The 144,179-nt window shown below is 45.3% G+C and overlaps 2 protein-coding genes across 6 annotated transcripts; one reads left to right on the top strand and one right to left on the bottom strand.

The window, feature by feature from the left end:
- Positions 1–58,337: 58,337 nt before the first annotated feature.
- Positions 58,338–69,006, bottom strand: ACP2 (acid phosphatase 2, lysosomal). 2 transcript variants are annotated; one of them, XM_068117865.2, is made up of 11 exons: positions 68,680–69,006; positions 68,493–68,588; positions 65,811–65,897; positions 64,902–65,054; positions 64,302–64,400; positions 63,092–63,181; positions 62,580–62,715; positions 61,988–62,070; positions 60,376–60,482; positions 60,096–60,262; positions 58,338–59,903 (listed from the first exon to the last, which is right to left on the bottom strand). In XM_068117865.2, the coding sequence occupies exons 1-11, from the start codon at positions 68,785–68,787 to the stop codon at positions 59,767–59,769; spliced, it is 1,263 nt and encodes a 420-aa protein (XP_067973966.2). In that variant the 5' UTR covers positions 68,788–69,006; the 3' UTR covers positions 58,338–59,766. The 2 variants fall into 2 exon arrangements, with proteins under 2 accessions (XP_067973966.2, XP_067973965.2); XM_068117864.2 differs by having other exon boundaries at positions 58,338–59,906; positions 68,680–68,999.
- Positions 69,007–69,672: 666 nt separating this feature from the next.
- Positions 69,673–137,725, top strand: LOC137427987 (calaxin). Of its 4 annotated transcripts, none has more exons than XM_078777549.1 (6): positions 69,673–69,714; positions 131,860–132,015; positions 132,109–132,213; positions 134,550–134,701; positions 137,293–137,397; positions 137,616–137,725. In XM_078777549.1, exons 1-6 carry the CDS (start codon positions 69,708–69,710, stop codon positions 137,658–137,660), a joined length of 570 nt encoding a protein of 189 aa, XP_078633675.1. In that variant the 5' UTR covers positions 69,673–69,707; the 3' UTR covers positions 137,661–137,725. The 4 variants fall into 4 exon arrangements, with proteins under 4 accessions (XP_078633675.1, XP_067973968.2, XP_067973967.2 ...); XM_068117867.2 differs by lacking the exon at positions 69,673–69,714 and adding an exon at positions 94,885–95,067 and having other exon boundaries at positions 134,550–134,677; XM_068117866.2 differs by lacking the exon at positions 69,673–69,714 and adding an exon at positions 94,888–95,067.
- Positions 137,726–144,179: the final 6,454 nt, after the last annotated feature.

Below are 144,179 nucleotides of genomic sequence, written 5' to 3'. Positions count from 1 at the left end.
GCTACTTTGATAAAAGGCAGAATGGGAAATGGAGCCTGCAAGAATACACAAGGACAACCAGAGATTCCACAAAAAGGTACTTGTACACATCATATGTACGACCGTTATGGTGCCGAAGCTATAAGGCAGGTCGAGAATTGGTATTTGTGGACAAAGGGACATGATGAGGAGTTTCCAAGAGATGGTACATTTGAGCGAAGTCGATTGAAAGATTGGAACAAAGATTGAAAGCCAGGAAGAGACAGAATCTAACGGTAGACTGGCTTGCATTCCATCTTTGGGATGGTGAATCCAGACAACGGGAACAGCAAGAACGGATAACGGATCTAGAACTTAAAATAAAAAGGATACAGGATACAATGGAGGAGACAAATGCACAACTGCCCTCGAAATTAGGAATGAAAGGGGCAGTTGTCCCATCTGATTTCCAGTTGTCTCCCCAAAAAGGACGGTACAGAGAATTTTTTCGTGTTTCGGGAGATAACGAGAGATTGCAGTGGCAACTCAGGGATGTAGAGATGCAGCCAGCCCAGCAATACAAGTGCACAGGTGCACAGACCAGGCAACGACAGAAACCGGTGTTTCAAGTGTGGACGGATGGGACATTGGAAAAGAGGATGTCCGTATACCAAAAGGAAGACAAGTTCATAGGGTAAACTAAGATCAAGGGTACCAGTGCTGACCGATACCTCAGACAATGATTAGGCCTTCATTGCGGCAAATCCCAAATGACGATTGGCCTCAACAGATTAGATTACTGGACAAACATGAATAACTGTCGATGATTCTTGTGTCTGAAAAGGTTTTCGGAGCAAGAATTATTCATTTTTTCTTTTGCTTGTAAGCAAATTAGTAATTAATTGATCAAATGCCGAAATTGGATCTTTTATGTTGGGCACAAAATTTTAAATTTACAAAGTTGGAACAATTGCTTTGCAAATTTTTGAAACCAAGTGACAAGAGTCACATGATGATCAGGTGGGAATTTCGGACTAGTGTTCCGCATGATTGATAGGTCAGTGGTCGACTGACATGCAAATGGGTGTGTAGTCAAATTTGGATAAATTATGGTGGGAACTGAAAGGGTAATTTCAATGTGACATCATAGGGGTTTTCTAAAAATAAACTTTTTGGTCCATTTGCGTATTAGCATTTATAAAATTGAAGGACAAATTTTATGAAAATGAAATAAAACTGACACCCATCCTGATCTGTAAATAATGGTTCCAACGCAAACAAATATGCATAATGCATGCGTGTGTGTGTGTTTTGTGTATCAATGTTTGTGTTTGTTGTTTTTGTGTATCAATCTTACAAGATTGTTGACACCGACAGTGTGCCTTGTCTGAAAAAAAAAAATAGATAGTTCCATGGGGATGGGATCGCATATCGAGAGAATTCATAAAATAAAAAAATAAAAAAAAATAGAAATATAATTTGATTATGAAAATTATCACTTTTGTCAAGGGAGATGGAGAATAAAGATTTGATTTGCTGAGTTATGAGCAGCTATTCATTAATAGTAAAAAATTGGAAGTAATCTTGGGATTCCATTGTGATCGAATTTATATGAGAATCAAAGCTATTTATGGATATGAGCTTCATAAAAATGTGGGAGTACAAAATTAGCCAAATTTTGGAGAGGTCTTACACTGACTTCCCAGAGTACTCTGCTCATGGATTTTTATATATATAAACTTGAATTTTATCAGCATATAAATTGTGCTGTATGTATGGATGTGGTTTAGGCATAGATGATATGGGAAAATAGTAAAGAAAATTTTGCTGGTTTGAACTATTGTGGGTTTTCAGTTCTGGAGTTCAAACAAAGTCACTGGTTAACAGATGAGAAAGGATAGTAAATAAATTATTCTCTGCTGGGCAAATTAAGTACGATATTACTAAGACTTATGAGAGCTATTGTTCTTCCTTACAGCAGTGGAAAATTATTGGAAAAAATTAGATCCAACATAATGAATCTATAAAAGAATGTGATAGGGATAATATCCTCAATTTGTACTAATTATTTGATTGTGGGTAAAGGAATTAATTTATCGTAGTGGATTGTTAACAGCAGCCTGAAAATGTCCTGAGAGTGTGCATCCATGTAATCAGAAATCCCAGATTTGTTTTTACAAACAACATTTTGGTAGAGGTCTTGTGTGGACGAGCACTTCCTTGGTTAATAAAGAACGGTACTGCATGCTGGCAGCCACTTTTGCGGCCAGCTAGGCCAAACAAATTGAGAGGAAATTGTAGTTAAATACGTAAGTTACACATGGCTATTTGTAAAAAGGAAATTTGTTGAGATGGGAAACATTTTTCGAAGGTTTATTAAAGTGTTATAATATGACATGTGGCAAGGCAAACTATTGGATGGGAAAATTAGATCTGGCTCTAGAATAAATTTATTGACCCCTTGAAGTTAATTCTTCGAATCATTGTTTCACTGGCATTTTTTTGTTCAAATTGGAAATAGTTTGGTAGAGCTTTGGTTAAAACCTTTGGTTGCGGTATCTTGGAACGAAATGATAAACCATAGGAGATTGATAAGAATAGAAACAAATATGGACCCAAAATAGAAAGTTGGATTCATGCCTCTCATTGCAAGCAAGCACATGGGGCTAAGGTGGACGATCCCACAGAAAATGAGGCTGCACCTAGCAGCCCAGCAGAACATTCAGTGGCAGATAAATGATAGTCGTGATCTACAGTCATTTGAATTACATTTTAACACCCCTTGCATTGATAAACATTACATTTTCAACATGTGATATTCCTACTTGGGATAGTGACATTTATTTGCCTACATGACATACAATTACCTGCTGATATTAATACAACATGAGTGAAAAAATGTATCACAACTACACTCATGATCAGGGGATTGAGTTCAACCCCGGGAGATAGGGGGATCAGGGTAAGACAAATAATCTGATTTATGTTACATATTAAGGGATTTTCTTTATTTACCTTTTAGGAAGCTTGTTAGTTTGGTATATAATGTTGAATGTCATCGACATATAATTATGTCATAGGTATGAATATATACAAGGACTAGCAGACTTGTTTGTTGGTTTAGTAGTTATATTGGCAATTGTTTTAGTGGTGGCTTGCTTGAAAGCCTTAGTGACGGTGTGTCTGAATAAGGCAACCAACAACACGATGATAACGCATGAAGTGACAAATGAGGAAAGAAATGTGGAACCAGAAAAGGAAGACTTTTATGGCGACATAAATACTGAGATTAAAAGATTAAATCAAGTGATGTTGCAAATGAATACAGTAGAATTAAGATAATGGCATAACGACAATGTTATGAGTTGTGTCAATTACAATATCAGTGAACTCATATCACCACGAGTGACACACTGTTAGAAAAAAAAAAAAAAAGGGAAAAAAGAAAAAGTGGAGAGGAATTATGGTAATAATACATTATGCTTAATTTGTTGGTTTGGGAAAATTGTTGTTGGGAATTAGATATTCCTGTTTGTGATTGTAATCATATACAATTTATTTTCTTAGAGTAGTGCTAAAATACCTGCACAAGTTAATTTTTGAACTATATTAACCTGAAAGCAATTGTGGATGCTATTCTTAGTTTAGTAGTGAAATACATACCTGATTGAATATTATTTGTGTGACGCATATAAATGAATATAACTTTTTGAATGTTGTAAGGGAAAACAACAAATTGTTGAATGTGAAACTGTCGGAAGATATACATGATTATGCTGATTTCATGGTAAGATGTACCCTATCTGATTCAGTGTGTGTGGAAAGCAGATTCAGATGTGACTGAGCATAAGGATAAGACGAGATCACATTTTGAAGGGAGTGCTAACGGAATTGGGAAGAAGTTCGAGAAAGAAAATTTGTGGCTAAAAAATGAAGTTAATCGTGGCATACACCCTCTTTCTCAAAGAATGATGAAGACATTCTCCCGTGTAACTTGGAGATGAATGCTTACCTTCACCAAGGAAATTTATGTGACCATTTGCCTGGATCACACTGCAACATATGAAAGAAAGGCGATCACTTACACTTGTTCGAAGGTTTCGAACATTCATCACATCAGAAGTTGCAGGACAACGACATTTTACCTGCAACCTCTGTGAAATGCGGGGACATATGTTATTACTTCACCAACTTCCGGGGAGCCAGCATGGAGCTGCAAACCAATGGCTGTGCCTTTTCACAACAGCTGTGCACGATTCTGCGGGCCACTCCTGGTATGGACCATGGATGACCTGAACACCATGGTCCCAACATCATTGTGGATGCATCCGGCATCCCTGTTCCACATCTTGCTGGCCAATCAACGTCACACCAATACTTGCTGCCCACTCACAATGAGGGAGGAGGCAAGTCGACTACAACTGGGTGAAGGCCTTGTTCAGGAATTACTATGGTTTACAGCAAAAAGTGGCAAGAATGCTACAAGGAGAGCAGGGTCAGTCTATGACTCCGCAATGTTACCACAACAGCGAAATCCTACACGAAGTAGTGCAGGAGCTATGAAGACATTAGGAGAAAATGTTTCATACCTGGATTCAAACACAAGTGATCAGCCCTTCCTTTCAAACAAAGTCAACATTTGTGTGGAGGCAAACGTTTTTGCCAGATGGTGCAGATGCTTTACAAAACTTGAAAATGAAGTGAAATTGTTGTATCTTGGTGATGGTGAAGTGTTGTTTTGAAAAGATATTTGTGATGCAAATGCAATAGATTGAACAATATGGAAGGAGTCAATGACCAACGAAATGTTTTGTGATTCTTGCAGGATGACGGTGTATGCCTAAGGGAATTTGATTACCAAAGTTATGATTATTTACTTATACTTGTAATGATGTTTACTTGCAGTGATTGATTATTTACTTATACTTGTAATGATGTTTACTTGCAGTGATTGATTATTTACTTATACTTGTATTGATGTTTACTTGTAGTGATTGATTGTTTACTTATATTGATGTTTAGATTAATGGTTAATATAAACAAAAACAAAAAGATGAGGGAATTGTGGAAGTGTAACTCAGTGTAACTTATTGGTTGGAACTGGTAACGAACCAAGGTAAGCTGGGAGTCCTGTTGTGTAGCTTTAGCACGACCCCGGGCTAACACACATTCCCAAGCCCGTACTATTGTCTTTCATCGGGATGCAAAGTGGATGAAGCAAATTCCCAGCAGGGAGGAGAGCGAGCTGGTGCCAGTGAGGCGACCAGTAACGTTTGCGGAGAACAGATTAGAAGCAGCGGAGAAGGGATTACGATTTCAGCGGACAGAGGATTAACTGAAGTTTGCCGATATAAGCAGAAGAGACTTGGAGTCAAGGAGCACTTGCCACGAGAAGCCCTGCCCGACGGAATGAACGCGTACCACGGGTTCGGCGCTGCAGCCACGAAAGAGGGACTATGCGGATAGAGTTACCTGGTCCATTGAGTTAAACGGTATTATTTGGTAATGGAATGAAGTGAATAACCAGTTAATAAAGTTGTGACCTTTTGTAAAACCTGTTTCCGACCATTGGCGTCTTGAGTCTCACCCTACACTTCCACGACACACCTATGACATCATCATTAATATATGTTATTCTCCATGAATAGTTCTTTACAATGAGTCATGTATCAATTTTCTTCTACACAGCACTTTTGGAGATATAGAGGTGCAGTTTTTCGGTTTTTACAAGAATTCGCCCGTACCACGTGACCTTTGACGTCATAATTATCACAAAAAGATTCTAAGGGGGAAGGTGCACCGAAGGTGAAAAATTCCTGTCAATCGGACCAACGGTTGCAGTTGCAGAGTGTTGCAACGTTGAGTTGCAGAGTGTTGCAGTTGCAGAGTGTTGCAAGCTACAAGTTGCAACGGTTGCAGAGAGTGATTTTTAAAGAAAATAAACTCGAAAAATCGCAGTGGCACAATCAGTCACATGGCCTGAGAAGATAAAGTTTCTTCTTCTTCACACAATAACAACTTGTAGCTTCCAGATCGTACAACCAATCATGTTGAAATGTTATACACTTATTCCTCTTCAGGACTTCTACTTTATTATAGGGTTTCAGATCAATCAATGAAGCGGTTCAAGAGATGTAATTTTTTTCAGATTCTGTTCAATTACCAATCGCTGCCAAACCATGTGACGAATCAAAACTTCCAAAAGACAATTTTTAGCATGCAGACATGGGGAACATGTTTGGGAAGTGTCCACTCGATACGTTCAAAAATGAGGGAAGAGATAGGTTTTAAAGTTTATGCTTCAAAACATCATAGCTCCTAAACCATGTGACCTATGATGTCATGGTCACTGGACCTTTTGTTCGAGATCATGCATGCATGCAAAGTTTGGCCTTGATCTGTTCTGCCGTTTCGGAGAAAACGTATTTTAAGTATTTATCACGAAAAACAATATGGCGGCCGAAACATGTGACCTATGACGTCAAAATATTTTGGTTTCTGAATTTTTTTCCTTAGATGATGCACAAAAATTTCATTTTCCTTGGATCAAGGGTTCTATTTGTCGAATTCTAACCTCATAACGTTAGCACTTTTAATATCCTAAATAAGCATATTTTTTGGTCCCAACGCAGAGTTCTTTAGAATGAGCCATGATTCAATTTTATCCATTGAGCCGTTTCGGAGATATAGAGTGGCAAACTTGAAGGTTATTTTTCCAAGATGGCGCCCATACCACATGACCTTTGATGTCATAATTAGTAGTAAAGAAACTCCCAAGGAAACGCTTGATGCTTTGTTTGTCTGTTGGATGTGGCATTTTTCTCAACTCCTGTCTTGAGCGGATCTGGCCGCACATCTTCCGCTGTGAGCAGGTGGCCTACGCAAGGGACCGAAGATTTCCGGATCTGGCACTTCCTAAAGTTTAGCTATAGGTTATAATTATAACTTGCAGCCCGTTGCATAACTTGCTTCAAGATATGGACATGGTGTCTGACGAAGATGTCATCCATCGCTGCTGTTGCCCATTCGATCCCTTCTAGCATCTGGTCCATAATTCACTGGAATATCTCGGGAGAGCACTTCAAACCATAGGGAAGACGCAACCAGTGGTATCTCCCCACCGGTGTATTGAATGTGTTCAGGAATGAGGGTGACTAGTCAAGACAGATTATGCCGACATACCTCCTGCGCCTTTGCTACCTCTTTCTTTGCAGCCTTCTTGGCTGCCTTATAACTTTCATGCTCTGCTGTTTCTGCTCCCGTACCCTTCGCCTTCTGCCACTCCTTGAACTTCTTCCTCTTCTCGTCAATCTTCTTTCCAACTTCATCATCCCACCACCATGTTTCCGAGTGCCTCGGTGGTCCGTTTGTCCATCCACATACCTCACCAACGGCTCCCAACAGACTATATTTCATTGCCATCCAACCACTTTCAAGCTCAACCACATCATCCTCTACCCTACTCAGCCTCTCTTTTAATGCCTCCCTTACTGTCACCTCTTTCAACCTCCACACCTTCATTCTCGGTTGGTACTTCACCCGCCGAGCTCTCCTCGCACCTTTCACCCTTATGTCGCAGACAACCAAGTTGTGCTGTGAAACAGCCTCCTCCCCCGGGATCACCTTTGTGTCCCGGAGGTGCCCCCTATCTCGCCTACGCACCAGCAGGTAGTCAACGGTTGTCGTCGACCCACCTGACGTCTACGTAACAAGCTTATTATCCTCTTTCTGGAACTGAGTATTACAAATCAACAAATCAGCTCCATCAGCAAACTCCAAAATCCTTTCACCTTCTCCATTTCTCACACCATATCCGTAACCCCCATGAACTCCCTCAAAACTGTCCATACTCCTTCCCACATGTCCATTTAGGTCTCCTCAGTAGTGTAATAATGTTGCTTCTGGGACACCTCCGTTTAACATGGGAAATCCCTATCTAATGTCATTTACCCCCTTGTCTTTTTCAAAAATCATAAACACCTCTATTTCTCCCACCCTCATCTTTATGAACCTTTTGTCTGTAGTACCTATCCTTAATGTTGTTCATTAGACCACTCAAACACTACAAATATTTGTTTTCTCTTATAGACCTATCATCCTTCTTCTACATATCATCTGGCAGATTAATCTTTGACCCATTCACTTCCATATTAATTCTTTCCCTCCCTCATTGACCCTAAACACCTATATTTCTCTCACCCTGTTCTTTACGAACCTTCTAACCTTTTGACATGCTATCCTTATTCATTAGACCACTTAAACACCTGTGATCCTTCTGACCTTATGGACCTTTTAACCTTTTACTCTTAATATCATCTGGTGAATATAACCCACTCAAACAACGACCCTACAAATATTTGTTTATGCGTGGGAAATAATTTAATTCTCTTGCCACTCTCTTCACCATCTAATATATTAACAAAAAATATGTTTGAGTTTGGTTCTTTATTAAGATATTTTAACTGAGCTAAGATAAAATGGTAAACCTCCCTCAATGTTCTTATTTGAGCGCCTCCAGTGCCACACACTTTTTGGTAGGCTCTGCCCACCTTTTGTTAAGCTCCGTCCACTTTTTGGAAAAACCCCGCCCACTTTTTGGTAAGCCACGCCCACCTTTTACTAAGCCCCGCCCACTTTTTGTTAAGCCACGCCCACTTTTTGCTATACCCCGCCCACTTTTGCTAAGCTCCGCCCACTTTTGCTAAGTCCCACCCACTTTATAAACTCTTCAGCATTGTATCATTTCCAGGTAATACATAACATCATTTTCAGGGAATTTCCATCACATCATTTCCAGTTAAGACACGCCCAGGGAATTTCCACAGGAAATGACACACACCCAGCCCTTCTTATAAAAGGCACCGACCACACAGGCTTTTTCAAACACGCTTTCTGCTTCACTTGAGAATGGACTCCTATGCCGAAATGGAATGGGATAACTTTGCTATTCCTTGGAGTCCTACTACCTGTGTAGCGCTCAACCTTCAGATTGATGAACTGGACTCGAACCTCTTGTCGATGGAGGAAATTGTATCTGAGCTACGAAATGAAAATTCTACTTTTAACACAACTTGGGATAAAGTTATTTTTTTGTTTGAAGATCTTTTGAACAACCAAGACCCACAGAACGAGTTCTACCTTGATGACCCAGCCAAAGAGTTATACCTTGGAGATCCACAAAATCCTGAAAAAGAGTTCTACCATGATGATACTTATTGTGAGTTATCAAAACAAAACCCACTGAACGAGTTCTACCTTGATGACCCAGCCAAAGAGTTATACCTTGGAGACTCACTAAATTTGGGAAAAACAAATTATGAGGTTTGCCTAGATGGTTCTAACTGTGGAGCCTACCTTGGAGACTCACTAAATTTGGGAAAAACTAATTATGAGGTCTGCCTAGATGGTTCTAACTGTGGAGCCTACCTTGGAGACTCACTAAATTTGGGAAAAACAAATTATGAGGTCTGCCTAGATGGTTCTAACTGTGGAGCCTACCTTGGAGACTCACTAAATTTGGGAAAAACAAATTATGAGGTCTGCCTAGATGGTTCTAACTGTGGAGCCTACCTTGGAGACTCACTAAATTTGGGAAAAACAAATTATGAGGTTTGCCTAGATGGTTCTAACTGTGGAGCCTACCTTGGAGACTCACTAAATTTGGGAAAAACTAATTATGAGGTCTGCCTAGATGGTTCTAACTGTGGAGCCTACCTTGGAGACTCACTAAATTTGGGAAAAACTAATTATGAGGTCTGCCTAGATGGTTCTAACTGTGGAGCCTACCTTGGAGACTCACTAAATTTGGGAAAAACTAATTATGAGGTCTGCCTAGATGGTTCTAACTGTGGAGCCTACCTTGGAGACTCACTAAATTTGGGAAAAACAAATTATGAGGTTTGCCTAGATGGTTCTAACTGTGGAGCCTACCTTGGAGACTCACTAAATTTGGGAAAAACTAATTATGAGGTCTGCCTAGATGGTTCTAACTGTGGAGCCTACCTTGGAGACTCACTAAATTTCATAAAATTAGGAAAAGAGTTTTACCTTGGAGACTTTGAAAACTGGTTTCGTTTTGGAGACTCTGAATGGGGGTTTTGTTTTGATAACTCGGAATGTGATACCTATCTTGGAGACTCAACAGGATTGTGGTTATACCTTGGGAACTTGGAAAGTTGGTTTTATTTTGGAGACTCTACCTGTGGGGTACATCTTGGAGACTCTTTGCATTCTAAAGCAATGAACAATGTTCTTTGTTTAATGACGCTTGATTTAAGCAATATCAAGAAAGTTCGAGGAAGAAAATGCTGGAAAATTCTTTCTTCCCATTTCTACTTCTTCAAACTTGAAAGCCTTGAAAGACAGAATTGGAGGAAGAGGAAAAAAAATAAAAATGAAATACGTATTTAAAAAAAGAAGAAAAAAAAAGAAATACGTATTTTTAAAAAAGAAGAAAAAAAAAGATTATGTTAGGGTTAGGGTGGGATTTTGAATGTGAGGGTTAGGGATTAGGTTGGGTTAGGGATGGAGTTGGGTTAGGGATGGGGTTGGGTTAGGGTTGGGATTTTGAATGTGAGGGTTAGGGTTGGGATTGGGTTAGGGATGGGGTTGGGTTAGGGTTGGGATTTTGAATGTGAGGGTTAGGGTTGGGGTTGGGTTAGGGATGGGGTTGGGTTAGGGATGGGGTTGGGTTAGGGATGGGGTTGGGTTAGGGATGGGGTTGGGTTGGGGATGGGGTTGGGTTAGGGATGGGGTTGGGTTAGGGATGGGGTTGGGTTAGGGATGGGGTTGGGTTGGGGATGGGGTTGGGTTAGGGATGGGGTTGGGTTAGGGATGGGTTGGGTTAGGGATGGGTTTGGGTTAGGGATGGGGTTGGGTTAGGGTTTGTATATTATTATGACTCACTCACACATACACACACACAAAAGTTAAGCCCCAACTGAAAAGTTGAGGGATTCTGTGTTTGGGGTTCACAGATTTAAAAACGTATCCCCATTATACACATACAAAAGTTAAGCCCCAACTGAAAAGTTGAGGGATTCTGTGTTTGGGGTTCACAGGTTTAAAAACGTATCCCCATTATACACACACAAAAGTTAAGCCCCAACTGAAAAGTTGAGGGATTCTGTGTTTGGGGTTCACAGGTTTAAAAACGTATCCCCATTGTACACACAAACAAAAGTTAAGCCCCAACTGAAAAGTTGAGGGATTCTGTGTTTGTGGTTCACAGATTTAAAAACGTATCCCCATTACATTTTATTTATTTATTTATTATTTTCAAGGGTATTAACTGCTTACTTGTGTTTTTTGTAATTCTTGCGAGTAAAATGAACCCAAGATTTCTTCTCCATTTAAATCATTTAATTTGTAAGTCCAAGGGTTTGTAGCCATTACATCAACGATTTTAAATAATTCACGAGTCCATTTTTGTGTATAACCTTTCTCAAAATGGCTTTTCCATTTGTATATCCTTACCATATCACCAACTTTGAACTTGGGCTTTCTCAAATTAATCTCCTTTTCATATTCTAATTTTGTAAATGTTTCTGATGGTTTTGATTTTGTTGATGAATGAACTGTATTGTTGTAATCATCTACAATATCCTGAATTAAATACACCCATTTTTGAGAACCGAGTTCTGTGAATTTTTTATATAATTTCTCTTTCAAAGTACGATTAAAACGCTCAATAACAACTGCCTTTCCTTCATTAAAGGTGCTGTATAATTTAATACCCTTCCCCTTAAGAAATTTCATGAATATTTTGTTATAGAACTCTGTTCCCTCATCAGTCCATAACTTCTTTGGTTTCCTTTTATCCCGATCAAATATTAGCTTAAAGGCTAACATTAAAGTATCACCCCTTTTATTTTTTAAAGGGACAACCCAGGCAAATCTACTCCTCAAATCAATAACGGTTAAAGCATACCTGTATCCCCTGTCATTATTCAATTCAATTAAATCAGCGGACCATATGTGGTCGGTGTATTTAGAATAAACCTTCCTTCTTTTAAACTTTGTGATTATAGGTTTGTGTAATTCTTCAGCCAAAAGCTCCTCAGTCTTGATGACATCATTAGAGCCTAATAGTTTTTTGAGGAATAACCAAGACCAAGTTTCAATTTAGCATTTATCAAATTTCTCACAATAAACCTATCAACTTTCTCTCTCAACGTTGGATTTTGTATCAAAGACAAATTATACAACATTTCGCTGTCGGCTTTATGTTTTTCAGTCAACGTAGTGGTTTTCCCATAAGCAATATCATGCTTCATACACACTTCGTCAACCCTATTTGTAGGTTTAGACCAAGGTTTAGGATTGTCAGCCTCATCTAATCTTTTATCCAAGTTTGTTCCTGGACCACAGAAAGAATACCCTGGAAGGTGTAATTCCCCTGGAATTCCAGTTGTTGTAAATTTACTTCCTGACAGAAACTTTTGTATGTCTCCTCCTCTTTTAGGAGAGATGAATTGGCACTTTTTAGAGCCACATACTTGACATATTCCTTTTTGATAAACTCTATTATTTTTAGCTTTAACATAAGAGATATTTTTAGATTTAGTTTTCTTTTTACATTTGAGACAATAACTCATATTTATTTATCAGAAAAATTCCGACAGAGTATCAAAACCTTTTTGGTTTTCAACATATACATTTCAATCTTTATTTTTAAAACATAAAGAATCCTAAGGAATGCCTTCACTCTCTCCTCCATTTATTTACAAATAAAAACTAACTAAAGTCAATGACACCAACATCATCAATCACATAATCTTTTCCTTCTTCTTCTTCTTCTTCTTCACCACTTTCTCGTTTAAATCTCCTCCCTGAAATTGAAGACATTGACGTTCTTATTTTTGAAACTATTATCTTCATAAGAGTTGTTAATTCTTTAATTTCCTCTTCGGTGCGTTGAGATTGATTTATTTGCTTTAATACACTCAATCTTTTATGAATCTCACTGATTTCCATCTCCCTCTCCTCCTCCTCCATTTTCTCCCTCTCCTCCTTCTCCTTTTTCTCCCTTTTCTCCCTTTCCTCCTTCTCCCTTTTCTCCCTTTCCTCCTTCTCCTTTTTCTCCCTCTCCTCCTTCTCCTCCTTTTTCTCCCTCTCCTCCTTCTCCTCCCTCTCCCTTTCCTCCTTCTCCTTTTTCTCTCTTTCCTCCTTCTCTTCTTCAACTCCTTCCTCATCCCTTGCTACCCTTGAGTTTGAACCCCAAAGAATATTATACATATACTCATCTGGATTTTGAGATATTCTTGTATCTATAATTATTTTTCTCATAATAGGATACCAATAAGATTTGTTGACGATTTCTAAAAGAGTTTTATATTTCATAACTTTGAGAAGTTCATTTTTATTTAATATTTTAAACAAGTCTCTATTTGTGGGTTTAACAATATCAGTATAAGGCCAGTTTTTTATGACAAAATTCCCATGTATATGCTCCAAATCATAAGGTATGTAATACCGAGCACCCTTTTCTTGTAGGTATCCTTGAATACAAAAATTATAATTCTCTTGTAGTCTTCTTCCTGCCATTTATGTATCAGAAATATATGTGAGATTAATATTATGACAGGTAATACCACCCCATCTTCCCACTACCAAATCGGTTTGTATTCCTCGGCTTTCTATCCTTATCTCATTACCTTCCTTCTTTGTCATGCGAACCATCGCTATACTATCATATATTTTTCTTTTCTTAAAATCACGTATTTGTTGTTTACTAATTGTACTTCCACATAAATCCTTATCCTCACCAAGTGGATAATATTCTTCTTTACGAGACTGATTTAAATCATGTAGGTCTTCTATGTTTATTGAAAAAGACCAATTATACCCTAAATCAGGCATATCATACCCCCATTTATTAATTCGCATATTAACTAAATGTCCTTCTTTATAAAATTCAATTGTAAGCAGGTAGTTAAATTCAATGAGGAAAGGTGTATGGTCAGTATAACCAGGTGTTGTGGTTGTAAATTTTACTTCTTTCACAAAACGTGCTGTTTTCTTTAAAAATATATATTGTGATAAATCACTTAATCTAATTAAGTCATTCGCATCTGTAGGGTTTGGATAATTGATTAATTTATAAGTATTCTTCATATTAATATTTTTACTTACACTATATTTTTGTCGTTCAGCCTGTGCCTTTGTATAATAATTTGATAAATCAATATCCTGAGAGGATTTTCCAAAGATAGAACCATCTTTTCCAACATAAGTCATTTATATTAGATTAAAAATGATATCATAAAAATTTTCATTATTGTTGAGTTGAAATAATACATATAAACATAATTGGCCACAACATTTAGAATTAATTTCTTGAACTTGGAATGTTTGATAAACACCATTCTGTAAGAATTGTATTACTTCAACAGGTGGTGGCATACCATAACTATCAAAATAATATTTATCCTGACTATTATGAATACAAACCCAATGAGAACCATTCTGTGTGTCTAAATTCATAATAATATTCTTTGTATTCTTATTTATATGTATTAATTCATCTCTCATACAAATAACCACATTATCAATTTTTAGTGTTTTACAATACTTAGCTAGTTCTATATTTGACGTTGTATTCTTTCCAAATTGTTTAAACCATTTATCCATTTATTTATGAGAAAGATACAATCCATTACCCCGTTTAGTTAGTTTAACACCCGCTTGAGCGATAGAGGAAAGCATATCTCCAACCAACAATCTAGCTTTATCAGGTAGACTTTCAAGTTTTTGAGCAAAATCTACAATTACACCACTTCCACTAATTTGTTTCTCCAACTCCTTGTTATGTCTTTCCAATTCTTTTTGAGCTTTTAGTTGTGCCTTCCTTTCGTTAGCAGTTTTTACCGCTGCTGAAATACCACCAGTCAATGCTCCCGCCGCACTTAAACCAGCAAATAAAGGAATTAGAAACGGGAGAAATCCTCCTCTTGACTCATCTATTGAATATTTCTTTAACATAGGTTTCGTCATTTTAATTTTAAGTGATCCAACATCATTTAGTGTTTTTACTTGTGTGTGTGTGAGTAAAACATCAATTCTTACAGCTCCTTTTCTTTGAATTGTATTAACATTAATAATACAAGGCTTTTGATTTTGAATACAAGATGTTAATTTATTAAGATTGATTTGATTAACATATACCCCAACCATTTATTTATGAGAAAAAACCTATGTGATATTAATCATAACACCATTATCTGTATTAATCTGTAATTCTGTTTCCTCCAAAAGCAAACAATATGCATTAACCTCTTCACTCTCCCCTCTTTCAATGTATAGAGAAGTATCCACTCGATTAGACTTTATAGTTTCCTTTTGAGAACTCAGGTCAATTGTGTAGATTGTATAAAGTTTTTGAAACGCAACCATATCCAAAATAGGATCATTATTACCATTACTTTCACACACCTTTTGGTAGGACTTGTAGGCTTCCGCATAATCATTTTTTTCCCAATCAATTTCCAATCTATCTCGCGGATAAAATGTGCCATCAAGAGAAACCCGAAGTTGTTTCACCTTAGCATTATCACTCAGCGCATTATTCTTATTAGTACCGTCCTCTCCATCTGGTTTTTTAAAAATGAGCCAGAGGTATCGTGGCTTTCCTTGAAGAACACCCAAATTCCAAGTGTAGGTAGTGTGTTCCAGTTTAACGTGTTGACATCTTCTTTTAAGGTATGATACATTTAGCGGTTTCTTTGAGTTAAGTCTTCTATTTAACATCTCTTCCGTTTTAAGATTAGGAGTATATTCACTGATATACCAACACAAATCATTAATAACAAATTTATTGTTGTCTCCAAAAGCATTTTCATCCCCAAAAAGCAACCTATTTACATTATCATTCCTTTGTAGTTGAAATCTAATTTTAAGACCATACAAAACTTTATCATAATCGCAAAATCCAAATATACCTTTAAGAGGTACTGCTACGGTAAAACTATTCACTGCTTTTGTTTCATCATTATACATTGACTTCCTTTGACTATAACCAGGGTCTGCGTTTGTACCCGTTGACATATCAGGAATAAAACCTTCAACAGCTCCCTTACCCATTCTATCACTAAACGAATATAGTGTAAATTTCATCATTTCAGATGTAGCAGAGACATAATCAACCGCTTCAACCTCTTGTGTTCCAATATACAGGCGGACACTGTCAAACATTTTCCAGAAGAAATCATTTACGAGTGTAGCATTAGTATTATTCGCAGCCTTAGTGAATTTAAATTTACACAGCAAGAAACTATCAGCTATATTCAAGTAAGTTTGTTGATTATTTATTTCAAAACTTTTTGTTCCGTTTGAATTCCAGTCTGTTCCTGTTATAGCATTTACCTTAAAATAGTCTTCCTTTTTAGTGGAGTTTGAAATGATAATCGTATCATCCAAATCATAGATACTATCAATCGCTTCCATACTTGTATTTATATAGCATTAAAATTGTTGAAACCCTGACCCAAGTATTTTAATGATTTTTTGTCGTTCTTGTGAAGATAGTTGAGTTTTACCTTTTTTTATTTCTTTGATTGCTTGTAATTTATGAGACTCCTTTTGAGCATCTTTTATACTCTTTATAGCACCCGCAACGGAGCCCACGGCAGAAGCAGTTGAACCAATTAGGTCTTTATGTTTAAGGATGGTTGAACCAATACCCATTAGAGTATCAATTATCCCATCTCCTTTATTTCGAAATTGATGACCTACACCTCGTTGTCTCTTAGGTTTATAGTATCCTCTACCCACATACCTTGTATAGTCTGGTGAAAGGAACATGCCCTCCCCTGTAATTATTTTATATTTTCCCAACTCGTGTTTTCTCACAATAACCATTATTTATTTATTGAAAAACTTCACGTAGGTGAATTCTGATGGATATAATTTCATCATTAAAGGATATCATACGATTATCTTGGTCGGTTATCCTAAAATTTACTCTGTATATGGTTTTTCCTGACACAGGTAAATAGACAAGATTTTTTGGTTCCATATTAAATTTATAACCAATCGGGGTTGAGTATGCACTGAATGAAAATATTGTATTTGTTCTTATTCCATCGTTATAAGCACCATCAATCAAATCACAATGAATTAATACTGAATTTATACCGGAGGATATTTGGATAACATTATCACTGTAAAACGTCCCGTTATTTTCAATCTTTTTTGAAGAGAAACCCAATAGCTCTCTAAACGAATTTTCAATCGTGAAATCAACTTTATAATTATTTTTAAGTTTAATAGTTGATTTTGAAGTGTGTTTTTGAATATCTATTACAATATTTTTTGGTTCATCACCTTTTTCTTTCATAAGGCGAGAGACTTCTGAAGATATTTGAGAAATCTCGTAAGCTCCAGGTGAAACAGTTATAGTTTTATATCCACTTCCTGGATTATAACTAAACTTGCTGTTTTTCTCTGTGATATTAAACAAGGTATTATAAGTTTCCATCGACAATAAAGATGCCTCATATGAGGTAAGGGGGTCAAGTTGTAGTGGGTAAGGGAATGAAGCTGTGTAATCGCTCGTTGTGAAATTAAAACTAAGAATTGTGCTTCTCATCTTATTTAATATCTAATAAAATATCTTTGTATTGACATTTATTAATTATTTTCATATTCATCAACTGATCTAAAATGGCTGAGGATTCATTAAAACAATTGTTGTTTCCAGCCTTCTTACTACCTAACAACAATAATAGCCTATTAACTAATTGTGATGGGTCATTTGGAAGAAAACTAACACCTGAACCAAGTTTACTTAAAGCATCAATAATATGTTTCTCCTTCTCATTCTTCTTACTTTTACCAGCAACAGAAACTCCATAATCAAGTGCATTTAACAACTCAATATATACCCTATCTTCCTCTCTTTCCATATCAAGTGGTTCCTCAAAATATTTTGAACCGCTGAATCCGGGGTTTGTTAGAAGAAACATTAATCTTGGAGTTAATTTAACATTTGGTTGAGTAGAACTCAAGAACATCAATTCATCATTAAATATCAATACCTTTTCTTCCACAAGATGAAACACTGCTGGTTCTTCTGTTGGAATGAGACCTGCTCTGGTTTTTGAACCCGCCGAATATTCATTGTTTTGAAGAGCTTCCACAACATAATTAGGGGGTTGATTTACCTGCTCAAGTTTCCGAAATAATCCCTCGTCATCATATTCTAATTCACCAAGTTCTTGTTTTGTTATCTGACTAAAATCTTTGAGCATTTGAAGTTTTTTCGGAGTAAATTCTACCGTGGGAACTGTAGGTGAGTGTTGAGTTTTCAAAAGTGGTTTAAAGAATTTCTCTTGTTTTCTTTCAAAGGCTTCTTCACCAGTTAGTTTCTGTCTCCGTTTCTTCTTTATCTCTTCCTGTTGTTTAACAACTTTTGAAACTAATTGTTGATGTTCCTTAAACTTTCTTTCTCTTTCTTCGGTATTCATTTTCTGTATTTATTTATTGAAAAATATCATTTAGTATCTCATCTTGTTTCACAACAATATATTTATATTTTCCAATCGTGTGTTTCATATAATTTTCAAATTCTTTTTTACTACATAACGTAGAGCAATTATCTCTCCAAAAATTATTTACATCTATTGAATTTAACTTAAATAAAATAAAAGTATTGGCATTGTTTCTTATTGAGCGTCGAGGGAGTTGAAAATATGATTGACTAAGATATATACAATTACAAGAAGAATGTCTCCCTCTTGTATAGTAGCTATCCATTACTGTTTGGTTTCTCTCATTAACACAATCATCAAAGATGACGAGGTTCTTTTTTGATTTATCTAAATCTTGAGGTGAAGGTATATCATCCGTATTATCACTGAGAATACAAGTTATGGGTTTCGATTTTGATTTCTGTGTATCACAAAATAATTGTATTATATCTTCAATATTATAATCATTCAGTTTGTTTTGAAGTTTAAATAAACCGATAATGTCTTCCTTTTTAAGACCTGCATTAAAACCCTGTGAGAGTAGTTGATACTCGGGTTGAAAACTTGACTTTGTAAAAATTATTAAATTATCATAATCTAAAAAATTAGGACCAAGGAGCATCTTTAAAAGTAAACAGGTTTTCCCACATCCGCTTGAACCAACTATTAGACATCTCAATGAATTTGGAATGTTTTTATGGTTATTAAACTTTATCTTATTTTCCCAAACGGGTAAAAAATCATTCATTTATATATTTGGAAAACAAGTCATCTAACTTTTTTTGAGCTATTTTAGAAACTCTATATTTTATCCTGAGTTCGGGTTTAATTTCAAAATAATTCATTATTTTATTTATATAGTATCTTGTATTAACATTTCCATTAAAATTATTTTGAATAATAAATATCATTAAACCCTTATACATTTCCTCAATACAAAGAGTCTCTTTCCTTGTAAGAAATGGTGTATTATCACCATAATGCTTAACATTCATCTCTCTTATTAATCTTGTAAAGTAATTCATTTTTGGTTCTAATTTAAAAGAGTTATATGTTTTTTTATATTTCTTATTATCATTAATTAGAATATAATCACAGAATAAACATTGTTTATATGAACCCTCATTATTAAGCCCTATTCTATCACAAGCTGGACAATTCTCTAATTTATCATATGGAGAGTCTGGAAATTCTAAATATCCTTCAGAACTTATCATATTTATATAGTAAATTTTTACTTAAACTAAACGCAAGTTTATTCATTAATAAATACAATGTTTCAAAGCACAAAAGACAAATTTCAATCAATCTCTACTTCGGTGGAAGATATAGAAAAATATGTCAAAGATGTTAAATTGAACAAAGATAAATATGGAAATTTTTGGGTAAAACCAGTTATGGAAAATAACATGAGCCCCTCTATTTCATTTAAAGGAAGAGCTCTAACTATACCTGGAAAGACATCCATTAAAGGAAATCTAACAAAAGTTTCTCCTCTACTCCTGGCAATTTATTCAAAGCTTGAAAAAGTGATTGACCACGATACTTTGAAAAAGAATGATAAGACCATTAATAATTCTAGAGGAGACATTTGTATTTTCTTTAATAATCCAAAGGGTGTAGATCTAAGTAAAATGAATGATGTTAATATTTCTGGTGAAATGTCATTTCGTTCTATGATAGTTAGAGATTATTTAAAGATAACTTTTGATATTAAAAATGTAGAGATTGAATCCGTTAATGAAAGAAAGTATATTGGTATAGATGGAAAGGTTTTTTCTGCTAATTAAATATGAGTCATTACAGCAGTGAAGATTTTACTATTTCATTGAACTCGGACGATAGTGATGATAGTATTTCATTGAACTCGGACGATGGTGATGATAGTATTTCATTGAACACAGATGATAGTTATGATACTAATAGTTTGTGCTCAAATGATAGTTATGAGAGTAGCTTTATTGATGACTCTGAGTATGATTCTGAGTATTCATGTGATAGTTATGACTTAGATGATTCTGAGTGAAAAAGTGTTTTAGTTTAAGCACAGCGATATATATAAAACGGAGCTGTAAAGCTCAAAAGTGTTTTATTTTAAGCACAGTGATATATATAAAACACCACGTTTTCTCACGCTATAAATATGGTTTATTGTGATACTTGCGAGAAGGAAGTAAAATATTATAAACAACATATTCTCACCGCAAAACATACATACAACATTTTAAACAAACTTTCCCCTCTTCCACCTGAAACAAAACACTGTTCTACATGTAATAAAAATATCCTCAAGAAAGGCTTCAAAATACATCTTAAAACAAATCTACATTTATCAAATTTTATCACAACTAAAAACTCTGATGGAGCATTCAAAGGACATATTAAAATAAGAGTCTTTAACTTCAAACCTCCTGAACCAGAGTCTATAGTTGATGCTGTAGAAATAGTTAAACCTGCTGTTCAAACGTTGATTGAAAAAACACTAAAGGAAATGAAACCACTTAAATTTTATATGGGAGTAAAATTAGAAATGACAAAGGATGAAGGAGTTATAGATGCACCATACATGAGAACTGAGCCACACTTTATATCTTCATATCAAGATTTTAAAACATCAGGAGTCTATGATGAACTTATTAAACAAGAGCAAGATGTGGATAATTCAATCGTAGGAAGTGGATTCAATATAGGAAAAATTATTTACATAGACATTCATATTCTTAAATCAGATCCTCTAAAAGCTTCTTCTTACATTGATTTACCCAGTGTTATCAAAAATAGAAAAGCAGTTATCAATATCAAAAATAAAGACAATAAATGTTTTCTCTGGTCTATTTTAGCACACTTACATCCTCCACATTTTCATGATGAAAGAGTATCTCATTATAAAAAATATGAGAATACATTAAATACGAAAGATCTAAAGTTTCCGATGACTTTAAATGATATTCCTGAATTTGAAAAGATGAATAATTTATCAGTTAATGTTTATGGTCTAACAGAAACAAACAACATTCAGGTTTTAAAGCTTTCTGACAATTGTAAACAAACTCATATTAATCTTCTATATTTTAATTCAGACGAAAATTCACATTATACATACATCAAAGATATTGCTAAATTAATAAAACCACAAGTCTGTAAGAGAACAAATAAAATATATATTTGTTTGCGTTGTCTTAACTTCTTCAATTCACAAGAAAGATTAGATAAACATTCAAATTATTGTGGCGAACATAAATCAACGGTAATCAATATGCCTAAAGAAGGCTCAAAGATCACATTCAAAGATGAAAATAAAAAGATCAAACATCCATTTGTTATATATGCTGATTTTGAAAGTATTTTAGAAAAAATTGATACTGCTTCTCCAGATCCAAAAGAATCATACACAAATAAATATCAAAAACATACTCCTTGTGGTTTTTGTTATTATATCAAATCATCCGTTGGTGATAAATATAACAAGTTAGAGATGTATAGAGGCTCAAATACCCCAGAGGAGTTTGTGAAACGACTAGAAAAAGACTGTGTTCGATTAACCAAGATAATGAGAGAAACCAATAAACCAATGTCCTTAACAAGTAAAGAAAAAAGGGAATTTATAAAAAACAATGTCTGTCATATTTGTGAGGAGAAAATTGGTAAAGGTCTAAAGGTTAGAGACCATTGTCATCTCACTGGTAAATATAGAGGTCTGGCTCATCAAAGTTGTAATATTAATTATCAACTCCCCTCTTTCATTCCTGTCTTTCTTCATAACAACGCTCATTATGATACACATCTATTTATCAAGGAACTCTCAAAGACTTCTGGAAGTATCTCAGCAATTCCAAACACGGATCAGAAATACATTTCATTCACAAAAACAATTCACACATCTCCTATTACTCATATCAGATTTCTTGATACATTTAAATTCATGGCAAGTCCATTGGTTAACTTGGTTCAAAATCTAAAAGAGTTTCCATGTCTTTCAGAGTATTTTTTAGATAAAGATTTTCTAACACAAAAGGGAATTTACCCCTATGACTATATGGACTCATTTGAGAGATTCAATGAAACACAACTTCCTTCAAAAGAAAATTTCTATAACAAATTAAACAACAGTAATATATCTGATAAAGATTATGTACACGCACAAAATGTTTGGGAAAAATATAACATCAGGAATCTTGGCGAGTATCACGATTTGTATCTCAAAACTGATGTGCTTTTATTGGCCGATGTATTTGAAGCCTTTAGATCTGTTTGTCGCACTGGATATGGATTGGATCCTGCTCACTACTACACAGCACCTGGATTGGCCTGGAGTGCGATGTTGAAAATGACAAAACAAGATTTGGATTTGATAACCGATGTTGATATGCTTTTGATGATTGAAAAGGCAAAAAGAGGTGGAATTTCACAAGTCTGCTCGAGTAGATACGCAAAAGCAAATAACAAATATCTTCCAAATTATGATCCAACGAAAGAGAGTTCTTACTTGATGTACTATGACGCAAACAACCTGTATGGCTGGGCAATGTCTCAGGCTCTTCCTTATGGAAAACTTAGATGGGTAAAGGAAAAAGACTACAAAAACGTTTTACAAGATGTATGTATCTCTACACAAAAAGAATTGGATGAAGAAAAAGTTGGTTATTATTTTGAAATTGATTTAAAATATCCAGAGGAACTCCATAACCTACACAAAGATCTCCCATTTGCTTGTGAGAAAGAAAGTCCAAAGAAAGAATGGTTGAGTGATTATCAACGATCGTTTGATATAGGTGAATCAACAGAAAAATTACTTACTACATTATATAACAAGAAAAATTATGTTCTACACCAAAGAAATTTGCGACAATATTTATCAAAAGGTCTAAGAGTAGAGAAGATCCATAGGGTTCTAAAGTTCAATCAAAGTCATTGGTTAAAGGGGTACATTGATTTTAATACACAAAGAAGAACAGAGTCAAAAACAGATTTTGAGAAAGACTTTTATAAATTGATGAATAATGCGGTCTTTGGTAAGACTATGGAGAATGTGAGGAAAAGACAAAATATCAGATTATCAACATCTTGGGAACAAGCATCAAAATTAATTAATAGACCGAGTTTTACTCGAGCTGAGGTCTTTACTGAGAACTTTTGTGCGATCCATTTGATTAAAGAGAGTATTGAAATGAACAAACCTATTTATATTGGGACAACAATTCTTGATTTATCAAAGTCATTAATGTATGATTACTTTTATAATAACTTGAGGAAGAAATATCAAAATGATGTTAATCTACTTTATATGGATACAGATAGTTTTATTTTGAAAATTAATACCAACGATGTTTATTCAGACATGAAAAGAGACATTAATATCTATGACACGAGTAATTACAGTCCAGAGAGTGAGTTGTTCTCTTCTAAAAATAAAAAGGTGATTGGAAAGTTCAAGGATGAATTAGGAGGAAATGTCATGAGTGAATTTGTGGGATTGAGGTCTAAGGCTTATGCTTATAAATACATTGTGAATAACGTTGAAAAAACTGATAAGAAATTAAAAGGTGTAAAGAAAAATGTCATTAAAGAAACAATAAACTTTAAGGATTATTATAACTGTTTAACAACAAAGAAAGAAGAGTTTAGAAAGATTAATGGAATAAGAAGTTATAAACATCAATTATATTCAGAAGAGGTGAATAAGAAAGCATTGGGGGCTTTTGATGATAAGAGGTTTATTTTAGAAAATGGAATTGATAGTCTCCCTTATGGTTATATAAGTATATAAGTGATAAGATATATATAAGTGATAAGATATATATAAGTGATAAGATATATATAAGTGATAAGATATACATAAGTGATAAGATATATATAAGTGATAAGTTAAAAAGGGGGGGTTGGGGATTTTAACGGGCTACCGCCGCCTTTTTTACTATTATATAAATGATAGAACCAAGTATCAACCAGACTAAAGAGTGGAGGTGTAATCAACCTTGGTATATAAATGGAAAACATAATGAATGTGAAAAATATCAAATAGGTATAATTGAAAAGGCAACTGGTAAAAAAATTCACAAAACAAATAAGAGAATTAATTTAAATACCGGTGAATTGGGTAAAAAAGATGGAAATATTTTTGAGTGGACGGAAAACTTTGATGGTTGTCAGGAAAATATATACTTTAATTTAAAAATGGTATGTGGCACTGGAGGTGCTCAAACAAGAACATTGAGGGAGGTTTACCATTTTATCTTAGCTCAGTTAAAATATCTTAATAAAGAACCAAACTCAATCATCTTTTTTGTTAATATATTAGATGGTGAAGAGAGTGGCAAGAGAATTAAATTATTTCCCACGCATAAACAAATATTTGTAGGGTCGTTGTTTGAGTGGGTTATATTCACCAGATGATATTAAGAGTAAAAGGTTAAAAGGTCCATAAGGTCAGAAGGATCACAGGTGTTTAAGTGGTCTAATGAATAAGGATAGCATGTCAAAAGGTTAGAAGGTTCGTAAAGAACAGGGTGAGAGAAATATAGGTGTTTAGGGTCAATGAGGGAGGGAAAGAATTAATATGGAAGTGAATGGGTCAAAGATTAATCTGCCAGATGATATGTAGAAGAAGGATGATAGGTCTATAAGAGAAAACAAATATTTGTAGTGTTTGAGTGGTCTAATGAACAACATTAAGGATAGGTACTACAGACAAAAGGTTCATAAAGATGAGGGTGGGAGAAATAGAGGTGTTTATGATTTTTGAAAAAGACAAGGGGGTAAATGACATTAGATAGGGATTTCCCATGTTAAACGGAGGTGTCCCAGAAGCAACATTATTACACTACTCTCCTCCTACCACAACAACTTCCTCATCTTTCACGTTTTCCATCAGCTTCTCTATCGCACACCAGAACTTGTCCTTCTCTTCATCGCTCCGACCAACCTGCGGAGCATATCCCGAGATGACGTTCACCAAGAGCTTTCCAATCATCATTTTCACCATCATCAACCTTTCACTCACTCTAGTCACACTCATCACACTGTCTACAAACTCCTCAGAAAACAGGACACCAACACCATTCACGCCCTCCAGGCACCCTTGCCACACAAACTTGTATTTCTGTCCCTGCCTACCCTTCACCATTCTCACACCACTTCCCTTCCATCTCGTCTCCTGCACACAACATATGTCCACTCTTCTTCTGACCAATACTTCCACCACTTCTCCTGATCTCCCTGTCATTGGCCCTACATTCCATGTCCCAAACCTCAGAAACCGATCTCCACGTCGGGCATCAGACGTTTCGTCGTCATAAATGGAGTGATTTCCACCCTTGCTTCGATTGGGTTCCCCACCTTGAGTTTTGACGAGTGGGAGTGGGTCCCCCACGGGGTACTTTGGGCTGTACCCTGCCCATATGTGGTTGTAATTGTCATGGTTCTCTTTTTGAGGCAATGTTTTTATGGCCGGATGCCCTTCCTGACACCAACCCTTTTAGTCGCCTCTTACGACACGCAGGGATACGGTGTACCTATTCTAAACCAGGGTACACACTGGGGTACACACCGCTATATAGTAGGTTATACCTATGAAATTTCGGTTTAATCCGCTTTGCGGTTCTGGAGATATGGATTTTAAAATATTTTTTCTTATATCCAAGATAGCCACCACACCACTTGACTGATGATGTCATACTTGAGAAAGTTATTCCTCATGGGTAGTCGATCATATATATGAAATTTCGCATTGATCCATTCAGCAGTTCTGGAGAAAGATGTTTAAAGGTTGTCCTTAAATACAATATGGCTGCCACACCATGTGACTGATGATGTCATAGTTCAGAAAAAAATTATTCCCATGGGGAGTTGTTGCCACCTATGAATTATCGGATTAATCTGTTCAGCAGGTCTGGAGAAAGGAGAATTTAATTTTTTGCTTAAATCCAAGATGGCCGCCATACCACGTGACTGATGATGTCGTCGTTTGTAAACTACATTCTCATATGCAGTCGATCATATCTGTGAAGTTTCAGATTAATCCGTTTTGCGGTTCTAGAGAAGAAGATGCTTAAAGATTATAATGTGGCGGGCACAAGGGACAATAATTCCGCGCACCAGTGGGTGGCGCGAGCGTCCAGGCGGGGAACGAAAACGCATGCCCCGCCTTTCGACCGATCGGCCATGCCCGGGGGCAAGGCGTGGCCTCGGGACATATATGCGGGCTCTAAGCTCGAGCCCGCCCAGTGCTGAAGTGCGAGCTCTTAATAAAGACTTTGTTTGTACCAACGTGTTGTGGCCTACCTCTCTGGCAATCGAGTCGTGTGTGCACAGCACCACACTGGTGACCCCGATTGGTTCAGCCATTGCTGACCCCCGAACGCGCCATGGCTACCAACGCCGTCTCCGTCAAACTCCCCGAGTTTTGGGAAGCGCAGGCTGACGTTTGGTTTGTGCAGCCCGAAGCTCAATTTCAGCTCCGAGGCATCACGGCGGACGAGACCCGGTACTACCATGTGGTCGCCGCCCTCGGGCCCGGCACTGCCGTCCGAGTCGTGTCCATCCTTCGGCACCCGCCGGGCGACCACAAGTACGAGGCGCTCAAACGTCTCCTCCTCGCCATGTTCGGGCTCACAGAGGTCGAACGTGCCGACCGCCTCCTGGACCTTCCCGCCCTCGGCGACACACGACCATCCCTCCGGATGGATTTCATGCTGTCCCTGCTTGGAGACCAGCGCCCGGATTTCTTATTCCGAGCACTTTTCCTATGCCAGCTACCTGCACAGGTGCGCCTCGCGCTGGCCGGTTCCAAACTAACGAAACCCCGTGCCCTGGCTGGAGAGGCCGACAAGTATTTCGCGGCCTGCGGCACGCGGTCGGTGCACGGTGCTGCCGTAGTGGCTCCCGGTGCGGAGGCTCCAGTGCCCCCTGCTTCCCTCGTGGCCGCTGCTACGCCCCGCCCACTACCGCCGCCGCCACCACCACCACCGCCGCCGACACGGCCGCCGCGGGGGCCACCGCAGCAAACCTGGTGCTACGACCATGCCAGGTTCGGCCGCAAGGCTAAAACGTGCCGCCCGCCGTGTTCTTTTGATAGGTCGGGAAACGACCGGCGCTCACTTGTGGCCATGAGCGTCGGCCATTCCGGCAGCCTCCTGTTCATCACGGACACCTTGTCCGGGCGCCGTTTGCTTTGCGACACAGGAGCGCAGGTAAGCGTCCTCCCTGCCTCCACGTCCGACAAGCAAGCCGCGGCCCGGGGCCCCGCTTTGCTTGCCGCCAACGGTACACCCATCCGCACATTCGGGAAGCGTTGCCTCTCACTGCAGTTCGGAGGGCAGCACTTTCAATGGTCGTTCGTGACCGCCAGCGTGCCAATGGCCCTGCTGGGCGCGGACTTCCTATGTGCGCATGGGCTGTTGGTCGACGTTAAGCGCAGACGTCTCGTCCAGGCCGAAACCGTCAGCTCGCTCGCTTGTTCGCTGAGCGGCTCGTTGAGCGGCTCACTGAGCGGCTCACCGAGCGGCTTGCCAAGCGGCTTGCTGAAGGGTTCCGTCCCGGCGAGTTTAGTTTGCACGCTTCCGGCAGCGGACGACTTTACCCGCCTCCTAGCCAGTTTCCCGGCCCTCACGCAGCCCACCTTCTCAGCGGTGGCCGTTAAACACGGGGTGGAGCACCATATACCCACGGTCGGGCCGCCGGTCTATGCCCGGGCACGCCGACTCGAACCCACGAAGCTCGCTGTGGCGAAGGCGGAGTTCGCCACGCTGGAATGGCTGGGTATCGTGCGGCGCTCAAACAGCGCTTGGGCCTCTCCGCTGCACATTGTGCCGAAGCCCGGCGGAGGATGGCGGCCGTGCGGTGACTACCGCCGGCTCAATGATGCCACCACCCCCGATCGCTACCCGGTCCTGCATATCCAGGACTTTTCCGCCCGGTTGGCAAACACGACCGTGTTTTCCAGGTGGACCTCATCCGGGGCTACCACCAGGTCCCCGTACAACCGGGCGATGTCCCGAAGACGGCCGTCATCACCCCTTTCGGCCCCTTCGAGTTCCTGCGAATGCCTTTCGGGTTGAAGAATGCGGCCCAGGCGTTCCAACAGCTTATGGACAGCGTCTTGCACGACTTACCTTTCCTCTATGTCTACCTGGACGACATCCTAGTCGCGAGCGCGTCCCGGGAGGAGCACCTGCTCCACCTCCGCACGCTTTTCGAACGCCTGGGCCAGCATGGCCTAATCATCAACCCCGCAAAGTGCCGTTTCGGCGTCGCCACCATCGACTTCTTGGGGCACCGCATCACCAGGCACGCGGCCGTCCCTTTACCGGCCAAGGTGGAGGCGGTCAGGGATTTCCCGCGACCCCGCACGATCAAGGGGCGCCAGGAGTTCCTGGGCATGGTAAATTTTTACCACCGCTTCGTGCCCCACGTCACCCGGCTCCTCCGCCCCCTGCACGAGGCCCTCCGGGGCAAGCCGGGCAAAGGTGACATCGCCTGGTCGGAGCCGATGGCCACGGCGTTTGCGGGCGCAAAGCTGGCCCTGGCCAACGCCACCATGCTGGCGCACCCGGCGCCCGATGCGCCGATCGCCCTCACCACCGACGCGTCGGACTACGCGGTGGGCGCGGTGCATGAGCAGTGGGTGCCTGGTGCTTGGCAACCGCTGGCGTTTTTTAGCCGGCAGCTTCGCCCGCACGAACGCCGCTACAGCACCTTCGACCGCGAGCTGCTCGGGCTCCACCTGGCGGTCTGACACTTCCGCCATCTGCTGGAGGGCCGCCCGTTCACGGCTTTCGTCGACCACAAGCCCCTTGTGTTCGCGATGACCAAGGTCGCCGAGCCATGGTCGGCACGGCAGCAGCGTCACCTCTCTGCCGTGTCCGAGTATACGACGGACATCCGTCACGTGGCGGGTAAAGACAACCCGGTGGCGGATTGCCTTTCCCGGTCTATCGCGCACGTGGTCCACCTCGGGATCAACTATGCCCGGATGGCGGAGGACCACACCGCCGACCCCGGCGTCCAGGCCTTGTGGACCGCCGTCATGGGCCTCCCCGTCACCGAGGTGCAGTTCGACGCCGCGGGCGCGGCCCTCCTGTGCGACGTCTCCCTCGGCCGGCCTCGCCCCATCGTGCCTGCTGGCTGGCAGCGCCCAGTGTTCGATGCCATCCACGGCCTGTCCCACCCGGGCACGAAGGCCTCCCAGAAGCTCGTCGCGGCGAAGTTCGTCTGGCATGGCCTCAGGAAGGACGTCCGCGACTGGGCCAGGACGTGCCTCGCGTGCCAGCGCGCAAAGGTCCACCGCCACACCCAGGCCCCGTTGGCCCCGTTTGCGGTGCCCGAGCATCGGTTCGACCACGTGCACATCGACTTGGTAGGACCTCTGCCCCCCTCGCGGGGGTTCACCCACCTCCTCACCATGGTGGACCGCACCACACAGTGGCCGGAGGCCGTCCCATTGGCGGCGACGTCTGCGGCTGATGTGGCGCAAGCCTTCATCGCCACTTGGGTTGCCCGGTTCGGTGCCCCCTCGGACATCTCGTCCGACCGCGGCCCCCAGTTCACCTCGGAGCTCTGGGCCACGGTGGCGCAAGGGCTCGGCGTAAAACTACACCGCACCACGGCCTACCAGCCCCAGGCCAATGGCCTGTGCGAGCGCTTTCATCGCTCGATGAAGGCCGCGCTCCGGGCCAGCCTCCGCGACGGCAGCTGGGCCGACAGGCTCCCCTGGGTCCTGCTGGGCCTCAGGACGGCGCCCAAGGACGACCTGCGCGCGTCCTCGGCGGAGCTGGTCTTCGGGCAACCACTGCGGGTACCTAGCGAATTTATCCCCGACTCCACGGCTCCTTGGTCCGCGGCGCAACAGCGCTCCGCCCTTCAGGAGACCGCCCGGAGGTTCACCCCGGTGCCGACGGCACACCACAGTTGCCCGTCTTCCCACGTCGCCCCGGAGCTTCGCACGGCGGAGTACGTCTTCGTCCGGCACGAGGCCCACCGGGCACCGCTACGGCCCCCGTACGACGGGCCCTTCCACGTGCTGGAGACCGGGGACAAATATTTCACCGTCGACATCGGCGGTGCCCCGGATCGCATCTCCGTGGACCGCCTCAAGCCGGCCCACCTCGATCTGGACCACCCCCCACAAGCAGCTCTGCCTCCGCGTCGAGGCCGCCCCCCGGCGGTCGGACCCCCGGCACCCCCAGCCCCGCCGTCCCGCTACCCCCCAGCCCTGCACGCATCAACAGGGGGCGTTTCGGCCGGGTCGTCCGGCTTCCCCGCAAACTCACCCTTCAGGTGCGCGGGAATTCTGGGGGGGCGCGTGTGGCGGGCACAAGGGACAATAATTCCGCGCACCAGTGGGTGGCGCGAGCGTCCAGGCGGGGAACTAAAACGCATGCCCCGCCTTTCGACCGATCGGCCACGCCCGGGGGCAAGGCGTGGCCTCGGGACATATATGCGGGCTCTCAGCTCGAGCCCGCCCAGTGCTGAAGTGCGAGCTCTTAATAAAGACTCTTTGTTTGTACCAACGCGTTGTGGCCTACCTCTCTGGCAATCGAGTCGTGTGTGCACAGCACCACAATAACGTCATAGTCAATGGCAACCAAGATGCCAAAATTGCAAAAACAAAATTCGTCATGACAGAGATTTTGTCTGAGGCTACAACCATGCGTCATATGGCTATCTGCAAAGGTGTTTTCGGTTCGACAGGTGCAAATAACAACATAGGGCAATACCCCTTGTGCTCACCTGGTCGAATAAACAGTACACTGCACCGACTGAAGGTATTTTAAACCAATTTCAGTGGTTGCTAGAAGACAGGGCAGCAGGTAGAATCATACTAACATAATCATAAGACTTTAAACAAACAAACAAACAAAAAAATACCGATTTTGGGGGGTAAACCCTGAGTCTCCTCTACTTCCCCCACTCCCTTCTCCCATTCTCCTCTCCCTCCCCCACTCCCTTCTCCCATTATCCTCTCCCTCCCCCACTCCCCTCTCCCATTCTCCTCTCCCTCCCCCACTCCCCTCTCCCATTCTCCTCTCCCTCCCCCACTCCCCTCTCCCCTCTCCCATTATCCTCTCCCACCCCCACTCCCTTCTCCCATTATCCTATCTCTCTCCCACACTCCCCTCTCCCATTCTCCTCTCCCTCCCCCACTCCCCTCTCCCATTATCCTCTCCCTCCCCCATTAGGGCGGGTCATACTCAGGTGCCAAAATCAATCTGAAGGAAATCCTAACATGAGGGGTGTCTATATTATGTGTTTTTTTATGGGGAATTCAAATATGAGTTTATTTTTTGGATAGGATAACTCTAACCTACATCAATTTGTATTTCTAAATTGCCAATTTTACCCTTTCGAACCCCTATATAAGATATTAAAAGATATAAGGGAAATCATTCATATTGACACAGCCAAATCAAATGTACATATTTATTAACAGGTGAACTGTATGTATATCACTGGTTACAATTACAAAGATCAATCTCCTTACTTCTTGAACTTTACCAGGTTGCACAAGTCCTGCTTTGACTCATTCTTGGACATCAGCCTCCTGCTGGTCTCCTGAGCCCTGATGCCTCCATCCCTCTTTTCCTGTGAGAAGTACTTAGCAGAAGCCTCAGTCACCATTTTAACAACCCTCTCAATGTTTTGTGTGTGGCAAAGCCAGTTGAGCACCTCCATGGGGGTGTTGATGAAGTTCTTCACCTCCGAGGTGCTTAGGGAGCAGGTGAGAGGTGGCTCTGACACACCTTCTGACCAGCTGATCAAGTTACCAATGCTGAAGCATCACAGTTGATGTCAGGTGTCTTTCTGGTCCTGACAGAGGAGTCCCCCAGCTGAGTGTCTGGGTCCCCCTCTCCCCTGATGGCCAGGATTCTCTCCACCCCCTCAGTCCTCTCCTTCTGATCCTCAGAGCACAGCAGTGTTTGGAGGATGGCTTCACTGTGGGCATACCAAGCAGATCTTCTCACAGTCGGCATCACAAGGTCCAGCACCTCCTTCCTCTGGGACTTGAGGCAGTCCAGCTGAAACAAGATGTGCCTAGGCCCTTCGATCCATGAGTGCTTGACTTTCACGTTGAACCAACATGGATAATACACTCCAATGATGAATTTCACAATGAATTGCAGATTCTTCCGGTTCTTTCCTTTCAGTCCATGCTTTGACACCCAGAGCCTGAGAAGTCTGTTCGCTGTGGTGAGCCAGCGGCTGTGGTTTACTGGTCCAATCTCCAACAGAGCCAGCCTTGCAGGAAGCACTCCATCCCTGATTGCACAGACAATTTTATAGCCATAGTGTTGATCAGTTGAGAGATCTTCAATGGCCTTGTCAGACAGCTTGATCAGTGGAGGGCCAACAAAGATCCGGGTGAAGTTTGGATTGATATCCAAGTCTGTAGCAGAAGCAAGGAGCTTTCCTATTGGCCCGGAAAATGTGTTGTCTGACAGAGTAGGGCCATCAAGGTGAACAATGAGATGGCGCAGGGGAAGTTCACCAGTGTGCAGGTTGCACACGAACCAGACCAGCTTTCTCCCCAGGTGCAGCTCCAGCTTCCGCATTACTCCAGCTTTCACACCAGTGTTGACATTTGTTGAGTCTCCTCCAATGGCCCACAAGGTCTTATCAAAACCCCTCTCTTTCAGCCAGGCAAACAGGACCTTAGCAATCTGCTCCGCATGTGACTCCTCTTTAGTTGCTTTCTCTGGGGTAAAGTGGAACAGATAGTAGCTACCAGGCTCACTAACAACAGCATAGTGTTCTTCCTTGATCTTTGCAGGAAAAGATTGGTCATTGCCCTCAGCTTCCATCATCACATTGGTCAGGTCAATCCACCCATCAAAGAGGATGCAGGAGATCCCCCCCTACTCCCTGCACTTCTCATCAAACTCTTCCCCCAGCTCTGTCATCAACTTCTCCTGTGCTCTATTGACCTTGTTCTTATCAATCACTTTACTTGTATTGTCTTCTGTGATGATTCCTGCATCAATCAGAGCTGCAGTTGCTATCGCTGCAGTTGGCCTCAGCCCTATGCCATACCTTACACTAGCAAGGGCAATGTTTGGAATCTCATCATAGTTTTTCTGGACCTTTGCTGAAGCTGCAGGCTCAGTGTCAGTTTCAGGGAAGAGCTCAACTTCAGTGACAAACTCATCTTCAGCACCACTTCTCTCCAATTCCAGATCCTCATCACCATCTGACAAAAATCTCTCAACATCCTTCCTGGCTGCCTTCTCTGCTGGTGCAGCATTTTCCTCCTTGCTCCTTCTCCTTTTCTCTGCATTCTTTTTATTTTCCTGCCTTTCCAATGTCCTCACCTGTCTCTTGTGCTCTGGCAGATCAGGGCTCCCCATTTGGTGGGGTCCTTTACTCCCAACCTTCTTTTTCTGTCCCTTAATGTAGGCAAGATCTTTCACAGGAATCATTTTCTCTCTGCTGCAGGAACAGTTAATGTGGGCTTGGATCACACAGCCCTCACCAGCCTCACAGCCTTCCCCCTCACAACTGGTAATCTGACACTTGCAAGTCAAAATATCAAATAACTTGTCTAACTTGACAATGAACCTCTCTTTGGCATCAAGTTTGCCCTTCCCAAAAGAAAACTTCACTGCCTGATTCCAGACCTCCTTGAGCTTGGACATGATGGTCACCTTTTCATTGATAACAGGAGGCTTGAAAAGAGCATTAGCTTTGCTCCACTGACAAATCAGACCAGGGTAGATGTCAGACACGAGCTGGTCCACTGGGTAGTTCCTCCTGTCATCTTCACTTTGCTCCCTCAAGTAGATGCCATACCTCAGGATATCCCTCACAGTTGGCAGTTCAGACACCAACAGCTCATGCCCAGTGCCAACAAGATTACTTAAATGAGAACTTGATTTCATCCTTGTTCTGACTTGAGCCATTTTTAGTAGTTCACACTGAAATAAAAACAATAATACACAGGTAAGTATCCACTACAGACAGATATTAAGGTATTACACAGGTATTACAGAAAACCATCAAAATATTCACTTCACAGGTCACTATTTTCCTTCACATGTAACTCAGGCTGGCAATAGGTAAGTACACAAATCAATTAACAAATATAATATAAAACAAGGTAATTTACATCTAAAATTATTATCTATTTGTTCCTCAGGTTCCTTATCAAAAACGTACTTACTGGCAATGCCATAAGAAGAGAAGAGAAGACGGATGGATAAGGATTGCCAACCTCCTCAACATCGAGCTTTCAGCAACAAGATGGCTACAACTGCCGTCCCAACAGGAAGTTACCAAAATAAAAGCCCGAACTTCAAAATAAAAAACTTCTCTTTTTTCCAGAAGAATAGCAAAATAATCAAAAATTTAATAATAATCAACTGCAAATTGATGTAGGTTAGGGTTGTCAGAATTTTTTTTAAACCTCAGATTTGTGTTCTACACACCAAAATACGTAATATGAACACCCCTCTCGATTGATTTCCAAAAAAAAAAAAGTATGGCCCGCCCTACTCCCCCATTCCCCTCTCCCATTCTCCTCTCCCTCCCCCACTCCCCTCTCCCATTCTCCTCTCCCCCCCCCCCCACTCCCCTCTCCCATTCTCCTCTCCCTCCCCCACTTCCCTCTCCCATTATCCTCTCCCTCTCCCACTCCCCTCTCCCATTCTCCTTTCCCTCCCCCAATATTCTATGTCCCCCTGCGACGTTGCACCCTTCTCCTCACAGAAACACACCCACAGGATAACCGAATCGCGGAAAGAATTCGCAAACTAAACATACAGCCGGTAGGGAGCATTATTTACATAAGACTACGCTGATATTTACACTACGATCCAGGACCTGTTTTTGGAGGAACACATGCAGATGTTATGCATTCTGTCAAAAGTTTTGGAACGCGCTGTAGCCACTCAACTCAAACATCATCTCTCTGCCAATAACTTGTATGAAACATTCCAATCCGGATTCCGCTCCAACCACAGTACTGAAACTGCTCTCCTCAAAATCACCAACGACCTTCTCCTCTCCTCTGACGCTGGCAACCTCAACATTCTCGTCCTCCTCGACCTCAGCGCTGCCTTTGACACCATCGATCACACTATCCTCCTCACCCGACTTGAATCCACCTTTAACGTCACCGGCACTGCCCTCTCTTGGATTAAATCATACCTCTCTGACAGATGCCAGTTCATCTCCATCAATAACTGCAAATCCCCCACTGCTCCCCTCCCCCAAGGTGTCCCCCAAGGTTCAGTTCTTGGCCCCCTCCTCTTCATCCTTTACCTGTCCCCGCTCGGTCACTTAATCCGCCGTCATGGTCTCCAATTCCACTGCTTCGCCGATGACATCCAGCTTTTCATCTCCACCAAGTCCGTCTCCACCGACACCCACTCTATCCTGACAAACTGCATCACTGAAATAAAATCCTGGCTTCAAATCAACTTCCTCAAGCTTAACTGTGATAAATCTGAAATAATCATCATTGGCCCAAAAACGCTCACAAAATCCACCCATAACTTTGCCCTCAACATCGACGGTATCCCAGTATCCACCTCCCCTCACATCCGGAATCTTGGCGTCATCTTTGACCAAACCCTTTCCTTCGACAAATACACTAAACAGATCACAAAGTCAGCCTTCTTTCACCTGAAAAACATTGCCCGTCTCCGCTCATCCCTCTCCTCCACGGCTGCAGAAACCCTCATCCACGCCTTCATCACCTCCCGTCTGGACTACTGCAATAGCCTCCTCTATGGTTCACCCTCAAAAATCACCAATAAACTCCAATACATTCAGAACTCCGCTGCCCGTCTACTCACTCATTCCCGGACCCGTGACCACATCACCCCCGTCCTTTACAAGCTTCACTGGCTCCCCATCCCCCAGAGAATCCAGTACAAAATCCTCCTCTTGACATACAAAGCCCTCCATAACCTGGCCCCATCCTACCTGGCTGACCTCCTCTCCAGACACACTCCCACCCGCAACCTCCGCTCTGCTGGTACCAACCTCCTGACCCCCTCCATCCGGACCAAATTCAGATCCTGGGGGGACAGGGCCTTCTCCATCGCTGCTCCCACCCTCTGGAACTCACTACCTCACACCATCAGAGACTCCTCCTCACTCACCACATTCAAAACATCACTAAAGACCCACCTGTTCAACGCTGCATTCAACATTCAACCCACAGCATTTAACCCCTGACTATCTCTTCTCCTTCTCCCTCCTTTTGCTTTAAATATTTCCCTATTGATTCTTGTCTTGTCTTTTTGATTCTTGTCTTATATATATGCCGTATATCGCTGCTGTTTGTTTTCTTGATTCTTGTCTTTTTGCAATTGTTGTTTTCATGTATTGTTATGCATTATGTTTTCCACTCTGTCAAAGCGCCTTTGGGCTTCTGGAAAAGCGCTATACAAAATAAATGAATTATTATTATTATTATAGAGAGAGCACGCATGCCAGCATCGATACACCAACCCACGAGTGCTCTGTGGCCTTACGGCCTTTAATAATGTGCAGAGCACCCCTTCCAAGCACCAAAAGCACCACCCCAAGCACCAATCGGTGCAGTCACCATTGTTCATTAAAATAAAAACAACAACCCCTAACCCTGCAGGTGTCTCTTGCTCTTCGTGTGGTGCACTTGGCCTTCTTGCTTCCCTAGAAATAAAGAAAGGCGCCAACCGCGTCCATTTCTTTATTGTGGCCGTCAAGGGGGCCAACTATTAGTGGTTCACCTGTTTGGCATAGGTGCCACGTTGACCCATAGGTCCATCCACGGGTGGTGCTTGGCCGCAAAAGAACTGCGGTCCATTGTGGGTGGCCACAAACATTGCGGTCCATATGGTGTATCGATCCAGGCAGCAAGCAGCGAAAGTGCAGGCCCACAACTGCGGAGCCAGCACCTCTCTCTCCTCTCTCTCTGCCCCAAAGCCAGATCCTCGGAGGTGGGAGACAAAAGAAAAGACAAGTGAGTAAGGTGGTAAGGGCGCAAAAGTGCACGCAATGTAAGGTAATGCACACTGGGGGCACATGGGAACCAGGTGAGACAGGTACGTTCCTACCGTACGCCCCCCCCCCCCCCACCAGGTAACCTACATGGCCCCTCCCTTACCCCTTACTGTATCCACAAAACACAACACTACCCATAAACATCTACTTTACCAATCAACAAACGTCCCTACTGTCTTCCCCGTTCCTCCCATAAACCAAATTCGTCTTCTCTCCCTCCTAACCAATCAAATTTGCCATTTTCAACTCTCATCAAAATTTGCCATCTCCAACTGAACATCAAAATTTGCCATTACCAATTCATCATCAGTCCCTCCTAAGGAGGGAGAGATGGAATCACCCCAATGTCTCATCCACGTCGTGATGCGTCTCACAAATCCAACAGCAATCCTTATTTCCTGCAACAGAACAAAGAAAACACAGGTGTGGAGTCATCATCATCACCACAGGTAAGTGGCTGCGTATGGTGCGACAGGTTCATCAATCCTAACTATTTCCTAAATGACTTTACAACTTTACACTACCCGGGGTCTTTCTCCGGCCAAACCATTGGCCCTCTTACACTATGGGTTCTAAAAACCAATTCCCATTGACCAAACTGTGGTGCTTTTCAATTTGGGGTCTCACTCCCCCGATTCATCTCCCGGTGCCCTCGCACAATTTCTGGGCTGTGGCGTGTACCTCTCCCAGCGGGTCTACCCACCTGCACACCTCCACCACTGCAGTTGCCTCCGAGCTTACCTGCTCCTTACCCTAACCTAAGTACCTGGGGAAGGCCCTCTGGCGCTCTCCCCACTCGGTGCCCTCTCTGGCACTGGGCTACCCGGGTCCGTCCTCCGGATCCTCGGGCCCCATCCACAACTCTACCGGCTCCCAGAGCCCACCTGCGGCCTCACCTGGCCGACACCCTCACAGTGGTGGAGTGCCCAACCAACTACACACACTAACAGGCTACACGCCCAGCCATTTCCACAACACTAATGCACCCATCCAAATATCATTCTGTCACCCGCACCACAAATGCCAATATCCAACCACAATTTACCTATACCCTCTACCTAACACTTACACTACCCGCCCCGGGTACTCGTGAAAGGGGGTCCACTCTTCCCCCATCCACACCTTCGCACCATGCACACCACTCCGTACCACTTACTCCAACTCTCTCCACACCACCTTTACTTGCACACCTGTGCTCTCACACCTGGTGCCACCTGCACCCTTCTCTCCCCAAGCGCATTCGCGCTGATCCACAACACTCACTACTCCACAAACTGCTCCACACACCTGTCCAGTTGCACACCTGTGCAATCACACCTGTTCAATTCTCACACACACGGCATCATCTCATCTAACTACTCCCCTCTGAAACTTGCGCTTCCCAGTCGTCCCTTTAAACTATTGCGCTCCCACGTCATTATCAACCACACTAAACTACTTGCGTCCCCACTATAGGTATCAGTCACTATCTAAACCTTAACGTTACCTAATGTCAATCTTCTAGGGCCCTACACACCATATCCTAACCCACCCGGGCTAGTTTTCACTGCCATACACCCCATAAGCTATTGCGCATTTGCCCCCACTTTTGTGAGGGATGACAGAGTTGCCATCCCACCACATGGGGCATCTCCCACTACCAATTTTGCACATCAAATTTCAACAAATCAAAAATTTGCCAATCACTGCCCATCATCTGCCAATCATTACTGCCAATCCTTTGCCAATCATCAAATTTTGTTTTTCTCTAATTTTGGGTCCAAAACACTAACCTCATCATTACAGTCTACTTACTAATGCCTCTCGGTGCGCCAATTTACTTCTAAAGCTCGGCTGCGTACAGCCAAGCCATGAATGCGGGTTGTTCTGTGCCAGCGGCTGGATGCGTCCGGCACTCGGTGCAGGGACGGGGGCTTACCCGGGCCGAGATCCCACGCACCACCTCGGCGTGGAGCCATCCAATGTCCCGATCTCGACCTGCCGGCACGTCTCAACAAAACGTGGTCGCCATGACGACCCTTCCTATCCAGCTGCCCGCTCCGCCTAGTGGAGCACGGACGCGGCCGTTCAAAGCGAGGCCCGGCACGCACCGAGGGCCCGATTCGGCTAAAAGTCGACCTAACCGCTGCTCCGTTTAACGTTGATGCTTCACCTGCATGCTTACACCCCGCAGCCCGTTCCTTGCTCACACATCCAGCCGTCTCCATGCTCCTCGTACCTTTCCTTACACACCCAGGTACTCTCATTCCACTCACAGACTTGGTCACACACCTGACCACCGAACACCTTGGCACACATTCGCCGCTCGCACACCTCACAAACACACCTCTTCGCGCCCCTTCCTCGGTCACCTCCTCTGTGACAATCACAGGTGTGCTCTCATTCGCACACCCAACCACGTGCCTCACTACCAATTCCAGCGTGCATTCCCACTCACGCTCCTTGTCACTCTCACTACTCTCACCACCACTCTTGACAGCGCACTCACCCTTACTCTTGACAGCGCACTCTTTCCTCATGCACCCGTCCGTTACACACCTTTCTCGCGCACACTCTCCCGTTACACCCTCTGTAACACTCACCACAGGCGTGCATTCTTCCTTGCCTTTGACAGCGCACTCTTTCCCCATGCACCTGTCCGTCACACACCTTTCTCGCGCACACTCTGGCGCACACTCTCCCGTCACACCCTCTGTAACACTTACCACACCGCGCTTCCATGTGCTCCCTCGCACACGCGCTACGACCGACTCACTCTCCACAGCACCCTCACTCCTTGGCACGCACTTTTTCCTCACACACCCCAGAGTCGGACTTTCTCGCACACCTCATCTTTCGCACACCAGACCTGTCGCACACTTCACCAACGGCCTCTCACGAACACCCGGGTCCATCTCGACCCCCAAGCTTCTTAAATCCCCTGGCGCATCATACGCACGACCATATTGGTCACCACTTACACCGGGTCCTCTTCCTCTTCGCTTCTCCTCCATCACCTGCGAATCCCTCATCCGGTTAATGAGCACATCATCACGATCCAAACACAGACTTTGGACCAATTCTTTTACCTCCTCTTTTATCTCTTTCTTATATTCTCTCCGTCGCTTCTTAATTTCGCTCACCCCTTCTTCCACTTCTTCTAATTTCTGCTCACCTCTTTTATTCCCCAGTACGTCTCCTCAAGTTCATCCTCTAAGGCTACCTTGACCGTTTCCATGTGCGTCCTCACCTGCCGGTCCTTCGTCTCCATTACCTCTATCACCTCGTCCAACCTCGTTGTCAGTCCCTCACGTACCATCTGACATTCCCTCTTCGTCGCTACCAAGTCATTTTTTAGGTCATTTTGTGTCGCTTTTAACCCTCCTATTACCGCTGTGTTCTTCTTTACCTGGTCCGTTAGTGCTTTTTGTCCCTCTGTCAGTTGTTCTGCTGCCAGCATGCAGTACCGTTCTTTATCTACCAAGGAAGTGCTCGTCCACACAAGACCTCTACCAAAATGTTGTTTGTAAAAACAAATCTGGGATTTCTGATTACATGGATGCACACTCTCAGGACATTTTCAGGCTGCTGTTAACAATCCACTACGATAAATTAATTCCTTTACCCACAATCAAATAATTAGTACAAATTGAGGATATTATCCCTATCACATTCTTTTATAGATTCATTATGTTGGATCTAATTTTTTCCAATAATTTTCCACTGCTGTAAGGAAGAACAATAGCTCTCATAAGTCTTAGTAATATCGTACTTAATTTGCCCAGCATCGAATAATTTATTTACTATCCTTTCTCATCTGTTAACCAGTGACTTTGTTTGAACTCTAGAACTGAAAACCCACAATAGTTCAAACCAGCAAAATTTCCTTTACTATTTTCCCATATCATCTATGCCTAAACCACATCCATACATACAGCACAATTTATATGCTGATAAAATTCAAGTTTATATATATAAAAATCCATGAGCAGAGTACTCTGGGAAGTCAGTGTAAGACCTCTCCAAAATTTGGCTAATTTTGTACTCCCACATTTTTATGAAGCTCATATCCATAAATAGCTTTCATTCTCATATAAATTCGATCACAATGGAATCCCAAGATTACTTCCAATTTTTTATTATTAATGAATAGCTGCTCATAACTCAGCAAATCAAATCTTTATTCTCCATCTCCCTTGACAAAAGTGATAATTTTCATAATCAAATTATATTTCTATTTTTTTAAATTTTTTTATTTTTTTTATTTTATGAATTCTCTCGATATGCGATCCCATCCCCATGGAACTATCTATTTTTCAGACAAGGCACACTGTCGGTGTCAACAATCTTGTAAGATTGATACACAAAAACAAAAACAACAAACACAAACATTGATACACAAAACACACACACACGCATGCATTATGCATATTTGTTTGCGTTGGAACCATTATTTACAGATCAGGATGGGTGTCAGTTTTATTTCATTTTCATAAAATTTGTCCTTCAATTTTATAAATGCTAATACGCAAATGGACCAAAAAGTTTATTTTTAGAAAACCCCTATGATGTCACATTGAAATTACCCTTTCAGTTCCCACCATAATTTATCCAAATTTGACTACACACCCATTTGCATGTCAGTCGACCACTGACCTATCAATCATGCGGAACACTAGTCCGAAATTCCCACCTGATCATCATGTGACTCTTGTCACTTGGTTTCAAAAATTTGCAAAGCAATTGTTCCAACTTTGTAAATTTAAAATTTTGTGCCCAACATAAAAGATCCAATTTCGGCATTTGATCAATTAATTACTAATTTGCTTACAAGCAAAAGAAAAAATGAATAATTCTTGCTCCGAAAACCTTTTCAGACACAAGAATCATCGACAGTTATTCATGTTTGTCCAGTAATCTAATCTGTTGAGGTCAATCGTCATTTGGGACCTGCCGCAATGAAGGCCTAATCATTGTCTGAGGTATCGGTCAGCACTGGTACCCTTGATCTTAGTTTACCCTATGAACTTGTCTTCCTTTTGGTATACGGACATCCTCTTTTCCAATGTCCCATCCGTCCACACTTGAAACACCGGTTTCTGTCGTTGCCTGGTCTGTGCACCTGTGCACTTGTATTGCTGGGCTGCATCTCTACATCCCTGAGTTGCCACTGCAATCTCTCGTTATCTCCCGAAACACGGAAAAATTCTCTGTACCGTCCTTTTTTTTTTTTTTTTTTTTTTTTTTGTATACAATATCGAGGCTCGTGAAAGAGCGAACATTAATCACATGACCACACAGAAAGACAAACCGACACATAAAACATATAACATAGGGAGCGGTAGACAAGATGGGGAGAGAGGGGGAAGGACACAAACACAACATTTGAGAGCAGGGACCGAGAGACATGGAGACATCGAGAGATCTGAGAGAGGGCGAGGGCTTTGGGGGGGGGGGGGGCGTGGGAAGGGGGCAGTGGGAGAGGTATAAAACATATGGACACTGCCAGGACTTCCAGGAAAGAAGTTGGAATTTCAAACAAGGTGGATCTGGGGTGAATTAGCGGGGGTAGAAAAGATCAAGGTTTTGGATGGGGGAAGATAAGAGATGGTGGTGAACAGCTGTTTTAAAGACCTGGAGGGAGGAGTGGGATTGAAGGGAGTGAGGGAGTTTGTTCCAGAGGCGGGAGAAAAGAGGAATGAAAGAGTGAAGGTGAGCGGAGAGCCGAGATTTCGGCAGTTTAACCATCAGAGGGTTGCTGGCAGATCTTGTGCGACCTGAAGGAATATTTGGGGGACAGAGCACAGAGAGAGCTGGGGGTGCAAGGCCGGAGAGGAGTCGGTAGAAGACAGAAAGACCACCTACCTGCCTGCGGTGAGTGAGTGAAAGGCCCTCAGAGATAGCTTCATCGCGGGAGATTCCAATAATTCTGAAAGCTTTGGTTTCAACAGCGTGAAGCCGAGCTAGGTGTGAGGCAGGAGCACCGGCCCATAGGGGAGAACAGTATTCCATTGAGCTGCGGATGAAAGCCTTGTATGTGGTGAGGAGCTCAGGTGTGCCGAGGAAGGACTTCGCACGACGGAGGATGCCCAGTCGGCGACTGGCTTTGGAGGCCAGCTTGGAAATGTGGTTTTCCCAAGAAAGATCATGGCAGATAGTGAGACCCAAAATCTTGAGCGACAGAACTTCTTGGAGAGGATTGTTGAGAAAGTAGATGGGAGGGTTGTCCAGTCGATCTTTTCGGAGAGACATAGTAAGAGTGTGAGATTTGTCAGGATTGAAAGACATGTTCCACTTGTTTGACCAGTCTGTGATTTTGTCCAGGTCTTCAGAGAGTGAGGAGGCAGCAGACTGCCGATCTGAGGGAAGAGGAATGGAGCGGCAGAGAGTGGAGTCATCAGCAAAGAGATAGAGAGGATTTTCGAGAGAGTCAGAGAGATCATTGATGAAGACCAGAAAAAGCACGGGGCCCAGAACACTGCCTTGGGGAACTCCAGCCTGAACAGGAAGAGGAGATGAGAGAAAACCATTCAGGGCCACACGTTGACGACGACTAGAGAGGAAGTCCGCCAGCCATGCGTGGAGATTTCCATGGATACCAAAGGAGGAGAGTTTGGTGAGCAGAGCGGGGTGCCAGACCGTGTCGAAGGCACGTGATATGTCGAGGGAGACAGCTCTAATTTCCTGTTTGGCATTGAGGACCTCCATCCATTGTTGAGACAGCAGAAGCAGCATGTCCAGAGTAGAGTGACCTGGTCTGAAACCAAATTGATGATCAGAGATCAAGCCATTGGAGAAGAGGAAAGATTTCATATCAGAAGCAATGATGGATTCCATGACTTTGCTGATAATTGGGAGAAGGCTGATTGGTCTGTAGTTGCTAGGATCTGTTTTTGCACCTTTTTTGTGCAAAGCGGTGATGTTGGCTGATTTCCAAGCAGATGGCAGTTGACCTTGAGCAAAAGAGAGGGTGAAGAGAACAGAGAGAGGGTGAGATAGAGCAGCAGAGCAGGATTTTAGGACCCGTGGGCTGATGCCGTCGGGTCCAGTTGCAGAATCAGAGTCGAGGGTTGACAGAAACTTTTCCACCTTGTCAGGAGGAAAGGACACGGAGTCCAGGAGCAGCAGGGTACGACTGGGTATGGTGGGTACAGAGATGGATGGGTTTGGGACACAAGATTTAGAGGCAAACACAGAGTTGAGGCATTCAGCTTTTTCACGTGCGGAGTCAGCTGTGTAGCCGTTTGAGGTAAGGGAGGGGATGGAGGGGGAACAAACACCAGAAACGGATTTGACCAGACGCCACCAGGATTTGGAAGAGGGAGACAGATAAGAGAGTTCGGTCTTGAGAACGGAGAGATATTGTTTCCTGGCTCTCCTGAGGGTGGACACACACTTGTTTCGGGCTTTGTGAAAGGAAATGAGATTTCCTTCCGTTGGATTTGCTTTCCAGGAGACGAAGGCAAGTTGTTTCTGGGCAACAGCCTCACCACAAGATTCCGTGTACCATGGACGGGAGGAAGGGTATGACAACTGAAGACGAGATGGGATAAATCTGTGCATGAGAGAGAGCAATTTACTTTGGAAGAATTCCCAGGATGAGTTGATGTCAGAGGTGGTAGAGATGGGAGACCAGTCCAGATGATTGATGGCTGCTTGAAGACCGTGCCAGTTGGCCTGAGTGAAATGCCAGACTCGTCGACGCTGAGCAGGCTCCCTGAGGATGGTCAGAGAGATGTCCACTTTAACAAGGACATGATCAGATGATCCGATCGGAGCAGAAGAAGAGCAGCAGACATTTTCAGGGAAGTTAGTCATAACCAAGTCCAGAAGAGAAGATGTTCCGTTGACTGAGATCCGGGTCGGGAAATTGACAGATTGTGTCAGTCCCAGTGAGTCGCAGAAGTCCTTTGCTGAGGAGCCATGGCTGGTGAGAGAGGTACCCACACCCAGCCAACTGGCATGATGACAGTTGAAATCACCACATATGAGGAAGAGAGAGTTGGGATGAGTAGATAGAAGTTGGTCCATATCATCAGACAGCGAGATGTAGATGGAGTCATCACTGTTTGGTGGACGGTACAACACACATATGAACAAGAGGTGGGAGCGAAGGGGAAGCCGTAGCCAGAGGTATTCCTGGGGGTGAGGTGGAGAGAGTGCAGTGCAGGGTGAGTGAGGAAGAGAGTTTTTGATAAAGATAGCAACCCCGCCTCCAGGACGAGGCTCAGGTCTATCATACCGGAGGAGGGAGTAGCCCGGGAGAGATACTATGGAATCAGAGACATCATAAAGGAGGAAAGTTTCTGTTAAGCAGATCACGTCTGGTTTGACAGAAGCAACCTGTATGGAGAGATCAGTTAAGTTTGAACGAAGGCCCCGGATGTTTGAGGTCCATACCGTTAATGAAGAGGAAGGGGGAGCATCAGATACAGAACAGGGGGGAGGAGGGGTAGGGTAAGATGTGGAAGAGGTGGAAGAGGTAGGGAGAGCTGTTGAAGGTGTGTCAGAGATTTCAGAATAGCTCGGAGAAAGGGAAGGATGGGGCGGACAAAAGGTTTGATGGTGATTGGGTGAGCCACAATGAGGTGTTATTTGAGGAGGGGGAAGAGCGAGGCAGAAGGTTGGGGGAGATGGAGGTGAGAGTTTGAAGGGGGAAGAAGCGGGGAGGATGCTTTGAGGAGGGGGAGTGAGCGGGGGGAAATTGAGAAGCAATGAGGGTGGGGAGATTTGAAGGGGAGGGGTGAGGGGGGAGTTTGGGAGGGAAGGGACAAGGGGAGGGATTTGAAAGGGATGGGATATGGGGGAGATTTGGAGGGGAGGGGTGAGGCAGGAGTCTAGGAGGGGAGGGGCGAGGGGGCGTCTTGGCGGGGAGGGGTGAGGGAGTAGTTTAGGAGGGAGGGGGCAAGGGGGGAGATTTGAAAGGGATGGGTGATGGGGAAGATTTGGAGGGGAGGGGTGATGGGGAAGATTTGGAGGGGAGGGGTATGGGGAAGATTTGGAGGGGAGGGGTGAGATTGGATTTTTGAAAGTGTACGATTTATGGGAGACGAACATTTATTGCAAAATGAGTTTCTTGTGACCTTCGAGTTAAAAATACGTTTAAGGACGCTGGATGGAGGATGGAGTGCAGGAGAGTTTAGGGAATGTAGAACAAAGGCACTATAGGAGATGGATATTTTTTTTGGGATGAATTGATTTGGTGAGCAAGTCGAAAGCAGCCTTTTAAAGAAGAAGAAGAAAAAGGTGTTATAAAATATGACGGAATACATAACTTGAGGGGAAAGTGTAAACATTGAAGGTTAATGAGTGAAAACTATCTGGGGAAATGGGGGAGAAACACGTGGTCGAAGAACGAACGAACGAATAAGAATGAATAAACGAATGAGAACAGAGAAGGAAATGTTTTTTTTTTTTTTTTTTTTTTTTTTTGAGTTGAGATTTACACAAGGAAGTAGGCTATGGGTGAAAAGTCTGGGAATACAGAGAACGAAAGTTATTGGATCACAAACGACGGACCACTGAGAGAAAAACAAAGCCTCAAGGTTGTACAGTGCACACTGTACAAGGCCTTGCTCACGACACGGCAAACAGACGATCAATTTATGAAATCAATTTTTGTCAATCAATTTTTTGGGAGACAACTGGAAATCAGATGGGACAACTGTCCCTTTCATTCCTAATTTCAAGGGCAGTTGTGCATTTGTCTCCTCCACTGTATCCTGTATCCTTTTTATTTTAAGTTCTAGATCCGTTATCCGTTCTTGCTGTTCCCGTTGTCTGGATTCACCATCCCAAAGATGGAATGCAAGCCAGTCTACCGTTAGATTCTGTCTCTCTCTGGCTTTCAATCTTTGTTCCAATCTTTCCAATCGACTTCGCTCAAATGTACCCTCTCTTGGAAACTCCTCATCATGTCCCTTTGTCCACAAATACCAATTCTCGACCTGCCTTATAGCTTCGGCACCATAACGGTCGTACATATGATGTGTACAAGTACCTTTTTGTGGAATCTCTGGTTGTCCTTGTGTATTCTTGCAGGCTCCATTTCCCATTCTGCCTTTTATCAAAGTAGCGTTGGATGTGTTGTAGTTTGTTCCTCTAAAGCTTCACTTGTACCTCCAGGAAGGATCTCTCCACCTGTTCAAACGGTGATTTCCAGAGAATCTCTCTCACCTGTGGCTTTTGCACAATCCAATCTCATAGATCAGTATTTGCAGATGAGCCAGAGGGTCAGTATGAAATGGGTGAATCCTCAGGTGTCTGCTCTGTTGAAGGGGAAATCATACAATGGTAACCGCACATATATATCTATATATAAACTCACCACCTTGCTCAATTTTCCAAGGTTGTCTTCACATTGATAATATCTCACAAAGATATCAAAGCTTCTTTCTTGAGACCGCATTTTCATCAATCAAACAATCAATATATTCAATTCAATTTATTCAGTTCAATTTATTCAGTTAAATTTATTCAATTAAATTCAATCAATCAACAATTCAATCAATTATTCAATTTCAATTAATTCATCAATATTCATCAATAAATCAAATTAATCATTTTGGATGACTCCTTGCATAAGCCCTTTCCCCAATGATGTCAGGACAGGTCCATCCATTGACTGAGATCGATTCTCATCGGTCGTCACCTCTGGTTCATACCTCATGTCAATTGATGAATCACCGTCCTGTCCTAGGGTCATATCTGACATATTTCCCCATTTTGCCTGGTCTCCACAAATTTTCTTTGCAACCACTAAAGGCAACTCATCCTTCATTCGTGAGACAGCCAAAATGGATGGCAGATATTAAAGTTCATTGGGAAAAATATCTCATCATTTTTCTTTTAATAGTACCCAAAATCTCTTGGCAATATAAATTTCGTAAAACTCCTGAAATAAGACTGTAAAATTCCTTCAATCATGCTAACTTTTGAAACTCCATCGCTTGTAACACCCAATTTATCCCATAGGGCTTGAAAGTTCTTTCCCAAGTTCATGCAATCATTCTGCATTTGAACCCTATGATATCATTCATAATAATCATCATGATTTTATAGTCATGGTCCTATCACCATCATCTATTTAAAACGAACATTTCCTTTATCACCACAGCTATGTGGTATAATCAACAATAGAATAAGACTGTACATAGCAACAGGCTACCTCATGGCCACTTAGTATACCTATTGACAATAAGTCATAACAATATCGAATAATCATTGAACAATTCAAAAATCGCTTCCACTGCTCCAGCCGCAGCATTCGTCATTTTGTCTGCTCATCCGCGTGACCAAAACGAAATAAAGGGAGCTCAACCATTACACAGCACTTTTAATGGCGCATGCCATAGGAACTCAACGCAATTTCGACTCGGCCAGAAAAACGAGCAAATTTTGCAGGATGTTAACTGGAATTAGTCGTGAAAATATATCCAAAATACACAAAAATACACACCCACAAAAATAAACAACAAAACCCAAACAAACCCAAGGTCGACCATCTTACACAGTAAATTACATCATTTCAGCATCGTATCGATTGCTGAAATATTCCAGGGTTTATACACACCTTAAAAGAGGTATGCGTGGTGTTGCCCCCTCCCACGTTTATTCCAGGGTTTATACACACCTTAAAAGAGGTATGCGTGGTGTTGCCCCCTCCCACTTTTAATTCCTCATTAAATTCCTCATTAGATTACTCATTAAATTACTCATTAAATTACTCATTAAATTACTCATTAAATTACTCATTAAATTACTCATTAAATTACTCATTAAATTACTCATTAAATTACTTCTTAAATTACTCATTAAATTACTCATTAAATTACTCATTAAATTACTCATTAAATTACTTATTAAATTACTCATTAAATTACTCATTAAATTACTCATTAAATTACTCATTAAATTACTCATTATCTTAACTTACATAGTTTCAGCATTGTATTGATTGCTGAAATATTCCAGGGTTTATACACACCTTAAAAGAGGTATGCGTGGTGTTGCCCCCTCCCACGTTTATTCCAGGGTTTATACACACCTTAAAAGAGGTATGCGTGGTGTTGCCCCCTCCCACTTTTAATTCCTCATTAGATTACTCATTAAATTACTCATTAAATTACTCATTAAATTACTCATTAAATTACTCATTAAATTACTCATTAAATTACTCATTAAATTACTCATTAAATTACTTATTAAATTACTCATTAAATTACTCATTAAATTACTCATTAAATTACTCATTAAATTACTCATTAAATTACTCATTATCTTAACTTACATAGTTTCAGCATTGTATTGATTGCTGAAATATTCCAGGGTTTATACACACCTTAAAAGAGGTATGCGTGGTGTTGCCCCCTCCCACGTTTATTCCAGGGTTTATACACACCTTAAAAGAGGTATGCGTGGTGTTGGCCTCTCCCACTTTTAATTACTCATTACATCGTTTCAATTAAAAACATCGCTTCTACTGCTCCAGCCGCAGCATTCGTCACTTTGTCTGCTCATCCGCATGACCAAAACGAAATAAAGGGAGCTCAACCATTACACAGCGCTTTTAATGGCGCATGCCATAGGAACTCAACGCAATTTCGACTCGGCCAGCAAACGAGCAAATTTTGCAGGATGTTAACTGGAATTAGTCGTGAAAATATATCCAAAATACACAAAAATACACACCCACACAAATAAACAACATTTATTCCGTTCAACAGAACAAACATTTCCTATATCATGACATGCATGTCTTCAAAATTATATGACCAAGAGAAAAAGTAAAACTAATTAAAACTGCGGGCAGTGATAATCCGGGGACCATACCGCTCCATCCTGATTGGACGGGTGCGTGCTAGAGTCGTTAACAACGACAGTCCAGATCCGATTGTTCAAAATTTCAACTCAATCGATCGAAAAATGAACGCAGGGATGCATTTTAAAGGTGCAGTGGCACTAACTGAATTGCCACGAATATGGCCACGAAATTGCCAATATGGCCATCATAAAATATTTTCCTTAATCAATTGGCTCATAGCATAACCAATCTGCAAGTATTTCATCCAAAGATGTATCTCTGAGGACTTTTAATTAAATAAGTCATTTATAAATCAACGAGTTAATTTATTAAATGATTAATCAATAAATCAAAATTTCCCTTGACAGCCACATCACTTGGTCAGTGTCATGTCCAAATATCAGCTTTCTTACTCAAAAGGTGCCTGAGTTAATGTAATGTAATTACTGTAATAAGATTACTGCAATTACTGTAATGATTACTGTAATTATTGTAATTACCGGAACTGTAATTACTGTAATTACCTCAGGTAATTACTGTAATGTAATTACTGTAATTTAATAAGAAATGTAATTAATTAAATAAGTACTTCATTAATCGCTAATAATTAAATAACTCGTGAATTCTTATCCGATTTACTTAACATTTGAGTGTCCCCAAAACGTTGGAGCAAAACGTTGCGACAACGAAAGTGAAACGTTGTAGCGACGTTGTGGAAACGTCAGCAAAACACAACATTTGAATGTTCCCAAAACGTTGGAGCAAAACGTTGCAACAACGAAAGTGAAACGTTGTAGCGACGTTGTGGAACGTCAGCAAAACACAACATTTGAATGTTCCCAAAACGTTGGAGCAAAACGTTGCAACAACGAAAGTGAAACGTTGTAGCGACGTTGTGGAAACGTCAGCAAAACACAACATTTGAATGTTCCCAAAACGTTGGAGCAAAACGTTGCAACAACGAAAGTGAAACGTTGTAGCGACGTTGTGGAAACGTCAGCAAAACACAACATTTGAATGTTCCCAAAACGTTGGAGCAAAACGTTGCAACAACGAAAGTGAAACGTTGTAGCGACGTTGTGGAAACGTCAGCAAAACACAACATTTGAATGTTCCCAAAACGTTGGAGCAAAACGTTGCAACAACGAAAGTGAAACGTTGTAGCGACGTTGTGGAAACGTCAGCAAAACACAACATTTGAATGTTCCCAAAACGTTGGAGCAAAACGTTGCGACAACGAAAGTGAAACGTTGTAGCGACGTTGTGGAAACGTCAGCAAAACACAACATTTGAATGTTCCCAAAACGTTGGAGCAAAACGTTGCAACAACGAAAGTGAAACGTTGTAGCGACGTTGTGGAAACGTCTTACAACATTATCTGGAAGTCTTTTGCTGTCAAAACACAATTTCTCTGCTGTCAAAGGCCCAAAACCCGGCCTCTGTGACTTCTCAGCCAATTGTCACTTTCTCTTGACAAAACAAACATCTTCTATATTTATCCCATTAAAATCCCATTAAAATCCCATATCTTGTCACCCTTTGCATTGTTGAAAGCAATTAATTCCATAACTCAATATTACCTCACATCGTTACATCCTTACATCCTTACACCCACTTTTGTCCACAAATCTTTTTAGAAGTGAAACAAAATTTGTCTGTACTTTGTCTCATAGAATCCACAGTACCAGCATCGCAACCTCCCATCTGTCTATACCTTGTCACAACTCCAATTCATTCTTCAAGGCACAACCCAGAGTGATTTGAGAACTATACCCAGAGTTCTATACAATACCCAGTTTCAGAGAGTAAACAATTATATACTTTTTCATTATTTTCCCATTTAACTTGTTCAAAGAACGTTCATTTCGCAAAATCGAACCAACCACAACCTTCGCCATTAATATCTATTGTAAGCGTGCCGAATCAATAAGTATCACTTTTCCTATGAGCCTCGACCAGAGGGTGGTTGTTACTCACAAACACTCGTCGCTAGCTGTTCCATTGTCTGTTGATTTTCATTCTGCTGCCGATTTCCATTGAGCCATCAGAGTGGAATTTGGAAGTATTATTTCTCTGAGCTCATGAAAGTGGTGACCCTGTGACATTGGGTGGTTTGCCATTGCTTTTCCACAAAAGCACTTAATTATTGTCTTTCATTCAACCGTGAAGCATGTCTCAAAGGCTTAGTGATGGACCTGGACAAAATTTGATGCAATTTTCATCCAATCGCCATCTTTCATAATAATTCTGGACCGGTATGAGATGGGGTTGTCTGTCATGAATTTATTTGTTGATCAAACGAGTTTTAGACATGGCGGGAAAACTGAAAAAAAATTATTTATTTAAAACGGGTGTACACGATTGTACACGTGTACGGACCTTACCGAACCTTACCGAACCGGCAAACAAATCGCCTCATGGTGCACTTCATGAGCCGATTTGCCTGCAGACCAGAGTAAGGCTTTTAATACCCAGCGTATAATAAATCATATCCTCGCAAGCACACGAATAATAGAATCATTTAAAACGTTCCATCCTTGGATTTTGTCCGCTTATTCACTATACCTGATTTGCCATCAAGGACCTCGATCATTCCCCGGCGTACTAACTTCCGCTTTTGTAAATGAGATTTCAACAGGATTACGACTCAAAGGAAAAAGAACGAGCAGACATTTTGTAGGACGTTACCTCGGACGATCGTTAAAATCGTTACATCTTAATCATACAAAAAATGGTTCTTTGGGTAGTAGCCACAGCACCCGGGAGTACCAGCTCAGCAATGGTTCTTTGTGATCCACTACCCAGCACCCTAGACCAACTCAAATGGATCTCTGTGTCGCGAGCACATCACCGGAGCCAAAAGGTCTCATCTATATCTTCCTTCTGAGGGCTCTCCTGCACCAATTGTGCGTGGAGAAGCCCACACACCAAATCCTCCATGTATATACAACATAACTATTCCCAAGTTCGTAAATCATACTGGACAAAAACAAGACACACTCACCTTTAAAGGTCTTGTATGTGTCCAATTGATCTCAGCGGTGCCTCCATATTGTAGTGGAAGTGGTGAGTGAGACTCAAGACTCCAATGACCGGACACAGGTTTTACAAAAGGTCATGACTTTATTATTAACTGGTTATTCACTTCATTCCATTACCAAATAATATCGTTTAACTCAATGGACCAGGTTAACTCTATCCGCATAGTCCTTCTTGTTCGGCTGCAGCGCCGAACTCGTGGTACGCGTTCATTCCGTCGTGCAGGGCTTCTGAGGATGAGTGCTCATCTTGGCTCAAAGTCCCTCCTGTTTATATCGGCACACTTCATTTAATCCTCTGTCCGCTGAAATCGTAATCCCTTCTCCGCTGCTTACTCAGTCGCCTCACCGGCACCAGCTCCCTCCCCTCCTGCTGCGAGTTCCATTTACCAAACAATAGGGGGGTGCTCCAGCCTGGGGCTGTGACCAGGTGGACAAGAGATTACCATGTTCGTGCACATTCTTGGCATTCATTTACGAAATCGTCTATCTGCTTCGTTACCAGTCTTAATCAATCAGTTACCAGTGCCAATCAATAAGTTACACTGAGTTACACTTCCACAGTTCCCTGTTTGAGGCAATGTTTTTATGGCCGGATGCCCTTCCTGGCGCCAACCCTTGGTCACGCTCTTAGGATGCGCAGGGATACGGTGTACCTATTCTAAACCGGGGTACACACCGTGATCATTCATCCCAGCAAGCTGGTACTCAATTTGCCGACCTCGGAAGGATGACAGGCTGAGTCAACCCCGCTGGCGTTAATTCAGCGATCGACCGGGATTCGAACCCAGGATCCTCGGATCCTAAGCCGGCACCCTAACCGCTGAGCCAACACCAGGCTAAGCCAGCACTAGGCGTATACCAGAGGGTATTGCCTGGCGCTGCAATATGCTGTGGTCGCCCTTTTGGTTCAGGATGCCAGTCACTCTGTTCAAGTCACCGAATCTGGATCCAGCAAAAGAGCCCCAGACCATCACGCTTCCTCCTCCATGTTTGAAAGTTGGTGTCACACACTGAGGAACCATCCTTTCGCCAACTCGACAGCGTACAAAAACCCTGCATGATGAACCAAAGATTTCAAATTTTGATTCATCGGTCCATAAGGCCTTCTTCCAGTCTTCAGTAGTTCACTGGCAGTGCTTCATGGCCCAGGCAAGCCTCTTTTTCTTATTTTGCCATCTTGGCAATGGCTTTCTTACTGCCACTCGACCTGTCAAACCTGCAGCTCGAAGTCTTCTCTTCACAGTTGAAACCGAGACTTGCTTACTTCGACCAGTGTTAAGCTGTGCTTGAAGCTGTTGTCCTGTGAGCCGCCTATCACGCAAGCTGTTGACTCTCAGAAACTTGTCTTCTGATTCTGGTGTGGCTTTGGGTCTGCCAGACCTCTTCCTGTCAGAGTTTCCTCCAGTTTCCAATGTACTACTTCCTGCAGTGTAATATTGTCCAAATAATGCATCAGAGGGTGTAATAACAGTCTGTTCAAACACTGCTTTTATACAGACAGGGGGTTTGTAATCAAGTAATCAGCAGAGGTTGGGACACCTGTAGGAATTGTTTGCATCAACTTTCAAGGCTTAATTTACTTACGTTGCTGCAGAACACCTGTGAGTTGTTAACCCATTAGTTGTTCCCTGAGGAAGGCCTTTTTTACAATATAACTGCAATTTACATTATTTCCCCGTTTTTGCTAACCTAAACTTTTTTTTAAACCTCGAGCAGTTTCCTGCTTACCTTTGTACCATTTCAGGTTATTCACTGGACATTAAACCATAAATTTCAATAAAAACTGGAAAAATTGAGGTGTTCTAAAACTTTTGACCGGTCGTGTATGTATTTGTGATGGGAAATTTCACATTGCTCATGGTTCCGATTCACAAGAAACACATTCGTGCATCGTTTGGTTTGGAATGAGCTACTGCTAAACTTTGTTCTCTCTAAATTGTCCCCTGTTGCCAGGTCCTGTCAACTCAATAATTTATTGGTAACTTACAAATAACATTAAATTATGTATAAATTTCCATGATTGATTACCAGGTTCTTAAAGATGGACCGGACGAGTTGCAGACCCCTCCCGATGTGGGCTGTCACATCCATGGCCTGTTCCTCGAGGGAGCACGATGGTCCAGCACAGACGGCCTATTAGCCGAGCCTTACTCCAAGGAGCTGCACAGTTCCATGGCGGTGCTGTGGCTTGTACCGACGGCGAAATGCTGCACCGGAACCAACGTGTATTGCTGTCCCATCTACAAGACTCTAACACGTGCCGGTACGTCTCCCACGATAGACCCGTTTGCCTTGTTGTCCCTCTCACATCCAATTCCTTACCCAAACTTGTACCTTCACAGGCACTCTGTCGACCACCGGGCACTCGACGAACTACGTAACATCTGTGGATCTGCCGACCGATGAGCCCCCACAACACTGGATCAAACGTGGTGCTGCCTTGATCTGTGCATTGGATTAATGACCACAAACCAATAGTTGGAACAACCTGAAACAAAATTCCATTTCCGTTTAGCCTCAGCACATGCACTCCATCTCATTTTGACTCCTGAATTAGCTGTCCTCACCTTACTGATTAATTACCAAAATAAATGTGATGCTTCTAACCGAATGGCAGGTCATGTGGTTGTGTTCGTGGAAGAATGCATTCTCATTATGGGCTGTAAATGCAAATCATTTCCTCTTTCAGTTTAGTGACAGAAGACTGGAGAAATCACACTCAAATCGATAGAAGGAAGCACACATGTTTGTTTCCAGTCTACACAAAGTCAAGATTTTAGGGCTTTAATGCCACATGTTTAAACTTGAACTGCACTCAGTGGAGCGCATACCACCGCAGGCCTGAACAGTTTATGTTTTGCATCCAACTGATAGGCCATATCTGAATCCGGACCTCAACCAAAATCGAATCAATTCTTCCTTGTCATACACCCAACCTGTCCTCCAAATTTTGTCCGAATCCGTCCATAATATTGAGACATCCTGCTCACAGACACGGACAGGGGTGAAAACGCAACCTCCACTCACCTCTGGTTTAAAAATAACAGGTTTAAAAATCGATGGTTTAAAATTCATGGTTTAAATAAGATTGAGGTTTAAAATTCGGTGGTTTTAAAAAATAAGGTTTAAAAAAAGCTTTAAAATCGATGGTTTAAAAAGAGGTTTAAAAATTGATGGTTTAAGAAAGGTTTAAAAATCGATGGTTTAAAAAACGAGGTTGAGAAATAGAGGTTTAAAAATTGATGGCTTATGAAAGGTTTAAAAATCGATGGTTTAAAAATTGATGGTTTAAGAAAGGTTTAAAAAACGATGGTTTAAAAATGAGGTTGCGAAATAGAGGTTTAAAAACGAGGTTTAAAATAAAAGGTTTAAAATCGATGGTTTTAAAAATGAGGTTTAAACTCGATGGTTTACAAAAACGAGGTTTAAAATCAATGGTTTTTTAAAACGAGGTTTAAAATTGACTTTAAAAAAAAAAAAGAGGTTTAAAATCGATGACTAATTTTTACATTCCCAGCGGTAGCCGACCATCCCTCTACATACCCAACACCAAGGCCATCGGTAAGGATTGGACATAAGAACGGACCGAGGTCCGTGTATCTTCGATTTGTTTCTCGACACTGATGGTTACAGATGGCAGACTCTCCAAATTAAACCAAAATGCCACATCCATCTGTTTTGGAGCTACAGCATTGCTACCCGCAAATCAACAAAGCAGTGTGGGTAATGAGGAAGTAAAAGCAATGTGAACAGTCCATTTATACATTTGGGTTGGCATTTATGAACAGATTAATCACACGTACAGATTAAATCAACTTTTGACAACCTACAAGGCCTTCATTCACAGCTCAGAGTATTGCTGTCCCCTTTGGGCTGGTGCTCCTGCCTTACACCTTACCCTTCCTAATGTCAGGGAAAGTCAAGGTCTCTCATCTCCCACGACAAACCTGAGTGTCTAGGCCTGTTACTTTTGCATCGCAGACTGGTCGGTAGCCTCTTGGTATTCTACCGCCTCCTTTTTGGTCTTCCACACTCTGTCCATCCCAGGTTTCTGCAGAGCGCCCACGGTCTGTCAATAACCTTCTTAAACTCCCAAATTCCAGGTTCACTCACCTCCACTCATGTTCCTCTTTTTCTCTCATCTGTGGAACCAACTTCCCCAATCTTTCTTTTTTTCAATCCCATTCTTCCCTCCATGGCTTCAAGATAATCATGCTTCACACATGTCTTCTACCCTGAATGACCCCATTCCCAGGTACTCTCCTTTTTTTTTTTGTATACAAGATGGAGGCTCGTGTAAGAGCTAACATTAATAACAAAACACAAATGGACACACAAGACAAAATAAAGGGAGTGGGAGACAAGTGGGGAGAGAGGGGGAAGCACACAAGTACAACATTTGAGAGCAGGGACATCGGGAGATCTGTGGCAGGGAGAGGGCTTGGGGGGAGGAGGCGTGGGCAGGAGGGTGGGGGTGGGAGAGGTAAAAAAACAAAAAAAACATGGACACTTCTAGGACTTCCAGGAAAGAAGTCGGTGTTTCAGAAAAGTGGATCTGGGGTGAATTAGCGGGGGTAGTAAAGATCAAGGTTTTGGATGGGGGAAGATAAGAGATGGTGGTGAACAGGTGTTTTAAAGACCTGGAGGGAGGAGTGGGATTGAAGAGAGTGAGGGAGTTTGTTCCAGAGGCGGGAGAAAAGAGGAATGAAGGAGTGAAGGTGAGCAGAGTCTTGAGTTTGGCAGTTTAACCATAAGAGGGTTGCTGGCAGATCTTGTGCGACCTGTCGGAATATTTGGGGGACAGATCCCAGACAGGGCTGGGGGGGCAAGGCCAGAGAGGAGTCGGAAGAAGACAGAAAGACCAGGTTATGATGATTTTTCCCCCTCTCCCTCATCTCTTGTTGTTTGATGGTTCGTTCTTTTATTTGTTTCATCCCACCTTCTTCTTCCTCTTCCTCTTCTTGCCACGTTTCATTTAGCTTCTTTGCAGCTTGTTTCCTCCCCCCATGTCCTTGTCCCCCTTCCCTTGATCTCAATTTGCTGTTGCGGTTTCCCCCTTTCCATTCTGCTCCAACTCTTCCACAAGACTGGATGATGTACACAGAAAAATAAAAATTTCTCATTTATTGTCACGACACATCGGACAAGGAGTGTGCGCACAGTGCAAACAAGCATTATGATGCGTTCGTCGGTAGATTGCATTTTGCATTTTACAATAGCAAAAATCCTCAGCCCAATATCTAGGCCAGAACCTCCTTTTAAAATAATCCCAGCAATCGTTGATTAGTGTTCGTAAAAATATCAGAATCAATGAAAAATGCACAATAAAGATAAAACATCCCTTAATTCCAATAATCTCTTCATGGTTTAAAAAAAAACAAAAAAAAAACCCACCTTTAGAGGCCATTTTCCCCGCAAAGCTGGGGTTGGCCTTTTTCGGGAACCGTGGTTGTTGTTGTTTTTTCGGTCCCCTTTTTGAAGCAATGTTTTACGGCCGGATGCCCTTCCTGACGCCAACCCTTTTTGCCGCCTTTAACGACAAGCAGGGAATTACCAGTGAACTGGTACTCAATTAGCCGACCTCGGAAGGATGACAGGCTGAGTCAACCCCCCTGGCGTTAATTCAGCAATCGACCGGGATTCGAACCCAGGATCCTTGGTATCCTAAGCCGGCACCCTAGCCGCTAGCCCAACACCAGGGTATTCTTCATGGTTAAAAACCACCGTTTAGAGGCCATTTTTCCCCGCAAAGCGGGGGTTGGCCTTTTCGGGGACCGTGGTAGTTGTTGTTTTTTTTGGTCCCCTTTTTGAAGCAATGTTTTACGGCCGGATGCCCTTCCTGACGCCAACCCTTTTTGCCGCCTTCAACGACAAACAGGGAATTACCAGTGAACTGGTACTCAATTAGCCGACCTCGGAAGGATGACAGGCTGAGTCAACCCCCCTGGCGTTAATTCAGCAATCGACCGGGATTCGAACCCAGGATCCTTGGTATCCTAAGCCGGCACCCTAGCCGCTAGCCCAACACCAGGGTATTCTTCATGGTTAAGATGCATTAAAAATACAAACTACAGTACAGCATCTTCATTCCCACTTGGAAAAGGACAAAGGAAAATAAATTGATTGTCAAACGATAAAATAGACATTACACCAAACAGGAATTAAAATTCAGAGCCATAATCAAAAAGACAATTACCCATAACCACCCATCCCCTTCCCAATCATACCCTTCTGTCAACTAATCACCGAGATCATAATTATTTCCCCAATGTCCATCTCGTATCACACTTACACCACAATGAAACCACCTCCCTCTACAGCATGATCAAAAATGGCCTGGTCCTTCCTGTAAACATTCCTGCCTGAGTACGTGTCCTTAACCCTATCAGACCCCCGCCCCCACTCCCTTCATCCTCAAAAAACAATTTTAATGCTGTACATCCACCCCCACTCACAAAATTGCAATAGTAACATCACTTCTCCACAACCCACAACCACATCCACTCCATATTCATAACCACCATGTTCTCCCCATATTTTAGGCTGTATCCTGGTCCTGTTCCACAACTGGATGGTAACCATTTCTAGACTTCCTTTTATTCCTGATCAAGTAGATCCCGATGAGGACAAGGGTGGCAAAGGTCAACAGGATTGCAATGGCCAGCATCACCACAACTGTTAAAGGAGAGATGGGGGAGCGGGGGTGCAGGAGAGGAGATGTGAGAGCATTGGCATGTTGAGACAAAAGATTGGGGTTGAGGGGGAGGGGGGGGTGACTGGAGTGAGAAAACATGTATGATGAGAAGGGAGCATACATGTGAATGAGGTGTGTTTGTAAAATGCACACATTTGGAATCAATACCAAACCTGATTTAGGCTCTCCCACGCACAACCTGTGCCAGTCTATTGGTACGACCGAAGCGGTGAGGTTGAGAAACTTTTTCAGCGGACAGGCGTGGGTACAGCCAGGCAGTGTGAGTGGGTACGGACCTTCTGTGCTGCTGTTGCGAAACCACTGTTCCACCCATGCACTCCTGGTGATGACATTTGAGAGCTGTCACCATTTCTCAGAAACCGCGTAACCCCCTCACCTAACCCCCCTCCTCCCCGGGAGTTTCAACACCAACATATAAAACTTTCAACATACCCATTGTGCAGCTGGTGCAGTTCCAGGATATGGCACCCGGCATATGGAGGCAAAATGTTATTGTAGACGCCCAAAGCCATTTGTACAGCTGCCAATGTAGTGTCGTGCTGAAAGGTGAAGAATGCCAGGAATTGAGGATTCAACTTGGAGCGAGGGGAAAACAATTGAACCAAGGGACCACGAAACGGGCGGAAATACAATGGATCGAGTTGAGAATATACAATGGGTGAAGTCAGATTGTGGACCTAAATAAGTTGAGATGCCTACAAGATGAAAGGCTTTATGGATTAAGAGTCAGAATGAAAGACCCAAGAATAAGAATGTGGACAAGTGCTAAAGGAACAAAAAGAAAAAGGACATAAAATGTCAGTCTCAGTGGTTTTAGTAATTTAGCTGTACGGAGTTAAAGGCCGTTAGTCGGCCATCTTTGGTTGGATAACAAAATCTTCTGCATTTGTACACTCCCATGTATTGCCTTTGTGGCAAGTTTGAACAAAATCGGTCCATGCATGTCGAGAAATGGTTGGGGACACGTTTAACAAAATGGCCGCCAGTCATCCATCTTGAATCTGATCTTGAAAATGAATGATGTGCATACGTAACCCAACATTCATTTTCTGTGTGCCAAGTTTTAACAAGATCGGTAAGTGCATGTGCAAGAAAAGGTCGAGGACGTGGTCAACCTCGGGTTTTTACAACTAAAATGGCTGCCAGTCTTCCAGCTGGCCATCTTTGATAAAATCGCAAAATAAAGTAAGGTGCACGTATATGCCACGTTTGAACAAAATCGGTCCATGCGTGTCAGATAGTTGGGGACATGTTTAACAAAATGGCCGCCAGTCGGCCATTTTAGATCTGGTCTCGAAAAGCAAAGATGTGCATATGTAACCCATCATTCGTTATCTGTGTGCCAAGTTTGAAGAACATCGGTAAGTGCATGGCCGAGAAATGGTTGAGGACATGTCCAACATCGGGTTTTTAACAACTAAAATGGCTGCCAGTCGGCCATCTTTGATTGCATCGCGAAACAAAATGATGTGCATATGTATGCAATCGTGTATTGTCTTTGTGCCAAGTATGAACAAAATTGGGCCATCCATCTCCGAGATATGGTTGCGGACGGATGAGACCCAATCCATAAGCCCCCGTTTCAGACAAAGTCCAACGGGGGCTAATAACATTCATGGCAAGCAAGCATGTCGAGTGTGATTGTGAAGAGGACCATGTTGAGAATATGGAATGTTTGTTATTGATGCATGGAATTTGGAGGCAGTCAACGTGAAGAGGATGTGATCTGTACAACAATGGTGAAACGCAAAGCACAGATAAGGGCGTTAACTGTCATCATGCAAAAATGCTGAGATAGAGAGATAGTGGGTAGTGTTAGAGATAGAGAGATATAGGGTAATCGAGACAGATATAAAATCATATTAAGGAGAGAAATTATGTTCTGGTCCCCAGGTAGAGAGAGGGAGCATCGTGACACAGATACACCGACACCAGGAAGGCTTTTTGTTTGGGGGTAGAGGGAGGGTATGCCATTTCCCCACAAATTCTTCTTTTGACATCGTTTTATGCAAGAGACAAAACAAGAGAAGTGTAATCTCGTTACTGCAGAGAGCAAGATGAGCTTCAGCTTGCGGGGAGATCTTGAAGAAGCTGTTATGTTTTGTCGGATGTAGGACACCAACAGGCCTGTTTCATCGAACACACAATCAGTTTTGAACAAAGATTCCGACTCGACGTCATAACAATGCAAGTCAAACAAGGAAGAGCAATCTGAGATTGCAGACCCTCGCCAGGACGTATTTGTAGTGTTTTTTAAGGCTTTTGTGTTAAAACAAATATGGAGGCCGAACCACGTGACCGATGACATCATAATGTTTTCTTTTCTTTTTTTCCTCCACCAATTTTTCCCTAGATGACACCCATGAAATTTCATCTCGATCGGATAAAGTTTTGTACTTGTCGAATTATGACGTCATAATGGAGGCACCTATGACATCATCATTAACATATCGTATTCCCCATGGAGAGGTCTTTACAATGAGCCATGTCGCAATCTTTTCTATGCAGCGCTTTCGGAGATGTAGAGGCGCAAAGTGTTTCGCCTTTTCCAAGATGGCGCCCGTACCACGTGACCTATGACGTCATAATTATCATTAAAAAATTATACACAAAATCAAACAGATTAACGGAATTACCTCCTTGCAGTAGGGATTTCTCGTGGGCACCGTGCTGCCCGAAGAGGGAGCAAAGGTTGAAGACCGAGAGTTCTTTCATCTTCTCCCAAACGCCCAATTCTTGAGCCCAACTCGGTAAAGAAATATTATGCGTTTTCTACGTCGAGGAGCAAACGGAGAATTCAGCATTTATTTTTACAATTCACTTCACATACTCTTCAATAAAAAACGAGACCTTTATGTCCTGTTGGCTCCTCGTCCTGAAAAATTGTCTCTCCATACCCACTTCACCATCCTCTTCAAGAGGAAGATCATTCAAAATGAGCGTTCCTTACAATTCTCCACACGGGGTTGCCCATCATTGCTAATTAGTGAGAAATCTCAACGTGCAGCATCGTCCTCATCCGCCACGTTACTCTTTCCCACATGCGGAAGTTTCTTCAAATAGGGCCTGAAGTTAGAGTTCAGACTGCCACCAGACATGCAGGGTACAAGTAGAAAATGGATCTCCGAGTCACTTCTCCTGCACCCACCTGGCAAAACAACGTGTCGTAGATACGCCATACATCCTTGATCTCCATGTCTGACACTCCGGTACGATTGGACAGGAAAGCAAGGAACTTCTAGAAATAAATAAAACAAATTTTGTTTAAAATATGCATCAAGGATCATGGAAAAGATAATAATTGGGAAAGGAAAGATCATTACGGGAATGGACAGCGAGGACCGGAGGGGATCGACGGTCGAGTAGAGAGTGGAGAAGCCAACGAGTGGTTCGGGGACGGGACGAGGCACAGTGACGATGAGCAAGCGGGTTTGCAAGGACGCCAAATAGGTGTTTATAATGGTGTTTTGTGGGGTAGAGGTAAGCGGGGTTACAGGAGATCGCTCTCGTGGGAGCGGAAAGACTATAGAAAGAGAAAGTCTTGAACACTCTCAGAGTCGGGAGTGGGGGTGAAGAGACTCGTACGGAGATTCACCTGTGCCCCGATAAAACTCCCAATGTGGCCCGGAGGGGCCCATCTATTGTGCAAATTGGGAAAGGAACGGGAAAATGAGGAAGGAACGGGAAAAATGGGAAGGGAGGTCATACGGAAGATAAAGTAGGGTACGGGAATGTGGCAAGTAATTAGGGCAAGAGAAAAAAACGCTATGGGAAGATTAAGGAAGGAATATAGTACGCACAAGGAAGAGGGTTGGTGGTTACAAATTGCTTCCAAAAGGTGTCTTCACACTCTGGAAAATACTGGGATCAAGAATGTGACCAGAAACCAACTGTACGACGTGTTGGGGGTTGTAAAAGGGCGGGACGCTTGAGAGGGCACAATACTCGTCACATTGTGACATCCCAAAGAGAGGAGCCATAAGCGAGTCACAAGCTTACTCATCAAATCCAACGTAAGGGGAAAAACACGCAGACAAGGAAGCGAGCGGGGAAGCTTTAGGGAAGTGGTGAACGCTTGCGGCAAGGTTTGATTTGAGTCATTAGAGAATGTGATATTCAAACGGCGTACTTCCCTACTTGCGAAACCCCAAGCACAGGGCACGCACCGCAAGTCGACAGTTTCTTACACAAACGGCCCAGCAACTCCTCCCTTTTGAAGAGCCACGATTGCCATAGCAACCAAGGATAAATCATGTGTTCCAGCAACAGCTGCTGGACGAGGTTATTTGATCCTGGGTGAGGTGTCATAAAAGTTCAGTGGACCAGAGGAAAAGACGATTCGCACAAAAAAAAGAGACCTGGTTGGCACGGGTCTTGTTTTGATAACTCGCACTTTCCTCCGTCTCCCGCATCAGCTCCTCGTACCGAGGGCAGTTCCACAATGGAAACCGAAGCACCTTGAGATGACATGGTATGGAGGGCACGGGAAGAGAGGGGATCAAAGGTGGTTACCATGCCAACATGGGGCATTGAGGAAAAAAATTAATATTTCATTATGGTACCAACTCAGCAACAGAAATTGTGTTTGTGTGTGTGTGTATGTGTGTGTGTATTTGTGAGTGTGTGTATATGTGAGTGTGTGTATATGTGAGTGTGTGTATACGTGAGTGAGTGTGTATATGTGTGTGTGTGTGTGTGTGTATGTATGTGTGTGTATGTATGTGTGTGTATATGTGTGTGTGTATATGTGTGTGTGTGTGTGTGTGTGTGTGTGTGTATATGTCTGTGTGTATATGTGTGTGTATTTGTGAGTGTGTGTATATGTGAGTGTGTGTATATGTGAGTGAGTGTGTGTATATGTGTGTGTGTGTGTGTATGTATATGTGTGTGTGTGTGTATATGTGTGTACGTGTGCATTTGTGTGTGTATATGCATGCCTGTGTGTCTGTGTGTGTCACCCTATCTTGGCGAGTAGGACGAGTGTGTACAGGAATAGGCTGCCATGGAAGATCAGAGTGCCACTCCTTGTCCGCAGGAAGAGGAAAGAGTCCCGCGAGATCCGCCTCAGCGCTCATCAAGGTGCGATCCACATCGGTACTACGCACGTGCACCTGAAGGTGGCATTATGCCGTAAACACCTGTACAAACTTTACCTAATCTTTGCGGCCTGCAGGACGACACTTACCCAAAGGAACAAGTACAACCCTGGGATGGTATAAACCGGAACTGGATTTGCACCTGCAACAGGCCGAAACGTGAACATCCTTGTGTATCCGATTAACGTCCACGTAACACAAGGGCAGTTCACCTACAACCTGGAATGTTGTTTCAAACTCGAATGGGCTGGTAAACAGAACTTTCAGATCTCCGATAAAGGTAAACGCGATCGTTACAACGCACGGGGAAGGAATTTCATCCTCCAGATACCCGGGTATTGATGTGAGCCAAAGAAAGGGACAAACAGAGCACTCGGAGTGCAGGTCCGTCGTGCGTGCGTGTCTGTGTCTGTCCGTCTGTCTCTGTCCGTCTGTCTCTGTCCGTCTGTCTCTGTCCGTCTGTCTCTCTCTCTCTCTCTCTCTCTCTCTCTCTCTCTCTCTGTCTCTCTGTCTCTGTCTCTGTCTCTGTCTCTGTCTCTCTCTCTCTCTGTCTCAAGTTGATTACAAAAAAAACCCCGAAAAACTCCTGAACGATGCCAGGAAAGGGCAGACATGTCCAGAAACGGGAGCCTATCGGAGAATGGTAATTCACATTTAACTTGTTGGTAGTACAGTACAGTACAGTACAGTATTTATAACTGTGGTTATTATGAAATAAATAAATACATCATTGCACCCCAAGTGTGTGAGGTCCCTCGGTGTGCACTCCACCTCCGCCCGTTGATACGTTTGATTGAGGAAACCAGAATATCGTTCCCTCAGGAAACGGCCGAGCTCGTAATGTTGTTTCATCCCTTCCTGCAGACACGAGACAAAATGGTGGGGATACATGTGGGGGTGAACAAACAGGACTTAACAAGGGAACATATTTGGACAGGGAGGGGGAGGGGGAGGGGGGGGGGGATTTAAATAGTTAATGCATATGGGAGGGGGAGGGTGGGGGGAAGGTGATTCATCCATGTGGGCGAGATTATATAAGCGGCTACATGGGGAGAATGGGGGTTATAGGAGTTAATACATACGAGGACGAAGAGGAGGGTTAAATAAACATACATGTGAGGGATTAAAGAAGGGGACAAATGCAATTAAAGTAGGGATACAAGTTGGGGTTAAAGCCAACATGGGGAATGGGGATGTGGGGTTCAATACAGGCCACGTGGGGGGGGTTTTTTTTTTTTTGTATACAAGATCGAGGCTCGTGAAAGAGCTAACATTAATCACACAAAAAGACAAACCGACACACAAAACACAAAAAACAAGGGGAGCGGCAGACAAGATGGGGAGAGAGGGGGAAGGACACAAACACAACATTTGAGAGCAGGGACATCGGGAGGACTTGGGGGGAGGTGGGAGAGGAATAAAACATATGAACACTGCAAGGACTCTGGGGTGAATTACCGGGGGTAGAAAAGATCAAGGTTTTCGATGGGGGAAGATAAGAGATGGTGGTGAACAGCTGTTTTAAAGACCTGGAGGGAGGGGTGGGATTGAAGGGAGTGGGGGAGTTTGTTCCAGAGGCGGGAGAAAAGGGGAATGAAAGAGTGAAGGTGAGCAGAGAGCCTAGACTTTGGCAGTTTAACCATCAGAGGGTTCGCAGGCAGATCTTGTGCGACCTGAAGGAATATTTGGGGGACAGAGCACAGAGAGAGCTGGGGGAGCAAGGCCGGAGAGGAGTCGGTAGAAGACAGAAAGACCACCTACCTGCCTGCGGTGAATGAGAGAAACGCCCTCGGAGTTGACTACATCGCAGGAGATGGGGATTGGGGATTTGGGGGATTTGGGGTTAAATGGGGATTTGGTTGGAATGGGGATTTGGGGTTAAATACAGGACGTGGGGGTTGGAATGGGGATTTGGGTTAAATACAGGACGTGGGGGTTGGAATGGGGATTTGGGTTAAATACAGGACATGTGGGGGTTGGAATGGGGATGTGGGGTTAAATACAGGACGTGGGGGTGGGGTGGGGATTTGGGTTAAATACCGGACGTGGGGGTGGGGTGGGGATTTGGGTTAAATACAGGACGTGGGGGTGGGGTGGGGATTTGGGTTAAATACAGGACGTGGGGGTGGGGTGGGGATTTGGGTTAAATACAGGACGTGGGGGTTGGAATGGGGATATGGGGTTAAATACAGGACGTGGAGGTTGGAATGGGGATATGGGGTTAAATACAGGACGTGGGGGTTGGAATGGGGATTTGGGTTAAATACAGGACGTGGGGATGGGGTGGGGATATGGGGTTAAATACAGGACGTGGGGGTTGGAATAGGGATTTGGGTTAAATACAGGACGTGGGGGTTGGAATGGGGATTTGGGTTAAACACAGGACGTGGGGGTTGGAATGGGGATTTGGGTTAAATACAGGACGTGGGGGTTGTAATGGGGATTTGGGTTAAATACAGGACGTGAGGGTTGGAATGGGGATTTGGGTTAAATACAGGACGTGGGGGTGGGGTGGGGATTTGGGTTAAATACAGGACGTGGGGATGGGGTGGGGATATGGGGTTAAATACAGGACGTGGGGGTTGGAATGGGGATTTGGGTTAAATACAGGACGTGGGGGTTGGAATGGGGATTTGGGTTAAATACAGGACGTGGGGGTTGGAATGGGGATTTGGGTTAAATACAGGACGTGGGGGTTGGAATGGGGATTTGGGTTAAATACAGGACGTGGGGGTTGGAATGGGGATTTGGGTTAAATACAGGACGTGGGGGTTGGAATGGGGATTTGGGTTAAATACAGGACGTGGGGGTTGGAATGGGGATTTGGGTTAAATACAGGACGTGGGGGTTGGAATGGGGATTTGGGTTAAATACAGGACGTGGGGGTTGGAATGGGGATTTGGGTTAAATACAGGACGTGGGGGTGGGGTGGGGATTTGGGTTAAATACAGGACGTGGGGTGGGGTGGGGATTTGGGTTAAATACAGGACGTGGGGGTGGGGTGGGGATTTGGGTTAAATACAGGACGTGGGGGTTGGAATGGGGATATGGGGTTAAATACAGGACGTGGAGGTTGGAATGGGGATATGGGGTTAAATACAGGACGTGGGGGTTGGAATGGGGATTTGGGTTAAATACAGGACGTGGGGATGGGGTGGGGATATGGGGTTAAATACAGGACGTGGGGGTTGGAATGGGGATTTGGGTTAAATACAGGACGTGGGGGTGGGGTGGGGATTTGGGTTAAATACAGGACGTGGGGATGGGGTGGGGATATGGGGTTAAATACAGGACGTGGGGGTTGGAATGGGGATTTGGGTTAAATACAGGACGTGGGGGTTGGAATGGGGATTTGGGTTAAATACAGGACGTGGGGGTGGGGTGGGGATTTGGGTTAAATACAGGACGTGGGGGTGGGGTGGGGTGGGGTGGGGATGCCACACTGAAACAGACCCATGTGAGTTGTCCGAATCCTTGTGGCCAAACGCGCTCTCCATGAGGATCTGTGGGGTAACTTCCCTCTGGTGCTCTGTCTCCATGTCTGAACACCTACAATTGAAATACAAGACTCTGGTTTACTTCCTTCAACGTGGGAAAACGACGTCCATCCAATAAACCCCGAAATCCAAATCGAACTGACCGCCACGACCAACCGAAGATTCGTGGTACTCGAACCGAGCTCCTCGGCACCTGGAACAACAACCCAAACCAGAGCGAGGGTCGCGGCGAGAAGAGCCAGTCGCCCCATCGGGACACGTCAGGAAGAACACCTCACACCACAAGACCAGACAACACACCACACCTCACCTCACACCACAAGACAAGACCAGACAACACACCACACCACAAGACAAGACCAGACAACACACCACTGACCACACCCCGTCAAACAATCCAAACAAACAAAAAAAATAAATGAGTAAACTCTTTCGCTTCGACCAGAGAATACATTTTGATTGTAACAAGTGCCCTGAAGGCACTTTTGAGGAAAGCCAAAGATGTGAACGATTGAATGTTTAATTCATCGTTTGGAGCTGCGTTAAAATACTCGGGTAGGATATAAAAAGTACGATTTGGGCGTTAAACTTCATATCATTTGTACTTGAAAACCCTTAACCTATCGACCTGAAACTCGGTTAATTTGCCAACAATATGAACAATGTTTCTTTATCTGTGATGTTTTGTTTACGTTATGTTTTTTTCAGCGTGCCGTCGTCGTTTCACGTTCTACTCAATGTGTGTAAGCCGTGGTGGTATAGTTAGTAGCAGAGCTCATCCGATTTTGTGTACGATCAGAAGAAATGATGATGTTCATTTGACCTGTCAGCAATTCCTCTTTACAAATTGTTACATAATACTCGTCATATCAAACTATATTGCGTCCCACCATTGGGTGAGAGACCTCCTGTTGCTCCGCCTTGGTAGTTGGTCGCGTCCCACCATTGGGTGAGAGACCTCGTGTTGCTCCGCCTTGGTCGCGTTCCATCATTGGGTGAGAGACCTCGTGTTGCTCCGCCTTGGTCGCGTTCCATCATTGGGTGAGAGACCTCGTGTTGCTCCGCCTTGGTCGCGTTCCATCATTGGGTGAGAGACCTCGTGTTGCTCCACCTTGCCCCTTGGTCTCCACTCAGAAGTGCTCACAACTCGCTCTCCCCTCCTCACTCGGACATGTCAGGTGTGTTTGAGGGGAATCCGGAGTGGTGTAATCTGATATAACATTGTTGAGTCATTTTGTAAGTCAGAATCAAAATGGTAATTCAGTTATAAATATTTCTTCACAAAATAACCGCACAACTTATTCATGACGAGTCACGACGAACCTATACTGGGTTGAGGGAGTGTGTGCGTATGTTCGACATAAAGCAGCAATCTTTTACTGTTAGGGGATTTGGGGAAAGGGAGGAAAATGGCAGAGAGAGAATGAGTAGGGAGGGAATGAGCAAGAGAGAATGAGCAGAGAGAGAATGAGCAAAGACAGAATGAGCAGAGAGAGAATGAGCAGCGTGTGAATGGGTAAGAAGGAATGAGCAGAGAATGAGTAAAGAAGGAATGAGCAGCGAGAATGCATAAAGAAGGAATGAGCAGAGAGGAGCAGAGAGAGAATGAGTAAAGAAGGAATGCCCCGAGAGAGAATGAGTAAAGAAGGAATGAGTAGAGAGAATGAGGTGGGAGAATGAGTAGAAAGCAAATGAAGGTCCCTGAAGCTTTTTAATCATTTTAACATAATTAATACTCATTTTAATTAATTTCAATATTAGTTAATTTTAATTTAACATAATTCATCATGGATACAATGATTATAAGTATTCTCACAGATAAGAAATGTAAATAATAACTAGAACTGCCACTTTATAACTGCTGGCATTGATGCCCGGTTTCCTCCACCTTCCAACTTTGATACAGCCCCACTTTGATACAGCCCCACTTTGATACAACCCCACTTTGATGCAACCACACTTTGATACAACCACACTTTGATACAACCCCACTTTGATACAACCCCACTTTGATGCAACCACACTTTGATACAACCACACTTTGATACAACCCCACTTTGATGCAACCCCACTTTGATACAGCCCCACTTTGATACAACCCCACTTTGATGCAACCACACTTTGATACAACCACACTTTGATACAACCCCACTTTGATGCAACCCCACTTTGATGCAACCACACTTTGATACAACCACACTTTGATACAACCCCACTTTGATGCAACCCCACTTTGATACAGCCCCACTTTGATACAGCCCCGCTTTGATACAGCCCCACTTTGATACAACCCCACTTTGATACAGCCCCACTTTGATACAGCCCCGCTTTGATACAGCCCCACTTTGATACAACCACACTTTGATACAACCACACTTTGATACAACCCCACTTTGATACAACCCCACTTTGATACAACCCCACTTTGATACATCCCCACTTTGATACAGCCCCGCTTTGATACAACCCTGATTTGATACAACCCCACTTTGATACAACCCCACTTTGATACAACCCCACTTTGATACAGCCCCACTTTGATACAACCCCACTTTGATACAAACCCACTTTGATGCAACCCCACTTTGATACAACCCCACTTTGATACAACCCCACTTTGATGCAACCCCACTTTGATACAACCCCACTTTGATACAAACCCACTTTGATGCAACCCCACTTTGATACAACCCCACTTTGATACAACCCCACTTTGATGCAACCCCACTTTGATACAACCCCACTTTGATACAAACCCACTTTGATGCAACCCCACTTTGATACATCCCCACTTTGATACAGCCCCACTTTGATACAACCCCACTTTGATGCAACCCCACTTTGATACAACCCTACTTTGATACAACCCCACTTTCATCGGACACGCATGACACATGATGTCTTCTTTATGACACTGAATTCAGTATTGTATTTTAAATAAAAAAACATTTTTAATGAGGGGTCCTCTGGTTCTTTTGGGGTCTTTTGGTCTTTTGGGTCCTCGGGGTCTTTTGGGTCTTTGGGGTCATTGTGGTTTTATGAGTCCACGGGGTATTTCGGGTGTTCTTGGGTCCTCAGGGTCTTTTTGGCCTTTTGCATCCCCGGGGTCTTTGGTGTAGTCAGGGTATTTTGGGTCCTCATGGTATTTTGGGTCATCGGGCTCTTTTGGGTCCTTTGGATCATTGAGGTGTTATGTCATTGGGGTATTTTTTTTTTTTTTTTTTTTTTTGTGTTTTTTTTGGGTTTTTTTGTATACAAGATCGAGGCTCATGAAAGAGCGAACATTAATCACACAAAGAATCAAACCGACACATAAAACACAAAAATAAGGGGAGCAGTAGACAAAATGGGGAGAGAGGGGGAAGGACACAAACACAACATTTGAGAGCAGGGACATCGGGAGAAATGTGGGAGGGGGAGGGCTTGGGGGGAGGTGGGAGAGGTATAAAACATATGAACACTGCAAGGACTTCCACGAAAGAAGTTGGAATTTCAAAAAAAGTGTATCTGGAGTGAATTAGCGGGGGTAGAAAAGATCAAGGTTTTGGATGGGGGATTTGGATAAGAGATTTTTTTTTTTTTTTTTTTTTGTATACTGAATCGAGGCTCGTGAAAGAGCTAACATTTACTTCACAAACAAATCAACCAGACAAACAAAATACCCAAAAAGAGGGAGCGGAAGACAAGATGGGGAGAGAAGGGGAAGCACACAAACACAACATCCGAGAGCAGGGAGATGTGTGGAAGGGAGATGGCCCGGGGGGAGGAGGCATGGGAAGGGGGGGGGGGGTGCGGGGAGGGAGAAGTGCAAAACACAAGGACTTCATGGACAGAAGTTGGTATTTCAAAAAAGTGGAATTGGGGTGAAATTAGCGGGGGTAGAAAAGATCAAAGTTTTGGATGGGGGAAGATAAGAGATGGTGGTGAACAGCTGTTTTAAAGACTTGGAGGGTGGAGTGGGATTGAAGAGAGTGAGGGAGTTTGTTCCAGAGGCGGGAGAAATGAGGAATGAAGGAGTGAAGGTGAACAGAGAGTCTTGATTTTGGCAGTTTAACCATAAGAGGGTTGCAGGCAGATCTTGTGCGACCTGTAGGAATATTTGCGGGACAGAGCCCAGAGAGAGCTGGGGGGGCAAGGCCAGAGAGGAGTCGGTAGAAGACGGAAAGACACCAACCTGCCTGCGGTGAGTGAGTGAGAGGCCCTTGGAGTTAGCTTCATCGCGGGAGATTCCAATGATTCTGAATGCTTTGGTTTCAACAGCGTGAAGGCGAGCTAGGTGTGAGGCAGGAGCACCAGCCCAGAGGGGAGAGCACAGCTGTTTTATGGTGGTGAACAGCTGTTTTAAAGACCTGGAGGGAGGAGTGGGATTGAAGGGAGTGGGGGAGTTTGTTCCAGAGGCAGGAGCACCAGCCCAGAGGGGGGAACAGTATTCCATTGAGCTGCGGATGAAAGCCTTGTATGTGGTGAGGAGCTCAGGTGTGCCAAGGAAGGACTTTGCACGACCGAGGATGCCCAGTCGGCGACTGGCTTTGGAGGCCAGCTTGGAAATGTGGTTTTCCCAAGAAAGATCATGGCAGATAGTGAAACCCAAAAGCTTGAGCGACAGAACTTATTGGAGAGGATTGTTGAGAAAGTAGATGGGAGGGTTTTCCAGTTTGTCTTTTCGGAGAGACATAGTAAGAGTGTGAGATTTGTCAGGATTGAAAGACATGTTCCACTTGTTTGACCAGTCTGTGATTTTGTCCAGGTCTGCAGAGAGTGAGGAGGCTGCAGACTGCCGATCTAAGGGATGAGGAATGGAGCAGCAGAGTGGAGTCATCAGCAAAGAGACAGAGAGGATTTTCCAGAGAGTCGGAGAGTTCATTGATGAAGACCAGAAATAGCACAGGGCCCAGAACACTACCTTGGGGAACTCCAGCCAGAACAGGAAGGGGAGATGAGAGAAATCCATTCAGGGCCACACGTTGCCTCCGACCAGAGAGGAAGTCCGCAAGCCATGAATGGAGATTTCCATGGATACCATAGGAGGAGAGTTTGGTGAGCAGAGCTGGGTGCCAGACCGTATCGAAGGTACGTGATATGTCAAGGGAGACAGCTCTGATTTCCTGTTTGGCATTGAGGACCTCCATCCATTGTTGAGACAGCAGAAGCAACATGTCCAGAGTAGAATGACCTGGTCTGAATCCAAATTGATGATCAGAGATCAAGCCATTGGAGAAGAGAAAGGATTTGATATCCGAAGCAATGATGGATTCCATGACTTTGCTGATAATTGGAAGCAGGCTGATTGGTCTGTAGTTGCAAGGATCTGTTTTTGCACATTGTTTGTGTAAAGCGGTAATGTTTGCTGATTTCCAAGATGCTGGCAGATGACCTTGAGCAAAAGAGAAGGTGAAGAGAACAGAGAGGGTGTGAAAGAGCGGCAGAGCAGGATTTTAGGACCCGAGGGCTGATGCCATCTGGTCCAGTTGCAGAATCAGTGTCGAGGTTTGACAAAAACCTCTCCACCTTGTCAGGAGAGAAGGACACAGAGTCCAGGAACAGTTGGGTTCGACTGGGAAAGGTGGGAACAGAGAGAGATGGGTTTGGGACACAAGATTTTTTGGCAAACAAGGAGTTGAGGCATTCGGCTTTGTCACGTGCGGTGTCATCTGTGTAGCCATTTGAGGTAAGGGAGGGGATGGAGGGGGAACAAACACCAGAAACGGATTTGACCAGACACCACCAGGATTTGGAGGAAGTAGACAGGTTTGAGAGTTCAATCTTGAGTGCGGAGAGATAGTGCTTCCTGGCACTCCTGAGGGTAGATACACACTTGTTCCGAGCTTGGTGGAAGGAACTGAGATTGCCTTCAGTTGGATTTGCCTTCCAAGAGGCAAAGGCAAGTTGTTTCAGGGCATCTGCCTCACCACAAGATTCAGTGTACCATGGACGGGAGGAAGGGTAAGACAACTGAAGCCGAGATGGGATAAATCTATTCATGAGAGAGAGCAGTTTGCTTTGGAAGAATTCCCAGGAAGAATTGATGTCAGAGGCAGTCGAGATGGGAGACCAGTCCAGATGATTGATGGCTGCTTGCAGACCGTGCCAGTCAGCCTGAGTGAAATGCCAGCCTCGTCGGCGCTGAGGAGGCTCTCTGAAAATGGCCAGAGAGATGTCCACTTTAACAAGCACATGATCTGAAGAACCGATTGGAGCAGAAGAAGAGCAGCAGGCATTTGCAGGGAAGTTAGTCATAACCAAGTCTAGAAGAGAAGATACTCCATTGATTGCGATCCGGGTCGGGAAATTGACAGATTGTGTCAGTCCCAATGAGTCACAGAAGTCCTTTGCTGAGGTGCCATGGCTGGTAAGAGAGGAACGCACACCCAGCCAGCTGGCATGATGACAGTTGAAGTCGGAAGAGAAAGTTTGGATGAGTTGAGAGAAGTTGGTCCATGTTGTCCGACAGCGAAATGTAAATGGAGTCATCACTGTTTGCAGGACGGTACAGAACACAAATGAACAAAAGGTGTGAGCGGAGAGGAAGCCGTAGCCAGAGGTGCTCCTGGGGGTGGGGTGGAGAGAGGGCAGTGCAAGAAGAGTGAGGAAGAGAGTTTTTGATAAAGATAGCCACCCCACCACCAGGACAAGGCTCAGGTCTATCATACCGGAGGAGGGAGTAACCAGGAAGAGATATTAAGAAATCAGAGACATCTTGAAGGAGGAAAGTTTCTGTTAAGCAGATCAAGTCTGGATTGTCAGAAGAAACCTGAATGGAGAGATCAATCAGGTTTGAGCGAAGGCCCCGGATGTTTGAGGTCCATACCGTTAATGAGGAGAGAGGGGAAGCATCGGGTGCAGGACAGGGGAGGGGAGGGGTAGGGTCAGATGAAGGATGGATGAGAGGGGGAGGTAGGGAGAGCAGTTGGTAGTGTGTCAGAGATTGCAGAAGAGTTAGAAGAAAGGGAAGGATGAGGAGGACGAAAGGTTTGATGGTGATGGGATGAGGCACCCAGAGGGGTTGTTTGAGGGGGGGGAGGAGGCAGAGGAAAGTCGAAGGTTGGGTGAGGTGGAGGTATGAGATAGAAGGGAGACGAAGTGGGGAGGAGGCAGCTTTGAGAAGGAGGTGGGAGGAGGGAGAAATTGGGAGGGATGGTTGGGGGGGGAGATTTGAAGGTGTGGGGTTGGGGGGGGAGTTTTGAATGGGAGGGGCAAGGGGGGAGTTTAGGAGGGGAGGGGCAAGGGGGGAGTTTAGGAGGGGAGGGGCAAGGGGGGAGATTTGGAGGGGAGGGGCAAGGGGGGAGTTTAGGAGGGGAGGGGCAAGGGGGGAGATTTGGAGAGGAGGGGCAAGGGGGGAGATTTGGAGGGGAGGGGCAAGGGGGGAGATTTGGAGGGGAGGGGCAAGGGGGGAGTTTAGAAAGTGGATGATTAATGAAAGATGAACATTTATAACAAATTGGGTTTGTTGTGATTTTCAAGTTCGCGATCCGTTTAAGAACGATGGAGGAGGGGTGGAATGAATGAGAATTTAGAGCATGTAGTGAGAAAGAATTATAAAAGATTGAATATTTTTTTGAAATGGAATGAGTTGAAGAGGAAATTGAAAGGAGCCTTTTAAATAGGAAGAAAAACAGCGTGTTGTAATGAACCACTGAATAAAACACTGCAGGGGAAAGTTTAAACATATTTAACCAGAACCGTGAAGAACAATCTTATATTCACAAAGATACCAACGGGGAGAGAGCCTATAGGGACAACCACAAGTCACTTGAACAGGGCAAAAGGTGGAAGGCAAGGGGATAATGGGGGCGGGGTGGGACAGCGCACATGGACAAAGGCGCACGATGGGACAAAAGCACACGAGGAGAAAGGGAAATAAAAGTTTTTTTTGTTGTTTTTTTTGTTTTTTGGTGGGGGGTTGGGGGGGGGGGGTTACAACGTTAGACAAAGAGTAGATGTTCAGTGAAGTTTGGGGGAAAAGGGAAAATCAAAAAACCTAGCAAAAACAGCGAAGGAAGGAACAAACTTCGACGAGGGAAGCCTGAGGCTGCAAGGCCTCACACGCGGCGCAGCAAACAGAAACAATTAATTTATGAAAGATAAACACCGAGAAACTTCCAAGGGACACACTATAGTTTCACACACCGAAAGATAAATACAGTTTAGACAAAATACAATTGTGAACAGACTTAACCTTGAAAACGTGGAGACCGTGTGGAGCTTCGAAAATTCATGACGTCGTCTCCGAATTTTTGTATTTTTTATGTTGTTTTTGTTTGTTGTTTTGTGTTTTTGTTGTTTTTGTTTTTGTATTTTTGTTTTTTCAGGTCTTCCAATAGGGATTCTTCAACATTATAATTAAAAGAATAGTGGGAAGTATGAGGGGATTTTCGTTATGCTGTTCAAGTATGATTTAAATATATATATATTATTATACCCAAAACACACAAAATCGCTGAAATATGTAGTTTCTGCTTTTCGACTGTAATTATGCAATATCATCTTTATGTTGTTCAAATGCGGTTATGGTTGTAATATGATATATCTTTATGATCTTTTCAAGAAACAAAATTGGACAATCCTTAAGTAAAGTCAGAAAAATTTCGATTTCATTTCCCCTTAAATCATCAACCCCACTCCTGTTATGACCAAAAGTCCACAAGTAATCTCAGCAAAAATATCTCACCAGGTCAAATCTGGCTGCGTATCATAACCATAGTCATTCACTGAACATTACAATGTTAACATACAACTGTTATTTGTTGTATTATTAAAATAAATATATTTTGCTCCTGAATCATCCTCTAAGTGGTATAAAATCACGAAAATGTCGTCATTAATCTTCCTCATCATCATCTTCTGAGTCGCTTGTGGTCGGTTCTTTGTTTGGGTTTTTGCATTGTTCACCTCCCATGCAAGTGCAGGCTTCTGTGCATGGCATGTTATTGTTCTTGCAGGCACATACGTGGCTGCGTTGACATGCAGACACTTTACACTTGCACGCGGTCAGCTCAACTAGTCCAACTGGAGCAGGGTCTTTGGTCATGAGGGTGGGCTGGAGAGTTCCATCTTCGATGTTCCATCTTCGATGTTCCATCCATTACCATCTGGCTTTGGTAGTGCTTGGTTGGGGAGCAATGACTTCTTCCAGATGAATGACTGATAGTTAGCTCGATAAATGTGTTGCCTAATACTGTCAGATGTTGGTGGTCGGCATTCACTCTTCTGCCTTTTCTGGCAGAACATCCAATATCTGATTTCGTCCGCCGTGTCACCTGCTGCCTGAGCTGTTGTGTACAGGGAGCATATGAACCGTTCACAAGCACGGACAGTATCCTCTGTCGGTGGGATAATATCTCCCAGTTGTGACACTTTCTGTTGGTGGTCTTTACCGTCCTGAAGTTTCCTCAAAGCTGTCTTCTTACCAAGTCCACTGAAGGCACTCGCCGTGTCACTTCCTGTTAGTGCATGCAATGTAAGTGCATGAATGAAACTTTCACAACAAAATTGGACGTATCTTGCCTGTAGGGGCTAAGAGAAAAAATAAATAAATGAAATCCGTCAAAATCTCAGATTTACGCCTCGGACACCACCCCCCCTCATAGAAAAGTGGCTGCCATTTATTGTTGCTGCCACAATTCAACTGTACATCAGGGCTGGATTTGTTCTATAGATGTTCCCCAATCACCTGGAAGTGACAAACCAACTGTGTAGTGGGTGTTGCACAAAACCATTTTGAGCATATTCTGGCTCCTGGACTATTATACTTTATTATAAAGTTTCACCTCGATCAATGAAGCGCTTCAAGAGATATGATTTTTTAAAGAGATCCGTTCAATTACGTATCGCTGCCAAACCGTGTTACTTATTGTAAATTCCAAAAGACCAATTTATCTTCCAGGCATGGAAAACTTATTCTTGAAGTTTTTGAAGGGAGGAGATAGGTTTTAAAGGTTTATGCTTCAAAAAAATCATAGCTCCCAAACCATGTGATCTATGACGACACAGCCTGGATTTGATTTGTTCGTCTTGGGCATGTGATCATGCTTGCAAAGTTTGGGCTCGATCTGTTCATCCGTTTTGGAGAAAAAGGGGTTTTAGTGTTTCTTTAAGGCTTTTCTGTTAAAAAATATATGGCAGCTGAACCACGTGACCCATGACGTCATAATTTAAAAATTTTTTCCCATCATTTTATCCCTGGATGATATTCAAGAAATTTCTTCCTGTTCGATGAAGTTTTGTACTTGTCGAATTATGACATCATAATGGAGGCACCTATGACATCATCATTAATATATGTTATTCTCCATGAATAGTTCTTTACAATGAGTCATGTATCAATTTTCTTCTACACAGCACTTTTGGAGATATAGAGGTGCAGTTTTTCGGTTTTTACAAGAATTCGCCCGTACCACGTGACCTTTGACGTCATAATTATCACAAAAAGATTCTAAGGGGGAAGGTGCACCGAAGGTGAAAAATTCCTGTCAATCGGACCAACGGTTGCAGTTGCAGAGTGTTGCAACGTTGAGTTGCAGAGTGTTGCAGTTGCAGAGTGTTGCAAGCTACAAGTTGCAACGGTTGCAGAGAGTGATTTTTAAAGAAAATAAACCCGAAAAATCGCAGTGGCACAATCAGTCACATGGCCTGAGAAGATAAAGTTTCTTCTTCTTCACACAATAACAACTTGTAGCTTCCAGATCGTACAACCAATCATGTTGAAATGTTATACACTTATTCCTCTTCAGGACTTCTACTTTATTATAGGGTTTCAGATCAATCAATGAAGCGGTTCAAGAGATGTAATTTTTTTCAGATTCTGTTCAATTACCAATCGCTGCCAAACCATGTGACGAATCAAAACTTCCAAAAGACAATTTTTAGCATGCAGACATGGGGAACATGTTTGGGAAGTGTCCACTCGATACGTTCAAAAATGAGGGAAGAGATAGGTTTTAAAGTTTATGCTTCAAAACATCATAGCTCCTAAACTATGTGACCTATGATGTCATGGTCACTGGACCTTTTGTTCGAGATCATGCATGCATGCAAAGTTTGGCCTTGATCTGTTCTGCCGTTTCGGAGAAAACGGATTTTAAGTATTTATCACGAAAAACAATATGGCGGCCGAAACATGTGACCTATGACGTCAAAATATTTTGGTTTCTGAATTTTTTTCCTTAGATGATGCACAAAAATTTCATTTTCCTTGGATCAAGGGTTCTATTTGTCGAATTCTAACCTCATAACGTTAGCACTTTTAATATCCTAAATAAGCATATTTTTTGGTCCCAACGCAGAGTTCTTTAGAATGAGCCATGATTCAATTTTATCCATTGAGCTGTTTCGGAGATATAGAGTGGCAAACTTGAAGGTTATTTTTCCAAGATGGCGCCCATACCACGTGACCTTTGATGTCATAATTAGTAGTAAAGAAACTCCCAAGGAAACGCTTGATGCTTTGTTTGTCTGTTGGATGTGGCATTTTTCTCAACTCCTGTCTTGAGCGGATCTGGCCGCACATCTTCTGCTGTGAGCAGGTGGCCTACGCAAGGGACCGAAGATTTCCGGATCTGGCACTTCCTAAAGTTTAGCTATAGGTTATAAACTTATAACTTGCAGCCCGTTGCATAACTTGCTTCAAGATATGGACATGGTGTCTGACGAAGATGTCATCCATCGCTGCTGTTGCCCATTCGATCCCTTCCAGCATCTGGTCCATAATTCACTGGAATATCTCGGGAGAGCACTTCAAACCATAGGGAAGACGCAACCAGTGGTATCTCCCCACCGGTGTATTGAATGTGTTCAGGAATGAGGGTGACTAGTCAAGACAGATTATGCCGACATACCTCCTGCGCCTTTGCTACCTCTTTCTTTGCAGCCTTCTTGGCTGCCTTATAACTTTCGTGCTCTGCTTTTTCTGCCCCCGTGCCATTTGCCTTCTGCCACTCCTTGAACTTCTTCCTCTTCTCGTCAATCTTCTTTCCAACTTCATCATCCCACCACCATGTTTCCGAGTGCCTCGGTGGTCCGTTTGTCCATCCACATACCTCACCAACGGCTCCCAACAGACTATATTTCATTGCCATCCAACCACTTTCAAGCTCAACCACATCATCCTCTACCCTACTCAGCCTCTCTTTTAATGCCTCCCTTACTGTCACCTCTTTCAACCTCCACACCTTCATTCTCGGTTGGTACTTCACCCGCCGAGCTCTCCTCGCACCTTTCACCCTTATGTCGCAGACAACCAAGTTGTGCTGTGAAACAGCCTCCTCCCCCGGGATCACCTTTGTGTCCCGGAGGTGCCCCCTATCTCGCCTACGCACCAGCAGGTAGTCAACGGTTGTCGTCGACCCACCTGACGTCTATGTAACAAGCTTATTATCCTCTTTCTGGAACTGAGTATTACAAATCAACAAATCAGCTCCATCAGCAAACTCCAAAATCCTTTCACCTTCTCCATTTCTCACACCATATCCGTAACCCCCATGAACTCCCTCAAAACTGTCCATACTCCTTCCCACATGTCCATTTAGGTCTCCTCCTACCACAACAACTTCCTCATCTTTCACGTTTTCCATCAGCTTCTCTATCGCACACCAGAACTTGTCCTTCTCTTCATCGCTCCGACCAACCTGCGGAGCATATCCCGAGATGACGTTCACCAAGAGCTTTCCAATCATCATTTTCACCATCATCAACATTTCACTCACTCTAGTCACACTCATCACACTGTCTACAAACTCCTCAGAAAACAGGACACCAACACCATTCACGCCCTCCAGGCACCCTTGCCATACAAACTTGTATTTCTGTCCCTGCCTACCCTTCACCATTCTCACACCACTTCCCTTCCATCTCGTCTCCTGCACACAACATATGTCCACTCTTCTTCTGACCAATACTTCCACCACTTCTCCTGATCTCCCTGTCATTGGCCCTACATTCCATGTCCCAAACCTCAGAAACCGATCTCCACGTCGGGCATCAGACGTTTCATCGTCATAAATGGAGTGATTTCCACCCTTGCTTCGATTGGGTTCCCCACCTTGAGTTTTGACGAGCGGGAGTGGGTCCCCCACGGGGTACTTCGGGCTGTACCCTGCCCATATGTGGTTGTAATTGTCATGGTTCTCTTTTTGAGGCAATGTTTTTATGGCCGGATGCCCTTCCTGACACCAACCCTTTTAGTCGCCTCTTACGACACGCAGGGATACGGTGTACCTATTCTAAACCAGGGTACACACTGGGGTACACACCGCTATATAGTAGGTTATACCTATGAAATTTCGGTTTAATCCGCCTTGCGGTTCTGGAGATATGGATTTTAAAATATTTTTTCTTATATCCAAGATAGCCACCACACCACTTGACTGATGATGTCATACTTGAGAAAGTTATTCCTCATGGGTAGTCGATCATATATATGAAATTTCGCATTGATCCATTCAGCAGTTCTGGAGAAAGATGTTTAAAGGTTGTCCTTAAATACAATATGGCTGCCACACCATGTGACTGATGATGTCATAGTTCAGAAAAAAATTATTCCCATGGGGAGTTGTTGCCACCTATGAAGTATCGGATTAATCTGTTCAGCAGGTCTGGAGAAAGGAGAATTTAATTTTTTGCTTAAATCCAAGATGGCCGCCATACCACGTGACTGATGATGTCGTCGTTTGTAAACTACATTCTCATATGCAGTCGATCATATCTGTGAAGTTTCAGATTAATCCGTTTTGCGGTTCTAGAGAAGAAGATGCTTAAAGATTATAATGTGGCGGGCACAAGGGACAATAATTCCGCGCACCAGTGGGTGGCGCGAGCGTCCAGGCGGGGAACGAAAATGCATGCCCCGCCTTTCGACCGATCGGCCATGCCCAGGGGCAAGGCGTGGCCTCGCGACATATATGCGGGCTCTAAGCTCGAGCCCGCCCAGTGCTGAAGTGCGAGCTCTTAATAAAGACTCTTTGTTTGTACCAACGTGTTGTGGCCTACCTCTCTGGCAATCGAGTCGTGTGTGCACAGCACCACACTGGTGACCCCGATTGGTTCAGCCATTGCTGACCCCCGAACGCGCCATGACTACCAACGCCGTCTCCGTCAAACTCCCCGAGTTTTGGGAAGCGCAGGCTGACGTTTGGTTTGTGCAGGCCGAAGCTCAATTTCAGCTCCGAGGCATCACGGCGGACGAGACCCGGTACTACCATGTGGTCGCCGCCCTCGGGCCCGGCACTGCCGTCCGAGTCGTGTCCATCCTTCGGCACCCGCCGGGCGACCACAAGTACGAGGCGCTCAAACGTCTCCTCCTCGCCATGTTCGGGCTCACAGAGGTCGAACGTGCCGACCGCCTCCTGGACCTTCCCGCCCTCGGCGACACACGACCATCCGTCCGGATGGATTTCATGCTGTCCCTGCTTGGAGACCAGCGCCCGGATTTCTTATTCCGAGCACTTTCCTACGCCAGCTACCTGCACAGGTGCGCCTCGCGCTGGCCGGTTCCAAACTAATGAAACCCCGCGCCCTGGCTGGAGAGGCCGACAAGTATTTCGCGGCCTGCGACACGCGGTCGGTGCACGGTGCTGCCGTAGTGGCTCCCGGTGCGGAGGCTCCAGCGCCCCCTGCTTCCCTCGTGGCCGCTGCTATGCCCCGCCCACTACCGCCGCCGCCACCACCACCACCGCCGCCAACACGGCCGCCGCGGGGGCCACCGCAGCAAACCTGGTGCTACGACCATGCCAGGTTCGGCCGTAAGGCTAAAACGTGCCGCCCGCCGTGTTCTTTTGACAGGTCGGGAAACGACCGGCGCTCACTTGTGGCCATGAGCGTCGGCCATTCCGGCAGCCTCCTGTTCATCACGGACACCTTGTCCGGGCGCCGTTTTCTTTGCGACACAGGAGCGCAGGTAAGCGTCCTCCCTGCCTCCACGTCCGACAAGCAAGCCGCGGGCCGGGGCCCCGCTTTGCTTGCCGCCAACGGTACACCCATCCGCACATTCGGGAAGCATTGCCTCTCACTGCGGTTCGGAGGGCAGCACTTTCAATGGTCGTTCGTGACCGCCAGCGTGCCAATGGCCCTGCTGGGCGCGGACTTCCTATGTGCGCATGGGCTGTTGGTCGACGTTAAGCGCAGACGTCTCGTCCAGGCCGAAACCTTCAGCTCGCTCGCTTGTTCGCTGAGCAGCTCGTTGAGCGGCTCACTGAGCGGCTCACCGAGCGGCTTGCCAAGCGGCTTGCTGAAGGGTTCCGTCCCGGCGAGTTTAGTTTGCACGCTTCCGGCAGCGGACGACTTTACCCACCTCCTAGCCAGTTTCCCGGCCCTCACACGGCCCACCTTCTCAGCGGTGGCCGTTAAACACGGGGTGGAGCACCATATACCCACGGTCGGGCCGCCGGTCTATGCCCGGGCACGCCGACTCGAACCCACGAAGCTCGCTGTGGCGAAGGCGGAGTTCGCCACGCTGGAACGGCTGGGTATCGTGCGGCGCTCAAACAGCGCTTGGGCCTCTCCGCTGCACATTGTGCCGAAGCCCGGCGGAGGATGGCGGCCGTGCGGTGACTACCGCCGGCTCAATGATGCCACCACCCCCGATCGCTACCCGGTCCTGCATATCCAGGACTTTTCCGCCCGGTTGGCAAACACGACCGTGTTTTCCAGGTGGACCTCATCCGGGGCTACCACCAGGTCCCCGTACAACCGGGCGATGTCCCGAAGACGGCCGTCATCACCCCTTTCGGCCTCTTCGAGTTCCTGCGAATGCCTTTCGGGTTGAAGAATGCGGCCCAGGCGTTCCAACAGCTTATGGACAGCGTCTTGCGCGACTTACCTTTCCTCTATGTCTACCTGGACGACATCCTAGTCGCGAGCGCATCCCGGGAGGAGCACCTGCTCCACCTCCGCACGCTTTTCGAACGCCTGGGCCAGCATGGCCTAATCATCAACCCCGCAAAGTGCCGTTTCGGCGTCGCCACCATCGACTTCTTGGGGCACCGCATCACCAGGCACGCGGCCTTTTGTTTACCGGCCAAGGTGGAGGCGGTCAGGGATTTCCCGCGACCCCGCACGATCAAGGGGCGCCAGGAGTTCCTGGGCATGGTAAATTTTTACCACCGCTTCGTGCCCCACGTCGCCCGGCTCCTCCGCCCCCTGCACGAGGCCCTCCGGGGCAAGCCGGGCAAAGGTGACATCGCCTGGTCGGAGCCGATGGCCACGGCGTTTGCGGGCGCAAAGCTGGCCCTGGCCAACGCCACCATGCTGGCGCACCCGGCGCCCGATGCGCCGATCGCCCTCACCACCGACGCGTCGGACTACGCGGTGGGCGCGGTGCACGAGCAGTGGGTGCCTGGTGCTTGGCAACCGCTGGCGTTTTTTAGCCGGCAGCTTCGCCCGCACGAACGCCGCTACAGCACCTTCGACCGCGAGCTGCTCGGGCTCCACCTGGCGGTCTGACACTTCCGCCATCTGCTGGAGGGCCGCCCGTTCACGGCTTTCGTCGACCACAAGCCCCTTGTGTTCGCGATGACCAAGGTCGCCGAGCCATGGTCGGCACGGCAGCAGCGTCACCTCTCTGCCGTGTCCGAGTATACGACGGACATCCGTCACGTGGCGGGTAAAGACAACCCGGTGGCGGATTGCCTTTCCCGGTCCATCGCGCACGTGGTCCACCTCGGGATCAACTATGCCCGGATGGCGGAGGACCAGACCGCCGACCCCGGCGTCCAGGCCTTGTGGACCGCCGTCACGGGCCTCCCCGTCACCGAGGTGCCGTTCGACGCCGCGGGCGCGGCCCTCCTGTGCGACGTCTCCCTCGGCCGGCCTTGCCCCATCGTGCCTGCTGGCTGGCAGCGCCCAGTGTTCGATGCCATCCACGGCCTGTCCCACCCGGGCACGAAGGCCTCCCAGAAGCTCGTCGCGGCGAAGTTCGTCTGGCATGGCCTCAGGAAGGACGTCCGCGACTGGGCCAGGACGTGCCTCGCGTGCCAGCGCGCAAAGGTCCACCGCCACACCCAGGCCCTGTTGGCCCCGTTTGCGGTGCCCGAGCATCGGTTCGACCACGTGCACATCGACTTGGTAGGACCTCTGCCCCCCTCGCGGGGGTTCACCCACCTCCTCACCATGGTGGACCGCACCACACGGTGGCCGGAGGCCGTCCCATTGGCGGCGACGTCTGCGGCTGATGTGGCGCAAGCCTTCATCGCCACTTGGGTTGCCCGGTTCGGTGCCCCCTCGGAAATCTCGTCCGACCGCGGCCCCCAGTTCACCTTGGAGCTCTGGGCCACGGTGGTGCAAGGGCTCGGCGTAAAACTACACCGCACCACGGCCTACCAGCCCCAGGCCAATGGCCTGTGCGAGCGCTTTCATCGCTCGATGAAGGCCGCGCTCCGGGCCAGCCTCCGCGACGGCAGCTGGGCCGACAGGCTCCCCTGGGTCCTGCTGGGCCTCAGGACGGCGCCCAAGGACGACCTGCGCGCGTCCTCGGCGGAGCTGGTCTTCGGGCAACCACTGCGGGTACCGAGCGAATTTATCCCCGACTCCACGGCTCCTTGGTCCGCGGCGCAATAGCGCTCCGCCCTTCAGGAGACCGCCCGGAGGTTCGCCCCGGTGCCGACGGCACACCACAGTTGCCCGTCTTCCCACGTCGCCCCGGAGCTTCGCACGGCGGAGTACATCTTCGTCCGGCACGACGCCCACCGGGCACCGCTACGGCCCCCGTACGACGGGCCCTTCCGTGTGCTGGAGACCGGGGACAAATATTTCACCGTCGACATCGGCGGTGCCCCAGATCGCATCTCCGTGGACCGCCTCAAGCCGGCCCACCTCGATCTGGACCACCCCCCACAAGCAGCTCTGCCTCCGCGTCAAGGCCGCCCCCCGGCGGTCGGACCCCCGGCACCCCCAGCCCCGCCGTCCCGCTACCCCCCAGCCCTGCACGCATCGCCAGGGGGCGTTTCGGCCGGGTCATCCGGCTTCCCCGCAAACTCACCCTTCAGGTGCGCGGGAATTCTGGGGGGGCACGTGTGGCGGGCACAAGGGACAATAATTCCGCGCACCAGTGGGTGGCGCGAGCGTCCAGGCGGGGAACGAAAACGCATGCCCCGCCTTTTGACCGATCGGCCACGCCCGGGGGCAAGGCGTGGCCTCGGGACATATATGCGGGCTCTCAGCTCGAGCCCGCCCAGTGCTGAAGTGCGAGCTCTTAATAAAGACTCTTTGTTTGTACCAACGCGTTGTGGCCTACCTCTCTGGCAATCGAGTCGTGTGTGCACAGCACCACAATAACGTCATAGTCAATGGCAACCAAGATGCCAAAATTGCAAAAACAAAATTCGTCATGACAGAGATTTTGTCTGAGGCTACAACCATGCGTCATATGGCTATCTGCAAAGGTGTTTTCGGTTCGACAGGTGCAAATAACAACATAGGGCAATACCCCTTGTGCTCACCTGGTCGAATAAACAGTACACTGCACCGACTGAAGGTATTTTAAACCAATTTCAGTGGTTGCTAGAAGACAGGGCAGCAGGTAGAATCATACTAACATAATCATAAGACTTTAAACAAACAAACAAACAAAAAAATACCGATTTTGGGGGGTAAACCCTGAGTCTCCTCTACTTCCCCCACTCCCTTCTCCCATTCTCCTCTCCCTCCCCCACTCCCTTCTCCCATTATCCTCTCCCTCCCCCACTCCCCTCTCCCATTCTCCTCTCCCTCCCCCACTCCCCTCTCCCATTATCCTCTCCCACCCCCACTCCCTTCTCCCATTATCCTATCCCTCTCCCACACTCCCCTCTCCCATTCTCCTCTCCCTCCCCCACTACCCTCTCCCATTATCCTCTCCCTCCCCCATTCCCCTCTCCCATTCTCCTCTCCCTCCCCCACTCCCCTCTCCCATTCTCCTCTCCCCCCCCCACTCCCCTCTCCCATTCTCCTCTCCCTCCCCCACTTCCCTCTCCCATTATCCTCTCCCTCTCCCACTCCCCTCTCCCATTCTCCTTTCCCTCCCCCAATCCCCTCTCCCATTCTCCTCTCCCTCCCCCACTCCCCTCTCACATTCTCCTCTCCCTCCCCCACTCCCTTCTCCCATTCTCCTCTCCCTCCCCCACTCCCCTCTCCCATTCTCCTCTCCCTCCCCCACTCCCCTCTCCCATTCTCCTCTCCCTCCCCCACTCCCTTCTCCCATTCTCCTCTCCCTCCCCCACTCCCCTCTCCCATTATCCTCTCCCTCTCCCACTCCCCACTCCCCTCTCCCATTCTCCTCTCCCTCCCCCACTCCCCTCTCCCATTCCCCTCTCCCTCCCCCAATCCCCTCTCCGTCCCCTAATCTCCTTCCTCCCTCTCTATATGTCGGTGTCTATCCTTTTTAAACGGCCGTAAATACATACAGTCACGTGAAAAAGTAAGTACACCCCGTGTAAAGTTTTGACTTTTTCAACATATTTCAACATACAGCTATTTGATCTTCATTTCAACAATATTGACAGATAAAGGTGATATAATACAACAAATATCATGAAACATTTACATTTTGTAGTCAATTGTATAATTTAAATAAACATAAATGCAAATTTCGCATGTGGAAAAGGTAAGTACACCCTTGGCTCTAATAGGTGGTATTGCCCCCTTTGGCAGAAACAACCTCAAGTAGGCGTTTCTTATGACTGTTTAACGGTCTCTGACATCGACTGGGAGAAATTTTTTCCCACTCCTCCATGCAGAATTATTTCAGCTGTGCGACGTTTGAGGGGTTTCTTGCATGCACAGCTCGTTTCAAATCCCCCCACAACATCTCGATGGGATTTAGATCCGGGCTTTGACTTGGCCATTCCAGAACCCTCCATTTCTTTCTTTTCACCATTCCTTGGTGGATTTACTGGTATGTTTAGGGTCATTGTCATGTTGCAAGGTCCACCTTCGGTTGAGCTTCAACACTTCGACAGATGGCCTCACATTAGCCTCAAGCACCCTCTGGTACAATGAAGAATTCATAGTGGATTCTATGATGGTGAGCTGCCCAGGCCCTGATGCAGCAAAACTGCCCCAAACCATAATATTTCCACCACCATGCTTTACAGTTGGTATCCGGTTCTTGTGGTCAAATGCTGTCTTTGATTTTCGCCAAACATGTCTTCTGGTACTGTGGCCAAATAGCTCTACCTTTGACTCATCTGTCCAGAGCACATTGTTCCAGAAGTGCTGGTCTTTGCCTCGGTGTTCATTGGCAAACTTTAGTCTTGCGCTGATGTTCTTTCTGGACAGCAAAGGTTTCCTCCTGGCACAGCTCCCATGTAGATCAAATTTGTGCAGCCTCTTTCTAATGGTGGACTCGTGCACTTTGACATCAAGAGTGGCAAGAGCTACCTGTAGGTCCCGTGATGACATTCTGGGGTTCTTAGAGACTTCTTTCAGCATCTTGCGGTCTGCTCTCGGGCTGAACTTGCTGGGGCGGCCTGGCCTGAACAATTTGGCAGTTGTTTGGAATCTTCTCCACTTGTAGATTATCTTCCGGACAGTCGAATGATTGATTTCAAATTGTTTGGAGATCTTTTTTAAATCCCTTCCCAGACTCGTTGGCATCTATAACCTTCTTTCTGAAGGCCTCAGAGAGCTCTTTTGATCTAGGGATGGTGACGCCGCACACTTCAACAACAAAGAGCAAACCAAACTAAATGTCTGAGGTTTAAATAAGACAGGTTCCTCCAAGATCCTCTCTAACGATGTTCTAATCATTTGCACCTGAGCTGGTGCACCTGATTCTAATTTTAGGTATTTGAAGTAGCGATAAATGTAGGGGTGTACTTACTTTTACCACATGCGGAATTTGCATTTATGTTCATTTAAATTATACAATAGACTACAAAATGTAAATGTTTCATGATATTTGTTGTATTATTTCACCTTTATCTGTCAATATTGTTGAAATGAAGATCAAATAGCTGTATGTTGAAACATGTTGAAAAAGTCAAAACTTTTCATGGTGTACTTACTTTTTCACGTGACTGTATATATATATATATATATATATATATATATATATATATATATATATATATATATATATATATATATACGTTTTCATTTTCGTTATTCAGTTTTCACTTTTATTTGATGTACCACACTCGTTGCAGAGCGTCTGTGCCGCCAAAGCAAAGGAAGGGTTATACTGGGTGGTTTGCCATTGCCTTCCAAGCAGTAGTTCGGCCAAGAATTTGTAATTTGTTGAGGGTGCCGGCGATAACTCGCCCACTCTTGGTGATGGACACCGTGGGGATCTTTAAGTTCCATCACCTAATCCTAATGTCTGAAGACGGGGGATGCCCGTTTAACATCCATCGGAGGGACTTCACACACATTGATGATTCACCCAGTCTGTGAAACACCGGGATGATAGTTCATAGCCGGGTCGGGATTCAAAGCCAGGTAGACAGCTTAGAACAGAGTGTGGGTACCTCCAGGCCATCCTATCTGAGCGACTCTTGTGTCCCGCTCGTTTGGATTGCTGGAGTCTTGGCTGATGACATCCAGCATGAAGTCGGCACCTGTTCCTTCTACAAGGACACCTGTTCTGAGTTCAGAGCGAGGTGGAGCGGGTTGGCATTCTTTTTAACTTCGAGCAAGAAGCTTCTCGAAGGTTGTGCAGCTTAAGCCAGGAGAATATCCGCCTGCCAGAAGCCAGTGGAATATCCGTCATCCCCGCTCGTCACTCATTTTTCCCTTCAGGATCGCATCCGTCATTTGGGAGGAAAAGATGACGAGACCCAATCGATTATTATGGACTTACGGAAGAGGGGTCAGAACTTTGTTTACTACGGTTCTGTAGCTCGACATATCAGCGCCATTTTGATGAGCGCGAACCCACGTGCCACAGAATAAACCACAAACATCGCCAACAAGGGGCGGTCGCCCTTCACCACATCCTGCTGAACCAAACCACAAACATCGCCAACAAGGGGCGGTCGCCCTTCACCACATCCTGCTGAACCAAACCACAAACATCGCCAACAAGGGGCGGTCGCCCTTCACCACATCCTGCTGAACCTTTTCATATAATTTCAGGTGAATGAAGCGTGTAGCATCTCTTTGGATATTGTTTTTCTGCTTGCCTTTTATTCACTTTTTGTTGCAAAATAAGCAAACGTTATCATAAACCCGAGATGACGAGACAGTGACGTCACTGGTGGCACTTCCGTGGTGAGGTTCTGATGAAGACGTTGATGGCGTGTATGTTGCAGGGGAAACAGCTGAGGACAGCACTGATGTAAACCACTTGTAGCATTCCGAATGGTACTGTTACGTTTATGGGGGGCAGGATACCGAAGGAGAGGTACAAATGTATAGGAAGTAGCATGGACCGTGGACGCGTAGGAGAAATCTCAATATATAGTTAGGGAAACTATAGCTTAAGGTTGTTTATGTGTTCTTCACACGGGGGGGGGGGGGGGAGGGGGTGAAGACATGCTAATTAGCTCAAGGGTTAAAGGATAATTTCCCCAGTTTATGATTCTCCTCTGTAATATTACCCCGAACGTTTTGCTGCCATGGCCGGCCATGCACCTCCTTTACATCACATTTACCGCCGACAGAAGCCAAGGAAGAGCAGGTTCCCGCACACTAAGCGCACCTCCAAAGGACCTAATAGGCGAAAGCCCCGCCCACGAGAGGCGGATAAATAAAGGGGCGGTCAAGAAAGGCCGTGAGGCCACACCCCAAGGGACGTGATTGGACCGTGGGACATGGGCGGGGCGAACTGGGAGGCAAACGCCCCGATTGGCTCACGCGAATGAAGAAGAAGGGCGGGTCGATCTTTTCTCTCTCTCTCTCATTTTTTGGACAAGGAGGCTGCACCATCTTGACGAGCCTTGTGGTAAACATATTTGGTGCACGCTTTTAGGAGAGAGGAGCTCCTGACTGCGTGGGCGGCTGTCGAAAGAGGGTTTTGGCTGTGGTGCTCTTCGGAGGCGAAGGAGGCCGTCTTCATCACTTGCCTTCGACGCCGGGCTGTTCGTCGAGCGACGCCATCTTGTCCGCTTCCCAAGTGGGAAGCTCTGAGCCTCGTCACCACCACTCTCCTCAAAAAGGACCCATTCGGGCGACTGATAAGTACCGGCCGGCCAAAGGGGATTTATTTTTATTATATTTTCCCTGTGTGTGTGTTCAACACTGCGTGGGGGTACACTACATGACCAAAAGTATGCGGACACCCCTTCTAATTAGTGGATTCGGCTGTTTCAGCCACACCTATTGCTGACAGGTATATATAATCAAGCACATAGCCATGCAATCTCCATAGACAAACATTGGCAGTAGAATGGGCCGTACTGAAAAGCTCAGTGACTTTCAACGTGGCACCATCATAGGATGCCACCTTTCCAACAAGTCAGTTCATCAAATATCTCCCCTGCTAGAGCTGCCCCAGTCAATTGTAAGTGCTATTATTGTGAAGTGGAAACGTCTAGGAGCAAGAACAGCTCAGCCACGAAGTTTTAGGCCACACAAGCTCACAGAACGGGACCGTCGAGTGCTGAAGCGTGTAGTGCGTAAAAATCGTCTGTCCTTGGTTGCAACACTCACTACCGAGTTCCAAACTGCCTCTGGAAGCAACGTCAGCACAACAACTGTTCGTCGGGAGCTTCATGAAATGGGTTTCCATGGCCGAGCAGCCGCACACAAGCCTAAGATCACCATGCGCAATGCCAAGCGTCGGCTGGAGTGGTGTAAGGCTCGCCGCCATTGGACTTTGGAGCAGTGGCAACGCGTTCTCTGGAGTGATGAATTCACCTTCTGGCAGTCCAACGGATTAATATGGGCTTGGCGGATGCCAGGAGAACGCTACCTGCCCGAATGCATAGTGCCAACTGTAAAGTTTGGTGGAGGACGAATAATGGTCTGGGACTGTTTTTCATGGTTCAGGCTAGGCCCCTTAGTTCCAGTGAAGGGAAATCTTAACGCTACAGCATACAATGACATTCTCGACGATTGTGTGCTTCCAACTTTGTGGCATCAGTTTGGCGAAGGCCCTTTCCTGTTTCAGCATGACAATGGCCCGTGCACAAAGCGAGGTCCATACAGAAATGGTTTGTCGAGATCAGTGTGGAAGAACTTGGGGGGGGGGACCAACTCCATATTAATGCCCATTATTTTGGAATGAGATGTTCGATGTTTGGGTGTCCACACACTTTTGGTCATGTAGTGTACCTCAGTTGGGAAATTAATTTACCTCAGCCTTTATTTCAATATTTTCTTTCCTTCATTTATTTACATTAAAATCATTATTGTTGAATTTTTTGGTCGTGTTGGCATGTTTTGTGGTTTCGGAATCAACCTGTGTGTTCCGTTCAGCTAAACGCTTCACATTCCAATTCCCGCGTGCGAAAAAATAACCCTCATCTTCGGCCGGTCGCCTCGGAGTTAAAGCTGATTCGGCTATCCGCCACCGGTGATCTTAATCGCCGGCGACATGACAATACCCTCGGGATTTTAATTTTGGTATTTTTCCTGACAACGAATGGTACTTGGAATGAGGTTTGTCTTCGTAGAATGCAGAACATTTTTCAATTCCACCCCAAGTTTTATCAGTGAATTGTTTGATTGTCTGGTTTCATGTTTCACAGCAGCAACGGATGATACAGTCGTCAGCCATGACCAATCAGAACTGAAGCAGCAAAACCTTGAAACAAACTCTTGAAGCAGCAAAACTCCTTTATTCCTCTTTTCTCCCACCTCTGGAACAAACTCCCTCACTTTCTTCAATCCAACGCCTCCCTCCAGGTCTTTAAAACAGCTGTTCACCACCATCTCTTATCTTCCCCCATCCAAAACCTTGATCTCTTCTACCCCCGTTAATTCACCCCCAGATCCACTTTTTTTGAAATACCGACTTCTTTTCTGAAAGTCCGAGCTGTGTCCATGTGTTTTATACCTCTCCCACCCCACCCCCCGTCCCCCGCCTTCCCATGCCTCCTCCCCTCAAGCCCTCTCCCTCCCACAGATCTCCCGATGTCCTTGTTCTCTGCTGTTGTCTTTGTGTGCTTCCCCCTCTCTCCCCATCTTGTCTACCGCTCCCCATATTATTTGTTTTATGTGTCAGTTAATTTTTTTGTGATTAATGTTAGCTCTTACACGAGCCTCGATCTTGTATACAAAAACAAAAAGACCCAAAGGACCCAGATGACCCAAAAAGACCTAAAAGTCTCCAAGGACCCAAAAGTCCCCGAGTACTCAAAAGACCCCGAACACCAAAAGACACAGAAGACCCAAAAGACCCAGAAGAATCTAGATCCAAATGATCCCGAGGCCCCCCCCCCCCCCCCCCCCGAGTCCCGCAGACAGTTGAGTTATGCTACAAAGCGCAGGTATGCTACAAGGCGGTGAAGACCAATTAAAATTTGGTACAACCGACCAACGGACCCACGAGTTATCATAAAAACACACACCAGGTAAATCAGACTTTTTTTGTAAATAAACTCCCTAAGGTGGGGGTCTATATGTACCGACCCAGCAGACCCCGGTGTTGTGTTTGGGAAGAATCACGGTCCGGACCACAGGCGTGCAACAACAACAACAACAGGCTTTATTCCAAATCTCCGCCAATGATTCACTCTTCTTCTTCACCTTCACCAGGTCGCCCTTATTCGTCCAAAACCGGATTAGCATTTACCTGGTAAATACATGAGCAGGACACAACACCCATCTCTCAGCACCCTCTGTGCCTACCTCGTAAAATAAACACCTCCAAACTTGATACCTCGTGGTTGTTCACGGTGTTCACACCAAGCAAGCAATGATCTGATAAATACCTCAGCTCGATCTGGTTGAGGGAAAGGATCCATTCGGAGTACGATGTATGGTGCAGAGGAGGTGGATAATCACGAGGTCCCAGACGGCAGACATTCATTCATTCATTCATTCATTCATTCATTCATTCATTCATTCATTCATTCATTCATTCATTCATTCATTCATTCATTCATTCATTCATTCATTCATTCCCCCAGTTTCCAAGATGGCGGTGAACGTCGTGTCCGAGCTTTGAGGTTGCTTTACCGGGACTCTGATATGATTACACGGTGCTTACAGTTATTGCATGGTAAGACCAAAAAAGTGCAAATAAGCCGTCGGTATCCGTGATGAGATGATGGGGAAACCTACCATGCCGCCACCCGTCGCCATATCGATTCCACGGGTGAAATTGTAACGGGGCGGTGTATATACATGCGGCCGCTGTTTCGATCGCTCGGAATATTTTTTTCCCTTCCTATTGAGAAGAATATAACCTCCCATTTTTTAGCTCTTTCAACTAGCGCAGGAATAAAATACTTCTTTTTTTATATTATTTTTACCACGGGCTTGTCCTAATTTAATTGAGGACGAAAGAGGTGAGTGAGGTCGTTACCATGGTGAGACAAACCGGACCAACTGAACCTCCTCACGAAGATCGTATTCATTGATAAGCAGTTTTACAAACGCCGAAGTTGCCGTTTTATCCGCCATGTGCAGCAGGGCGCAGCAGGAGCTTATCGAGAAACTGAGACAACGACACAAGTGCTGTAAGTTTGGAATCGCCAGAGGAATGAAGATGCACGGTGGTGTTGGTATCGGTAAGGTGTAGCAGTTCAGTACCGTGGGTGGTGTAAACAACTAAGGGGTGGCAGCTTGGTACCGTGGGTGGTGTAAACAACTAAGGGGTGGCAGCTTGGTACCGTGGGTGGTGTAAACAACTAAGGGGTCGCAGCTTGATACCGTGGGTGGTGTAAACAACTAAGGGGTGGCAGCTTGGTACCGTGGGTGGTGTAAACAACTAAGGGGTGGCAGCTTGGTACCGTGGGTGGTGTAAACAACTAAGGGGTCGCAGCTTGATACCCTGGGTGGTGTAAACAACTAAGGGGTGGCAGCTTGGTACCGTGGGTGGTGTAAACAACTACTCAAGGTTTCGAATGAATTACAATCAGTGCCCGTTGTTTGTTCTGGACACCGAATGATTTAATTAAGTCCTTACTGAGATTCTCACGAGATTCTGATGAGATTCTCACCAGACTTCGTGACGTGTGAAATCAGCTGATATTTTTGAATGGGAAATGTGATTCAGACTTGAGAACCACGTGATTCCGCGATCACTGAGTATCATTTGATTAACTCAAAGGCGATTCATAAAGTCTTATCTTATTTTATCTCCACCACCGAAGGACCAAGGTTATGGTTTCACCCTTGTTTGTGTGTCTGTCTTAATAGAACACCTCAAAGTTATGGAGGGATTCGGACAAAATTGGCCAATGAGTTGGTTCAGGCACAATAACAAGCCAATCAAGGATGAGTTGGTTCGGGCACAATAACAAGCCAATCAAGGATGAGTTGGTTCGGGCACAATAACAAGCCAATCAAGGATGAGTTGGTTCAGGCACAATAACAAGCCAATCAAGGATGAGTTGGTTCGGGCACAATAACAAGCCAATCAAGGATGAGTTGGTTCGGGCACAATAACAAGCCAATCAAGGATGAGTTGGTTCAGGCACAATAACAAGCCAATCAAGGATGAGTTGGTTCGGGCACAATAACAAGCCAATCAAGGATGAGTTGGTTCGGGCACAATAACAAGCCAATCAAGGATGAGTTGGTTCGGGCACAATAACAAGCCAATCAAGGATGAGTTGGTTCGGGCACAATAACAAGCCAATCAAGGATGAGTTGGTTCAGGCACAATAACAAGCCAATCAAGGATGAGTTGGTTCGGGCACAATAACAAGCCAATCAAGGATGAGTTGGTTCGGGCACAATAACAAGCCAATCAAGGATGAGTTGGTTCGGGCACAATAACTAGCCAATCAAGGATGAGTTGGTTCGGGCACAATAACAAGCCAATCAAGGATCAGTTGGTTCGGGCACAATAACAAGCCAATCAAGGATGAGTTGGTTCGGGCACAATAACAAGCCAATCAAGGATGAGTTGGTTCGGGCACAATAACAAGCCAATCAAGGATCAGTTGGTTCGGGCACAATAACAAGCCAATCAAGGATCAGTTGGTTCGGGCACAATAACAAGCCAAACAAGGATCAGTTGGTTCGGGCACAATAACAAGCCAAACAAGGATGAGTTGGTTCGGGCACAATAACAAGCCAAACAAGGATCAGTTGGTTCGGGCACAATAACAAGCCAAACAAGGATGAGTTGGTTCGGGCACAATAACAAGCCAATCAAGGATGAGTTGGTTCGGGCACAATAACAAGCCAAACAAGGATGAGTTGGTTCGGGCACAATAACAAGCCAATCAAGGATCAGTTGGTTCGGGCACAATAACAAGCCAAACAAGGATGAGTTGGTTCGGGCACAATAACTAGCCAATCAAGGATGAGTTGGTTCGGGCACAATAACAAGCCAATCAAGGATCAGTTGGTTCGGGCACAATAACAAGCCAAACAAGGATGAGTTGGTTCGGGCACAATAACTAGCCAATCAAGGATCAGTTGGTTCGGGCACAATAACAAGCCAATCAAGGATAAGTTGGTTCGGACACAATAACAAGCCAAACAAGGATGAGTTGGTTCGGGCACAATAACAAGCCAATCAAGGATAAGTTGGTTCGGGCACAATAACAAGCCAATCAAGGATCAGTTGGTTCGGGCACAATAACAAGCCAATCAAGGATCAGTTGGTTCGGGCACAATAACAAGCCAAACAAGGATGAGTTGGTTCAGGCACAATAACAAGCCAATCAAGGATAAGTTGGTTCGGGCACAATAACAAGCCAAACAAGGATGAGTTGGTTCGGGCACAATAACAAGCCAATCAAGGATGAGTTGGTTCAGGCACAATAACAAGCCAAACAAGGATGAGTTGGTTCGGGCACAATAACAAGCCAAACAAGGATGAGTTGGTTCGGGCACAATAACAAGCCAATCAAGGATAAGTTGGTTCGGGCACAATAACAAGCCAATCAAGGATGAGTTGGTTCGGGCACAATAACTAGCCAATCAAGGATAAGTTGGTTCGGGCACAATAACTAGCCAATCAAGGATCAGTTGGTTCGGGCACAATAACAAGCCAATCAAGGATCAGTTGGTTCGGGCACAATAACAAGCCAAACAAGGATGAGTTGGTTCGGGCACAATAACAAGCCAATCAAGGATAAGTTGGTTCGGGCACAATAACAAGCCAATCAAGGATAAGTTGGTTCGGGCACAATAACAAGCCAATCAAGGATGAGTTGGTTCGGGCACAATAACTAGCCAATCAAGGATAAGTTGGTTCGGGCACAATAACTAGCCAATCAAGGATGAGTTGGTTCGGGCACAATAACTAGCCAATCAAGGATGAGTTGGTTCGGGCACAACAACAAGCCAATCAAGGATCAGTTGGTTCAGGCACAATAACAAGCCAATCAAGGATGAGTTGGTTCGGGCACAATAACAAGCCAATCAAGGATGAGTTGGTTCAGGCACAATAACAAGCCAATCAAGGATGAGTTGGTTCAGGCACAATAACAAGCCAATCAAGGATGAGTTGGTTCGGGCACAATAACAAGCCAATCAAGGATGAGTTGGTTCGGGCACAATAACTAGCCAATCAAGGATGAGTTGGTTCGGGCACAATAACAAGCCAATCAAGGATCAGTTGGTTCAGGCACAATAACAAGCCAATCAAGGATCAGTTGGTTCGGGCACAATAACAAGCCAATCAAGGATGAGTTGGTTCAGGCACAATAACAAGCCAATCAAGGATAAGTTGGTTCGGGCACAATAACAAGCCAATCAAGGATAAGTTGGTTCGGGCACAATAACAAGCCAATCAAGGATGAGTTGGTTCGGGCACAATAACTAGCCAATCAAGGATAAGTTGGTTCGGGCACAATAACTAGCCAATCAAGGATGAGTTGGTTCGGGCACAATAACTAGCCAATCAAGGATGAGTTGGTTCGGGCACAACAACAAGCCAATCAAGGATCAGTTGGTTCAGGCACAATAACAAGCCAATCAAGGATGAGTTGGTTCGGGCACAATAACAAGCCAATCAAGGATGAGTTGGTTCAGGCACAATAACAAGCCAATCAAGGATGAGTTGGTTCGGGCACAATAACAAGCCAAACAAGGATGAGTTGGTTCGGGCACAATAACTAGCCAATCAAGGATAAGTTGGTTCGGGCACAATAACTAGCCAATCAAGGATAAGTTGGTTCGGGCACAATAACAAGCCAAACAAGGATGAGTTGGTTCGGGCACAATAACTAGCCAATCAAGGATGAGTTGGTTCGGGCACAATAACAAGCCAATCAAGGATGAGTTGGTTCGGGCACAATAACAAGCCAAACAAGGATGAGTTGGTTCGGGCACAATAACAAGCCAAACAAGGATGAGTTGGTTCGGGCACAATAACAAGCCAATCAAGGATCAGTTGGTTCAGGCACAATAACAAGCCAATCAAGGATGAGTTGGTTCGGGCACAATAACAAGCCAATCAAGGATGAGTTGGTTCGGGCACAATAACAAGCCAATCAAGGATGAGTTGGTTTGGGCACAATAACAAGCCAAACAAGGATGAGTTGGTTCGGGCACAATAACAAGCCAATCAAGGATGAGTTGGTTCGGGCACAATAACAAGCCAAACAAGGATGAGTTGGTTCGGGCACAATAACAAGCCAATCAAGGATCAGTTGGTTCAGGCACAATAACTAGCCAATCAAGGATGAGTTGGTTCGGGCACAATAACAAGCCAATCAAGGATGAGTTGGTTTGGGCACAATAACAAGCCAAACAAGGATGAGTTGGTTCGGGCACAATAACAAGCCAATCAAGGATCAGTTGGTTCAGGCACAATAACAAGCCAATCAAGGATGAGTTGGTTCGGGCACAACAACAAGCCAATCAAGGATCAGTTGGTTCAGGCACAATAACAAGCCAATCAAGGATGAGTTGGTTCGGGCACAATAACAAGCCAATCAAGGATGAGTTGGTTCAGGCACAATAACAAGCCAATCAAGGATGAGTTGGTTCAGGCACAATAACAAGCCAATCAAGGATGAGTTGGTTCGGGCACAATAACAAGCCAATCAAGGATGAGTTGGTTCGGGCACAATAACAAGCCAATCAAGGATGAGTTGGTTCGGGCACAATAACAAGCCAATCAAGGATGAGTTGGTTCGGGCACAATAACAAGCCAATCAAGGATCAGTTGGTTCAGGCACAATAACAAGCCAAACAAGGATGAGTTGGTTCGGGCACAATAACAAGCCAATCAAGGATGAGTTGGTTCAGGCACAATAACAAGCCAATCAAGGATCAGTTGGTTCAGGCACAATAACAAGCCAATCAAGGATGAGTTGGTTCGGGCACAATAACAAGCCAATCAAGGATCAGTTGGTTCAGGCACAATAACAAGCCAATCAAGGATAAGTTGGTTCGGGCACAATAACAAGCCAATCAAGGATGAGTTGGTTCAGGCACAATAACAAGCCAATCAAGGATGAGTTGGTTCGGGCACAATAACAAGCCAATCAAGGATGAGTTGGTTCGGGCACAATAACAAGCCAATCAAGGATCAGTTGGTTCGGGCACAATAACTAGCCAATCAAGGATAAGTTGGTTCGGGCACAATAACAAGCCAATCAAGGATAAGTTGGTTCGGGCACAATAACTAGCCAATCAAGGATAAGTTGGTTCGGGCACAATAACAAGCCAATCAAGGATAAGTTGGTTCGGGCACAATAACAAGCCAATCAAGGATAAGTTGGTTCGGGCACAATAACTAGCCAATCAAGGATGAGTTGGTTCGGGCACAATAACAAGCCAATCAAGGATGAGTTGGTTCGGGCACAATAACAAGCCAATCAAGGATCAGTTGGTTCGGGCACAATAACAAGCCAATCAAGGATGAGTTGGTTCGGGCACAATAACAAGCCAATCAAGGATGAGTTGGTTCGGGCACAATAACAAGCCAATCAAGGATGAGTTGGTTCGGGCACAATAACAAGCCAATCAAGGATGAGTTGATTCGGGCACAATAACAAGCCAATCAAGGATCAGTTGGTTCGGGCACAATAACAAGCCAAACAAGGATGAGTTGGTTCGGGCACAATAACAAGCCAAACAAGGATGAGTTGGTTCGGGCACAATAACAAGCCAAACAAGGATGAGTTGGTTCGGGCACAATAACAAGCCAATCAAGGATGAGTTGGTTCGGGCACAATAACAAGCCAATCAAGGATGAGTTGGTTCGGGCACAATAACAAGCCAATCAAGGATGAGTTGGTTCGGGCACAATAACAAGCCAATCAAGGATCAGTTGGTTCGGGCACAATAACAAGCCAAACAAGGATGAGTTGGTTCGGGCACAATAACAAGCCAATCAAGGATGAGTTGGTTCGGGCACAATAACAAGCCAAACAAGGATAAGTTGGTTCGGGCACAATAACAAGCCAAACAAGGATGAGTTGGTTCGGGCACAATAACAAGCCAAACAAGGATGAGTTGGTTCGGGCACAATAACAAGCCAAACAAGGATGAGTTGGTTCAGGCACAATAACAAGCCAAACAAGGATGAGTTGGTTCAGGCACAATAACAAGCCAATCAAGGATGAGTTGGTTCAGGCACAATAACAAGCCAATCAAGGATGAGTTGGTTCGGGCACAATAACAAGCCAAACAAGGATGAGTTGGTTCAGGCACAATAACAAGCCAATCAAGGATCAGTTGGTTCGGGCACAATAACAAGCCAATCAAGGATGAGTTGGTTCGGGCACAATAACAAGCCAATCAAGGATGAGTTGGTTCGGGCACAATAATAAGCCAATCAAGGATGAGTTGGTTCGGGCACAATAACAAGCCAATCAAGGATGAGTTGGTTCGGGCACAATAACAAGCCAATCAAGGATGAGTTGGTTCGGGCACAATAACAAGCCAATCAAGGATGAGTTGGTTCGGGCACAATAACAAGCCAATCAAGGATGAGTTGGTTCAGGCACAATAACAAGCCAAACAAGGATGAGTTGGTTCGGGCACAATAACTAGCCAAACAAGGATAAGTTGGTTCGGGCACAATAACAAGCCAATCAAGGATAAGTTGGTTCGGGCACAATAACAAGCCAATCAAGGATGAGTTGGTTCGGGCACAATAACAAGCCAATCAAGGATGAGTTGGTTCAGGCACAATAACAAGCCAATCAAGGATGAGTTGGTTCGGGCACAATAACAAGCCAAACAAGGATAAGTTGGTTCAGGCACAATAACAAGCCAATCAAGGATGAGTTGGTTCGGGCACAATAACAAGCCAATCAAGGATGAGTTGGTTCAGGCACAATAACAAGCCAAACAAGGATAAGTTGGTTCGGGCACAATAACAAGCCAATCAAGGATGAGTTGGTTCAGGCACAATAACAAGCCAAACAAGGATGAGTTGGTTCAGGCACAATAACAAGCCAAACAAGGATAAGTTGGTTCGGGCACAATAACAAGCCAATCAAGGATAAGTTGGTTCGGGCACAATAACTAGCCAATCAAGGATAAGTTGGTTCGGGCACAATAACTAGCCAAACAAGGATAAGTTGGTTCGGGCACAATAACAAGCCAATCAAGGATGAGTTGGTTCGGGCACAATAACTAGCCAATCAAGGATGAGTTGGTTCGGGCACAACAACAAGCCAATCAAGGATCAGTTGGTTCAGGCACAATAACAAGCCAATCAAGGATGAGTTGGTTCGGGCACAATAACAAGCCAATCAAGGATGAGTTGGTTCAGGCACAATAACAAGCCAATCAAGGATGAGTTGGTTCGGGCACAATAACAAGCCAAACAAGGATGAGTTGGTTCGGGCACAATAACTAGCCAATCAAGGATAAGTTGGTTCGGGCACAATAACTAGCCAATCAAGGATAAGTTGGTTCGGGCACAATAACAAGCCAAACAAGGATGAGTTGGTTCGGGCACAATAACTAGCCAATCAAGGATGAGTTGGTTCGGGCACAATAACAAGCCAATCAAGGATGAGTTGGTTCGGGCACAATAACAAGCCAAACAAGGATGAGTTGGTTCGGGCACAATAACAAGCCAAACAAGGATGAGTTGGTTCGGGCACAATAACAAGCCAATCAAGGATCAGTTGGTTCAGGCACAATAACAAGCCAATCAAGGATGAGTTGGTTCGGGCACAATAACAAGCCAATCAAGGATGAGTTGGTTCGGGCACAATAACAAGCCAATCAAGGATGAGTTGGTTTGGGCACAATAACAAGCCAAACAAGGATGAGTTGGTTCGGGCACAATAACAAGCCAATCAAGGATGAGTTGGTTCGGGCACAATAACAAGCCAAACAAGGATGAGTTGGTTCGGGCACAATAACAAGCCAATCAAGGATCAGTTGGTTCAGGCACAATAACTAGCCAATCAAGGATGAGTTGGTTCGGGCACAATAACAAGCCAATCAAGGATGAGTTGGTTTGGGCACAATAACAAGCCAAACAAGGATGAGTTGGTTCGGGCACAATAACAAGCCAATCAAGGATCAGTTGGTTCAGGCACAATAACAAGCCAATCAAGGATGAGTTGGTTCGGGCACAACAACAAGCCAATCAAGGATCAGTTGGTTCAGGCACAATAACAAGCCAATCAAGGATGAGTTGGTTCGGGCACAATAACAAGCCAATCAAGGATGAGTTGGTTCAGGCACAATAACAAGCCAATCAAGGATGAGTTGGTTCAGGCACAATAACAAGCCAATCAAGGATGAGTTGGTTCGGGCACAATAACAAGCCAATCAAGGATGAGTTGGTTCGGGCACAATAACAAGCCAATCAAGGATGAGTTGGTTCGGGCACAATAACAAGCCAATCAAGGATGAGTTGGTTCGGGCACAATAACAAGCCAATCAAGGATCAGTTGGTTCAGGCACAATAACAAGCCAAACAAGGATGAGTTGGTTCGGGCACAATAACAAGCCAATCAAGGATGAGTTGGTTCAGGCACAATAACAAGCCAATCAAGGATCAGTTGGTTCAGGCACAATAACAAGCCAATCAAGGATGAGTTGGTTCGGGCACAATAACAAGCCAATCAAGGATCAGTTGGTTCAGGCACAATAACAAGCCAATCAAGGATCAGTTGGTTCGGGCACAATAACAAGCCAATCAAGGATGAGTTGGTTCAGGCACAATAACAAGCCAATCAAGGATGAGTTGGTTCGGGCACAATAACAAGCCAATCAAGGATGAGTTGGTTCGGGCACAATAACAAGCCAATCAAGGATCAGTTGGTTCGGGCACAATAACTAGCCAATCAAGGATAAGTTGGTTCGGGCACAATAACAAGCCAATCAAGGATAAGTTGGTTCGGGCACAATAACTAGCCAATCAAGGATAAGTTGGTTCGGGCACAATAACAAGCCAATCAAGGATAAGTTGGTTCGGGCACAATAACAAGCCAATCAAGGATAAGTTGGTTCGGGCACAATAACTAGCCAATCAAGGATGAGTTGGTTCGGGCACAATAACAAGCCAATCAAGGATGAGTTGGTTCGGGCACAATAACAAGCCAATCAAGGATCAGTTGGTTCGGGCACAATAACAAGCCAATCAAGGATGAGTTGGTTCGGGCACAATAACAAGCCAATCAAGGATGAGTTGGTTCGGGCACAATAACAAGCCAATCAAGGATGAGTTGGTTCGGGCACAATAACAAGCCAATCAAGGATGAGTTGATTCGGGCACAATAACAAGCCAATCAAGGATCAGTTGGTTCGGGCACAATAACAAGCCAAACAAGGATGAGTTGGTTCGGGCACAATAACAAGCCAAACAAGGATGAGTTGGTTCGGGCACAATAACAAGCCAAACAAGGATGAGTTGGTTCGGGCACAATAACAAGCCAATCAAGGATGAGTTGGTTCGGGCACAATAACAAGCCAATCAAGGATGAGTTGGTTCGGGCACAATAACAAGCCAATCAAGGATGAGTTGGTTCGGGCACAATAACAAGCCAATCAAGGATCAGTTGGTTCGGGCACAATAACAAGCCAAACAAGGATGAGTTGGTTCGGGCACAATAACAAGCCAATCAAGGATGAGTTGGTTCGGGCACAATAACAAGCCAAACAAGGATAAGTTGGTTCGGGCACAATAACAAGCCAAACAAGGATGAGTTGGTTCGGGCACAATAACAAGCCAAACAAGGATGAGTTGGTTCGGGCACAATAACAAGCCAAACAAGGATGAGTTGGTTCAGGCACAATAACAAGCCAAACAAGGATGAGTTGGTTCAGGCACAATAACAAGCCAATCAAGGATGAGTTGGTTCAGGCACAATAACAAGCCAATCAAGGATGAGTTGGTTCGGGCACAATAACAAGCCAAACAAGGATGAGTTGGTTCAGGCACAATAACAAGCCAATCAAGGATCAGTTGGTTCGGGCACAATAACAAGCCAATCAAGGATGAGTTGGTTCGGGCACAATAACAAGCCAATCAAGGATGAGTTGGTTCGGGCACAATAATAAGCCAATCAAGGATGAGTTGGTTCGGGCACAATAACAAGCCAATCAAGGATGAGTTGGTTCGGGCACAATAACAAGCCAATCAAGGATGAGTTGGTTCGGGCACAATAACAAGCCAATCAAGGATGAGTTGGTTCGGGCACAATAACAAGCCAATCAAGGATGAGTTGGTTCAGGCACAATAACAAGCCAAACAAGGATGAGTTGGTTCGGGCACAATAACTAGCCAAACAAGGATAAGTTGGTTCGGGCACAATAACAAGCCAATCAAGGATAAGTTGGTTCGGGCACAATAACAAGCCAATCAAGGATGAGTTGGTTCGGGCACAATAACAAGCCAATCAAGGATGAGTTGGTTCAGGCACAATAACAAGCCAATCAAGGATGAGTTGGTTCGGGCACAATAACAAGCCAAACAAGGATAAGTTGGTTCAGGCACAATAACAAGCCAATCAAGGATGAGTTGGTTCGGGCACAATAACAAGCCAATCAAGGATGAGTTGGTTCAGGCACAATAACAAGCCAAACAAGGATAAGTTGGTTCGGGCACAATAACAAGCCAATCAAGGATGAGTTGGTTCAGGCACAATAACAAGCCAAACAAGGATGAGTTGGTTCAGGCACAATAACAAGCCAAACAAGGATAAGTTGGTTCGGGCACAATAACAAGCCAATCAAGGATAAGTTGGTTCGGGCACAATAACTAGCCAATCAAGGATAAGTTGGTTCGGGCACAATAACTAGCCAAACAAGGATAAGTTGGTTCGGGCACAATAACAAGCCAATCAAGGATGAGTTGGTTCGGGCACAATAACAAGCCAATCAAGGATGAGTTGGTTCGGGCACAATAACAAGCCAAACAAGGATAAGTTGGTTCGGGCACAATAACAAGCCAATCAAGGATAAGTTGGTTCGGGCACAATAACAAGCCAAACAAGGATAAGTTGGTTCGGGCACAATAACAAGCCAATCAAGGATAAGTTGGTTCGGGCACAATAACAAGCCAAACAAGGATAAGTTGGTTCGGGCACAATAACAAGCCAATCAAGGATAAGTTGGTTCGGGCACAATAACTAGCCAAACAAGGATAAGTTGGTTCGGGCACAATAACAAGCCAATCAAGGATAAGTTGGTTCGGGCACAATAACAAGCCAATCAAGGATAAGTTGGTTCGGGCACAATAACAAGCCAAACAAGGATAAGTTGGTTCGGGCACAATAACAAGCCAATCAAGGATAAGTTGGTTCGGGCACAATAACAAGCCAAACAAGGATAAGTTGGTTCGGGCACAATAACAAGCCAATCAAGGATCAGTTGGTTCGGGCACAATAACAAGCCAAACAAGGATCAGTTGGTTCGGGCACAATAACAAGCCAATCAAGGATAAGTTGGTTCGGGCACAATAACAAGCCAATCAAGGATAAGTTGGTTCGGGCACAATAACTAGCCAAACAAGGATAAGTTGGTTCGGGCACAATAACAAGCCAATCAAGGATAAGTTGGTTCGGGCACAATAACAAGCCAATCAAGGATAAGTTGGTTCGGGCACAATAACAAGCCAAACAAGGATAAGTTGGTTCGGGCACAATAACAAGCCAATCAAGGATAAGTTGGTTCGGGCACAATAACAAGCCAAACAAGGATAAGTTGGTTCGGGCACAATAACAAGCCAATCAAGGATCAGTTGGTTCGGGCACAATAACAAGCCAAACAAGGATCAGTTGGTTCGGGCACAATAACAAGCCAATCAAGGATAAGTTGGTTCGGGCACAATAACAAGCCAAACAAGGATAAGTTGGTTCGGGCACAATAACAAGCCAATCAAGGATAAGTTGGTTCGGGCACAATAACTAGCCAATCAAGGATGAGTTGGTTCGGGCACAATAACTAGCCAAACAAGGATGAGTTGGTTCGGGCACAATAACTAGCCAATCAAGGATAAGTTGGTTCGGGCACAATAACTAGCCAAACAAGGATAAGTTGGTTCGGGCACAATAACAAGCCAATCAAGGATCAGTTGGTTCGGGCACAATAACAAGCCAATCAAGGATGAGTTGGTTCGGGCACAATAACAAGCCAATCAAGGATAAGTTGGTTCGGGCACAATAACAAGCCAATCAAGGATGAGTTGGTTCAGGCACAATAACAAGCCAAACAAGGATGAGTTGGTTCAGGCACAATAACTAGCCAATCAAGGATAAGTTGGTTCGGGCACAATAACAAGCCAATCAAGGATGAGTTGGTTCGGGCACAATAACAAGCCAATCAAGGATAAATTGGTTCGGGCACAATAACAAGCCAATCAAGGATAAGTTGGTTCGGGCACAATAACAAGCCAAACAAGGATGAGTTGGTTCGGGCACAATAACAAGCCAAACAAGGATGAGTTGGTTCGGGCACAATAACAAGCCAATCAAGGATAAGTTGGTTCGGGCACAATAACAAGCCAATCAAGGATGAGTTGGTTCAGGCACAATAACAAGCCAAACAAGGATGAGTTGGTTCAGGCACAATAACAAGCCAATCAAGGATAAATTGGTTCGGGCACAATAACAAGCCAATCAAGGATAAGTTGGTTCGGGCACAATAACAAGCCAAACAAGGATGAGTTGGTTCGGGCACAATAACAAGCCAATCAAGGATCAGTTGGTTCGGGCACAATAACAAGCCAAACAAGGATGAGTTGGTTCAGGCACAATAACAAGCCAATCAAGGATCAGTTGGTTCGGGCACAATAACAAGCCAATCAAGGATCAGTTGGTTCGGGCACAATAACAAGCCAAACAAGGATGAGTTGGTTCGGGCACAATAACAAGCCAATCAAGGATAAGTTGGTTCGGGCACAATAACAAGCCAATCAAGGATGAGTTGGTTCGGGCACAATAACAAGCCAATCAAGGATGAGTTGGTTCGGGCACAATAACAAGCCAATCAAGGATCAGTTGGTTCGGGCACAATAACAAGCCAATCAAGGATCAGTTGGTTCGGGCACAATAACAAGCCAAACAAGGATGAGTTGGTTCAGGCACAATAACAAGCCAATCAAGGATCAGTTGGTTCGGGCACAATAACAAGCCAATCAAGGATCAGTTGGTTCGGGCACAATAACAAGCCAAACAAGGATGAGTTGGTTCGGGCACAATAACAAGCCAAACAAGGATGAGTTGGTTCAGGCACAATAACAAGCCAATCAAGGATCAGTTGGTTCGGGCACAATAACAAGCCAAACAAGGATGAGTTGGTTCGGGCACAATAACAAGCCAATCAAGGATGAGTTGGTTCAGGCACAATAACAAGCCAAACAAGGATGAGTTGGTTCGGGCACAATAACAAGCCAATCAAGGATGAGTTGGTTCGGTCACAATAAAAAGCCAATCAAGGATGAGTTGGTTCGGGCACAATAACAAGCCAATCAAGGATGAGTTGGTTCGGGCACAATAACAAGCCAATCAAGGATCAGTTGGTTCGGGCACAATAACAAGCCAAACAAGGATCAGTTGGTTCGGGCACAATAACAAGCCAAACAAGGATGAGTTGGTTCGGGCACAATAACAAGCCAATCAAGGATAAGTTGGTTCGGGCACAATAACAAGCCAATCAAGGATGAGTTGGTTCGGGCACAATAACAAGCCAATCAAGGATGAGTTGGTTCGGGCACAATAACAAGCCAATCAAGGATCAGTTGGTTCAGGCACAATAACAAGCCAATCAAGGATAAGTTGGTTCGGGCACAATAACAAGCCAATCAAGGATCAGTTGGTTCGGGCACAATAACAAGCCAATCAAGGATGAGTTGGTTCGGGCACAATAACAAGCCAATCAAGGATGAGTTGGTTCGGGCACAATAACAAGCCAATCAAGGATGAGTTGGTTCGGGCACAATAACAAGCCAATCAAGGATCAGTTGGTTCAGGCACAATAACAAGCCAATCAAGGATGAGTTGGTTCGGGCACAATAACAAGCCAAACAAGGATGAGTTGGTTCGGGCACAATAACAAGCCAATCAAGGATGAGTTGGTTCGGGCACAATAACAAGCCAAACAAGGATGAGTTGGTTCGGGCACAATAACAAGCCAAACAAGGATGAGTTGGTTCGGGCACAATAACAAGCCAAACAAGGATGAGTTGGTTCGGGCACAATAACAAGCCAAACAAGGATAAGTTGGTTCGGGCACAATAACAAGCCAAACAAGGATAAGTTGGTTCAGGCACAATAACAAGCCAAACAAGGATAAGTTGGTTCGGGCACAATAACAAGCCAAACAAGGATAAGTTGGTTCGGGCACAATAACAAGCCAAACAAGGATGAGTTGGTTCGGGCACAATAACAAGCCAAACAAGGATGAGTTGGTTCGGGCACAATAACAAGCCAAACAAGGATGAGTTGGTTCAGGCACAATAACAAGCCAAACAAGGATGAGTTGGTTCGGGCACAATAACAAGCCAATCAAGGATGAGTTGGTTCAGGCACAATAACAAGCCAAACAAGGATGAGTTGGTTCGGGCACAATAACAAGCCAATCAAGGATGAGTTGGTTCGGTCACAATAAAAAGCCAATCAAGGATGAGTTGGTTCGGGCACAATAACAAGCCAATCAAGGATGAGTTGGTTCGGGCACAATAACAAGCCAATCAAGGATCAGTTGGTTCAGGCACAATAACAAGCCAATCAAGGATAAGTTGGTTCGGGCACAATAACAAGCCAAACAAGGATAAGTTGGTTCGGGCACAATAACAAGCCAAACAAGGATGAGTTGGTTCGGGCACAATAACAAGCCAAACAAGGATAAGTTGGTTCGGGCACAATAACAAGCCAAACAAGGATAAGTTGGTTCAGGCACAATAACAAGCCAAACAAGGATAAGTTGGTTCGGGCACAATAACAAGCCAAACAAGGATGAGTTGGTTCGGGCACAATAACAAGCCAAACAAGGATGAGTTGGTTCGGGCACAATAACAAGCCAATCAAGGATGAGTTGGTTCGGGCACAATAACAAGCCAAACAAGGATGAGTTGGTTCGGGCACAATAACAAGCCAATCAAGGATAAGTTGGTTCGGGCACAATAACAAGCCAAACAAGGATGAGTTGGTTCGGGCACAATAACAAGCCAATCAAGGATGAGTTGGTTCGGGCACAATAACAAGCCAAACAAGGATGAGTTGGTTCGGGCACAATAACAAGCCAATCAAGGATAAGTTGGTTCGGGCACAATAACAAGCCAAACAAGTATGAGTTGGTTCGGGCACAATAACAAGCCAATCAAGGATGAGTTGGTTCGGGCACAATAACAAGCCAAACAAGGATGAGTTGGTTCGGGCACAATAACAAGCCAAACAAGGATGAGTTGGTTCGGGCACAATAACAAGCCAAACAAGGATGAGTTGGTTCGGGCACAATAACAAGCCAAACAAGGATGAGTTGGTTCAGGCACAATAACAAGCCAAACAAGGATGAGTTGGTTCGGGCACAATAACAAGCCAATCAAGGATGAGTTGGTTCAGGCACAATAACAAGCCAAACAAGGATGAGTTGGTTCGGGCACAATAACAAGCCAAACAAGGATGAGTTGGTTCGGGCACAATAACAAGCCAAACAAGGATGAGTTGGTTCGGGCACAATAACAAGCCAAACAAGGATGAGTTGGTTCGGGCACAATAACAAGCCAAACAAGGATGAGTTGGTTCGGGCACAATAACAAGCCAATCAAGGATGAGTTGGTTCAGGCACAATAACAAGCCAAACAAGGATGAGTTGGTTCGGGCACAATAACAAGCCAAACAAGGATGAGTTGGTTCAGGCACAATAACAAGCCAAACAAGGATGAGTTGGTTCGGGCACAATAACAAGCCAAACAAGGATGAGTTGGTTCGGGCACAATAACAAGCCAAACAAGGATGAGTTGGTTCGGGCACAATAACAAGCCAAACAAGGATAAGTTGGTTCGGGCACAATAACAAGCCAAACAAGGATGAGTTGGTTCAGGCACAATAACAAGCCAAACAAGGATGAGTTGGTTCGGGCACAATAACAAGCCAATCAAGGATGAGTTGGTTCAGGCACAATAACAAGCCAAACAAGGATGAGTTGGTTCGGGCACAATAACAAGCCAATCAAGGATGAGTTGGTTCGGGCACAATAACAAGCCAAACAAGGATGAGTTGGTTCAGGCACAATAACAAGCCAAACAAGGATGAGTTGGTTCGGGCACAATAACAAGCCAATCAAGGATGAGTTGGTTCAGGCACAATAACAAGCCAAACAAGGATGAGTTGGTTCGGGCACAATAACAAGCCAATCAAGGATGAGTTGGTTCGGTCACAATAAAAAGCCAATCAAGGATGAGTTGGTTCGGGCACAATAACAAGCCAATCAAGGATGAGTTGGTTCGGGCACAATAACAAGCCAATCAAGGATCAGTTGGTTCAGGCACAATAACAAGCCAATCAAGGATAAGTTGGTTCGGGCACAATAACAAGCCAAACAAGGATAAGTTGGTTCGGGCACAATAACAAGCCAAACAAGGATGAGTTGGTTCGGGCACAATAACTAGCCAATCAAGGATAAGTTGGTTCGGGCACAATAACAAGCCAAACAAGGATAAGTTGGTTCGGGCACAATAACAAGCCAAACAAGGATAAGTTGGTTCAGGCACAATAACAAGCCAAACAAGGATAAGTTGGTTCGGGCACAATAACAAGCCAAACAAGGATAAGTTGGTTCGGGCACAATAACAAGCCAAACAAGGATAAGTTGGTTCAGGCACAATAACAAGCCAAACAAGGATAAGTTGGTTCGGGCACAATAACAAGCCAAACAAGGATAAGTTGGTTCGGGCACAATAACAAGCCAAACAAGGATAAGTTGGTTCGGGCACAATAACAAGCCAAACAAGGATAAGTTGGTTCAGGCACAATAACAAGCCAAACAAGGATAAGTTGGTTCGGGCACAATAACAAGCCAAACAAGGATGAGTTGGTTCGGGCACAATAACAAGCCAAACAAGGATGAGTTGGTTCGGGCACAATAACAAGCCAATCAAGGATGAGTTGGTTCGGGCACAATAACAAGCCAATCAAGGATAAGTTGGTTCGGGCACAATAACAAGCCAAACAAGGATGAGTTGGTTCAGGCACAATAACAAGCCAAACAAGGATGAGTTGGTTCGGGCACAATAACAAGCCAATCAAGGATAAGTTGGTTCGGGCACAATAACAAGCCAAACAAGGATGAGTTGGTTCGGGCACAATAACAAGCCAATCAAGGATGAGTTGGTTCGGGCACAATAACAAGCCAAACAAGGATCAGTTGGTTCGGGCACAATAACAAGCCAAACAAGGATGAGTTGGTTCAGGCACAATAACAAGCCAATCAAGGATGAGTTGGTTCGGGCACAATAACAAGCCAATCAAGGATGAGTTGGTTCGGGCACAATAACAAGCCAATCAAGGATCAGTTGGTTCGGGCACAATAACAAGCCAAACAAGGATGAGTTGGTTCGGGCACAATAACAAGCCAATCAAGGATGAGTTGGTTCAGGCACAATAACAAGCCAAACAAGGATGAGTTGGTTCGGGCACAATAACAAGCCAATCAAGGATGAGTTGGTTCGGTCACAATAAAAAGCCAATCAAGGATGAGTTGGTTCGGGCACAATAACAAGCCAATCAAGGATGAGTTGGTTCGGGCACAATAACAAGCCAATCAAGGATAAGTTGGTTCGGGCACAATACCAAGCCAATCAAGGATGAGTTGGTTCGGGCACAATAACAAGCCAATCAAGGATGAGTTGGTTCGGGCACAATAACAAGCCAAACAAGGATGAGTTGGTTCGGGCACAATAACAAGCCAAACAAGGATGAGTTGGTTCGGGCACAATAACAAGCCAAACAAGGATGAGTTGGTTCGGGCACAATAACAAGCCAATCAAGGATGAGTTGGTTCGGGCACAATAACAAGCCAAACAAGGATGAGTTGGTTCGGGCACAATAACAAGCCAAACAAGGATGAGTTGGTTCGGGCACAATAACAAGCTAAACAAGGATGAGTTGGTTCGGGCACAATAACAAGCCAATCAAGGATGAGTTGGTTCGGGCACAATAACAAGCCAAACAAGGATGAGTTGGTTCGGGCACAATAACAAGCCAAACAAGGATGAGTTGGTTCGGGCACAATAACAAGCCAAACAAGGATGAGTTGGTTCGGGCACAATAACAAGCCAAACAAGGATGAGTTGGTTCGGGCACAATAACAAGCCAAACAAGGATGAGTTGGTTCGGGCACAATAACAAGCCAAACAAGGATGAGTTGGTTCGGGCACAATAACAAGCCAAACAAGGATGAGTTGGTTCGGGCACAATAACAAGCCAATCAAGGATGAGTTGGTTCGGGCACAATAACAAGCCAATCAAGGACGAGTTGGTTCGGGCACAATAACAAGCCAATCAAGGATGAGTTGGTTCGGGCACAATAACAAGCCAATCAAGGATGAGTTGGTTCGGGCACAATAACAAGCCAATCAAGGATGAGTTGGTTCGGGCACAATAACAAGCCAATCAAGGATGAGTTGGTTCGGGCACAATAACAAGCCAATCAAGGATGAGTTGGTTCGGGCACAATAACAAGCCAATCAAGGATGAGTTGGTTCGGGCACAATAACAAGCCAATCAAGGATGAGTTGGTTCGGGCACAATAACAAGCCAATCAAGGATGAGTTGGTTCGGGCACAATAACAAGCCAATCAAGGATGAGTTGGTTCGGGCACAATAACAAGCCAATCAAGGATGAGTTGGTTCGGGCACAATAACAAGCCAATCAAGGACGAGTTGGTTCGGGCACAATAACAAGCCAATCAAGGATGAGTTGGTTCGGGCACAATAACAAGCCAATCAAGGATGAGTTGGTTCGGGCACAATAACAAGCCAATCAAGGACGAGTTGGTTCGGGCACAATAACAAGCCAATCAAGGATGAGTTGGTTCGGGCACAATAACAAGCCAATCAAGGACGAGTTGGTTCGGGCACAATAACAAGCCAATCAAGGATGAGTTGGTTCGGGCACAATAACAAGCCAATCAAGGACGAGTTGGTTCGGGCACAATAACAAGCCAATCAAGGACGAGTTGGTTCGGGCACAATAACAAGCCAAACAAGGATGAGTTGGTTCGGGCACAATAACAAGCCAAACAAGGATGAGTTGGTTCGGGCACAATAACAAGCCAAACAAGGATGAGTTGGTTCAGGCACAATAACAAGACAAACAAGGATAAGTTGGTTCGGGCACAATAACAAGCCAAACAAGGATGAGTTGGTTCGGGCACAATAACAAGCCAAACAAGGATGAGTTGGTTCGGGCACAATAACAAGCCAATCAAGGATCAGTTGGTTCGGGCACAATAACAAGCCAATCAAGGATGAGTTGGTTCAGGCACAATAACAAGCCAAACAAGGATGAGTTGGTTCGGGCACAATAACAAGCCAAACAAGGATGAGTTGGTTCGGGCACAATAACAAGCCAAACAAGGATGAGTTGGTTCGGGCACAATAACAAGCCAAACAAGGATGAGTTGGTTCGGGCAAAATAACAAGCCAATCAAGGATGAGTTGGTTCGGGCACAATAACAAGCCAATCAAGGATGAGTTGGTTCGGGCACAATAACAAGCCAATCAAGGATAAGTTGGTTCAGGCACAATAACAAGACAAACAAGGATAAGTTGGTTCGGGCACAATAACAAGCCAAACAAGGATGAGTTGGTTCGGGCACAATAACAAGCCAAACAAGGATAAGTTGGTTCAGGCACAATAACAAGCCAATCAAGGATCAGTTGGTTCGGGCACAATAACAAGCCAATCAAGGATGAGTTGGTTCGGGCACAATAACAAGCCAATCAAGGATCAGTTGGTTCGGGCACAATAACAAGCCAAACAAGGATGAGTTGGTTCGGGCACAATAACAAGCCAATCAAGGATAAGTTGGTTCAGGCACAATAACAAGCCAATCAAGGATGAGTTGGTTCGGGCACAATAACAAGCCAAACAAGGATGAGTTGGTTCGGGCACAATAACAAGCCAAACAAGGATGAGTTGGTTCGGGCACAATAACAAGCCAAACAAGGATGAGTTGGTTCGGGCACAATAACAAGCCAAACAAGGATGAGTTGGTTCGGGCACAATAACAAGCCAAACAAGGATGAGTTGGTTCAGGCACAATAACAAGCCAAACAAGGATAAGTTGGTTCAGGCACAATAACAAGCCAATCAAGGATGAGTTGGTTCGGGCACAATAACAAGCCAATCAAGGATGAGTTGGTTCGGGCACAATAACAAGCCAATCAAGGATGAGTTGGTTCAGGCACAATAACAAGCCAAACAAGGATGAGTTGGTTCAGGCACAATAACAAGCCAAACAAGGATAAGTTGGTTCGGGCACAATAACAAGCCAATCAAGGATGAGTTGGTTCGGGCACAATAACAAGCCAATCAAGGATAAGTTGGTTCAGGCACAATAACAAGCCAATCAAGGATGAGTTGGTTCGGGCACAATAACAAGCCAAACAAGGATAAGTTGGTTCGGGCACAATAACAAGCCAAACAAGGATGAGTTGGTTCGGGCACAATAACAAGCCAAACAAGGATAAGTTGGTTCAGGCACAATAACAAGCCAAAAAGGATGAGTTGGTTCGGGCACAATAACAAGCCAAAAAGGATGAGTTGGTTCGGGCACAATAACAAGCCAAACAAGGATGAGTTGGTTCGGGCACAATAACAAGCCAAACAAGGATGAGTTGGTTCGGGCACAATAACTAGCCAAACAAGGATGAGTTGGTTCGGGCACAATAACAAGCCAATCAAGGATGAGTTGGTTCGGGCACAATAACAAGCCAAAAAGGATGAGTTGGTTCGGGCACAATAACAAGCCAAACAAGGATGAGTTGGTTCGGGCACAATAACAAGCCAAACAAGGATGAGTTGGTTCGGGCACAATAACAAGCCAAACAAGGATGAGTTGGTTCGGGCACAATAACAAGCCAAACAAGGATGAGTTGGTTCGGGCACAATAACAAGCCAAAAAGGATGAGTTGGTTCAGGCACAATAACAAGCCAATCAAGGATAAGTTGGTTCGGGCACAATAACAAGCCAATCAAGGATGAGTTGGTTCGGGCACAATAACAAGCCAAACAAGGATAAGTTGGTTCGGGCACAATAACAAGCCAATCAAGGATAAGTTGGTTCGGGCACAATAACAAGCCAATCAAGGATGAGTTGGTTCGGGCACAATAACAAGAATCCCATATAAAGGGCCCTTCCTGTGCCCCTGGCATTTCCCCCAATATAGTGGAGCAGATAAGCTCGTATATGGAAGGTCTTGTGCATTTTATGACTAAAGCATGAAACTTTCTCCAGTGTTTCTCTGTACTATGAAGTTTGATTTCAGACGTGGAGGCATTTCAGATTTGACCTCTGGGACTCGGCAACGGGCGATACATTTCAGGCTGGGAAATTTCGTTTTTTTCCACTTTTTTGCAGGGATAAAGGCAGGACACATCAATTATGCCTATTTTTACCTTGTTATTACACATATATTGCACAGAACTGCTGTAAACTCTGTTTTAATAAAGTAAAACATGAACAAATGAGGACACCTCCCCACACACATACACACAAAGAACATCAAAAACTGTGCTTCACATAACCACATTGCTCACTCTAATTTATCACGTCAAATCTGACTGAGCAATGTTGTTGTCATGTCGGCATCTCTTAACACACCCTACGATGACATTATCAGTTCGGTATGGTCATGTGAGTCCCTTTAAAAGCCTAGCAGTCTCCTGAACATGAGCAAAGGGCAGTGCACTTGAGGGCAGCCTTTTTGCACTTGCAGCACGTAGTACACCCTTTCTTGCAGCCACAATGGATAAGTTCATAGCAGCTCTGTGAGGCTTCTGGAAGGGTGCTCCACAGTGGCTGCCATCCAGTTGTTTCCTTCACCCAGCCCCAATCAGAAGGGCTTGGAGGCTCAGGATCAGGTACTAACGCTTTGCTCCAGACATTGGCCTGATAGGTGGCCCGCTTAATGTGTTGCTCTAGCGCAGCCTTCGTGGGTGGGATGTTCTCCAGAGCTCTGGATTTCTGAGTGAAGAGCTGTTTCCTAGCTTCGTTCACCTCCCTGATGTCGCTCGTCCTATCGTACATCAGTACCACAAAGCGCTCTAACAGCGACTTGGACATCTCGCCCACATCACATTGCATCTGCATGAGCTCATTGAAGCCCTCGGTCACTTCAGGGAAAGCCTTCCAAGTTTCCCATGCAGTTTTCTTTCCTCTTCCAGCAAATGCTGAGACTGTGTCACATCCCGTAAGTGCGTGGAACAATGGGAGAGTGGCACAGGTACTTGGATCCAGCTTGTTGGCCACTTCATGAACCCCAATGTATCTGAAGCTGGTGCCTGTACCAAGAGCAATCCACATTTCCTCTGGCCCAATCGTCCTAAACATTGCCACGGCAAGGACAACAACGTCAGTGTCTACAGTACGAATCGTCACCTTCTTGCAACCCTTTTGAACGGCATCTGACACGTGCAGAAGCAAGCGTGTGTCTGCTTCCTCTTGAGAACATGGAGTGAGATTTTTCAAGTCAGACTGGGCAGGAGAGCAGAGCACCATCTCCCCGTGAGTTGTGTAGACTTCTTTTCCATCATCTACTGGAACGCAAGTGACTTGCTGGGAGAGAAATCCAAACAATTCTGTTTTGTTCTCATCAACATGCAGGAAGTCTTTTCAGTGCTTTGGCAATGCAGTGGTTGGAAACACCCGTCTCCTGATTCCCTTCCCTCTCTTCTGTCATGTGGTGCCTTTTAGACTGTCTGGGATGTAGACATCCCAGATAATATCAAGACTGCTCGTTTTCTGAAGTTGGGATTTTGCATACGGTACAAAGACACTGTCTGCATAATCCTGGAAGGTCTTTGCTGTACCAGGATTCAGCATCTGGACCACAGCTGCACCATCAATGAACACAGCATCAACTACAGGAGCAGGTTGTGAAACAGTGTCATCAGTCATTATGCAGTGCAACAGGTCTGCTTTTGTACCAAGTCGCATGAGAAAAAGATGGTGGTGCTGCCTGGTTTTCGTGGCAAAATAATTGATCCAGATTGCCATCACGTATTTGGCAAGATACATACAGTCGTGAGAACAGATTGCAATCACGCTTCAGTGCTTCAAGTTGTATTTTCTGCTTTGACTGTGTTTTCACTGGCAGATGGCTAAAGAGAGGCATCTTGTTCCTGGGGATGGTATCTGTGACTGGCTTTGTTTGCTGCTCCAGCCGTTCTTCCACAAAGGTCTTGAACTGTTGTGCACCCAAGGACTCCACCTTCCTCACTGTGTCTGCAACTGATGAATCCATGATATCTTTAGAGTCAAGCACCAGAAGATCCTGACTCTCTTCAAGAAACGGGTTCCCCATCTCTTCAGTCACTGCTGTGAGGGACCTAACATGCTTCACAAAGGCTTCTTGCACTGCTGGCTGCTGTTCATGGTGACGGTTTTCACTTTGTGGGGAGCTTTTATTGTCGAATTCTGTAGTCATTCTTGCAATTTCTGGACCTGCCACCATCCAGCGTCGCAGCGCCCCAGGATTCTCTTTCAAGCCAACTGCTCCACCAGATCCTTTGATGAGTGCATCGTTCTGTTCATGGCAGTGGTCAATTGCCATGGCCGAGAACTTGTTGCTTGTTTTATGCACAACAAACTTCCCAGCACGGAATTCTTCCAGGATTGCTGGATGTTTCTTAAATAGTACCATCATGTCACGAACATGTACTGAGAGCCACCTGGAGTAGTGAGTGCGGTCCAGAGCAAACATCCAGGGTAGGAGATGTGTGAGGGTTTCCACATAGAGCTGAAAGTTGCCCTCTCGCAGTGATCTGATGTACATGAGCATGAGGACCTCGAGTGATAGGGTTTTTAGCCAGTAGTCAAAATGCACACTTTCGCTAACTCTCTGTAGGCACCATTCTTCAAATGTTTGAAGGACTGCTTCAGATGTGCAGTGCTCATTGTAGGCCTGGTGAAGTAGCTTGTACAGGCTTGCAGCTGTAACTTGGTGGGCATGGCGGGTCTTGGTAACGTGGCTTGCATGGATGAAAGAATCTGCACTGCCGGGGCTCGCTATCTCAGCCTGCACCAGAGCATTTGTCCATCCACTGTCTTCAAGCCAGTCCCCCAGGAGCTGCAAGCACACACAGATGGAATTTTGTCCACATAACAATCTTACTGACTTATACTGGCAAAAATTAAACTCCCTTCCCTGTACCTTCATTGTTTACCTTTTATGTATGATACTTCTAAAATAGTAAACCTATACATGTTTAGATTTATCTGACATTGACAGATTACCATTATACTGAAATATTGGGTAAATGGTAAATGGTAAATGGAGTTGTATTTATATAGCGCTTTTCTAGTCTTCCGACCACTCAAAGCACTTTGCACTACATTACTACAGATCTACCCATTCACACTCACATTCATACACTGATGGCCGAGGCTACCATGCAAGGTGCCACCTGCTCATCAGGAGCAATTTGGGGTTCAGTATCTTGCCGAAGGACACTTCGACATGCGGACTGGAGGAGCCGGGGATTGAACCGCCGATCTTCCGATTGGTGGTCGACCCACTCAACCCTCCACGCAACAGCCAGCCCAGTGGCTTGGGTCCTACCTTCAAGACACCCATTTCGATGTGGAGCCCACCGAACATGATCACAAAGTGGTTCTCTCCATGGCTGTCTGGCCACGTCCACTGGATCTCCTTGGCTAAGGCATAGAGAGGTTGGTCCACAGCAAGAACAGGCACCTGCCCAGGGTTCAGGTGATGAACTGCTGCTCTGACGATGTCCATTGAATGTCTTATCATGGCTGAAGAGTGTGCGTTGTCCAGAAATAAAGGCAGCAGTGCATTAATGGCTGCAGGGGGGATCATTGTCTGCTGGATACCAGCATGGTAGGCGGACCACGATATCCAGCTTGCCTTGTCTATTTCCTGCTCCTCCAGGGCGGTCATCACTGCTCTCAACCACTCATACTCTTCATCTCTTGTTGTTGTTGCCATCTGGAAATCACTGGGTCTTACTGGGCTATTCACTGGAGGGGCTGTGAATTGCTTTTTCATTAGAGCAATTGGTGGCACACTGGTGTATTCTTGTGGCAGAGGGATGATCGACCTACTGGATGAAGTGGACTGGTTCATGACAAGCATGCCACGGTCAGAGCCTGCACATTCATGTACAGTAGGGTGCTGTATCAAAGAGATACCAGTGCCATGAAATGAGTCCTTTGCTGTTCCAGAACTTGGATTGTGGTCAATATTGTCCACGGCAGCTGTTGTGAAGAGACCATTGCGCATTTTTGGTGGGCACACAACATCTCCCAGGTTGAAGCGTTGGCATACTCCATTGGCAATGTCGGCCGACACTTGCAGGAGGCGATCATACGACACACACATCCCCAGACTGAAGAGAGTGTCAATTAGCCCTCTCTTCCGTGTGACAGCATGGACTTTCAGTGCCACATACAGTGGAAGTGGAGTTTCACGATCACGGCTGTGACGCACTGTACCTGATGACTTTGCTGCTCGTGTATGTTTGACACTGTTGAAAACCAATAACTGCGAGACTGTTAGAGCAGCGGTTGTAGTAGTTGTTTCCACACGCTGAGTCTGGTGCTTGATGTTCGCCCCATCCAGAATCATGGTCACCAAGGCCAAAAGAGATGGCGGTACAGACTCTTTCTGACAATTAGGATGGAATGAGCCGTTAAAGTTGAACTTGTTGTCAAACATCTCTCTGCGTACCACTTCTGCTGCTCTCACCAAATGCACGGCATCACTGTCGTAGTCACAGGCCTTCTTGAGAGCATTTCCGATATCGCCCTGAAATGTCAGAAGTGTGTCTCTCCCTTGCGAATGTGCCCTTAAGTCGGGAAACACAGCGAGAAGCCTGTTGTTCCGTCTGGTTGTGTGGATCCGTTGCCCCTCAGTGGCACCTAGCTGTTCAAGTCGGACTTTGTACAGGTCACCCAGGTCTGCCAGTTTGAACACTGGGGCACAATCAGCACCTCTTGTTTCCTCCATAAAGGCTACCAACTCTGCGAAAGCAATGCCATGCAGCTGGGCCTCTTCCTCTTTCTCATCCTTTGATATAGCCGGTCTTGCTTTGTTATAGAGCATCCGGAGGCAGTTTCGGTGATATTTTGCCTCAAGGGCCATCATGTCCCCAGGGGAAAGTTTAGCAAGCAACTCGGTGTCTTTTATTTCCAAGGCAGCATTTCTTACATTGAAATCTACCTGTTTTGTTGATGCCTCATGGAGCTCTTCAGAGCCAGCTGGCTTGTTGCAGAAGAAGCACACAGGCTCTTTAGTGTTGACATGGAGCAGACCGTGTGTGAACATTGGGTCCATCAAACTGTTTCACTTTTTCTAATAACTTCCGCCGTCGCTGCAGCATGGTTTGATTATATTTTAATCGACAGGTCTTGTGCAACTGTGCCCTGTTGTTCATCAGTGTGGCTACTATGCCATTCCCATCATCCAGCCTGTCCAGGTCCAGCTCAGCTGGTATTTGTCTAATTTCCTGAAATTCAAGGAGATCCCTGGACAGTGAAACATAACCGCTACCTACTGGCGGCTTGCTTGACCTGGCAGGGCGTTGCAAATCTTCGCCTGTTTCTTCCTGGCAGAGAGCACAGAGTTCCCAGTTAGTGGGGCAATGCAGCTGAGAATGCTTAGACGTAGAAGGCTGGGCAAGATCAATCAGTATATGGCGTTTCGACATGGTGAGAAAAGCTTATTGTTGGAGAGACTTTCCACCACCACGAGTTCTGAAGAGTGCGTACAAGCTAGCTGAAGCATGCGGACGGATTATCCTGTAAAGCACAAGAACATACCACATTGTAAGTGTATATTTATACTCTTTTATATTTTTTATGCAGCAATACTAAATTCAAACATGTTTTAGTGAGTGAAATGCCATAAAAAACCCTCTTTGGAGGGTTTCAGGTGCAAAACGTACTAGCTTTCAAGGTAATGACTGTGATTCTGTCTCCGACATTCTTGCTAATGTGGCCGTCAGTCAGAATAGAAGCACTTACTTGATTTCTCAAATGCGGGCCAACGAATAACAGTCATGTAATCCCACATCAGCAGAAGTTGTCAAAGTTGCTAATGCGAGACACCCAGGGCAAAAACATTGTTTTTCATGCACTGATCAATTTTTTTAAGTTAGCATTAGATAATGCCTCATTTGCATATTTAAACATACAATTTCAGAAAACTTGTAATACAAAAAATATTTTTCTTAATTTAAGTAAACTACTGGGGAAGTGTCATGGTGATATCTATTAGTTAATTTTTTTTACCCTATTCACCTGGGGTGTCTCCCCTGATAGCTACCTTTACACCTGTAAATAAACACCCTGGCCAAACCCTGGCCAAAATGGCCAAAACACCCTGGCCACCCTGGCCAAATTGGTGCTCTAAGCTGAATTTTGTAGAGTTAGCTGGCAGCAAATTGCATCTTTATTAGAACAAAAATGCAATTTAGGCAAAGATATACATGATTATAAAGGAAAGCATCCTGCTCTGCCGCTCTATCTCACCCTCTCTCTGTTCTCTTCACCCTCTCTTTTGCTAAAGGTCATCTGCCAGCATCCTGGAAATCAGCAAACATTACCGCTTTACACAAAAAGGTGCAAAAACAGATCCTTGCAACTACAGACCAATCAGCCTGCTCCCAATTATCAGCAAAGTCATGGAATCCATCATTGCTTCGGATATGAAATCTTTCCTCTTCTCCAATGGCTTGATCTCTAATCATCAATTTGGTTTCAGACCAGGTCACTCTACTCTGGACGTGCTGCTTCTGCTGTCTCAACAATGGATGGAGGTCCTCAATGCCAAACAGGAAATCAGAGCTGTCTCCCTTGACATATCACGTGCCTTCGATACGGTCTGGCACCCCGCTCTGCTCACCAAACTCTCCTCCTATGGTATCCATGGAAATCTCCATGCATGGCTTGCGGACTTCCTCTCTGGTCGTAGTCAACGTGTGGCCCTGAATGGATTTCTCTCATCTCCCCTTCCTGTTCAGGCTGGAGTTCCCCAAGGCAGTGTGCTGGGCCCTGTGCTTTTTCTGGTCTTTATCAATGATCTCTCCGACTCTCTGGAAAATCCTCTGTATCTCTTTGCTGATGACTCCACTCTCTGCCGCTCCATTCCTCTTCCCTCAGATCGGCAGTCTGCAGCCTCCTCACTCTCTGAAGACCTGGACAAAATCACAGACTGGTCAAACAAGTGGAACATGTCTTTCAATCCTGACAAATCTCACACTCTTACTATGTCTCTCCGAAAAGATCGACTGGACAACCCTCCCATCTACTTTCTCAACAATCCTCTCCAAGAAGTTCTGTCGCTCAAGCTTTTGGGTCTCACTATCTGCCATGATCTTTCTTGGGAAAACCACATTTCCAAGCTGGCCTCCAAAGCCAGTCGCCGACTGGGCATCCTCCGTCGTGCGAAGTCCTTCCTAGGCACACCTGAGCTCCTCACCACATACAAGGCTTTCATCCGCAGCTCAATGGAATACTGTTCTCCCCTATGGGCTGGTGCTCCTGCCTCACACCTGGCTCGGCTTCACGCTGTTGAATCCAAAGCTTTCAGAATTATTGGAATCTCCCGCGATGAAGCTATCTCTGGGGGCCTTTCACTCACTCACCGCAGGCAGGTAGGTGGTCTTTCTGTCTTCTACCGACTCCTCTCCGGCCTTGCTCCCCCAGCTCTCTCTGTGCTCTGTCCCCCAAATATTCCTACAGGTCGCACAAGATCTGCAAGCAACCCTCTGATGGTTAAACTGCCGAAATCTCGGCTCTCTGCTCACCTTCACTCTTTCATTCCTCTTTTCTCCCGCCTCTGGAACAAACTCCCACACTCCCTTCAATCCCACTCCTCCCTCCAGGTCTTTAAAACAGCTGTTCACCACCATCTCTTATCTTCCCCCATCCAAAACCTTGATCTTTTCTACCCCCACTAATTCACCCCAGATCCACCTTGTTTGAAATTCCAACTTCTTTCCTGGAAGTCCTGGCAGTGTCCATATGTTTTATACCTCTCCCACCTCCCCCCCCCCTTCCCATGCCTCCCCCCCAAAGCCCCCTCCCTCCCACAGTTCTCTCGATGTCTCCATGTCTCTCGGTCCCTGCTCTCAAATGTTGTGTTTGTGTCCTTCCCCCTCTCTCCCCATCTTGTCTACCGCTCCCGATGTTATTTGTTTTATGTGTCTGTTTGTCTTTCTGTGTGATTAATGTTCGCTCTTTCACGAGCCTCGAACTTGTATACAAAAAAAATATTTAAAAAAAGTGATGGGGAAAAACTCGAAAAATGCAATGCTGAGGTCAATGACCTCTCAAGGTCACCAAATGTCAGATATAAAGTATCATATGCTGAAATAAAACCACGTCTAAAATAAAACCTAGGGGTATGAAGATCATATGCTGAAACTTTCATGGTTTAGTCATAAAATGCACAATTGGTTTGCCTATCTGCCCCACAACTGTGTAAAGCGTGACGTCAGTACCCTCCTTTTCCCTTCAGAGCGCTTCCTTCCCCATAGCACGAGTCGCGGCACAGGATGGAAAGATACCCGGAATCTCCTGCTATAACTGTGCGGTGTTATTTCCAATACTAGGCTTTTCAACAAACATCGGATTACCAGAAACTCGACCACCGGCCAAATCATTCCCGATAACAAAGAGATTCCCTCTACAGGAAGAGTGGCTTGTAAACCTACGGTGACCGGTCCTGACACCAAATCAGACTTTAAATGGATGACATGAAGTGGAGCTCTAACATAGCCACCAACCCCCTGTAAAAGAACACTAACACCAGTTGCCGTCTTCTCTGACAATGGCAAAATGCCTTCAAGCATCAAAGATTGATGTGCTCCTGTGTCCCTCAATACCCTAACAGGTCTCTGGTTAGTCAAGTCTCCATCCAGTGACACAAACCCCTCTGAAATAAAAGGTTTGTAACCCCCTTGAACAAGGTCGTTCTGTGATGCCGTAACTTTGGCATGGCAACCCTCACAAGGCACTGTCCTCCAAGGACGATTTCTCGCATTGGCCAATGCATTCGGAGTTGTACTTGTCTGACTCCGCTCCTGATTTTTCCTTTTCAGGGCATAACATTGGGACATCAAATGCCCAGGTTTCTTGCAAAAAGCGCAAGTAGGCCCGGAGGAAAAACTCGTGGTCTGCCTCGGGCCCCCCAGAAGATAAGTCTGTCTTGGAACTGAAGTCTTCTGATCCCTAAAAGTCACGGTAACAGATTTGTCCTCATAGTCATCTCTAGGCCGCCTCCATGAATATTCGTTCTCTGCACCGGATGTACCATAACTCCCCTGGCGAACTCTAGGCAGGAAGTTAGGTGTGTGGAACCCCATCATGTGTGTCAAGGCATAGTCATCTGCCACGGTTGCTGCCTCATACAACTCTGGTACCTGCTTTTCCTCCAGATGTACTTTAATGTCCGCGTGGACACACTGTTTGAATTCCTCCACCAAGATCAATTGTCATAACAGGTTGAAGTCTTTCCCAATCCCCTTCGAGTCACACCACCGATCAAACATGGTTTCCTTAATTCTGGCAAACTCCACATGGGTCTCACTCTCCCTCTTCCTGGCATTCCAGAATTTTTGCCGGTAAGCTTCAGGGACCAATTCATAGGCTTTGAGAATGGTTTTCTTCACTTTCTCATAATCTGCACATTGGTCAATCGGTAAAGCCGAATATATATCTTGAGGTTTACCCACCAGAACACTCTGCACTAACATCGTCCAGGACCCCACAGGCCATTTTAGCATTTGAGCCACTTTCTCAAAGTGTAAAAAAAACTTGGCTACCTCCTTTTCATTGAAGGGTGGAACCAGCCTCACATGCCTACCAACATCCCAGGTGTTCTGACTAGTTGTCGAACTAGCCGGCATGGATACGACTTCTCTCCGTTCTCCCATTAATTCCAGCTCCTTGAGTTTAAGTTCCTTCTGATACTCCATGTCACGTTCCTTTAACTCCCTTTCGGATCTCTGTTCCTCTGCTCTTTCCTTTGCTCTTCTTTCTTCTTCAGCTCTCCTTTCCTCGGTTCTTCTCTCCTCGAGTTCTCATTCCTGTTCTACTCTTCTTTCCTCGAGTTCCCTAGCAGCTCTCCTTTCCTCTGCTTTTAACCTTTCCTGGCTCTGCAGTTGCATCTCCATTTTCCGGAGCTCCACATTTTCTTTTTCCTCGGGTAACCAATCCAAGGCTACCTCTGTCCATGTTCCTTGTCCCACCAAAGATTCTACCACCAATGTCTGCATCTCTGCTTTCTTCATACTAGGGCATGCCCGTACTATATCTATATCTAAAATTATATCCCCCCCCTCTATTTACATGAAATGGTTTGGTCCAAAGCGAACGGCTTGCGAGTGGTGACAATCCCCCCCCTCTATTTACATGCAATGGTTTGGTCCAAAGCGAACGGCTTCCGGAGTTTGGTAAAGAAATCGCCATCGCGTGCACAAACGCGCAGGAAAGCGAATGAATCGCAAATTCGTTTTTATTAGTTGTAAAACATAGTTTAACGCCAACATAGTTTGCAAACGTGAAATAAATGAATACGCTCTCAAATGTGCCATCCGAGGCAGAGTGTGCCCGCCACGTTCGGCACACGCGATCGTTCGCTGCTCTCTGATTGGTTGAATCGTTTTTTGGACATAGCTCGGTAAGTAATTGTCCGATTAATATGAAACCTTGAAAAGGCACATCCTCGGGTCCCCAGCAATATACCTGGCAAGTTAAAAGTATATCGGACCCGTGGTTGTCGAGAAACAGCGGTCACAGACAAACAAACGTACAGACAGAGATTACTGGAATTATAGATAGATGAGCTAAAATTAAAATTTCCAAGTTAAAATGTTTGGCCAATATCAAGAGTTCCGATCTTTTAAACGCTTGGAACTGAGCCTCATTAGGGGACGCCGCAAACTTTTCTGCGTCAAACACCATGGTGACTATCAGTTAACACGTGTTAACCTTCACACAAATTTCTTTCCAATTTTTTTGAAAAATTTGGGAATATTAGAAAAATTCCAAATTTGGGAATTTTGGGAATGTTAGGGAATTCTATACCAGACGCATGTTAGGGAATTTAATCCCGGACAAGGACCCCAATTTCAATTTGGGCCAATTTTGGACGAGTTCCCAATTTCTCGGACGAGCCCCCAATTTCTCGGACGAGCCCCCAATTTCTGTTACGTGCTCTTCCCCAACCCCCTGGTCACGGTGTGCCTCCGAGCCCCGAGAGGAGTCACGGCAGAAAAAATGTGTTATTCTGTATGTCAAAGATCAATGATGAAGCCACACCAATTGAATGAATATGAATGAATGATCGTTTTTATGGCCATTTTCCCCGCTGGAGCAGGGGTTAGCCTTGCAGGCCACATGACAATCATGGTTCCCTGTTTGAGGCAATGTTTTTATGGCCGGATGCCCTTCCTGATGCCAACCCTTGGTCACGCTCTTACGATGCGCAGGGATACGGTGTACCTATTCTAAATCGGGGTACACACCGTGATCATTCATCCCAGCAAGCTGGTACTCAATTTGCCGACCTCGGAAGGATGACAGGCTGAGTCAACCCCCCTGGCGTTAATTCAGCGATGGACTGGGATTCAGAACCCAGGATCCTAGGATCCCAAGCCGGCACCTTAACCGCTAAGCCAATACCAGGCTTAGTGTTTGGTGTGAAGTGTGAAGTGAAGTGAAGTGAAGTTAGTGAATTACTTAGTGATGCCACACCAATTGTTACCAACAAATAAATATTGTATTAAGATCACACAAGAACAACAGTACAACAATAATAGTAATCAAAAGTACAATCAATATATCCTATGATGGTACCATCAGTTTCGTAACATATAACTCACTGTGCTCCAAGTGGGTGAACCAATAACATTCCCAATGTCTCTTTCCCGGCTTCAAACCCAAAGTTGCTGATTCCGGCTTCAAGCCAAAGTCGATCCCGGCTTCAAGCCAAAGTCGATCCGCTCCAGCGATTGTCAGAACGATGTCTAATCGAGACCAGAATCCCGTTCGGATGATAGTCACAGTCACGCGGCCAAAGCTGCGTAAAGGCGCCCTCAAGGCGACTGTGAAATCCAAAGGTGCCCTCCAGGCGACCGGGAAATCACACCCTCGGGTATGGACGTTCCACAGCTCACAGTCGGCGAACCGCAAATTAATCTTCCAAAGCCATGTTGCACACACACACACCAGATACGTCTGAAAGCGGTGAAAACGGCTGACGAAGCAAAGAAACCTTGCTCGATGCGCAAAGCGCGGGAGTCAAAATGGTCGACGGCCCGTTCTCGAGACGTAACGGCCCTTCGATGATTCTCTTCGGAATCAATTGCAAAACCTGACACGTAGGTTAATCTGTCACTGCGATAACAACTCTGTCGCAGGAATCCCTTTCCTGGAAAACCCAAAGTTCACTCGTGACTCTTGCTCGCCAATGCTAGCTCCAGACCGCAAAGCAACTATGCCTCTTGTCCGACTCCACTCGCTCCGCCTTATTTTTTCCTCTTCCTCTTCGTCGCCGTCCGGTTCCCGATCCGGTTTCCTGCTTCTTTTAAAACATTAACTTTTTACATTCTGGAAACAGTAATCTCCATCTCCCTTAAATGACAACAATAATAGTACATGGAATCAAAAATATTTACAGTGGATGAAAACCACAACAACGGAAGTGACGAATCTGTAACAATCCCCACATGGGTACCTTCACCTAGCCGTATATCCCCACATGGGTACCTCCACATAGCCGTGTATCCCTACATGGGTACCTCCACCTAGCCATGTATCCCCACATGGGTACCTCCACCTAGCCATGTATCCCCACATGGGTACCTCCACCTAGCCGTGTATCCCCACATGGGCACCTCCACCTAGCCGTGTATCCCCACATGGGTACCTCCACCTAGCCGTGTATCCCCACATCGGTACCTCCACCTAATCGTGTATCCCCACATGGGTACCTCCACCGAGCTGTGTATCCCCACATGGGTACCTCCACCTAGCCATGTATCCCCACATGGGTACCTCCACCTAATCGTGTATCCCCACATGGGTACCTCCACCTAATCGTGTATCCCCACATGGGTACCTCCACCTAGCCATGTATCTCCACATGGGTACCTCCACCTAATCGTGTATCCCCACATGGGTACCTCCACCTAATCGTGTATCCACACATGGGTACCTCCACCTAGCCATATATCCCCACATGGGTACCTCCACCTAATTGTGTATCCCCACATGGGTACCTCCACCTAATCGTGTATCCCCACATGGGTACCTCCACCTAATCGTGTATCCCCACATGGGTACCTCCACCTAGCCATGTATCCCCACATGGGTACCTCCACCTTGCCGTGTATCCCCATATGGGTACCTCCACCTAGCCGTGTATCCCCACATGGGTACCTCCACCTAGCCATGTATCCCCACATGGGTACCTCCACATAGCCATGTATCCCCACATGGGTACCTCCACCTAACCGTGTATCCCCACATGGGTACCTCCACCTTGCCGTGTATCCCCATATGGGTACCTCCACCTAGCCATGTATCCCCACATGGGTACCTCCACCTAGCCGTGTATCCCCACATGGGTACTGTTACGTGCTCCTCCCCAAACCCCCTGGTCACAGTGTACCTCCGAGCCCCGAGAGGAGTCACGGCAGAAAAATGTGTTATTCTGTATGTCAAAGATCAATGGTGAAGCCACACCAATTGTTTCCAACAAACAAATATTGTATTAAGATCACACAAGAATAACAGTACAACAACAATAGTAATCAATTGTACAACCAATATATATTTCCTATGATGGTACCATCAGGTTCGTACAATATAACTCACTGTGCTCCAAGTTAGCGAAAAGAAGAACATTCCCAATGTCTCTATTCCCGCATCAAGCCAAAGTCGTATGCCGGCATCAAGCCAAAGTCGATCCACTCCAGTGATCGTCCGTATGATGTCGTATCGAGACCAGAATCCCGTTGGGTTGACAGTCACAGTCACGCGGCCAAAGCTGCGCAAAGGCGCCCTCAAGGCGACCGGGAAATCACACCTTCGGGTATGGACTTTCAACGGCTCACAGTCGGCGAGCCGCAAATTAACCTTCAAAATCCACGTTACACACACACACCAGATAAACGTCTGAATGCGGTGAAAATGGTCGAAGCGAGATGAAACCTTGAGCGAAGCGCAAGTCCTGCGCGAGTCAAAATGGCCGACGGCCCGTTCTCGAGGCGTAACGGCACAACAATGATTCTCCTCGGAATCGACCGCCAAAACCTGACACGCAGGTTGATCTGTCACAGCGATAACAACTCTGTCGCAAGAATCCCTTTCCCGGGAAACCCGAAGTTCGCTCGTGACCTCCGTTCGTCAACGTTTGCTCCAGAACTCGAAGCAGCTCGGCTTCTTCCCCGACTCACTCGCTCCGCCTTCTTCCCCTCCCCTTCCTCATCGTCCGGTTCCGGCTTCATTTAAAACATTGACTTTTTTTACCTTTTGAAAATAGTAACCTGAACTCCCTTAAACGACAACAATAATAGTACATGGAATCAAAAATATTTACAGTGGATGAGAACCACAACAACGGAAGTGACGAATCCATCACAGTACCTCCAACTAGCCGTGTATCCCCACATGGGTACCTCCACCTAGCCGTGTATCCCCACATGGGTACCTCCACCTAGCCATGTATCCCCACATGGGTACCTCCACCTAGCCGTGTATCCCCACATGAGTACCTCCAGCTAGCCGTATATCCCCACATGGGTACCTCCAGCTAGCCGTATATCCCCACATGGGTACCTCCACCTAGCCGTGTATCCCCACATGGGTACCTCCACCTAGCCGTATATCCCCACATGGGTACCTCCACCTAGCCGTGTATCCCCACATGGGTACCTCCACCTAGCCGTGTATCCCCACATGGGTACCAAACATAGCTCAGTGGTGGTGGTGTGTGCAGTCGTGTATCCCCACATGGGTACCATAACATAGCTCGGTGGTGGTGGTGTGTGCAGTCGTGTATCCCCACATGGGTAGCCTACCAAACATAGCTCGGTGGTGGTGGTGGTGTGTGCAGTCGTGTATCCCCACATGGGTAGCCTACCAAACATAGCTCGGTGGTGGTGGTGTGTGCAGCCGTGTATCCCCACATGGGTACCAAACATAGCTCGGTGGTGGTGGTGTGTGCAGCCGTATATCCCCACATGGGTACCAAACATAGCTCGGTGGTGGTGGTGAGCTCGGTGGTGGTGGTGTGTGCAGTCGTGTATCCCCACATGGGTACCAAACATAGCTCGGTGGTGGTGGTGAGCTCGGTGGTGGTGTGTGCAGTCGTGTATCCCCACATGGGTAGCCTACCAAACATAGCTCGGTGGTGGTGGTGTGTGCAGCCATGTATCCCCACATGGGTACCAAACATAGCTTGGTGGTGGTGGTGTGTGCAGTCGTGTATCCCCACATGGGTAGCCTACCAAACATAGCTCGGTGGTGGTGTGTGCAGCCGTATATCCCCACATGGGTACCAAACATAGCTCGGTGGTGGTGGTGGTGGTGTGTGCAGCCGTATATCCCCACATGGGTACCAAACATAGCTCGGTGGTGGTGGTGGTGGTGTGTGCAGCCGTATATCCCCACATGGGTACCAAACATAGCTCGGTGGTGGTGGTGAGCTCGGTGGTGGTGGTGTGTGCAGTCTCCAAGCAGGAAGTGAAGGACCTCGTGGACTTCTTCGAAACGCAGCTGGAAAAGCGTCGCGATCCCCTCAAGTTTGGGGGTTTAGATCAGGACGAGTTCGGCTACATCCTCTTGAACACCTTTGATATGACCGAACACGTGTTCCCGGATGGAGGTGAGCACTTGATGAGGAAGGTCTGACTGGACCCCCGTGCCTGGAGACCCCGAGAGTGTTTATTTATTTGTTTCTCCGCTCGTCTTTCCTCAGTTTTCAAAGCGTTTGCGAAACGAAATTGTGACGTCATCGACCTCGATGACTGGATGGATGGAATGGCCGTTTTACTCCGAGGGACACTGGAAGAGAAGACCAAGCGTGAGTGTTGTGACGTGGATTATGGTTTCCAGGTCATCGCTATATAGCTCGGCCGCACACTGTATCAAATAGAAATATAGACTTCCATGTACGAGTACACACTTCCTAGATAGACAACTACTCCTGACCGACTGTGGCTGTAGACACCCTGCCAGGTGTACCGACTGTTCGTACCACATTCGGTTCGGTGTCGTTGGCTACCTGCATCAGCATGTCTTGATGAAAACAAAATGTTCAACATCTCTTGATAGCCAAGTCAGGTATATTTAGTCGGAAGGATGAACCTGTTTGTCGTTGTCCTCACCTGGCTGCAAGTCCAAGTTCAAATCCTGTACACCGTCGATTTGTCCGTTGTATGCCGTAACGGCCTGAAGTACACTGCAGATGTTGATGTACAAGTACAGTGACGTCTCTTTATGTCCTTCACTTGCATGTGATGTGTGTACAGGTTGCCGTACCTCTTACATGGAAAGTACATGTCTCTTACATGAAAAGTACATACCTCTTACATGGAAGGAACATGCCTTTTACATAGAAGGTAGATGCCATTCAAATTAAACTACATGCCTCTAAGATGGAAGGTTCGTGCCTCTTACATGGCATGTGCCTTTTACATGCAAGGTACATGTGACTTGCATGGAAACCAAATACCTTTAATATGGAAGGAAAATGCCTCTTACATGGAAGGTACATGCCTCTGCCATATAAACTACATGCCTCTTACATGGAAGGTACATGCCTCTGCCATGTAAACTAAATGCCTCATACATGGAAGATACATGCCTCTGCCATGTAAACTAAATGCCTCTTACATGGAAGGTGCATGCCTCTGCCATATAAACTACATGCCTCTTACATGGAAGATACATGCCTCTGCCATATAAACTAAATGCCTCTTACTTGGAAGATACATGCCTCTGCCATGTAAACTAAATGCCTCTTACATGGAAGATACGTGCCTCTGCCATGTAAACTAAATGCCTCTTACATGGAAGGTACATGCCTCTGCCATATAAAGTACATGCCTCTTACATGGAAGATACATTCCTCTGCCATGTAAACGAAATGCCTCTGCCATATAAACTACATGCCTCTGACATGGAAGGTACATGCCTCTGCCATATAAAGTACATGCCTTTTACATGGAAGGTACATGCCTCTGCCATGTAAACTAAATGCCTCTTACATGGAAGATACATGCCTCTGCCATGTAAACGAAATGCCTCTTACATGGAAGGTACATGCCTCTGCCATATAAACTACATGACTCTTACATGGAAGATACATGCCTCTGCCATGTAAACGAAATGCCTCTGCCATATAAACTACATGCGTCTTACATGGAAGGTACATGCCTCTGCCATATAAACTACATGCCTTTTACATGGAAGATACATGCCTCTGCCATGTAAACTAAATGCCTCTTACATGGAAGGTACATGCCTCTGCCATATAAACGACATGCCTCTTACATGTAAGGTACATGCCTCTGCCATATAAACTACATGCCTCTTACATGTAAGGTAAATGATACTTGCATGGAAGGTACATGCATCTTACATGGAAGGTACATACATACATACCTCTTACATGGAAGGTACATGCCTCTGCCATGTAAACTACATGCCTCTTACATGGAAGGTACATACATACATACCTCTTACACAGAAGGACATACCTCTTACATGGAAGGTACATGCATACATACCTCTTACACAGGACATACCTCTTACATGGAAGGTACATGCCTCTTGCATGGAAGGTATATACATACCTCTTACACGGAAGGACATGCCTCTTACATGGAAGGAACATACATACCTCTTACATGGAAGGTACATACATACCTCTTACATGGAAGGTACATACATACCTCTTACATGGAAGGTACATACATACCTCTTACACGGAAGGTACATGCCTTTTACATGGAAAGTACATGCCTGTTAGTCTTAGCTCATGCGAGAGGATCTGATCGAGTTGTTTAAGATTTTCAGCAGGTTGGACAGTGTTCGGACCAGGGGCCACAAGTCTATGGTAAAGAACATGAGAGTTCGAATAGTATTTAAGGCAGTGGTGTTTCAGTCAGAGTGGTCAAAGCGTGGAACTGTCTCCCAGGAAAGGTAGTGGCAGCGGAGGGGTTTAAATGGGATTTGTATAGGTGTCTGGATGCATTGGAGATGGAGAGGTTTGGGGGTATGAGCTTGAGTGCATGGTAGGTAGGTAGGTATAGCTTATGTGTGGATGAGTGACGATACTGGGGTTGGTGCAGCCCAGGTATGAAGAGCCGTCTATACACCCATCCAGGGACCTTGTTCTTATGAAGTGCTGTGCAGTTTGCTTTCAGGTTTACGACTCAAACAGCGATGGATTCATAGAGAAGGAAGACATCTGCGAACTGCTCGAGGACAGCATTGTTCCGAAGTTTTATGGGAAGGATTCAACAAACATCATTACAGCTTTGGTGAATGATGTGTTCCTGATTATGGTAAACTCGGGATGATGGTAAACTTCATACAATGCTGTGGCAATGGTGCAATACTATATAATTAGTCTATACCTGTGTTATGGTCGGTACTGTATAATGAGTCCAACATCCGATGCTAACACAGCAGGTAGTATTTTGTATTTGCGGATGAAAGGAATCGGTTCCTTGAAATCCTCCAATTTTTTTTCCAATCACTGTTATTTATAATTTTTCCCAATATTTTTTCCAAATATTCTCTCCAATCACGAGATATAATATTGTGATGGCCGCATTGGCTGATACCTCTTCACCGACGTGTCTGTAAAAATAACACCGATGCCATTGACAACACTCATCTCTGGCCGGATGTTTGCGCCCAGGGTTGGTTTGCCATACCTGTGAGATGAATGAAGGAGATGGGGAATCATGCCAGCTACTTAATTGGCCGAGCGAACCAACACCACTCTGTGGGCTACCGTTGTGATTATACACTCGGACAAATCTCCCCAAGAGGCGCAAACCCAGATCAAACCCGCACAGGATAAGTCAAGACACGAAATAACACTTTCATTAATTTATTAACACGGGCACCAATTGAGTGGGAAATGACGGGAGGAATGGCAACGGGCAAATTAAAAAAAAGGAAAATGCCGGCAGAATTCAGCATGGGGCATCACAAAGACACAAACAATCAAATATACAGGTATGTACACATTCCCCTTATCCCCTACATGATCATTCCCGCTGTCAGATGCCTAAAACCAATGACTTGGCACCTTTATGCTAAATGGATCCAGACACTCGAAGGAAGAACATCGATAGTTTGGGAAGAGGGGTCAACAAATTGAGTGTGAGAGAGAAGTATGGAGTCTACTACATGCCCTGGCCCACCTTCGGCAAACTTGGTAGAGGCAAACGTGCCCATTGCTCGGCAGTTCAAGCTCACCTCCCTCAGGATTTCTCCCTCCTGCCTGGGGCAGCGCCCGGTCATAGGGGAAATTGCGGGAAGTCCGTGAGCCCAACGCGATGGCCTCTGTGAACCCAACGCGATGACCTCTGTGGCTTTAGGAATGTCGTGCGAGGGCAGGCAGCGTTTCCGAGGCAGACTGGCAACAACTGTGGTCCGGGTTTGGTCCGGGTAGAAGGCACTCTGGGTTTGTACGTGTGTATCAGTGTGTGAGAAAGCCACGGGAAAAGTCTGCAGGAAAAGAGAATAAAGCAAGGAAAATGTCGGAAAAGCATGAAAATAATGAAAGGAGATAATGGTGAAGAAAAGGAAGAGTTGATTTCCGTGTCAATAATGTGAGTGGAGAAATGAAGTGAAGCTACTCGAAAGGTAAAAGGCTCCGAATTCCTCAAAGCACCCACATGGAGTGCCTGGACTTCTGCGCATCTCTCATTTTATTCCCTCTTCCCTTCACTGATCTTCTCCTGTGTAATGCTTGAGGCCTTAAGTTAGATAAATAAGGATCCCGTCTGTTGGAATCTCCGGGGGTGTGTATCTTTGGTTTTGCTATGAACTTTGCTTTTGTGTTGTCATCATCATCTCTGTTATTCTGCTCTCTGTCTCAAATACACATTCAGAATTGACCGGGTCTGTTTGAGTTATTGGAACCGCTATCGATCGCTGATTGGAAATATCCAAATTGGTTACAAGTCCTTTCAGAGGATATTTGCGTTTTGGGCGCTTGACACCCGTTAAATTCACCACCTTGCCGGTAAGAGCTCTACACGTAAGAGCTCTTTTAGCTCTTACACGAGCCTCGATCTTGTATACAAAACAAAAAAGAAAAAGAAAAAAAAGAGCACCACACAGGTTTATTTTTTATTAGGTGCTTTTATAAGGTGCTCAGCAGGCCACCTGATCGGTTGCAAATGCTCCAAATTGAGCTTGGTATAAAAGTAGTACCACCTTCAGAGGCCATTTCCCCCCGCAGAGCAGTGGTTGGTCTTTATCGGGCACGTGGTCCCCTTTTTGAAGCGATGGTTTACGGCCGGATGCCCTTCCTGCCGCCAACCCTGTCAGTCGCCTTTTGCGGCACACAGGGAATTACCAGTGAACTGGTACTCAATTTGCCGAACTCGGAAGGATGACATGACTCAACCCCCCTGGCGTTAATTCAGCGATCGACCGGGATTCGAACCCAAGGATCCCAAGCCGCCACCCTAACCGCTAAGCCAACAAACCCAGGATTCTAGGATCCCAAGCCTGCACCCTAACCGCTAAGCCAACAAACCCGGATCCTCAGACCCCAAGCTGGCACCCTAACCGCTAAGCCTATGAACCCGGATCCTCGGACCCCAAGCTGGCACCCTAACCGCTAAGCCAACACCAGGCCTTGGTATAAGAGTAGATTGGCCCTAAATCTGCCTTGGAAAGTCTCGGATGTTTTGCTGACATGATCTCCACAACAATATGGCGGTCTAGATTAGCTAACTCATCACGCATTCCGATAACACAAGAATATGTCTCGAGTAAGTGATGTGACTTTTAATGTTGTAGCGCATGGTCCAAACGATGTACACATAATTAATACACCTGCACTATCAAATTAGACGAAGTACCACTTGAATCCTTTCCATGACAACTCTTTCAATCTTGTATTTGTGAGGACTGTGACCAGGACAACAAGATATCATTTGAAGATTTCAAAGAATCTGTCAAGAAAGAAAATCTCCTGCTCGAAGCGTTTGGGCCTTGCCTTCCTGAGCACCAGGTTTGTTCTTGTCATTTCAGCAAATGGGATTTTTTTTGGACGAATCATGAATCATGATTCTAATAGAGACTAATATGATGTACGGTAACTTAAACCGGGAATGATCTGAGCTTCCATGTGCTGTGAGATTGTAACCTTTAGTAATAAATGTATGTTGCACAGCATTGCATTGTGGGTAAAATGCCATTTTAACATGACCTACTGGCTTTGTTTTTCAGGGAATGCTCAAATCCGACAAAGAAACGACCTTTTTTCCTGTTTGATAGACCTATCGGTCACAGTTTGGAAATATTATAACTAAATAAACAAATTCACCGTTTTGCTTCAATTATTGTCTCCATTCATTTTCCAATGGAGTGCATCCATGTCCTGAAGTCATTTATACAACTTTTTAAACCATTAGATGCCTTATTTGAAACTGTTCCTGAATCAATTTGTTGCCACCACACCCCTCCAACAGCATCATCCTGGAGTTGGTCTAAGAGTGCCCACAGCGATATGTAATGGAGGAAAGTGAAACAACAACCTGTTGCCTACATGTGTGATGCCTGCCTGGGGTTGAGTGGTTGGGGTTCACGTTTGGAATGAAGGTGGTGGGTTTGGTTTGTGTTTAGGGTGAGGGTTTGGAGTATGGCATGCTGAGGTTTGGCTGTTTAGGTTTGGGTTGTGTTTGGGGTGTCGATGTGGGGTGTCCTTTAAGTGTTATCTGTTCAAAGTTGTGTTTTTTGAATGTTTTGAAGGAAATGTGGGCCTATCCCTATATCGTCCGCTAGAGGCTGTTCCTCCCTCTGGTGGACGTGACAACACCCTCTCGTGGACACAACATTAAAGGTAGATTTCATTGGATTGTACACGAGCATGTTCATTCTCATTAACATTGTCAAATTGGGTTAGTGTACGAGAACCAAGATAAACCAATCACAGAAGTTGTATATGCATCATCCAGTGGATTGGTAGCCTGGTGTTGGTGTTGTAAAAAGTCAAATCCACAACATTGTCCTCAAGGTAGGTTTAATTCAAATTCGATCTCTGGCAACACCTGTAAGATATAATCAAGCCATATATCAGGATTACATAATCATGGAGGAGTCCAGCAATTATCAATCAATGCAAGCAAGCCTGGAACATCTAGATATACGCACCACTTGAGTATACACTGTCACACAGATTATATGTCAGGAATGATTCGGAGCGGTGGTCGTCCGAGTTCTTATAGACGCCTCTCAGTGGTTGGAGAGAGCATAACACCTGGGTTCAACTTAGATACAATTTCATTACATTCTCCCCGCCGTTAAAACTACACTTCCGCTAAGGCAGGTGTCAAGCTAGCAGCATAGCAGCAGAATAGCAGTGAGCAGCAGTTGTCCGTCCATGTCAGTCGGTCCAACCATAGCGGTCGGGGCGGCGAATCTCCCTACCGGCACGGGTCCGGAAACTACCGGGTACTACATCCCCAAGACCGGAGTCCCCTGCGTCGGAGTAGCCGCCTAAGTCAGGTGACGGAGGTGACACCACAGGGCCTACAGGTTGGGGAGCGTTTAGCGGTGAGGAGGCCGGCAGATAATCCATGGGCGGATCAACGGGCGAGTCCATGGACTCGTAAACTGGTTCGTCAATTTCCCCGCAAGCGGCCAGGTGGCGTACGGAGACTGTTGACTCGCGTCCATCAGACATCAACACACGAGCGTGCTCGGGATTAGCTTGGAGTACCTGCACCTTATCCACTAGTGGGTCATACTTACTCATGCGAACTGCATGTTTGAGGAAAGCCGGTCCCGGCTCAGCAAGCCAACTAGGTAAAGATCGGGTACTACCCGAACTCCTCGGGTGATGAAACATCCGTTCGTAGGTAGTTTGATTGGTGGTTGTACACAATAAAGTCCTGTCGAGTTCAGTGCCATGGGTAACGACCAAGCCCATTTGTCAAGGCCTCGGCCGAGGGACTTAAGACTCAGCGTAACGGCTCTCCATATAATTCCATTGAAGCGTTCGACTTGTCCATTTGCCTGCGGTCTATACGGAGTGGTATAGCTAGAAGCGACATTATGCTGGAGTAAGAAGTTCCTCACTTCCTGGGACAGGAACACCGTGCCTCAATCGGTATGCACGTAGGCCGGATTCCCAAACATAGAAAACAAGTTCTGCAGACACCGGATAACCGTGGCAGCTATCATATCTACGCACGGGAAAGCAAAAGGGAATCTCGAGAACTCATCAACGATCGTGAGTAGATAACGATAGTTACTCGATACCGGTGACGCCGGCAGTGGTCCTTTAAAATCCATCGCCAATCTCTCCCACGGCCTTGTGGCTCGGACCAGCGTTCCCATAGGAGGGTTGTAGAAACGCGGTTTGAGTTCAGCACATACAGAGCAAGTGCGACAGATCTGACGAATATCCTCAACCGAGTAGGGCAAGTTACGACTGCGCACAAAATGAGCGAAACTCGTCACCCTGGGATGGCACAAGGTATCATGCAAAACGCACAGGTCCTCAAAAGATGTGAGGCTCGCACACGTCACCGGCCGCGATAAAGCGTCGGCAACCAGGTTATCCCTCCCAGGGCGATATTTGATTGTGTAGCAGAAATCGGCAAGCTCAATCCGCCAGCGAGTGATTTTCTCATTCTTAATGCGTTGAGCATGCTGGGTGTCGTACATAAAAGCAACGCTCTGTTGGTCCGTGATAATTTGGAAGCATCGTCCGAGCAAATAGGGACGCCAACGCCTGATCGACTCGACGATGGCATACGCCCCCTTTTCGACAGACGAATGTCTCCGCTCAGCAGAGGAGAGAGTCCGTGAAAAGAAGGCCACAGGGCGCCCCCCTTGAGAGAGTTGCAGCTATCGCATGATCCGACGCATCACTTTCCAAAACAAAGGATTTATTTTCGTCAATCGTCGCCACAGCGGCGCCAACGATGTCGGACTTAAGGCTATGAAAAGCAGCCTTGGCAGCAAGGCTCATGGGGAACGCTTCGCAGTCCACAAGTGGGCGGAGCTTCGCGCAGAAATTTTGTACCCACTTGGAATGAGCGAATAGCCCGAGAGCACGCTTCAACGAAGCACGATCGCAGGGCGGGGCCATATCGAGCAAGGGTCGCAGACACTCCTTATCCGGAGCGACAGAGCCGTGGGTCACGGTGTACCCCAGGAGATCTATCGTGCAAGCAGAGTAGCGACATTTAGCCTCATTCATAGTAAAAGCGATACCTCTGCGTGACCTCGACAAAGCGCTTCAGATTAGCGTCATGATGTTCCTGGTCATACCCGCTAACCATGAGATTATCCAGATAAACGAAGACATCGGTCAAGTTCTCCTTAGCGATGAGGTCGTCCATAGCCCTCTGAAAACACGCGACCCCGTTTGTGACCCCGAAAGGTAGCCGGGTGAACTGGTATAACCTCTGACCTGATTGAAACGCAGTATAGATGCGATCTGCCTCGGAGATGGGGATCTGATGATACGCACTACGTAGATCGAGAGTGCTGTCGACCGAATACTGTGCCACCTGTCGAACCAGGGAGTCCATTCCCGGAAGTGGGTAGGCGTCCAACTGGGTAAACCGATTTATCATCTGGGAATAGTCGATTGCCATGCGTTTGCGATGTGATTCGCTTCGTACTACCAGAACTTGGGCCCGCCAGGGCGACCGACTAGGTTCTATGATACCTTCCTTTAGTAGCTGCGCCGTTTCTTCCGCAATGAATTGCGTGTCAGCTCGTGAGTAGCGTCGCGATTTAACCGCGACAGGTGTACAGTCTGTGGTCATATTGGGGAACAGCGACAATGGCTCAATTTCCATCCCTGCAAGAGCACACACAGCAAGAGTATCAGTACCACCAAATTCCATTTCTAAACGTCCATGTCGCTTGAGAAAATCATGTCCTAGCAAAACTTCTGCACATAATGCTAGTAAGACCATTAAATGCACATCCGGAAACATTCAACCCTTAATCACAAGCTTCAGTCGACATTCCCCTTTTGTGCTAAGCCATAGCCCCTGAGAGGCCATAAAGATTCGGCGTCTTGTCCCAAGAATCGGCCATTTATGTTTCTGCACAAGTCGAAAATCAACATAACCATCAGTGGATCCCGTGTCGATTAAAGCATTAGCAAAAATTCCTTCAATCATGAGTGGGATTATAGCACGGGCCAGGCCAGGTGGACCTGCAGTTATCGAGTCGTCGAGGGGAGGCGCTAGGGCCTCGCGTGTGGATCCAACGCCAGCTAAAGTCTTTCGTGCCGTTGAAGTCGTTTGTAGGCCAGTCGTGCCACCTCCAGAGGGCGCTCGAGCCACGCGTGAAGTTCCCAGCTTTCGTGCCGTTAAAGTAGCTTGTAGATCGTTCGTGACGCCTCCGGAGGGCGCTCCTGCCACGCGCGGAGCTTCGAAGCCAGCATTCACCGATCGGGTGGCCGATCCCGGAAGTTGGCAGGGTGTCGGAAGAATGCCCGTCAAGGACGGTCGTACCGCGTACTGGAGTGTTTGCGCCACTTGTTTAGTCAGCGCGGCGAGTCTCACCAAGGTCGAGCTCTTAGCTCGGGGCCCACGGAGAGGGGCGATCCCCATCAAAGTCAGGCGAGGCGCGCCGTGCGCCGTTCGTACCACGGGCTCGGAGATAAGCACATTCATCGTCGAGCGAGCTCGCTTGCCTCGCAACTTTTGCAAGATGTCCCGTCTTTGTGCACAAATGACACTTCGCATCTTTAGCAGGGCAAACAGACCTGGGATGATTCCGATTCCCGCAGAAATAGCACATAGCGTTACTTCCTGACTTGGGTCCTGCTGCAGCAGCCAACGTCGAGCCCGGATCGGGATCCTCGGGGGTATCCGTGGTCTCTGATTCCAGCAGAGGTGCCGAGGCGGCATCCACGACCTCGGCGGTAGCTCTCTCCGGTCGGGTTTGTCGAGATGTCCCCGCTGTGACATATGGGCGTTCATACGCGTCGGATTGTTCCCGTGCTTCGGTATACACGTGAGGTAACCGAAGGGCTTCTTCTAGTGTCAAATCGGATTCTTCAAGTAGTCTTTGTCTGACGACTGGTGATCTAAGACCTGAGACGAAAGAATCGCGGACAAGGTCATCGCAGACTTGTTCATGTGTGCGTACCACAGGGGTGCTTTCCTTTAGTAGGCATCGGAGGTCTTGAGCAAATTGATCTAAGGTCTCCGTGGGCTGTTGTCGTCGAGTCGCAAGCAAATGTCGTGAATAGACCACGCTTCGTTTTTTTATGTAGATGCGCTTCAGCTCAGCCATAGCTGCATCGAACATCTCACATTGTTCAATGGCCATGTACATGGCATGGTGCACCTTTGATTGCAGCACAGCGAGTTTTGTTTCATTGGTGATGGCCTCCTGAGCATTGAACTGGTTATTCAAGATTTTCAGCCAATGTGTCAGCTGGGCAGCCGCGTCCGTCGCCTGAGGGTCTGCTCTGAAGACAGGCACTTGGATCATCTTATGAGCCATGTTGTACTCGTTCGTGTTGCGATCTCGTTCAGGACGAAGAGACGAATTTGAATTAAGTGTTGTAAAAAGTCAAATCCACAACATTGTCCTCAAGGTAGGTTTAATTCAAATTCGATCTCTGGCGACACCTGTAAGATATAATCAAGCCATATATCAGGATTACATAATCATGGAGGAGTCCAGCAATTATCAATCAATGCAAGCAAGCCTGGAACATCTAGATATACGCACCATTTGAGTATATGCTGTCACACAGATAATATGTCACAGGAATGATTCGGAGCGGTGGTCGTCCGAGTTCTTATAGACGCCTCTCAGTGGTTGGAGAGAGCATAACACCTGGGTTCAACTTAGATACAATGTCATTACAGTTGGCTTCGTGGTTAGGGTGCCGGCTTGGGATCCTGGGATCCTGGGTTCGAATCCTGGTGGATCGCTGAATTAATGCCAGGGGGGTTGACTCAGCCTGTCATCCTTCCAAGGTAGGCAAATTGAGTACCAGCTCACTGTACCAGTGTCGCAAGAGGCGACTAACAGGGTTGGTGGCAGGAAAGGCATCCGGCCATAAAACATTGCTTCAAAAAGGGACCACGGTGCCTGAAAAAGGCCAACCCCTGCTCTGCGGGGAAAAATGGCCTCTAAAGGTGGTTCCTTTTCCTTTCAGTGGATTGGTGATGTTCATGTAATGCAGTTCTTTCAACCTCACTTTGCTTTAAGGAATCTATTTTGTTCAAAGGTAAGTTTAACTTGACCCATGCTTGTACTCCAAAGGTTAAAACAAATAATCAAAATAGCTACAAACATACATTTCGATCCCAATTTTTTAACAAGCAGGCTGGGCCTGGCTATGCCTGATGCTTAACTGGAGCAACTTTAGGCAGCCATTTGTAATTAGTTCAGGAAGCTGACAATAACTAGCACCCTCTCATTGCAACTAACCCGAGCAGAGGGAACACAAGCAGACAGCTTAAAGTCATCAGGAATCAAACCGAGGTGACACAACTCCAAGGTAAATGCACGAGCTCTGCACCATCCTGTTTGGCTGGGACGTAAGTGATTGATTATTAAGGTTTCAAAAAGAGTCACTTATACAGACGATAATTGCACGTTGAGGAGACAGCTGAGTGAATCGAGAATCAATGAATAAAAGTAGCTGCGTGTACGTGTGAGTTCTACTCATTGCTTGGACAGTCAGCCTGACGCCACCTACAATTTCTATACTACGACTGCCAATTTAGGAACCTGTTAGAATTTACCCCTTAGATATTTAGAAAAATTACCCTTGAGAATGTTAGAATTTATCCTTTAGAA

The sequence above is a fragment of the Myxine glutinosa genome, chromosome 5 (assembly GCF_964187855.1).
Source record: "Myxine glutinosa chromosome 5, kmMyxGlut1.1, whole genome shotgun sequence".
Classification (NCBI taxonomy): domain Eukaryota; kingdom Metazoa; phylum Chordata; class Myxini; order Myxiniformes; family Myxinidae; genus Myxine; species Myxine glutinosa.
The sequence above is the reverse complement of the archived record's forward strand: the minus strand, read 5'-3'. Positions and strand labels throughout refer to the sequence as shown.

Excerpts from the sequence above, each read along its gene's own strand:
- ACP2 (XM_068117864.2), bottom strand. The coding sequence starts at position 68,787 with ATGGGGCGACTGGCTCTTCTCGCCGCGACCCTCGCTCTGGTTTGGGTT. Across the intron at positions 65,055-65,810 it reads AAACGTATCAACGGGCGGAG|GTGCACGTGCGTAGTACCGA; the intron begins GTGGAGTGCACA and ends TGCCACCTTCAG. Across the intron at positions 63,182-64,301 it reads ACAAGACCCGTGCCAACCAG|AAGTTCCTTGCTTTCCTGTC; the intron begins GTCTCTTTTTTT and ends ATTTATTTCTAG.
- LOC137427987 (XM_068117866.2), top strand. The coding sequence starts at position 95,010 with ATGTGCAGCAGGGCGCAGCAGGAGCTTATCGAGAAACTGAGACAACGA. Across the intron at positions 132,214-134,549 it reads ACTGGAAGAGAAGACCAAGC|TTTGCTTTCAGGTTTACGAC; the intron begins GTGAGTGTTGTG and ends AGTGCTGTGCAG. Across the intron at positions 134,702-137,292 it reads ATGATGTGTTCCTGATTATG|GACTGTGACCAGGACAACAA; the intron begins GTAAACTCGGGA and ends TGTATTTGTGAG.